At 38.5% G+C, this 144179-nt stretch overlaps 3 protein-coding genes across 9 annotated transcripts; all 3 read left to right on the forward strand.

The window, feature by feature from the left end:
• The first annotated feature begins 22189 nt into the window (after window positions 1-22189).
• EXOC1L (exocyst complex component 1 like) lies at window positions 22190-27608 on the forward strand. Its single transcript, XM_068404257.1, has 3 exons — window positions 22190-22310; window positions 25343-25473; window positions 27345-27608. The coding sequence occupies exons 1-3, from the start codon at window positions 22190-22192 to the stop codon at window positions 27606-27608; spliced, it is 516 nt and encodes a 171-aa protein (XP_068260358.1).
• A 5863-nt stretch (window positions 27609-33471) lies between these two features.
• EXOC1 (exocyst complex component 1) lies at window positions 33472-66233 on the forward strand. Of its 7 annotated transcripts, none has more exons than XM_068403050.1 (20): window positions 33472-33819; window positions 37985-38118; window positions 38965-39095; window positions 41206-41365; window positions 42242-42262; window positions 42710-42897; window positions 43852-44079; window positions 44482-44614; window positions 44808-44917; window positions 45463-45516; window positions 49665-49814; window positions 51282-51387; window positions 55957-56120; window positions 57868-57978; window positions 58463-58539; window positions 59089-59317; window positions 60471-60654; window positions 62863-63062; window positions 64565-64759; window positions 65554-66233. In XM_068403050.1, exons 2-20 carry the CDS (start codon window positions 37995-37997, stop codon window positions 65704-65706), a joined length of 2718 nt encoding a protein of 905 aa, XP_068259151.1. In that variant the 5' UTR covers window positions 33472-33819; window positions 37985-37994; the 3' UTR covers window positions 65707-66233. The 7 variants fall into 7 exon arrangements, with proteins under 7 accessions (XP_068259151.1, XP_068259149.1, XP_068259154.1 ...); XM_068403048.1 differs by having other exon boundaries at window positions 33472-33581; XM_068403051.1 differs by lacking the exon at window positions 33472-33819 and adding an exon at window positions 35478-36636.
• Window positions 66234-67827: 1594 nt separating this feature from the next.
• On the forward strand, window positions 67828-104154 carry CEP135 (centrosomal protein 135). Its single transcript, XM_068403877.1, has 26 exons — window positions 67828-67904; window positions 73219-73383; window positions 74471-74661; window positions 75160-75327; window positions 76715-76856; window positions 78528-78612; window positions 79575-79703; window positions 81412-81627; window positions 82222-82287; window positions 83134-83284; window positions 84309-84507; window positions 84988-85129; window positions 85703-85846; window positions 87307-87384; window positions 87547-87698; window positions 89756-89871; window positions 89942-90096; window positions 90589-90644; window positions 91657-91825; window positions 95038-95148; window positions 96975-97160; window positions 98108-98317; window positions 99293-99495; window positions 101430-101534; window positions 101942-102088; window positions 103879-104154. The coding sequence occupies exons 2-26, from the start codon at window positions 73271-73273 to the stop codon at window positions 103898-103900; spliced, it is 3456 nt and encodes a 1151-aa protein (XP_068259978.1). The 5' UTR covers window positions 67828-67904; window positions 73219-73270; the 3' UTR covers window positions 103901-104154.
• The last annotated feature ends 40025 nt before the right edge of the window (window positions 104155-144179 follow it).

Consider the following 144179-nt stretch of genomic DNA (forward strand, 5'->3'; position numbering starts at 1 on the left):
CACATTACCAGGAATAATTCTCACCTTCCTTCTGCACTTCAACTTTTCTTTCCAGAGCAAGAGGAGTCAGTAGCATTTTGCAGATGAAAGAAGAGCCAGGTGTTTCAGAGAAAGAGAGCTTGAACCTTGCTGTTTCTGGCTCCACAGCCAAATATATAGAAATGGTAAGCTACCTGTTATTCTTTCTCTAAAAGGTAATCTTTAAAAAAAACCCAAACAGATTACTTAGCATCTGGTTAAAAAGTAACTGAAGTAGTTACAGCTGTATTATATTACTTAATCCAAGCTAGAAAGATAAATCTGGATATTATAGGAAACAAATGTTTTGATTTAGAAGGCCTATAGTGAAAATTTCAGTTCTGAAAATCATCACTCTGTTTGCTATCAAGTTTCAAAAAGATCCAGTCCTTCGGCTCACATACCGCTGCTGTTGTCCTAGGTTTTATGGACCACCCATATCTTACGCATCTCAAGTGCAGACTTGGCCATTATCAGCCATTGGCCATTATCCTACCAGCTAAATGCTATAGCATATTTTTGTTATTCCTTAGTATATCCATGAACCAATCACTGCCAGTATACTGCAGTAAATACATTCTTTTTCAAGTATGGATACAATGGGTTGGATTTCTAAAACCCATTTACATCCTTCTCTGCAAATTTAAGGAGTTGAATCCTGTGATAGTTTGAGAAAAGCTTGCCAGCATTGAACTCTCTGTTCCCACTGAAGATAATGATGGCTGAAAAATACCGAGCACATCCCTCCCTCACAGAGTCAGGCCCAAAAAGCAGTGCAGGGGGAATTCCTTCTCCACAAAACAGGCAGCTGAGAATATAACCAAAAGGCTTCCTATAATGCTTAACAATTCACTTCTTCTTGTAACAGCAGCAAGAGTCTCGCATCAGAGTTAATTTTGACAAAGGCAAATGTAGTAATGAGCTGTCGAACGCAAAGCCCCTCGATGGAAGCGCATTATCAACACATTTCCAGCAAGTGGGGAACTGTGTCAAGTGCAGTTATGGACAGAAAAATGTCGGTGTAGGAATTACACCTTCATATCACACAATACTGATCTTACGTACTGGTGTTAGCTGCTGCATCACATTTGTTTATCTTACCAGTAAAAATGCAAAGGCACCATGTTTTGACTACTTTTAGTACCATGGAATGACTCCAGTTACAGAAGAATATAAAAGATTCTTTTTTGAGTCAACCAGTTCATATTTCAAAATAAATTCCAAACACATTTTTTTTATCATAAGTTGTGTATGTCTGTAAGATATATAGCTAGATATTGATAAAAATTATAACTGACATAACTTCATTGGGGACAGTTGTAGCAACAAAAAAAAAAGTAATTTTATATGTAGATTTCCATGAGAACTTTCAAGACTGATGGTAAAAAATAATACATTTTCATTCAGAAACTAAGCTAAATGCTGATGTTTCTTATCAACACCAAAACCGAACAGCTAGAGTTACTTATGTAGCCTGTTATCTAGTTACTAACCTAGTCAGTAGATAAGTAACATTCACTGTATTTAAAGGTGACGATGTGGCCCAGAAATACCTTTACAAATGAAATTGAAAGCACAAGAGTTACAAATTCCATGTTTGTAATGTATTTGAAACAGAACTACATTTTAAGACAGCATGACAGTTTTATTTTAATGAATCTTATTAATGAATTTTTTAAATTGAATTAATGAATCCATGAATTTTTTTCACTGAATTCCTGAAGAATTCACATCAGCAATCTACACAGTTGATTAATAAACTGTTACAACATTTACTGCAGTAACTGTCAAGTCAATCTGATTATATTGTATACCTTACTACATTTAAAAGCAATAAGAATGATAAGCCAACTACAGCTACAGAAGATTGATATTTAGCACTAGAGACAGACACTGTCTGACCTTCATGTAACTAACTACAGGAGAACCCAGAGACCAAGCTAGGCATGTAATTTCTTTAGACAACATTTGGTGTCAAAATAAGATTAAGAAATCCTATATTTTGCCCCCAAAATGTTTTCATATATGGTTTGAAATCCCTTTAGAGGACTATTCTACACCCTTGGTGACCGCTTTGGCCAAGAGTAAAAGGTTTGCCTTTGGGGTTGGGGGGTCTGAAGGGGTTTAGGGATAAGTACTTTTGTACCAAGAATGACGAAAGATACAGCACTTCTGTGTGTCAGCCCAGAGGGCAGAAAATTATCACACTATCACGATGTGGTCAGTAGTACAATTCTGACACCAAATGAGTTGCTCATCCTGACAGTTTTGTCTTACCCGTTATGAAAAAAAAACAGTGAAAGTGGTTCTAAAATCCTTCCTAGGATCAAGTTCTTGTGCTTCACTCTCTTTATAATGAGTTTTTGAGATCTAATGAAAATCTTCTTGCTGCACATTGTGTTTTGTCCATTGTAGGTAAGACATGAAGAACAATGTCTTCACCCTCCTCTTCACAGAAAACTTTTATACAATGGCAGATAGTTTTATTTAGTCTATGGAGGAAAAAACAATGAGAGAGTGAAGAAAATTTTCTCCTCAACAATCTGATTTTCTAAATCTCTGATGATAACTTTGTGGACCCTTAGAATTCCTCCTTCCTATTCTTCCAATATGGATCACAAACTAGATGGTGTGCTCCAGGCACCTGTAATCTCCAGGAATGCCTTCAGGGTTTGTGTACCACAGTTGAGGAAAGGACGTTCTTGCATCGCTTAAGGTTGAACATGAGCCAGCAATGTGCCCTTGCCGCTAAGAAGGCGAATGGTATCCTGGGTTGTGTTAGAGAAAGTGTTGCCAGCAGATTGAGAGAGGTGATTCTTCCCCTCTACTCAGCACTGGTGAGGCCACACCTGGAATCCTGTGTCCAGTTCTGGGATCCTTAGTACAAAAGAGATACGGACATACTGGATTATCCAACGAAGGGCCATTAAGATGATTAAGAGATTGAAGCATCTCTCCTTTGAGGAAAGGCTGAGAGACCTGGGACTGTTTAGCCTTGAGAAGAAAATGCTCAGGGGGATCTTATCAAGGTGTATAAATACATGAAGGAAGGTTCCAAAGAGGATGGAGCCAGGCTCTTTTCAGTGGTGCCCCGTGACAGGACCAGAGACAATGGACAAACTGAAACACAGGAGGTTCCCTCTGAACATCAGGAAACACCTTTTCACTGCAAGGGTGACCAAGCACTGGCACAGGTTGCCCAGAGAGGTTGTGGAGTCTCCATCTTTGGAGATACTCAAAAGCTGTCTGGACATGGTCCTGGGCAACTGACTTTAAGTGGCTCTGCTTGAGCAGGGGATTTGGACAAGATGACCTCCAGACGTGCCTTCCAACCTCAACCACTAAGTGATTCGGTGATAACAATCTTTACATAGTTTTGTTTCACAGAGACTTAGTATAAAAGAAACCAAATTTGATCTTTGCCTGAATATTACAGAGTCTTCACTGCAACTGGTATCAGCTGTTACTGGACAGTGCTGACTATTATTTAGAAAAATATTTCAAAAGGGGGAGTTTACAGCAAATACCACTGCTTTGGGATCTGTACAATATATCTGCTGACTGCAACTGCCATTGCTAAAATATTGGAGAAGTTTGCCCATGCTTTTTATTTCTGTACCACTGTCTATTCATGCAAGAGGTGAAAAAAAAACATTTACAAGAGCTACCCACATACTGAGCTCCAGATTCCAAGAGTGAGAAGGCTTTTAAACTTTTTTTCTGTATTCCATTAACTAGTTCACCTTAAGTAGACAAACTTTTACAGAGTTTAAACATAAATGTTTTTCTTTATAAAACAAAGAATCACAAGCCCTGCTGACTCTATGATATTAATAATGCATAAAAAGGTAGATGGACATCTACCATGTGAGTGAGAGACATTATCTCTGTTTTGGAGGACATTTCCACAGTCAAAATATGTATAGTGAAATTCATAAGGAGCAAAGGAAAGCAGAAGAAACATCCCTTTAAAACGGCTAAACTACTGCTGTCTAACTATGGACATATTAAACACCTGCAAATGTAACAAGAAAATTTTTTGTAAAAAGTTATGTTTTTCTCAAGGCCACTTAAACTTTTAAAATGTGTCTGTCATCATAATGGGAGTTGCAAAGAAGATAGAGGGCCTAGTGGTTCTGGAAGATGGTCACTGTCCTCAAATGGACCACTCAAACCACAGATGCCCTTTAGACCCAGGCATGAAATAACTGGGTGAGTAGGAGCAGACGGAGACATTGAGGAGATGGGTTTCCTCCTGGATATATTTAGTGCAAAACAGAAATCCACAGACATGAAATCATAGCTATCTTCCAAATATACAGACCTAGTTTGTCCTTTGTGGAAAGTGATTTACAGTTCTGTGCAGGTCAATATCTGGCCTTTGAGCTATTATGTGGCTCTCAAACCAACCAAGGCAGCTTCCCTCTGGGAGCTACAGTATTATAAGACAGGTGAAAGACTGTAGGCCTGGAGGAGACAATGAGCTACTAGGCATTTTCAGTGTTAACTGTGGTGCACTACACTGTTTACCTAGCCTCTTCATCTGCAAAGAAAAGTTGTGCAAGTACTGTCGTTTTCTGGATTAGCTTCTCCCTTAATGCCCAGATTTCCCAGGTATATGAGATGTTTCTCTCCATGGCTGATCACACAAAGATTTTGTCTTTCAAGCTGTAGAATCAGAAACGTTATCCACCTTCGAAACAGCTAATACTAAGGGAGTGAATTAATAAAAATATGAACCTTTGTCTCAGGACACAGGGTGCTCTCTTATACTCATTCTTATTGCATGATGAAATGGGATGATTCTCATCCTCTGCTCCTTTGAGCAGCTCTGTCTCAAGCAGCACTTTCAAATCAAAAATTAATCCAACAACTTTGACTCTTAGAGCAAAACACTGAAAAATTTTCTTAGAGCAAAACACTGAAAAATTTATTCTGGTTTGGTAAGTATGATATTCTCCAAAATGTAAATTCACTTCTTTTTAAAAAAAAGGGGGCGGGGGGAGAAAAAGACAGTTTGCTTGCTTTGTTCCTCGAGGTCTTCACAAAATTTCCATAATATCTTTTGGTTTTTCCTCAAGCTCTTCCACTCCCTGGGTGCAGCTTACTTTTCTGTTTCTGCATCCACTTGTCTTTCCTTCCCATACATATTCACACACACACACAAACTAACAGCACTGAAAAATGTGAATTCTACTGCTGAGTAAGACGAAGAGTGAAAACAGAAGAAATACTGATACATCGAGAGGCTATACGAACCATTACTTACTAGGAATACTATATAGTCTCCCAGTGTTAAAAAAATGAATTCTTTACATGGGATACTAATTCTTCGTGCCTATAAATGCCCATTTATAGTGAAAATCTCTTGATAAGGCCAAGTGATAACCCTCTGTATGAAATCAGACACACAGAGTCCACATCAGAACCATTTCATTCGTTGTCTCCATTAGTAGTTGATTATTCTTCTTAGTGAAGAAAAGTCAGTGGGTTAGTTGTACTCTCTCCATTCCTCTCTACCATATTTACATACGGAACAACACCTTTTATGCATAATTTCTTTAATGAGATATTCTGCAGCACAGGAGATTATTATATCACATTTATTACTATCACAGTTTTTAGAAGAAGAAACTAAATTTCAATGGTTTGGCTAAGTTCTTTTAAAAAAAATTTCCACAAAACCATGACCATCATGAACCAATACACTTTGCTAAAACATAGAGAATATTTCCTTTGACATTTTCAAATTGAGTTGCATTACTGTAGCATAGCTTGGCCATTATTTGGAGCTTGATTTATCTTTGCGTATATTAAATATTGACTTTTATTTGCTTAGTATTGACAAAAGTGTCTGATTAAAAATACTTAACCTTTTATACCCATCTAGAACCATTATTTGATTCCATTAAATAATTCTGTGAAGTCTTTCCTTGCTTTTCTATGTATGTTATTAAACACACCCATAACCAAAAGCACTTCTGGCCTGTCACTGAAGACCACAAAGTATCCTACAGATACATCACAATGTTCTAATAGGGTCAGTAAGTTCCCCCATTTCTCCATTCTCAACAGAGACGAATCAAGTTTCTTACTTCAAAGTTCCCTACGGAGAACATAATCAATTAACTCCAGTACCTGGCACATCATGATATGAAAACTACTGCTTTCATTAGAAAAGAAATACACTGGGTAAACAGCATTAGAAAACTACTTAGAGAGACTTCTAGCCTCAGGGACTCATCCTTTGAATGAAGACCAGGTCACTTAAAAATGCCTTCAGTAACCATGGGGGCACTGCAGTTTTCCAAAGGACTTGAGCACCTCAGTTTCCTTTGACCTCATTGGTAGACAGGTATACAGGTACCTTTTAAAAATGTATGCCTACATATTTATTTTCATAATAAATCCTGGAATGGTAGATATAGGCTGATTCACTAACATTAATTACATGGTTATATGTGCTTATGATGCAAGAAATACTAACAACAGTAATTTGTTAATGGCTGGTGGAGTGGGGGTTGCTCAGCAATCCAGTTGGGATCCATCTGGCTGCAGAACGAAGAGGAAATATGAAGTGACTTGTCTGCAGAAAGAGCAGGTGTGTGCTCCCCACCTCTTTCCCTACAATGCCTTGGATCATGAATGCTATTCAAAATGTCAAATGTTAAATAACTTACTAGGTCTGAAGGTATGATGGGTCTAACGGTCTCATACTGCCAGCCCAGTCCCATACAGCCTCCATCTATCCTCACCACATCTTAGGCATAAACACTATATTATCCCACAATGCAAGAGAAAGGAGTACAGAAGAGATGTGAAGACTTGTTAGCATGTTCCTGGTGCTTATCAATAGACCCATTTTGCACTGCAAGGCCCTTTTTTGCCCTGTATTCATGGGCTTTCATCCACATCATAAGCTTTGAACCAGGCAACCCCCTGGAAGGTAGAGAAAGTTTCGGAGGGAAGTGGGAGATAGTAGGATAACCTACTTGAGGTTGGGAAATTTCTTGAGCAGTTTGAAGAATTTAATATTTAAATAATCACCTTTAACATTTTAAAGAGTATCCTTCTATATAGCATGCTGGTTTTGCCATGTTGCATAACATTGGTTTTGCTACAGTGGACATTTACTGCTTAACTACTTTGGACACAGTTTGATGCGACTGTGGCTTAAATTGCAAAATGTCAGAAAAATACTTGGTCAACGTTTTATTTTGCAAGATCAAGAGTTTGAGGTATGATTAATATTTTTTGATGAGACTTTGGTTTTAGTTTTATTTGAAAATACTGCTTGTTTGAAGAATGGTACAACGTTCTTTCCTCTAACTTTTGATAGACGACAGCTTGGCAAAGTTGGAGGTGTGTTTTACTAGATAAATACTGAAATGTTCTCTTCTTCTTCAGCATTATTTGTGTCTTGAAAAAAAGAAAACAAAGATTTTTTATTAATAAAGGGCTCGTCGAAGCTGACAGAACACACAAGAGCCACCTGAAGGTGCACTGTGGTGAAGGTGAAGTTGAACCTTGCTGGAAATTACTCACGGGTGAAAAAGTTTGCAAACAATGCTTTTGTTGACTCAGTCACAGCAGTACTTGACTTCCGTTGCAAAGTTAGTGCTAGTTTGCTTTGTCTAGTTCTGTCATTCCACATCATCTTTCTTTTTCTTGTTAGGTCAGCCACTGCATAGAAAGATTAAACCATTCTCTTTTCTTGAAAGTCTCTTTTACTGCATATTCCTTCACCTCCCTAGAATAGAATGCATACTACCCCCTATATGTCCTATTCCTCTAGGTCTTGCAGTGAAATTATTCACCTTTGACCATCCTTGATTCGGGGCCCCATGGGAGGGCTTTTCTCACATCTGAAGTGAAAGGGAACAGGGGAACAAGTTGTATCAGCTGTTGCCATGCCCACTTCTTTGCCATCTCGCCTACAATTTGCTATCCCTCATCAAAGTGCACGCAGGACTATCCCATCTCATCACATTCTGGTAAAAAGAGAGGGGAGAGGATTGCAACCTTCATGTTAGCTAAGTAGAGGAACAAGAGATGATGCTAGCCATGTCTGCCTCTTGGAAGAAGAAAGTGGAGTAAGGCTCAGCCTTCCCAAGGTCTGAGGAAGAAACTGGTGGGGGTGCTACTATGGGAATGAAGACATTTGTCAGTGCAGGTTACTGGTGACAGACACTGACGGTAAAGAAGTCGGAAGAGTGTTGGTGAGTCCAAAAGCCTAAATAGTCCCGAAAGCAACCTACAGCTAACAATCCAAGAGCTGAACTGGAAATTACCTCATCAGTGTGAGCCACAAGACTTTGCCTCATTAACACATTTGCCAAATTAAGAAATGTTTGGTAGAATAGAATGCTGATTATACTGTCAATTCTGTGAACTGACAAAAAAATGTCTGCAAAAATTTTAAACTGGAAGCATTACAGAAGTGGTATCTAGTTTATCAGATACCAGTATCATCACCTGATGAATGATACAGGTGATGCTGCAGTTTCTTAAAGGAGGCAATATTTGTCAATATTTGTCAAATGCTATAGACCAAGTCTCGTGCTTACAGAAAAGGTTTATCCTATTAGTGCAACTAAACAAAAACCTATTAACTCCAAAAAGCCTGTTTATTCTGTATCCACTAAAAGAATGGAATCTAAATTTCTTTGCTTATTATTGTATATAAGAGGATTACTCTATTTATATAAGGATATTAAAACTCAAAGTGCAGAAAAACATCTTGTCCCTCTATGTCCTTCTTGTCCTGCTGAATTGTGAGAAAAACCTCAATAACCCTCTAGAGATTGTCTTTGAACTAGTTTGAAATTCTAAAAAACCCTCATGTATTCAGAAATAAATCTTCTATCTTGAATATTCATTGCCCTGTTATCAAGGAACAGTTTTCATGCATCCTTAATGATCTTATTTCACCCTTGTTCTTTCTCTTTCCCCTCTGCAGAATGTTTTCCCCAGTAAAATAACAGCAGAGACTCAACCCAAATTGCTGCTTCAATATGAGAAATAGTCACTATTCTCTCAATGTACCAGCATATTTCAGTACTCTAGTATTTATGCCTAATAATATATGCTGAAGGGCCAAGTTTCCCCAGAGTATACACGTTGCCAGTGTTCTATACTGCCATCTGCTCTTCTTTCATATCGTAGCAAAGACTGCCAAGTGCAGGTCCCTCAAGATCGGGAAACTGGTATCAGCGAGATTAGCACTCCTATACTCAAGGCAGGAATGACAGCTTCAAGTGAAATGCTCTAAAATGTCAGAACCATCAATAATGTTGCACGCTCCAAGCAAATGCTCTTTCTCCTTCTAAACGATATTTGCATAAATGCAATGGTTATGTACATGGGGCACTAGTATTACTGGATTAATTATTTATCAGCAGAAATCTATTTTACTTACCTGCCTGCAGTCTTGCTGGCTTCTTTACTCAGAGCAACTATTCAATAAATACTTAAGCTTTTCAAAATCTTTGTTCTGAAACAATGGGAATATGCAAATACTGGTCTATGCAATTATGTGGATTGTATCCCACCTTTCCCCATGGACACTTAACATATTTTAATTATAAAAGTTTCTACAGTAGCCATAGGGAAACATCTGAGATATGAATTTATTTTTCTTCAGAAAAAGTACTGAAGTACATCTTAATCTATACAATAGATTCTTTATAAAATACAATAATGTACAGGTTGTGAAATACTTAACAGTAAATAGTTTTATTTGAATGCTTCCTACTACACAAATAAAAACTCACCCAACAGCTACAACCTTCTATTTTGAGTTTCAGCTTCGTACAATAGCTAATTTGCTACCTGCTCAGTCCACTACGGAGTCCAGGTCTGAAAGGTGTTGAGCTTTCTGGTCTTATTTATTTTCTTACTGCTGCTTCAAGAATATAGGAAAAGGTAGAAAGAATGCATTGTGATCTGTCCAGGCAGATCATTACATCTGGTCACATCTCCTATAGGTGAAGAAGGCTGTACATATACAAAGGGTCAACACACACAGGCAGACTGCAACAAAGCTGAGGACTGAATGGGTAAAATGAAGAATAATATGTCTCCTCAAGTCGACAACATCCTGACAACATTTTGTGTCTGACATAGTATGACACAAAAATTGGTAGGAATTTTAATATTTAACAGGATAAAAAGTAACACAGGTGAAACAACCTATTCAGGAAGAAACCATATGCTTTGCAGAGATAAGTCATGATTGTACATGTATTAAACTGTCCAAAAGAGCTGACAATCGTATTGATATGTTGTCCAGATGATGGGGTACACACAGATTTCCAAGCAATTTCTACAATCTCTCACCAAAGTCTCTGAAGGGAATTAGAAATAGAGAGACTGACACAGCTAAGACTGACACTGGGTAAAAAGGAAAATCCTCCCGTGAACCCATGAGTAGGGAAAAGAGAGGAAGCAAAAGGCAGAAACAAATTATTTGTTTTCACGATGAAAAAAGTTACTTCAGGTCCTTGAAGGATCTGCACTGGGACCTAAACTGTCCAATATATGGACAAGTGAACAGGAAAAAAGGGAATAAATAATGAGGTAAAAAAATTTATTGAGAATACAAAATTTTTCAAATCTAGAGCTGACAATGAGTGACAAATAGGTGGCATTTTGATGGGCTGCTACATGCAGCTAAGAGATCCTTTCCAAAAGTATATGGTAGAACAAGAAAAAACTTGAGGCAAATGTAGCAAGACTGATCATAGACATAAGGACAGGTTAAACAGGTTAGGATCTTTCAGTTTATGAGTTAAATGATTAAGGGAGATGATATGATAAAAGCCTATAAAACCATGGTTTGGAAACAAAATAACCATTCACTATTTCTTACAACACAAGCACTAGGTGATGTCCAAGGACATTATCAGATAGTAGGTTTAAAATAAACGAAAAGGAATACTTTTTTTATCCAACATATTAACTGAATTATGGAACTCTCTGCCACAAGATGCTAAGGAGGATAAAAGTATAAATCATTTAAAAATTAAATTAGATAATTTCGTAGAAGATAGGTCTACTGTTGGCTACTAAATATAATGGACTGAACACAACCTCTGGCTTAGAAAGTCCCTAAGACATTGATTGCCAGAAGCCAACTGAGTTTAGGAAAGACCACTCTACACGGGCCCAACTTGGATTCCTTCCGTACTGATACTCCATGTCAGAGTCAAGGCAGGATACTGAGAAGCAGGGGAAATCTCCATTTTGGCCTAATATGGCTGTTTTATCTTCTTGGTATCAGAGTTACTGCTCCTGTGTATTCTTACTATGGCGAATACATAGACATTAGGAGTGTCAACCAGGTTACCTGTAAAATAATCACTGGTTTTGAATATCTGATCTCTTCCAGCATGAGACAGCCTAATCTGAACATTGCCTGTTGCACAGCTGGACACCTGCGTGTGTTTCTAGGGGAAAAAAAGTGTACAAAAAGTTATTACTTGAATGAAAGAAAAATACTTCAAAATGGATTAAATATTTATGTATGTGCTTTGTTTTAAGTATAAGAACAGCTAATCCAATGAGATTATTCATATGCTTCAAGGGTAAGCAGCTGGAGAGGAGCAAAGTAAAGCAATGAAAATAATAGCATACACCAAGGAAACAGCGGCACATGTGTCGCTATGTGTGCATTATTTAAAATGTACATTTATAATTTAAACCATCACAATCATCTGCAACATTCTAGCCTAGAAAACTCGGCATCTGCAACCATACAAAATGCACATGTGCAAGCGCATGCAATCACTATTGCCACATACCCAATTTTTCCATCTCTTGGTTAATATTCTTGATAGGCATTTGAAAATCTACACAAGAGAGAACACACCAGTACGTGCCTCAGCTGAAATCCATGCTCTACCAGAGCACCTGCTCCAGAAGAAACTGAAACTGATATGACCCAATAAGACATTAATTACGATCAAAATTTTTCCTGTGGTTAGGACATTCACAGCGGCTCCCACCAGCTTGGTCTGATATCTAAGCAGGGAATAGCTCCCACACAGCATAGTGCGACTGCTAAAAAATCAACCAGCCACCAGATGGAAGCTCTTTGGAAACCAAGTATAATTAGTTCCAGAATTAATTAGTTATTTAATTAGTTCAACAGAATGGCTTGATTCTGAAATGTTTTTGTGTTTGGCAGGCACAATGAAACTTCACTATCCTGTTGCAATATGCTTAAATCATTATGTGTGTGTGTGGGATATACTTGTTACTTTTGTTCAGTATTGTTTCCAGACTATTGGAAAAATGTACCAAAAAATTTAAAAAAATATATGGTCTCTAGGCTGGATTGACTAAACAGTGAAATTGAACGAACTTTCTCATCAAAATGACAAATTTAGGGGTATTTTATGCTTTATGACCAACGTAAGTGATTTTTTTTTTTTTGATGAAGACTGCTTCTGTCTGTTCAAGACTTTGCAAAAACCATGAAGTACTGTGCCGGAATGAAAGATACTGTTTTCTCTTTTTATTCAGTTATCCTTTGGTGAAAACATTTTTAAAGGTAACAAATTTGAACAGTTTTGAGTCCCAAGAGGCAAAGTAGAAGAAAATTTTATTTATATACTTAATGCATTGTGGATATCGGTTTGCAAGGCTTCTGTATCAATCACTCACGTGGTCACAGTGTTTAGACTACTGCCTCATGATTCAATAGTTGCTTTTTATACAACAAAATATTAGCCATTTATTTACAATTTTCATATAATATTTTACTGTGTCACTTTGCACAGCACATTTTCAACTTCAAAGACTCATAGTAATTGCCTCTAGTAATATAATTTAGAAAACACATAATTCAAAAAGTCCATGTAAACTATTGCTTAGTGAAGATTTTTCCATAAATCCAGCTACCTGACTTTCAGCATATATTACTTGTGGTAGAAGTAGATGTGTCATTGCCCCTTAGCAGTACAGGACCTGAATTTTCCACTGCCAGTGTAATCAAAATAAGCCCATGCTTATTCCAGGATTTAGTGTATAAATGAATGAGTGGAAAAGCACAGAACCTTTTCAAGGTCTCATTCTCCAGTAGCTGAACGGGGAGCACTTGAGTTCACCAAACATTAAGAGTCTGCAATACAAAAAGGATTTTGCAGGTGTGATTCTGCATTATCAGCTTTAGACAACAAACCAGAGGGACATTAGCAACAATATTAAAGATCTGAATTTGAGTAATAGGACATTGAATGGGACTTGTGCACACTAGAGGAAAAAGCAGGAAAACCTGACCCAGTTGTTCAAACTAAGGAGGCCAACAAGTCTGCAACCATCTATAATAACTTGAATATACTTGAAATAAAAACTAGAGAACTTAGATTATCATTTAATGACCAAATTGGAAGTTCAGGCTTCTCACAGAAAAGAGGGCCTTGTCTGTGATTTGAGTATTTTCTGATTTTAATTAATACAGATGTACTTGTTTCAATAGAAGCAAGTAATTGCAGCATAATTAACAACTTCCATGTTGATGATTGATAGATGAAACTAGCTGGGTTTTTTTTTTTTTAGGACATCTCTTAGCAAAAAAAAAGAATTCAAAGGTCTTTGTCAAAGAATCCAGAGCTGTGGCTGTAGCTCTTTGGTGTGTTTCCTGAAGGGCAGATCTCTCTGAAGTTCTGTATCTCATTGTTTGCAGCAGCTTTTCCAACAGCAGTACAAAATATGTTTGGAGAAAAGAATTTCTTCCTTAATAATGATTTTACAGATATATCTTCTTCCACAGAGTAAATGCTGTAGGTGGAGCAGACCTTCCAGTGGATAGGACTTGTGATTTTGTGATTACACAGTCCCAGGTCATCAGTGCCTTGTTGACTGAGGTGGTTCAGTGCCATCAGCAGTGTCCACTTGTGGGCAACGATCAGCCATGCCAAACCAGGTGCAGGGTCCTGGTCTACACTTCCACAGGCAAGGATTTTTCTTTGTCTTCATCCAGATCTTTACCAAGATGCTAATGGGGAGGAAAACAGTTAATATATTATATGCCTGTCTACAGAAGGAGTTTAATAAGTTTCTACTATGAAACGTAATTATAGGAAGATGCTAACCATGTGTGTAAGTAACATTAGCCGGCTGAAAAGCATTGCTCAGACAGTCAAGACCATTCACTACCATAAGAAGGCAATGGGGACAGATGATGCAAGTGTAACCCGGCTTATGAACTGAGGCCAGGCAGAGAAAAAAAGAGGCTGACCCACACTTTTCCCATCTTTGTGGAATATTCTCTAGTTCTAACTCAAAATTCAGACAAAAAAGATGAAGCACCCTGTAGTTTTATTTTATTGAACTTACACTACTATGTAATTATTATTTTTTTTCAGTTATGGGGTGAAATGTAAGAATTGAGTAAAGATGAAGAAAAAAACATAATGAATCCAAGTTTTCATCACCAAATGTTAAGGAGTTTCCAAGGCGAAAATGCAGAAGATTGCTCTGGACACGTACTCTTTTTTTTTTTAAAATGCCCTGCATCAAGTCATGCCCATTTTATGCATCCAGAGAGCCCTAAAGATGTCAGGTGGGTGAGGCAAAAAGGGGGGTGTTAGAGTTCTTTAAGTTGCTGCAGTTTGGTATGTAAGACTTGAGACTTTATGACCACAATAGAAGTTGTGGCTCTGATTAGGAGCAAACCAGACAAATGAGCTAGATTGGGTTGATCCTGCCTTGAGAAAGGCAAATGACCTACTAGTCTTGTGAGCAGTTTCAGCTTCAAGTAGTTTCTTCTATGTCCAGGACTCCAACTAAACTGGACAATGCAGAACTGCCATTTGCCTTCACTGCAACAAATCCTTCTGGCTCCATGAAGAGGAAGCTAGAAACTAGCTGGGTCATTACATTTCAGTTAATTATCCTTATACTGAACCCTGAACTTTAAAATTGACTGAAGTTACTCTTTGACAATGCCAGTCACGTTCAAAAGCATATGGAGATATGTTCACCATTCCCTTATTAGCTTTTTCACACGATGAATTAAATTCACTCTCACCATTTTTATATTTTATTTCTTCTCTAAATGTATTTGACATTAACCTTTTTGAGTAACTGACAGAATGAGAACTTATAAAGATCTGTATAGAATAAAACGTATTTTAAGCCACACAACTGTCAACTATGTGCTCATCCCCTAAATACAATATCCATACAAATTACGCAGTTGTATAGATTCCCGACTCTTTATGAATTTTTTAAAAATGGATTAGATACCCAGCAGCAGTTTATAGTGTTTTAAGAGTGCTTTGCATCACGTTGATGTATTGATTTTAAATATAAATCCACATTAATCTGAAGTAATTGACTACCTACATTAATAATAATGTTCAATTTTCATGAGGGAAGAGAACGGTTCTTGTGCCAAGATAAATGAAATTTATTACTAGAGACTACAGAGGTAGAGATGAAAATCATTATTAAAAAGTATGAAGAGGCTTTTGACAGAATATCTGTTAAAGTTCCTCTGGGTAACTCTTGAAGAAAAACTGGATTTATTAAAAAAATACACAAGCAAATGAGAACATAAAAGGGCAGTTTGGTTGGCATCACAATCTAATTTACTTCAAATGTAATTATCAAGATACTTCTTGACTTCTTGGTCAACGTAACTCTCTACTGTGCTTTCTCCCCCTGTATTTCATAAAACATGCCACCAAGAGTTACTGTTTTAAATAAAGCTGTCAAAATCTTGAGTTACGCTTTCAAAAGCTTCCAGCTGTCAGAAGATTAACTGTCATTTGTACGCCTAGTAACTCAACAGGATTTTAACTTTTTTTTACTACATTTTTTTAACTACTATTTTTTACTACTTTTTTTACTTTACTGCTGTCTTTAGGGTTTTACCTCCACAAAGAAAACTATGTGACATTGAATGGGTTATATTTGAATAACAAAGTGCTGAATCCATCATGCCAGGATTTTGTGCTGTAATTAAATGTCGCTCCAATTCATCAATGCGTTGTTATGTGCTTTGCTGAACATGAACCTAAACTCTTACTATATAAGTTAACTTATTTAAGGCCCTAATTTTTAGCTCATACATGTGTAAAATTCAACATGTACAAATTCTTCATAGAAGAATTGGATACTTCCCACTTATGTGTTATGTTTCAAAATATGCTTCTAAATTTCATCCATAAAACAGCATCTGGTTACTATCCTATTAAGAACGAGTATGCATTTTCTGTTGAAAGGAAGCTGATGTGGCATCACCATGGTGTGGCATCATTTATCTAAATGACAATCATAACATTTTGAGGATGATAAACCAGTATAAACTCTAAACTTGAAACATTTGAGCTTCAATTAAATAAAATCTCAAATAAACTCTTTATCTCCTTTCTTCCAGGAAAAGAGAACAGTAGTAGTTTTTTAAACTGTGTAATTACAACATACCACTAGAGAAACCAATCATATCTAGGTTTTAGTGTTCTTTACCAGAACTGATGAGATCTTGAGTCATCCTCTGTTTGAGCACCCGTATATCCTGAGGTTGGTACAAGACTCTTTTAATGGGATCCCAAAAGGAATTCAGAAGACAAGTAGTTCTGCAAAAACATTTTAACCAAACTGATGTCTTCTCCAGCATGTATTTCTATGTTTCTATTTTAAAACTGAGTGACTCAAGCCATACCTCACTGAATACTTCTTCATGGAACACTGTTATCTTTGCTGCTTCAAAGAGTTTTCAGTACAACTTAACTATTTTATGCTTCACTGCACAAGGATCTAATTTTATTGGCATAGCTATCAAAACATGTGAATAACTAGCCATAACTAGGAGCCAGATCATCTATAAATGTCAGTGGGAAAAGAGACCTGAGAAAACTAAATCATTGGTAACAAGAGGGAGAAAAACAGGTGATGATCATTCAGAATTCGTTTTCTGAAGTCAGCTTTGGAAACCTCTCTATGCAGCCAGCTCATTGTAGAATGTTTTTCATGATTTCTAGTTTATACTCTAAAATCTCATCTATGATGTTAAAAAAGTGGCCTGAAGCCCTAATGCTGTGAAGAATACTTACAGACAATAAACTAAGTGTTTACAGAGAAAATCATGCCTGGCTGAAACCTCAAACAGAAACAACAGCTAGATGAAAGTAAAGCCTAGTTTAAATTAAGATGGTAAATCATGTTTTTCAACCTACAGGGATCCTTTGAGGCTCTGAGAGATTATTCTAAATGTTGTGTTTTCCTTCCTTCCTTTCATTTCATAACATTGTCAAGCAAGAAGCAATGGGAAAGATGCTTCCAACAAACACTGCTTTGTAAGGGTGTGCTTCTTGCTGGGAACTAGAGAAAGATCAAATCTACATCCTCTGGAGGGCTTCAGCATGCAGAACACAGTGAAGTCCCCCCTAAATATGGTGACTGTTCTACTGTGCCAGTAATGACTACTCTGAAGCCCACCAAAATCAAAGGAAATTTTGTTACTGACTTAATGCATTTTGGATCAAGCCCCAAGTAAGCAGTTACATGTATATACGAATGCATATTAGTAGATCCAAAGGTGTGTAGGGACCCATCATAAATATTGTTTCTAAAGCTGGTGAATTGATTTTTACCAGAACACTGTGACTGAGAAACAATAACGATTAGAGAGATTTATCCTTTTAGGATATGCTACTACATCTATTAATGTCCTGGGTACAGTAAGGAAAACTGTATTTGGACATGGGAAAAGTTTGCACGGAAAAGGCAGGGCACAAAAAGGATCAGAAGTAGTCAATTTTTGGCAGAAAGGTCTAAGGCACACCCCTGGTGATTCCTTCATGTTGTAAAGGGTTCTTCTATAGATCACTGTGAGCCTCTGGTAGGGGTTGCACAGCTTTCACAAACATCTGTAATTCATCTATCTGGACAGTTACACGTAAAAACAAGTTAAATTTGGATTTAAATTTCTTTATGGCCCTGGTAACAAGGAGTTTAATTTGTTCTGGTTTATGTCTATATGACACACAGTCACGGGTGGGTTTGGCTGAGGTAGTGACGGCTGTCCGGGGTGTTGGATTCCAGAATGGGAAGTTGATCTCGACCATGATTAGCGTGTCCCTGCTGGCTGGGCAAGTCACTGCCTAGCTATTGGCTTTCACTCATGAACTGTTAGAATTTGGGCTTAGAGTATTGCAGCTAAGGTGCATCTGAAATCTCATCGCTAAAAACACACTCAACTTCAAGGAAACTGTTTCTTTTTTCGTTCAGCAATAATTTGGGATTCCTGGTATGGTAAAGACGTTGATAGCCTGGAGTGAACCCAGCAATGGGCCCAGCAAAAATAGTTACAGAGCTGGAGTCTACAACTACCTGAAGAGAGGTTGTAGTGGAGTGGGAGTCGGCCTCTTCTCCCGGGCAACTAGTGATAGGACAAGAGGACATAGCCTCAAGCTTCGCCAGGGGAGATTCAGGTTAGACATTAGGAAGCATTTCTTCTCAGAAAGGGTCATTAGACATTGGAAGGGGCTGCCCAGGGAGGTGGGGGAGTCACCATCTCTGGATGTGTTTAAGAAAAGACTGGACATGGCACTTAGTGCCATGGTGTAGTTGACGTGGTGGTGTCAAGGTAATGGTTGGACTCGATGATCCCAGAGGTCTCTTCCAACCTGATTGATTCTGTGATTCTGTGGGTGAATAAAGTATCAAAAGAATGAAAAGCAACAGGGAGAACAGAAACAGCGCAAGGAAACAGATGACAGAAGAATGTGTAAGAAGGCAAGAAGCTCTGGGCAGGCACTGCAGATGCTCTTTACCTACTGCAAGAATCATCCTTCAAAATTTTTAATATACTGACAACCAAGCAAGGAGACATAAAAACTAGCTTTATGCATGCTGGAGAGGAAGGAGATTCTAAAGTTTACCAAGCCTTATTTCCAGTCCACCCAAGACAGCAACGTAGTAGAGAAATAGAGAGAAACAAAATGATTCTGTGAGTTACCTGCAAAATGGGGTGGTCATTTCTCCCCACTGAATTCTAAGAAGGGAGAAAAGACTATGAAGTCTAGGGTAGATATGAAAAAAAAATGTTTATGGACATTAATCAAAATACTACAGGTAGTCCTGATACCAGCTGCACCAAAACTGTCCTGCTGCTTTCTAGCAAAGGATGGGTGAATAAAGCATCAAAAGAATGAATGGCAACAGTGGATTACAAGTTTTTCTGTTTCGTATTAAAACATTCAACATTAAAATTGCCATTGTACCTGTCTATGCATATACTCAGAGTGGTTGTTTAATGTAGTATTTGAGAATGCACTAAAGTATATTGCAGAAGTAATTTAATCTCCATGATACTTTTTGAAATATAATTTGATTTAAAAGGAGGTAAGAAGAAAATAGTTACCTCACAGGACAGGATCTTCTGAGCACTATCTGCATACACAACAGCTCAGAAATAAATCCAGAGGAATCTTTTATCAAAGTCTGTATACCAGTCATCTTCTTTTGGACATCTACATCTAACAAGTAGAAATGTTTAAATTAATAGATAAGTTATCAAAAACTTTTGCTCCTTTTCCAAAATATTTCTAAATATGAAAACTGTAATTTATCTGTGCCTGTGCTTTAAAAGTAGATGTTTCAGGGCAAAATAAGCAGATATTTATGAATGTGTTTGCCATGAGCCTTACACATACCCAGCATGCACAACAGATGCTCAAGTCAGTACGCATGCAGTGCTCTTTCCATACAGTGAAATCTAAGTAGGCACGGATGCGAGAAGGTAGGAGGTAGGGGAGCGGCTGTGCCTTTGTTAGTACTGCTCAGAGAGCAGCTACACAGCCCTAAAGCCCCACCTAAAGCCCAGTCATTGCTTTCAATGTAAAGCTCCATTAATGTACAAATTTCTACTAGCCATGTACTGCTGACCGGAGTGGCACAATATTAATATCCAAGAATATCCGAAAAGACAAAAAGTTTAAGAATATTAATATGTCAAACCTCAAAACACTCTTGTGAAAACTGAGGCAGAATGACTTACAGTTTGATCAAACTGTGAAAAATAAAAATCTAACTCAAGAAACACCGGAGCCACACACCACTCTTGTCTGAGGTCCATCACTTCCAAGATGCCAGAAATGCTTCACTCACCATCTAGGCAGTTTCTCCAGTACCAGTTGAATCTTTCACAAGGGAAAAACTGATGGAAAATTCTTCCGCAGCTGAAGGTATTTTTCTGAGGGTATTTTCATCTGTACGTTTGTTGCTTCACAACTGCAAAAAAAATACTCAAACATCTGAGATGCAACATGAGCTACAGACTGGCTGAGTCAGAATCAGCCTCCTAATGAGGACTCTGGCACTGAGTATGAACGCTGAAACCTCCAGCCACGACTCTATTAACACTGGTGGTGATGAACTGAAGTCTGGGGCACGGGCCTTGACAATTCTGCCAAAGGCTGGCAGAAAAAGAGGAGGGACTGTGAACTGCAAGCCAGTTTGTACATTAGTCCCATGTTCAAGGTGTGGCCAGGTCATCAAGGTTGTAGGCAGGCCATCGAGGTTGTGGGTAGGCATCTGGGCATCCCTGAGCCTCAGCTATCTGTGAAAGGTCTCCGTACCAAGGCACTTTCCTGACATGCAGTTGTCTCGGTTTGGAAGTGAGCATCATGCTCTTTTCCTAAGATAAGCTGCTGTACTGAGGTTCACATAGTCTTTAAAGACGAGAGATGAAATTTACCCATACTGTACGATTAAAATGCATCCAAAACCTGAAGCTTAGAGTAACTTTACTCTCCCAAAAGAGGAATGAAAATTTAGCTATAGATTTAAGAATCACAACTGTCTTTACAAACACATGGATCCAAAATGAAGCAGAAGAAATCAGAATCTTCTAGTTTCTCTTCAAGCCCTTTCCCACTCATCTAACCAATATGCTGACTATCTGTAGCAGAGGGTGATTCTCCCTAATTTTACATCAACATCATTTTACTTAAGTTTTTCTTCACATCAGCAAAGCACCATGTAGACCTATGGCACTAAATTATCCTAATAATATTGTCCAAACTGTTTTTTAAAAAAAAACAACTGATTTTTTACCTCTCCTTCTAAATTTCATTTTAGCACTCAGCTCTATTCTAAGGTTAGATTCCTTTCTAAGTTACATTGAGACTGTAAGCGGGAAAACTAAATAAGGTATTTAGACATAATAAGCTTGAGCATAAGAATTAGAAGAGCATGTCCAACTTCTATAAGCAGACAGAAATTAGTCCAAAGGGAAAACCCTAACACAGGGTACTCCAGACACTGAAATTAGAAGAGTACGTGCCTCCAGGAACTTTACCCACACACCTGGGTAGTGGCAGGAACACCCCAAATTTCTGCAAAGCTACTCGTGTCTGAGGTATCAAACCCCTCACATATGTAAACATACTGAGGATGGTAGTTTTGTCTGGTCCCCAGGCTGCCCCTACCCTCTGAGAGCTCCTGTTGCACGGAGGTGAGTTCACTTTATGTTTATAAGGAGTGGCATAAGGTAATTTTCCCCTTAACTCTATTAATAGCCATAAAGCTATTAGTGTAGTAACAGTAGTAACAGCCATGAGCCTGTGAACTCCTTTTATAAGGAATTACTCCTTGCTACTAACTCTTTTATCTACTGATAAAAAGAATTGCACTAATTGACAACTTTTTTTTGTAAACTGCCTTTAGTGTGGTTCCTTTGCGTCTTTCCTCGCCATCCTCCCTCTCCTTCTCCGGCAGGGCGGCACCCGGGCGGGCTCCCCGACGGCACGTCGTCCCGCCGGGCTTTCACTCCGGCCCCACGCGGTCCCGGCTCCGGTGGGGCAGCCGAGCCGGCACTGGCCCTTTGCGGCGGGAGCGTCCCGCAGGGGGAGGCCGCGGGAGGGGGCGGGCACGGGTGGGGCGGGGAGTTCCGCGGCCCGGCCTCTCCCCGCGCCGCCGGCCGAAGCCGTAACGGCGGCTGGTCCCGGCGGCGCAGGGGGCTGGCCAGGCGCGGAGCGGGACCCTGCCGAGGGCCGCTGCTAGCGATGCTTCCCCCGCGCCCGGGGGCCCGGCGCGGCCGGGGGGCAGCCTCCGCCGCGGTGCCCTGCGGGTGCCCGGCGCGGCGCGGCGGCTGCGTGGCGCGGGGGGTCGGTACCCGCCGCTGAGCAGCTCCGCGGAGGCGTGGAGCGAGGGGGCGATGTCCTCGCTGGTGAAGGAGGACCTGGCGAAGAGGCTGTTCCGCCCGCGGCGGCAGCGGCTGCACGAGTTCATCGAGGTGGAGGGCGCGGGCGCCGAGCGCTGCTACCTGTGCGCCGCAGGTACCGGGGCAGCCCGCCGGGCCGCAGTGCGGGCGGCTGGGTCGGCGCCCGGGCGTGCACCCGTGGGTGGGCGAGGGGAGGTGGGTGCCCAAAGGTGGCAGCGCCGGGGCGAGGGTGGGTGCGTTGGGGTGCGAGGGTGCGCGTACCGCGGGTTGCGAGGGTGCGGGGCCGGGACCGGGGCCGGGGCCGGTGGCCGGTGGCCGGTGGCGGGGCGGGAGCGGGGATCGCTTTCACAGCACTGGAAGATACTCAGAAAAACTCTCATCCGTAAGTGGGTAGGTTGAAGTGAATGCTTTTTCCAGCCTGTTTCCTTTTCAGGTTCAAAATACATATAACAGGTAGAAATAATCTATGTACTTGAGACATAGATTGAGTTAACATCCAATATGGGATGATGTCAACCATATTCTGTGACCATTATCTTTGTAAATATCTAAAGTCTTTATAATATTTAAGTTGTTTTACAGATTACTGGAAATACTGAGCCAGCCATGTTCCCTGCGCTCACATAATTTTAGTAGAACAGGTTTTGTATTTTCAAAACTGTAAAAATAGTTTTAAGAAATGGATTCCTGAACATCATAGAGCTTCTAAATGTACAGAAATACCAACCTGATTCATAGTTTATAAAGCTATCTGGTAGAAGTATGTTTAGTTGCATGTGGTCGATCTAAACGGTTCACTGTTATGAAACATCCAAAGGGGAGAAATAACATGATGCAGCTTTAAAATTTTTACTAAAAATTTCTTTTAAAGTAGAGGAGAACAAAGTCATTAAGCAATCGTCTAATCAGATTAACAGATTGAATGGTCTCTGAAGACATAGAGGAAAATTATGTAGAGTATTAAGAGTGGGGATCTCTCCAGTATACAGCATTAAACTCTCCTAATATATTCAGGCATAGTCAAGTAAGTGGTGAGTAGAGTGGAAATCTGATTCTGAAAGATGGGTTGGATCTGGCTGCCAGCAGCTACTGTAACCTGCTGTGATTCTACAGGAGCAAAACACATTATCTAAACTCTTATCCCTGCAATGCAACCTCAGTAATATTCCTGTTGTTTTCAAATCACCAGTAACAAAAAAGAAAATCAGCCAAACTATAAGTAGGCACAAACTTTAGAAGGCTATGCCTTTTGAAATCTATATTACAAACAAAATCTTGGTGTGGGATAACTGAGCAATCTTATTTTTGTGCCATATGCCCAACATTATTTCCCTTTTCACAATAAGCAAGTCCCAGTTCCTGTGTGAAGGCAAATAGTATCTTTTCACTAATGCATTATAAACCCTGGAAGAACATAAAGCTGAAATGCAACCACATTCAGGGATTTTCACAACCCGGTATTGATATGCCTGAGAAGAATGGTAGGGATAACATTGTATTATCCAACAGAGACTCTGAAAAAGATGCTCAGTCCATGGAAGACCTTAAGAAATACTTTGTGCTTTATGAAGGCATTGCCATAGCTGTGCCCTCCCCAAGAAAAGCCTTTAGAGTTTAATGGAATGAAATGGTAGATCTGTGCTCATGTTCTATATAAAAAATTAAATTTTCTTTAACTTTGTCAGCAAGAGTGCAAAGAACAAGCAATATCTAAATATAGGAAAAGAAAGATTTGTTTAAAAAAAAATTTTTAGTTCAAAATAGTCCACCCAACCTTCACCACTGGGCAGGACATGCTCCTGGTTTCTTGTTCTTAACAACATCTGTTCTGTGTTCTTACGCCATATGATTTCTGTTCCTGCATGAGGGGTAGAGACGTGGCAGCGTGTGGGACCTGGGGGCCACCAGAACATACCCTTGTATGTCTGACAGGACTGAGTTTGGTTCGTTTTGTTTTAACTCTTGGGGGAGACAACATATTCCCTCACAAGCAAGCAAGCAAACAAAATGGGAGAAACTGAAAGTATGAAGAGAACTTTCTAAGATTAGCCTATTAGATTTGCTTACAAATGAAAACCATTGTAACTTCTCCGTAGAAGATAATACAGTGGTGGTCCTTTGGTTACAAATCATGGAGCAACCATGACTGACAGGACCAGAAAAAAAAGCAACAGTGATTTGTATTTTCCAGCAGGCTGTTTGAGAAGCTGTCGGCTGAGAGAAATTATAATCAATTTATATATTTTCCACTATTTTTCTTAGTAATGGAAAGACAGCATATCTCCAACATATATCCCTTTTTTGCCTTTATTTTAATAACCATTTTCTTATAAACAGGTGAGAAGTAAGAGATGTTTTAACAGGAATAAGATGAAATTAGTCAAGTTTCACAATGGGTTTTCAAAACTTCAGGCAGCATTTAAAAATGAAAGAATTTTGCTCCTGCATCTGTAGCCTCATGCTATGATGTCCAAATGCTCCTGCCAGACACAGGTGACATCTTGCCGTTGCCTTAGGCTACAGGATGGCTTGGGGAAGTGGCCTGCCCTGCAGCCATCAGGCTGGATGGGCAGGAGATTGTTCAGGCTCCGGTGCTTTTCACACTCATTATTGTGTGTTACAGAAATACAGCCTCCTACACAGCACTCAATGCAATCAATTAATAATGGTTGTTACTGTAAAGAGTGTCTTCCTGCTCTTTTTACTCTCATTTCCTGCCTAAGTTGGAAAATAGTAATTTCCACAAAGATAGCACTGGGCAACTTGAAGCTTTAAGAAAAATTTTCATTGTTATTTTGTTAAGTGGGCTACTTACCTATTTTATAGGGAAATAAGAGTTTTCCTTTAAGAAAGTAATCCACTGCTAGTGGATTCAGATGAAAGGCTTTTGCACAGACAAGGTTCTCTTTTCACAGGACGGGTAAGGTAAATCCTAAATCTACTAAGAGCTGACAGGTTTTATAGACTGACAACATGGTACTATTCCTACTACCTGGGCAAAATAAAACTATTAAGTCCAGTATAGCCCTATACAACCCTGCCCATCATCATTAAGTTATTATTTAAAACGTAGTTTGATTAAGTCTTTCATTATTGGAACTTTTGGGAAGTACTTGCTTGAGTATCTAAAGTATTTTTTTCTTGCAGTGACTAAAAGCAAAGAAGTAGAAATATGTATGGTTAAACACTTGCGAGCAGATCGAGAGGAGAAATATGAAATAGTTGAAAAGTGGTTTTTGAAAGATCTGGAGATGATTGATGGAAAAGAAGCAGATACTGTAAGTGTTATGTATTATTAAATACATATATTAGAGTATACTTTTCTTGTGTTGCAATTTGGGATACAAGTATTAAAATGCAATTAAAATGCATTATCTGAAAAAGAAAGTTATGTAAAAAACAAAATAAATCAAACCTCCAAGGAATTTTGGGTTTATTGCATGTGAGAGGCTCTACATCGCATTTGCACTGTTGCGGGACAGGAGGAAGGAGAGATTTTCTTGTTTGTTGTAATCTTCTTCATCTCTCCAGTTGAGATCTGAGGGAAAAGCTGGATGTTTTCTGATTTGTTCATCATAACTGGGAATAAAAGTTGTCCACCTGCAGCTCCCAGTGTAAATTGGAGTTAATCCCAGAGATTTTAATGTGTATTTGGAAACAAAAATTTCGTTAAATATTTTTATAGAGAACTGTGATCCTGTCATTTGAATGTATGAACCTGTTCTCCGTGTGACAAAGTCAATGTGTAAAATATCATGCAAGTGTATTTTTTGGTGTACCAGCTCCCAAAACTGTGCCTCTTTCACATCGCTTAATCTCACATTACTCGGATCAATTAAATGCTTGTGTATTTGTGTGTGTAAATATGAAACATCTTCGGCTACGTCTGTCTGCCCCTTACTGCTAAAAAAGTCCTAATCCCTCAGATACAACTTCAGAAGGGTAAAATGGGGCTGCAGTAGTACAATACAGAACAGCACCAAAAGTAGAATTAAATCCTATTTTACAAAAGCTAGAAGAACATGCCGAGGAGAATATCTTACTGCATGTATGAGAAGATGTTTTAACAGTTGTCAGTGCATAATAAATGTAGTCCAGGAAAAAATGACTTTTTTCCCTTTGAAAGTGCTTTCAAATGAACATAAAATAGAATTCAGATTACATTATCCTAGTGAAAGAGAAATCAAGAGCCCACAAGAAAGGTTTCAGAGCCTTGTTCCAAGGAAAATGACAAACTGTGGTTGTTCTCATTCTGTCCTGTGCACATCACCCTCAAGTCTAAAACTAGGAATCTGGGAGATGGAGGAGGTGAGCTCAGCTTCAGATATCCCTGCACCCAGTGAGCTCTTTGCAATTTAGGCCAGAGGGGGAAAAAAGCCAAAACTAATAATCCTTTACATCCCCTCTCCAAGTTATCTTGCTTATGGAGATGTTCCTGTCCCTTCCTCAGCCAAGGCAGCCAGAGGATTTCCTTATCACTTGCCTGCATGAATTTACTTTAGCTTTTTTCTGAAGTGTTGTGCTAAAATATCCTTCAGAGATGATTCAGCTTTCCACAAATGGGATGATCAAAATCTGTCTCATTTTTGGTTAAAGAAAAGCCTAAATGAACCTCAAACTCATAATTATAGGGTGATTAACACTGCAATAAATATTCGTAATAGTTATTCATATCCTTAGACTTTCACAGAGTTCAGCTGCTGCTAGGATTAATTGTGCCAAAGAGCCAGAAAGCACAGAGAATTACAATTTAGGCAGGAAGGGCAATCAATATTATTTTTCTGACAGGCATATATAGTTATAGTCCAAGGCAAGTGCTTTTCATATAGTGTGTTTTAGGCAACATGACAAATTGGTTCATTTCAAAACAAGATTGTATAACCCCAATAAAGTGCAGGGTATCACTTGGCCAAACTGAAAGTTTTACTCAGGCAAAACTCCTAATGGCAAATAATTGCAGCAAATTATGAACTGTTACTTTGTAAAGTTTTAAAAGACCCTTTAGTATGAATAGCAGAAATATGCTAAGTCCTTTAGGGTCCCTCAAACTGAGAAAAAGCCCTGAAGGGAGCTGGACAGAGAACAACAGATTGCCGCTCTAACATCTATAATGCGTGTAATAATTTAATTCTTTCTCCATTTTTTTTAGGATAATCCGTGTTTTGATATGCACTTCCACAAAGTCTACAATCTGGAAGCATATAGTTGTGCATCTAAATATACCTTTGCTCGAACGCTAAACAAACTCAATGAAATGTACCTTAAGAAGGACTTGAAGATTGTGAACTTTGATGACACCTACCTAAACGATGATTCAATCTGGTCATCCAACAATAGGGACTGCTTAGTACTTATGAGGATATGCTTCTATGCTTCCAACCTTTTATGTCTCTCCCTGTGTCCTTTGTCCTAAAGGTGCATTTTCTAACATTAAGGTGACTGGTTGACTTTCACTGACCAGCAATTCATAAATCATCTGATCAAAAAGATAGTAAGTGATATGCAGAATCTGCTTTTTAATTTTACATATAAGTAAAAAATGGAACATACTTTTTACATAAACGATTGACCATTCATTTATATATACTAGGAGGGCCTCACTCTGGCAAATACTTACAAATATAGGAGACTTTCAACATAGGACCAGTAATTCTCATGGTTAGTGGTAATTGCTTATGTAAGTAGAGTTCAGCATTTGCTCATATGTTCACGGAGGTATAAATTATCTTTCATTAATAGCTGGAAATATTTTTAAAGCATTAAGAGCATTAACAGTCAATTTATGTCCTGGAAGTAGAAAAAAGAAAGCAACCAAATGAGTTCTGTATGAGAACGATGCACATTTCCATTTTCAAATGTGTTGAAATATAGAACTCTGTTAAAAGAGATTGCACCTACATCAATACGAGAATCAAACCCTCACTCTGATGAATCGGAGTTTTACATTCAGGTACCATGGGACCAACTTTTCACCTATGCAGTTATATTATTTTTCCCTCAGATCATTTAGTACTCCCTTTGGCCTTCACATTATTTGTGGTACTGTCTTAGAAACAGAAAATAAATGTTCTTAGGCAGACTTGCTTTATTTGTCAGATCTTCCAGAACTTTTTTCTTTTGTATTGTTAACAGCTTCTTTCTTGCACTTTATATCTTACATATATGAACAGGCCCGGTTAGGGAACAGAAATTGTTTGTTTATGTCTCTTCTCTACCTCTGGACCAAGAGTTAACAAAACACTATGTAAACAGTAGTTGTTGGCTACTACAATTACTTTGTAGGCAAGTGATAGACTTTTCAAAATTCATAGAATTATGAGAGTAATTTTCACCAGTTTCTAGCTATGTGTTAGCTCATTCAGTGCACTACTTAAATGCATATTACTACCTAGAGTTATATTTAACATGGGGTGGAGTCTACTGAGTGGTTTGGAACATCTCACCCATAACAAAAAAAAAGCTTCTGGACTTGTGACAGTATTATATTACAGTAGAAACAAAGGATGAATTAAAGCTGTATTGAGCATGAGCTGAAGAGGAACAATGTTGACGATAAGAAGCACAGGGATACTGCCCAGTGTCAGTCAGCTAAGCTAGTTGGCTACTTTTCCTATAGTCAATAAAGAAATGCCAACCCAAAAGGTCATTCAGAGAAACTTCTGGTCAGAGCATCCTGCAGGAGAAAATTTGCTTTCTCTTTTGGCAGCCAAGAGACTACTGGGAGACTAGCTGTGGACTAAACAAGCTACGTACCAAAAGCTGACTGAGGTAAATAGCTCCTAGGAAATCACGAGCTGGGTAACATCCTCTCTCAGTACCTGCCATCTGTAAAATGGGATAGTCGTGCAAGGCTACTGTGACTCGTACTTCACTGTTGTCTTTAACGTGAATGCCCACCTTTGAAAACATTTGTGTAAATGTCCTTTGGATTCAAAATTGAAATAACATCACGTAAGTGAGAATATCTTTGAAAAACTGTATAAAATGTACAGCTTTCTACTTTACTTTTTAAACATCATCCTATTGCTTGTATATAGGAAAGGCCATACCTTTGATTAGCTAATCTTCAGAAGCTATATATTTATTCTAGTCATATGTTGTAAATTACATTCATTCTAACCCAAATCTTAGTAATTATGTATATCTTGACAGTTTTGAAGGCAGTTTCTGTGGGTGACACAAATCTTCAGGAATTTGTAAGGACTTAAGTCTTACATTTGCCACCTAAATACTGTTAGAGAAAAGGGCTGTGTTTATAGTAATTGTTTATGAAATGCAGTTGTTCTTTTCAGAATGTCTTTGGGATAATCTAGTGCAAGTATGCGTGTTGTAACTTCTGACCCATAGCTACAAGAAGTATTTGCCCAACATCCAGGTTCCACAAAACCTTCTTCAACAGCAAGTATAATCCAGACTACTGTTATCTATGATACATTGTCTTGTTTGGACTGTGTATGAATTGAAGAGGTCACAATGTTTTCTGTAATGTTTACAAATTCTTTGTTTAATAGGCACAAGGAAATATTTTCTGGGTGGAAAAGCTCCCGTCATTCATCTTGTAATTGTATAATAAGCACTTCAGAGCATTCTTCTGAAATAAAGTACAGGTATAGTGAATTCCTGAACAATATTTGTCTGTATCATTGTGTTAGAAACTGATAAGCTAAAAATGACTCTAATGTTCAACCATATTTAATGGACTTGCATCAGTAGTTTATACCTTTCTATTCTTGTACTGTATAAACATTAAATGGATTATATTAGAAGACAGATAAGTCTCCATTTTATGTGGAATAATATGCAATTAAAATCTATTTGGCATTTCTTCTTGCTGATAATATAATATTTCAGACATTCTTCACTAAGCGATCAGACTAAACAAAAGGAAAGGAGAAAAAGGGACATTGTCCATGTAAATTATTTCAATTATTATCAAAAGGAAAAATATTTTAAAAGATCTTTTTGAACCTAATCTAGGGACTCCTTACATTTAGTTAGCTCTTTACAAGATGTCAAATACCAAGACACTGTGTAATTGCTAGACTGACCTGATCGCACTATGGAAAATCTTTGTCCTGAGGTGCGGGACACTGTCACTTTGCGGTTAGAATAGCACAGCTGCACCACAGCAGATGGAGAATATGCTAAATGGAAAAGACCTGACAGGCTAAATATCCCATCTTTCAATTAATGCAGAATTGTTTCCTACATCACATTTCCTGACATTGGATATATAGAATGTAGTTTGAGATACAATATCTGGGAATTCATCTGCTTCTCCTGGAAGACTTCTCCAAAACTGGATAGGAAGAAACTTTCAGAAGACAGGAATTGTTATCAGCCATATGTGTTCCACAGAAAAGAAAAAATGTGGCAGCTTGGAAATGAAGAAGAGTGATAATGAACAAACAGAACTTCATGCTCACTTGTTTAAGAGGCAGAAAGAGAGTAGAGGCTGTCATAAAAGACACATAATGTTTTTTTCCTAAGTGTATTTTTTAAAACTCTTTAACCAACATCAGAATTAAGAATACAGGGAAACCTATGACAAAAGAATTTGAGAATATTTTGTATGTAGCATTTATTAATACCATATTTGTCTTATTCTATACTTAAAAAATACATGAGTTTCCTGCAGCTCCATGCTATAAAAAACATTTAACATCATTCAGAGAAGATGGTTCTGTATGAACAAAAAATAAACTGGTGAAGCTCCTCTGGAGTTCATGGATTTAAGATAATTTTCACCACCTAAGACCCCTGACCTTATATTTAAAACAGAAGGACTCTTTTCCTGTGTGTATGTCTTTCATGGATAACTAATCTTTCCCTGCATCTTAAATTAAGCAAATACAGATCAATGCAGAATTTAAAAATAATTTTGGAAGTGAAACAGAGCAGGGAGTCTGTTGTGGACTGTGCCTTCTGGATCATTTCTCATTCTTCTTCTACCTTTGTATTTTGGGGTCATACATACAGTAACCCACCTCTTCCCAACAAAAGCCTATACTACTTCCCTGTTGTCTACCTATTCCCCAGTACTTTCAGTCACTTTCAGCATATAAGACTATCTTCTTCCAGTAAGGCGGGGGATTGTATTACATAATTTGTAATACGTAACTTAAGAATGTTTTGTCATGAGTTAAAGTCAGTATTGGAAGATCAAAGGCCCCTTCTAAAGAGCATCTGTGGGAAGCTGAAATAGGAGGGAAGAGAAAGGCGCTGTGCATCCTGGAAGATGATCTCATGTCAGTTTTAACATGTGTAACCACATTTTAGCATTAATAAACTACATTTTGGGTTTTTTTTGCCCTTTAGCAGAATTAACAGCTAAAGACAAGAAACTAGAAGGGTTTTGACTAATAATAACAACAGCTTTATGAAACCCTGTCCAATCTTTTATGGCTGCCTTGTCCAGTCATTACAGATCTAGCCAGAGACAGTTACATTTTGTGGCTGAATTGAGAAATTACCAAACTGTAACTTCTCTTTTAACCTTGGCCCTCATGAATGATATATTACAGAAGTATACAGCATGTTGTTTTGTAAGTCAGAATAGAAGTGCATTCATCAAGACTCTATTGGCCAGTAATGTTTAACGCTTTCAGTCAAGTGGACAAACAATACAGGAATGATGAAATCACAGTTTTACCTGTTAAAAGTCTACATTTTGGCAATTTATGACGATCAGTTGGAAAAGATGTTTTCTGTTGTTCTTTATGGCTCATGACCTGGCTAATACATTTTATCAGCCATACCCTAAAGGCATACTGATGTATTAAGGTGAATAGATCATACAGTTTAAGTAATCTGTAATGATTTCAGCCTTCCCTTAACTCTTCATGCAAGCATTGAAGAAATGCTATATTAATTTACATTAGTAATGCTAAAAATTAGTTAAGTGTATCGATGGTGTGGAGAGCCTCTGTCACAGCGAAGTTTGAACTGGAAGGCAGTTCCAGTTCTCACTGAATGCAGCGGTGACTACAAGTAGCTATGGCCAGATTTGGAGACATCGTTTCTCATGGTTAGGTGCCAAATCCTAAATTTCATGATCACTAGTCACAGAGTAACTGTTCCCTCTGAATTGTCACTGGCATCAAAGACTGTCAGTTACTAAGGGAAGTGCTTCTGCTTAGGGGTAAAGCCAAAATCTGAATGGTTTTCACAGAAATTATATTAGTCCTGATGCTGTGGCCAAATTGAATTACAGCATGTGGTCAGAGATGGACTTCTTTGTCATTTGAAATTCGAAGATACTGTCATATTGTAATGTATTGTATGCACCTTTCAACCCCAGGTATACCTGCATTTCTTTTGTGAATATACTTGTCTCCTAAGACATAAAACTCCGCCATGAGGTCAGGTGAGAACACAGACATCAGATACAAGTTGACATGATACGGGTTTCGCTTTTGGTGCGACCCATGTTATTTCTCCCACGGCACTTCGCTATTCTGTTACAAACTCTGTGATGGCAGGAGTCCTCTCATCGCACCGGTGTGTAACACACCTCTCGCAGTTTGTAATACAGAAAGATCGTATTCGCATTATTTTTCTCGCTGTTTTATGCCTTGTAATTACACGGCAGGGTTTTACCTGACAGTGCACAGCTGCTGGAGGGAGCTGCTTCCCCCCCAGCTCTTCAGAGCCTGGGGAGGTTTTTCGGGCCCTTCTCTTTTCTCCCCTGCCTGCAACCTGCCCCACAGCCGGGCAGGAGCCGCCTCAGGCAGGCGCACCCAGACACAGCGGAAAGAAGCGGGACCGCCCTTCCCCACGGCATCGCCTGACAACCCCCGGGCTCCCTTCGCCACCAGAAAAGCTCCGGGGCCTCACGGGGCTCTACCGACCGTGTCACCCGCCGGCGAGGCCCGGCGAAGACCGCCGCACAGTTACCGCTCCAGCACAGCCATGCCGCCTACCCCCCACGTAGGCTTTCATTGCCCGGGCCGGCTCGGCACTGCTCTCAGGGCCGCGGCGCGAAGCCGGCCCCGAGGGAGGAGGGGCAGCCCCGACCCCACACCGCCGGCAGCGGCCCGCTGCCCCGCCTCCTCCCACCCTGGGGCTCGCCCCCCCGCCCCTGGCCGCGCCCCTATTGGCTCGATCCACCCCTCCCTCTCTTCTCCCACCCCGCTCCGCGGGCGGGCGGGCGTTACGGCCGTCACAGGCGTTACGCCACCTCCTCCGGGAGGGGGCGCTGCGCGGGCTATGCGGGCTTCCTAGCCTGCAGTCTCGCTGCTGGTGTCACGTGAGCGGAAGCGGCCGCTGTGGGCAGGGCGCAGCGGCGGGGGGTTGCGGCCGGAGCCGCCGCGGCTGGAGGCACCCGCTTCCCGTTCCCCGTCCCGACCCGACCCGACCCGGCCGGCCCGCCCGCCCCGGCTCCGCGGTGAGAGCACGGCGGCCCCGGCATCCCCCGTCCCTTCTGCCGCCCCGTGTATAGGGGCCTGCCGCTCTTTCCTCCGCGGGCCGGGCCCCACCGGTCGCCCCGGGGCGGCGTAGCCGTCTCTGGGCCGCCGGGCTCGGGGCAGGGCCGTGGCGGCAGCGGGGCACGGCGGCTGCGGCTGCCTCCCGCCGGCGGGTGCGCGGGGGAGGTGTCTCCGGGGCGGTTTCCGCAGGACTGGCAGGTGGGAGGCGGTGCCGCTGATGCCCACGGGCCCTTGGGAGGCCGCCGCTGCTATAAGTAGCAGTTTTCCTGTTAAATGATTGCGCTTTTGATCGGCTTTCGGCTGTGAACGGCGTTCCCGGGGATATTACAGTTAGGCTGCGCTCTCAAGTTACGTTTTAACCTGTTAGGATGCAGAAGTAGCATGTTTTCCTGTTTACCCGCTTAGAGAGGCTGAGCAGTGCTCCCGCAGTAGCCTGACCACATTGCTCTCGAATCCTTCCCGTGTGTTTCCTGGACAGGCTGTGGCTGTGATGTGATGTCTTTGGTAGATTTCATGTAGCCGAGGCTTTGTAACATCACTGGGGAAAAAAAAGCAGCAATGTCTAAAAGGATTTATCACAGACTGGCATCACCTCAGCCCTCTTGAAGCATTTTTCTGAGGAAGCAGCTTTATCTCCAGCTCGTTGTGCTTAGTTCTGTGTTCCTTTGGGACAGCAGGAGTTGTGTGTGAAGAACGTAGTGATGTACTTGGTCCTGGCACGTTGTGAAGGTTTTGGTGGCTGTGGCTAAGGGGGTTGAGTTTTTAACAAAAGTTGAACTATATGTTAGAGCAAGTCTTTGATATCAGGTTTAATGTGTTCTGTTTTATGGGAAAGGTGTATTCTGCACAACCTGGGCAACTTGTGTTAGCACTGAAATGGGAGAGTTAGCAAGTTGCTGCAGTCTGAACGTGATTTAGAAGGGAAAGCAAAATCCTGAATCAGGAAGGAAAGGGGGTATTTCTGAAATACAGCAGGTTGCTGGTACTTTGTGAGTTCATTTTATGTACCTATTGAAGAGTAACAGCAATGACAACATGATGCAAGTTGGGAAACAGAAGCTGGGCCCAGCATTTGATGAAAGGGGAGCAAAATTGTTAGGCAGCAGCTATGGAGTGTTACATTGCCATAGGGATGTCATATAAACAGCATTTCTTTGGATGCCCTGAGCTCTGTACACTTGACAGTACTGATTCCAGCTTGATGTATTGGCCCTTGTTTTCCCAAAGCCCTTGGGCTACTAATCTCTCAAACTACTAGATTCCCTAAGATAAGAGATGTGGTGGTGGCCAGCTGAGCTGAGGCATAGTGGCACATAAAAGACTAAAAGAAAAGTCGGTGCCTTTTCTGTTTCAAGTGCCAAGGGAACCTTTTTGTCTTTGCTGTGTGTTTGTTGGAGAAAACAACACAGGCATCTCCAAGAGAAAAATTCAGCCTAAAATTTAATTCCACGTATTGTCTCAGCATAAGGCAGTGTAGCATGTGATGTATATTAATCATGTTTTTAACACATTAGAATTTTAAGGCACAAGTTCAGAGTAATATTGGAGCTTCTATATTTAAATAAAAACATTGAAATCGATGTCTAAGTGTTGCTCTTTTTAGTCTACCTAGAATCTCTCTGTAGTGTGAGGAACTGTTCTGAATCAGGTGAATATTGCTAATTCCTTAATTTTCTGGAGCTTGGTGGGGGTTTTGTTTTGTTTTTGTTTCGTTCTTATCCAGTTGATCTCTGTAGGCTTGAGTATTGGGTGGTGGTGTTCCATTTCCCCCTGCCCCGGATTTCTAGAATCTGATGGGGACTAGACCATGCTTTGCTAGGGGACCAGGTGATTATACTGAAGTCTATCTTGGAAGTCTCCTTCAGAATTTTTTGACTTCCTTGGGATTTTATTCTTGTTTAGTACATGGTTAATTTGATGTTAGTCTTACTTTACCTCTGCAAATCCTTCATCATAAATGAATATGCTAGAAGTACAGATGCTTTCCTCTGAGCATGTTGCATACTTACTTGAAGGCACTGCCAAAGAAAACCCGAACTTTCAGTGAATGTTTTTAAACAAACCAGTTGTTAACGCATCCCACGAATTTGAGCAGCTTTCTTTTCTTACAGCCCCTCCTTCTTACCCTTTACTTTCTCCCACTGCTGGCTGCTCTTACTGCAGAGGTGAATCACTTGAAGCGGGAACCCTGTGAGCAGATCCACCCCAGTCTCTCTCCACCTCCTTTTCTGCGCTACCTCCCCCAAATAACCTGAAAACCCCGTTCTTAATGAGGAGAAAAACTAGAAGGCAAACTTTTGGGTGTTTTTAGGAAAGTACTTTTGCTATTAATGGCAAACTTCATTCATGCAACCTAATGGTCTGATTTGGTATGTGACTACGTCATTAACCTTAAACTATATTTGCCAGTGTACCAGAAGGTGTAAGGGGCAGTCCTTGATGGCCTTGTACAATCTCCTGTTTGCTGTTACAGGCTATGAGAGTGAATAAGTAATGTCGGTTTACTATCTTTCAGCAGAAGTCTGTCTTTTTTAGCATTTAGTTAGAGGGTTCAAGGTCAGCAGTTGATTCCTGGAAGAAATCTCTTGATTTATTACTAAGTGTACGTGTTTACTTTCTTTCTCTTTTTGAAATATCCTGTTACTCCCTTGCTAGATAAGAACCTTCATAATTAAAAAAAGTGTTCCGAGCTCCAGCCTGTGCATCCAAGAAAAGGCAGCAAACTAGTCAAACCTAATGGGCTTATCTTTGTAAAATTGTGTTGTGGCCTTTTCAGATCTAGACGTCCCTGAAGTCAAACTTTCTACCAGCTACAAAGATGCATTTCTTTATTCTGCCTTACTGTAACAATTGCCAGACCCTCACTTGAGGATAAAGAGGAAGAAGAACAGCCTGTTACATTTAATAGTATGTCGTAGCTGGCAAGAGCAGGGAAACAGGTCTTTGCAAAACATTAAAACACAAAACAAAGAAACCCAACACTATTTCTGGAGGCTCAGAGATTTGTTGCCTTAGGTGTGTATCTGTCCCCATACTTTGTGTCTTCCAGGAGCTGTTCTGTTATAAGGAAACTTTTATGAAAAAGACTTCAATGTTCAGAAGATAAATCTGATCTAAGAGTTAAGAAAAATGTATTAAGTTCTATTGCACGGGCCCTCTGCAATGTCTTGTGTTTTTATTCATGAAAAAAACAAAAAGTAATGCTTGCTTGCTGGGTAAAGTTAAGTTATAGACATGGTGCCACTCATATGGTAATAATAAGTTCCTAGTAACTCTCTAGGAGCTGGCAGTGATGAATTTCACAAAGATAACCACCACAAATGTTCTTAACAGAGGTATTAACCTGGGAAAACTAGTACAGACTGGGCTTTTTTGTTTAGGTTTTTTTTTGCCACCGAATGGAATGTGATGTGCTTATTCTGCTTTGAGCAAGCTGTTTGAGCAGGATACTTGAGAATGCTCTTGTAACATGGGATCAAGTTCTAATTCAGAATTTCTTTTACGACACCAAGGCAGGAGGGAGTGAGGAACCAAGCAGGCCACGGATCCTGAATCAGAATTATTTTTTCCCTCTACCAGAAGAGAATTAAGATGTGTATGTGGTACACCAAGACTCAAAAGTAATAATTTGTTAGACTTGAAGTTGTGGCATCTGAGTGGTGTATTGATACAGTATGTCATAGCAGTCATTCCAGAATGTATTCCAGAAATCTTCATGCAAAGCAGGGAGCCAGAGACACTTTTTCTCCCTCTAAATGGAACATTATTTTCAATTTGATCTGCCAAACGTATACCCTTGATTTGGTGAAAGAGTCCTGAAAATTTAATTGAAGACTTTAGGTATATTTGAAGGATTCTGGACTTTAAGTTTCATTTAAGCTCATCACTGTAGTGACTTTAGTTTCACATTCTCCATCCTTCAAATTTTGTGGGTTTTTTTGTTCACCTGTCTTCATACAGATTTTTACCAGATCCACGGCATTCGTATCATTCTAAAATTCCACTACTTAGTGAGGGAGTCTTTTTTCTTAATTCCCATTTCAACTGTTTTGTTAATGCCTCACATTCCACTTTACTACCAAGAAGCTTTTTGTTCTCCATTAAAATAGACAGAAGGATCATCCTAGTGTTGATAAATTACAGTTGTCTAACTGAAGTAAGATAGTAAGCTTTATCTTGAACTTTTTCCTAAAGTGGGCTGGTCTTCTACCTATCTGTCGTGCTTGTCTAAATTATGATTCATTAAGTTACCTGTAAAATTTAATGTAAAGAAACTGTAGTTGCTGTAAGTAAATGACTGGTTCTTTTTTTTTTTGTGAGTGTTAAATGTGCCTGAATGTATTAGACTTCTTAAACCTTTCAGCTGAGAGAAAATGACTGCAATCAAGCATGCTTTACAGAGGGACATTTTCACTCCCAACGATGAACGCTTGTTGAGCATTGTGAACGTGTGCAAAGCAGGCAAAAAGAAGAGAAACTGCTTTTTGTGTGCCACAGGTACGTAGTAATACCACACCGTATTTCTTGTCTTCACCTTTGTTTTTTATTCAGTTGCATTTGTCTTAGCTTTATTTACAATATTTATTCTTACCCCTTATAAAACAGGTGCTTTTCATTTCTAATGGAGAAAATCAATTGTAGCTTATACTTCCATTATTGCTTCTATTAAAAAAGAAACAAAACCCTGTACTTTTATTCCCAGATCTCGTTGTAATTTGAAATGAAAGAATCAAAATTATTTGTGTGGGACTGGTGGGCGCTTGAAGCAGGCTTTATATAGTGCTTAAAAGGGGATTTAGTAGGCATTTAGACTGATCAGCCTAAATAAAATGCAATAAAGAGTACCGGTTAGAGTCCAAGGCAGAGCACTCTGGAAAGGCATAGTAACTGAACTGAATTCTAATGTTCCTTTGAGTGTATGGGTATTATATTATGTCTCTTTAAAAAATTAGGTGCTTTGGGTCAATCTGTCAATAAATTAGCTCGCTAGATTTTTTTTTGACTGAGAAATCTCAGAAATGTTTTTATTCTGACTATAATCTCCAGTTACCTCTGTGCTTTGTCAGTTATGTGGCCATGGTCTGAGGTCTACTGTATCAAAGAAATAGCTGTAAATTAGGTTCATTACTTCACCAGCTGTGTAGAGTTGTATATTTGGTTGACTGAGACTTAAACTGAGCTGTGGATATTGTGGATGAAAATGTTTCCAAGGGTCTCTTTTAATCAAATAAATATTATGAAATCTCCCCCAGAGATAATTCATTTCAAAAGTTGAAGTACAGCAGAAACAGATGTTAAAGTAACTTGTGCATTTTGAAATTGCTCTTTTGCTTCGTTTAACAGTGACAACGGAACGACCAGTGCAAGTAAATGTGGTAAAAGTGAAAAAATCTGACAAGGGAGATTTCTACAAAAGGCAGACTGCATGGGCACTCCGGGATCTTGCTGTTGTTGATGCCAAAGATGCTGTTAAAGTATGTGTAACTTTTTTTGGTTTAGGGCTCTGCTCAGCACATTCTTTTGGTTCCAAGTTAGAGTTAACTTCCTTGATACCGACTGCTTTAAAGCTTAGATTGATAACACGTTAATTAGGAATGATGCTTATGCCTGCATTTTCTTCCAGCCTTTCCAAGAATATAACCCTGGTAAACTGAATAAGAGTAGTCTAGATATAGAAAGAGCAATATTCTATATATAGCAATATTCTATAGCAATATTGAATAGCAATATTCTGAATATCTGTCCTGTTTCTTGTAGTGGTCTCTCAGTGACCCTACAGTGCTTGTGCTAAGGACCGTTACTTTTTAGTTTGTTTCAAGTTTTGTGTACATTCTTACTCAAGCTTAGCTTCCTCTTAAAAAAAATTGTGACAATCTTACTGATGACATTGAGCTACATGTATTGTTTTTTGCTAGGACACTTAAAACATTCTTTTGAAGGTGAGCTCTTACATCTGTTCTCTAAATCATGACGTTGGCCATTTGTTGGAAAGCGTACAGTCCTGAGGTATTCTTCTTTTCCATAGAAAAGAGTAACCTATCTTTGATGATTTAAATTCATCTGTTGTCATAAACTAAGATGTACAAACAGGTAGAGGTAAAAATTCTTCATCCTGTGATGTCTGGTTTTATGTTCTGTTAACGGGTGATTTGGAAGAATAGTGCAGAAAAATATGAAGTTAAAAGTTCTTTTATTTCCCCCTCCCCAAGTGTAGGTTAAATATGTTTTGTTATTTCAGCTATCCACATACTTGTTGGCTAGATTTTAGATTTTTCTTGCTGTTCCTAAGTACCCTGTTGGAGAATTGCTTCTTTCAGGTTAAGATTCCGTTAAAAGTTTTACCATCTTTCACGGCTTTTTCTTGCAAAACAGAATTCAGTTAACTATTTTCAGAAAGGTACTGTAATGTATATGTCACTCTAAAGAGCAATTTTGAAATTTTCTTTCAAAAAACAAACATTGAATGCCAAACTCTCTCATAGTAAAAAACGTCAGAATTAAAGTTGATAGGTGCATCATGTTTCGGTTTCCAAACGTGATCCTATGCAACTCTTTTGACACAGGCCTTTTCTGCAGTAGTTGTCAGATGGCTAGAATTTTATGTGATGATACTCTTTGTTTAGAAATGTGTGGTAATTATATTTATCAATATAAACTACAGAAAAAAACAGAACTGCCTTTATTGCACTCTACAGGAAATACCCTTTCCCATCATGTGCGGTTTCATGTGCAGCCTGCTTCTACAGATAGTAGTGTCAATATAATTAATAAGTAGCAGCAATAGTAGTTTTTACAAACTATATATAAGTAAGAATTTAACATGTATCTGAGACAATAACGTTTTTCATCAGAAGGAGGCTGGACCTTGTAAAATGCTTGGAATATGATCCTTAAAACAGACATTACCAGTTGCAGTCCATGCTGAGTTCATAAGTGGCTGTAGAAGGGAAAGTACTTTATTCAATTGTTATCAAAGCAATGTTCTTATCAGGCAATAAATCTAGTTGAATAATACTTCTATAGTAGTTTTTTACCATTAAAATACCAAGTGGTCTTTTCTGTCCTGTTCTGCTCCAGCGTGTTCATTCCTTCAAAACCTGCCCTTTTTCCAAGAAATACGTGAAGCTATTTCACGTGCTATTAAATGTTGTCATATCTAAAAAATAGATAAAGTGCTCATAATTTTTTTCCCTTCCCTATTCCCCTAAGTCTCCTTGAATTGTGTTGTATATGTTGTCAGTAATTCCAGCTACTGTTTTTAGTTTCAGAAGGCTAACACAAGGCATTAGCCATTCTCAGGACAGTGTTTCAGGGCAGACAGTGCTGTCAAATGATTCTTGAAACTCTTACAGATCTATGTAGTATGTGTTATTGTTGCCTTATTTGGCTTGACAAAATACTGTCTTCATAGTGTGGATTCTGTTTTTTCACTTTCACAGGATGACAGTGTTGGTGTATCAGCTTCAGGTTGGCATCTGTGTAATTTTTTTATCCTGTCATCTCAATATTTAAAGGAGCAAACAATCTCTGCTGCTCAGAGATTCATTTGACTGTTGAGACTGTAACATATCTCATCTTTTGCAGGAGAATCCTGAATTTGACTTGCATTTTGACAAAGTGTACAAATGGGTTGCAAGCAGCGCGGTGGAAAAGAACACCTTCATTTCATGTATCTGGAAACTCAATCAGAGATATCTTAGAAAGAAAATTGACTTTATTAACGTTAGTTCACAGCTTTTGGAAGGTAAATTTCTACAACTGTATGTTAAGCATAGAGTTTAATAATTATTGATGTAAAACAGACATACTAAAAAAAAATCCTAATCCTGATGTTTTTTCCTATTCAGTTTTTATTCTTTTATATTTTCTAAGTCTTCAGATAAACAAGGTGACTAGATAACAAACTTTCTGTTAGAAAACTGAGAACCGAGACAAAATACTTTATTAATGAAATTCTAAATATTGATAAGCTTATTGTATTTCTAAGACATTCTGTTTCTTGAACAAAATAAAATCTACCTGCAAGATCTGGTAGGTCTGAATGTGTAATAAATCTGCTTTTATTCCTGTTTTCATTTCCCCTGAATTAGAAAAATGCTCTAAAAAGTGACTCTTCAGTAGCATGCTAAAGGTTATATGAGATTTTATATGAGATTTCTAGTTTATAAACTGTGAAGCATGTGTTAAATTTTGTTGAACCCTGTTACAGTTTACATGACTGGTTGCTAAGAAAGGCTTTGTACCTTGTTTACTCATGCTGTATTAAATATTTTTACAGTCACGTTATTTTTAATAGATAGATACATTTTTTTAGTAAAGCCTAGTGAGTAAGCATATCTCGCATTGAGTCTGTCAGAAGTGGCTGAACTGTTGATATTAAATACTAGACTGGTTTGTGCAGAAGAACGTGGATTAGAAATGTAAAACAGGGAGGATAGCATCTCTATATTTTGATGTTGACTGAAATTTGCTTTTAACCAACCTCTAACTCTTCAAGTTTGTGCAATATTAAAACATTGAAACTTACTGCCACTTAAAAATATACACACTGTTCCTCCTTTGTCTAGCTAACATTCTCTGCTTTCTTTCCTCTGCCTTTCCGTACCTTTCAATTCTTCAGAACTGCCTAAAGTTGCAGAAGGTGCGTAACGCCTTTTTCCTTTATTCTGCTTTGTAAGCAATTTTTCTTAAATAATACACTTTTTCTTTCTTTTTTTTTTTTTAATAGTGCTTTGAATAGCTTATCAAGTTGCTAGGGTTAAAGAGGTGTTTCAAAACTCCTAAACACTTTCTGAATAAGTGAGACAGTATGTCCTTTTGTACATGCAATAAAGGAAGGTGGCTATTTGTATTTTGCTTATGTTGCATGATTTGGAAAACATCACTGTTGGGAACTGGTTCTGGAAATCTTAATGAAGCCCGTGGAAGACTGAGACTTGAAAAAAGTCTATGTAGGTAGCAGGTGCTTGTTATGCAGTTGTTTAATAGATTAATTTACTTAAAGATAGTGGAACATACTTAAGTACTCTTAAAATGCTTGTGACTTGCTGCACTTGATAACGTGTTTTATTTCCCTTCTCTGTGTAAGAATCTGTTCCAAGTGGAGAGAATCAAAGCGTAGCAGGAGGTGATGAAGAGGCTGTGGATGAATACCAGGAGTTAAATGCAAGAGAGGAACAGGATATTGAAATAATGATGGAAGGGTGTGAATATGCTATTTCTAATGCTGAAGCCTTTGCAGAGAAGTTGTCGAGAGAGCTACAAGTGCTAGATGGGGTAAATATTTCTTCTTATGTACAGTGTGTTAGCATGTTGAACTGTTTTCATTGATACTGACTATGTAGCATTCTTTGAAAAGGTAGCTAACATATTCTGCCACATGTTTAAATATAAATGTATATCTGCTCCTAAGCAGAACTACATCCTGTCTGTTATCAGGTTTTAAAGATCTCCAACTTTGCGCTCTACCTTCCAGGCCTTCTGGGATGAGTTGCAGGCTTTCAAATGAGGAGTTGAGAAGAAAAAAAAGGAGGCATTCTGCATATACCTTTCTTGAAGACAGGGGTACAGGGAGAAGGAGAATAGATGTTCGTGTCCATGGATATGAACTCTTATGCCTAAAATACTACTCTCAGTGTAATTAGTAAACTGGCTTAGTCTAATAACGTTGCAGAATTTGGCTGTCTGTAACAGTACCTGTTGTTTACTATTTTGCTTTTTAAACAACCCACCATTCTAGAGGTCACGTAGAAAACTTAAGGAGAGGCAGAGGATCTAGTCTTGAGGGAGCAGTCAACAGCCTCCTCAAACTGTCAAGCTGGATGTTTCTCATATTTTGAAAATGGCTGATATCATAGAGATAGCTGATCTTGCAACAGAAAATGTGACCTTATCACCTAATCTGTTTTTGTGGAGCTAAAAATGTTCCAGTATAGTAGGGATTACTGTTTGGTTTTTATTTTTGTGCAGATCAATACTTCAATTCTAAGAACATGAGCAAATTTTTGGCTTTATATCTCTTCTTTATGAAATAAAGAAGTGTCATAGACTGAGGGACTGCTGTGTTCAATAACACTTTGAGAAGTACTACAAGCTTATATTGTTTTGTCTCTTTCATCAAGAGTTTTGGAAAGCGTTTATTTGGCAGTGAAGGAGACAAAAGGAGATATCAGAATGCTTTTGAGATATAAAAGTGTTGCTTAAAGTGTTGTGGTTTAATTTTCTGTACAGGCAAATATCCAGTCAATTATGGCCTCGGAGAAACAGGTGAATATCTTGATGAAGCTGCTGGATGAAGCTCTAAAGGAAGTTGACCAAATTGAGCTAAAGCTGAGCAGTTATGAAGAAATGCTTCAGAGTGTAAAAGAGCAAATGGATCAAATTTCAGAAAGCAACCACCTAATCCATCTCAGCAACACAAATAATGTGAAGCTACTGTCAGAGATAGAGTTCTTAGTGGTAAGCATTTTTACTGTATTTACTATGGTTATTCATATCAAGTACCCTCTTTAGCAACCATGTATGAGGTACACTTAAAATGATGAGTTTATTTTTCTGTTTTATTATTGCACTAACTTCAGGAAGTTTTTATAATGATGGGATTATATTTATCATTCTTGGTTCAGCAGCATAGCAGACTAACCTGTTTCAGGCTTATGGACAAGCATTGGAACAGGCTGCCCCGGGAAGTGCTGGAATCACCCTCCCTGGAGGTATTTAAAAGACTTGCAGATGTGGTGCTTAGGGACGTGATTTAGCAGTGGACTTGGCTTCGTTTATGGTTGGACTTGATGATCCAACCTAAATGATTCTGTGATTCTGTTCTATGGTTCCATGACAATACTGTCCATTATTTTGTAGAATCACATGGATTTGGCTAAAGGTCATATAAAGGCTCTTCAGGAGGGAGATCTGACATCTTCTCGAGGAATTGAGGCCTGCACTAATGCAGCAGATGCCCTTCTGCAGTGTATGAATGTAGCTCTTCGTCCAGGTAATGTTTTCGATAGACTACAGTCTAACATACAGAATTTATTATGGTATTGCCTGTATTATATGTGCCTTTCCAACTAGTCTCAGATTTTGTTTCTGTAGGTTGAGGGAATTGTGACCTCTGGTCCTTTTGTTTCCCACATGCAATATATTACTATATATTTTGTACTCTGTGAAGATCTTTTTGTTTTTAGGACATGATATGCTTCATGCAGTGAAACAGCAACAGCAGCGGTTTAGTGACTTGCGTGAGCAATTTGCACGGAGACTTGCCAGCCATTTGAACAGCGTATTTGTTCAGCAGGTATTTTTTCTCACTATTTTATATGAAATTTTCAGTCACAAACTTTTCCTGAGAAAAAAACGAAGCCACCTAAAGTTGGACATGTTCTGTGATGTAATCAGTAAACGAATGGACTGCTAGAGGCATTTCGAGCAGATATATTACTAAGCATACCAAACTATAGTTGCGTACAGAATTCTCATATTTAAAAAAAACCCACCTCTCTTTAGTGGGTTTGCTATCTGAATTAAACACATTGTGTGATATAGAAGGATTTATTTTAATTGTAAGGCTTGATTAATTGAGGAGAAAAAGCACTGACTTTTTTTTAAGGGTGTCAGAGGCTGAGAACAGTGGAGTTCTTGCTGTCTGAACTTCCAGGGCCATATAAAACCAAAAACGTACAAAGTAAAATGTCTAAACCTTGATTTTTGAGCCTTAACTTGAAATATTCAGAAATCACTGTCCTGAGACTATCACTGTCCTGAGACTAGTTTCCTAAAGGCTGAATGTCTTTTTTTAGCATAATTTTTTTTAATTTCTGTATTTTTTCTATCTCTAATTAGTTTACTCAGACCCTCCTTCAACTCTATAACAGGTCCAGCTGTCTTTCCATTCCAGTGAGTACATTGGGTTTGATACAAGCTTTTCTAACTAATTTTTTTGAGCTTGACTTACCTAACTAGCAGCTGCATCTTTGGCTTTACAAAAAGGAATTGATCCTTACCAGTCGCAGATCATCAGACTTATGCCCCTTCTCACTTCCATTATTTTTATCAGCCCTCAAGCTTTGTTTATCTGTTTATGAGCTAACATTCCTCTGATGTGATCTCCAGAAATTGCTAAGAGACAGATTGAGATATATGGAGAAAAAATATTTTCAGGAAATTGTAATATGATACAACTGTACAGATACTGCAGTTGCGTGCAATTGTACGCAATATATATTAGCGCAATCAAAGTTTTAGAAGTTTTTGTTTTTATGTATTAGACTGTATGCAGAAAGTGGAATAGAATTATGCTAGATAATTGTATAGAAAATTGCATTTGAGAGTACAAGCCTGGCTTTTTATGGCAAAGATAAGTGCTTCCTACATTTTCTTCACTTTGCAGAATTCCAGTTCTACAGCGTGTTAAATTTTTGTTTCTCCTGTTACTTTTCATATTTTGAAAAACTGAGCACAGTCTATGTGTCCTGGCCTCTAAATGAGCAAGGAGAAGCTATGTTGTGTAAGTCCTGTGTAAATGCATTCACAAAGTTTGAATATTGGACTTGCACATGAAAGTAGCAGTTTAATGGAATGCCTTTTCTAATGTTCTGTTCTGAGGACTTTATTTTTTAAAATGGTAAGAGATTATTGCTATGTAATACTACATGTATTAGATGAAAGAGAGAAAGAGACTTTTCAGTGGTATTGAGAATGCTATTACTAATTTCCAATTTTAATTTTTTAAATTTTTTTTTTTTTAAATTCTGGTACTAATAGTGGCCTCACATTGTATTTCATATAAATTTGCCCTCTGAAAAGTTTTGGCCTGCTGTTAGCTGTGAGATATTAATCAGCAGATAAAAGACACGACCTTGCTGTAAGGTGAGGCGGGAAGAGTTCGTTAACTGCAAGAGATGAGCCTCTGCAAAGCCTTTTTGCTTGTTGCAACAGAAAAGAAAAAGTTTGTATACTTCATTTTGAGGTACAGATTCAAGCTTTGGAGGTATAATAGATTTTTGTGTTGTCTTACTAAAATTACCTTGTTTTGTTAGTCTGATGAATAGAATATAGCAATTTCTCAGTCCCATGTTTTTGAGAAGTCTAACTGGAATACTTTGTTACCTTTAACATCTGAAGAGTTGCATTATTTGTTTAGAATGTTTCTTAAAAAAATTAAAGCACTTCAGAAAAAAACTAAGGCGTATAAAGATTTCTAAATTAAAATGGCAAATGAAAACATGATGATGCCTAGGCAGCTGCTAATACATGCAAGACATATTCTGATTCGAAACTCATTAGATGGAAAACCAAAGTTGCATTGACTTTTTGGCCTAAAATATATTATCTTGGAAGTATGAAATTGTTCTTTTTTTTAAAGCAAACAAACCTAATGCTGTGATTCAAACTACTGTTGTAAGGTACAAAGTGCTTCGTCTCCTTTACATAAAAATGAGAATAAATCTTAAAAGTTTTAAACCAGAAATGCAACTATGGATTGCCGTTCACTGCAGTGTTAACAACTGTTCTGTTTTCAGTAACTGTTACTAACAGTTAATGTAGTTGTCTTTATTGTGTCCTAATAATATTTGATTAATCTTACTGTGTGTCTATAACTTTAAAGATTTTTATTTTTTAAACAACCAGGTTCAGCATTTAATTGGAAGGCAACTCAGGACCTTCTGCCTTTGAAATATGAAATAGTTTGAAGGATTTGAAAACTATGAAATAGTTGAATAACAAACTTGCAATATCATTTTGTAACAGTTAGTATAAATGTGTATGTAGTGAGAGGAAGCCTGTTAATTATGATGGAGAAGGTACACCTAGAAGCTCCATGATGTTTTGGAGCAGACTTGAACAGGAAATAATTTAAGGACAGCCAGAATGATTAGTCCTGTGGAAGAGTTCGCTGGAGAGAAAAATTTATCTTGGGAGGGGATTTGTCATCTAGCTTTATGAAGACTGCAACTACTAAGCAAAAATAGTAAGTTGTGTGTAATAAAAGGATATGAATAAAATCGTTAGATGAAAGAAGCAATAAAATTTGCATAGCTGAGTATTTCTTAGCAGTAATATGAACTAGCCTTTGTACTGACCTTAGTTGAAGGAACCTGTGAAAGCCACCAGCTAAATTATCTTAAACTATAATGAACTTGAACGTTTAAAATGCATGCTGTAGGAATGTTGCACACCAGGGGATAGGAGAGAGAACCATAAATGGTTTTCTATATCTAGTTTGTATAAAAGCGTATCAAAGATCTGTTGAAAATATTTGCTATATGCATGACCAGAAGTACACACGCTGAGTGTCATCTCGGTAATCACATCAGTGGCTGTGTGGCTAATGCTGGCTGGATTCCAATTCCAAATTATATGTGCAATAATTACACTTTACAAAGTTAGCTCTTTGTTGGAGTCAGACTACAAGATTGCTTTTAGAAGGAGATTAACAGTGTGAACCCTTCCCACTGTCTGTGAGAATAAATGAATGAAGTTGTCTAGGACTTGTTTCTTTGGGTCCATTTGTGTCTCAGTTTATGTAGTTGAGAACAGGACTTAGTTAAGTACGTGTTTGTGCTGGATACATAAAAGAATTCCAGCTTTATTCAGAAGCTGGCACATTCACATTGTGTTACTTAGTAAAGATTAGTCTTTTACAAATAATATCAAGACTCATATTTTCATTTTTTTAGAACAAAAAAATCTATGAATGTATTGTGGAAGCTTTTAGGACTTTTTTTAACCAAAGACTTGAACTGATTAGTACCCAATGCAATAGAGAAGGGTGAGCCGAAGTTGCCTCAGTTTTGACTCTGTGATCCAAACTGGCTTCTGTTCTAACCTGAAGACATGCAAAGGCAGTTTTTAAACTGTATAGCTTATATTCTACCAACTTGTCGTATCCAGGGCAGAACTGTCCAGGAATGCTTCCTGTGTCAGGGACTGACATTGACTGACCTACATAAACCACCCACTTGTTCTGCTACAGGAATTGAAGACCAGTTAGGACAATCTTTTTGTGCTGCCATGGCACAAACTATACTTAAGAACAAGTTCTGTTGCTGTATTTATTGCAAACCTGGTAAAAAAGACTTTACAGAAAATATTAAAGCCATTTTGAAATTAGGTCACATCCTCCCTTCCGTTAACCCAGGGCTGATGGTTCTGTGTTCTGCTTCATGACTGAACTGTGGTGTTATCTTGCTTGCTTCCTGAATTGCTCGGGAAGCTTGTGAGTTCAAGCAAGTGAAAGCTTAAAAAAGCTAAACCACATGTTGTTCAAGCAGTATGATGTGATCTTCACTTAAAGGATAGTGTGTTTTTCAGGAGATAAGCCAGAGAAAAGGAGGAGCATGAAGTTAGCAGCCTGCTGTTAAATGTATTGGGTTTTGCTGCATGTTATAAACTGTTTAACTCTAGTAAATGTTTACTGAAAGTGTGTATGTGTCTGCATTTGTGTGGAGAGGGAGAACATAGGTGAACTGATGTTTTTAACACTTGGCCAAAGTGGACTAAAGTGGGTTGAATTGGAGCAGATTTTCAGAGGCATAGCATAAAGCTCCTCCCTGACACCTAGGCCATCCATTGACTGGGGACTTGAAATGTCTTACGTTATATGGGAACAACATCTTTAAAAAGAAGCAGCTATGGATTTTTTTTTTCTTTTTTTTGGTGTAGAGGAATAATGTAATAATCTTCTAGAACTTTTCAGAAACAGTTGAACACTTGTCGTTAAATCTTCACTCAGCTGTACCTTGCGTTCTCTTGCAAAAAATGCCAAATTGACTCACCCTGAAGGGAAAGTGGTGAACAGCAAGAGCCTTACAATGAACAAGCTTACTAAGATGCATTACCTGCCACAGCTGTATCATCTCGGTGTCCATATTATGTTAGGCGTCTTTTCAATTTACGTCTCTAGACTTTGTTTCTATGCAAGATATTTTGATGCTTTTCTATTTGTCTAAATGGGGTGCTGTCTTCGTTTTAAGTTTTTCAGGAAACTTCTAGTACATTTGTATAGTGCTTCCAAATTTACTTTAATACTTTCTCTTACCAAGGGTCACGATCAGAGTTCTACTCTTGCCCAGCACTCTGTTGAATTGACATTACCCAATCACCATCCATTTCACAGAGATTTACTTCGATATGCTAAACTGATGGAGTGGCTCAAGAGCACAGATTATGGAAAATACGAAGGGCTAACAAAGGTATGTGAAGTGCTCAAATAATGCTAAAGAATAATATACTATTTTTGAGAGTCAAAAGAATTACCTGTGTGTATATGCATGTCCTTTTAGTATTCCTTCATATTAAATTTAATTCACTGCTCCTCTTTTCTTGTTCCTCTTTGGAATAGGAAACTTCATTTTTTGGTGTTTGTTGTATCCTGTATTTTTTTTTCCTCCAAGATTCTATGTCTTTCTTCTGAAGTATCATAAGGTATTAATCGTAATATTGATGTAAGACAAGTTTGCCATTTTACAGCCTAATAAGAAAAATAATTAAGCTATTTTCATGTTGATATGCTTATTGCCTGTGTGACATCTTTGTTTCAACAGACCTTCATTTCACTTGGGAATATAAAAAACTTGAGAAGTCTCTTGTAAAGTAGATTCAATAGAAACATTTTGGCTTTGTATATATGTAACTTTTAACTACCTTGTTTAAACCTGACATGGAGTGAAAAAAATTACTACAGAAGTATAGAAAATGTTTAGATAGAAATCAAGGGAAAGTTAGGCCTTACAGAACAAGTCTTCTTTTATTAAAGTACTGTCATTCTTCAAAACTCAGCCATGGAAGATTTAATTAACTCTTAAAATGGCTTTGAAATAGTTGTTCTTTTGCCTTCAGTGTAAAGCAAATAGTCAATGAATGGTTGACATCTTGGTGATCTTCCAATAAAAAATTGAGAGACTTAAATATTTATGTATTATGTGTGCTAAGTAACAAAGTTTTGAAGAACATGGGAAAAAAAATCTTGGGTGACATTTGTTAATAAATAAAATATTATAGAAACCTTTGTGCTAAAAATCTAAACAAACCAGATAATTTTCAAACTTATTTCAGTTGTTGTGCCTCTTGTCTTTTTAAAAGTTGAGCTTATTTTTGGCAGTGTTGCAAACAAATTATTTTGGGATTGATTGAATCTTGTAGTGAGTAGGCACGCAGAGTTTGTGCTTCCCAAAGTTTTCTGGTCTTTTGTTTTCCGTGTGAGAATAGTAATAAAGGAGGTCACACACCCAGGAGGATGTGTAGGAATGTCATCCTATTTGCCTTTTTTTGGGCATAGTAAGAGTCTAGTAAAAGAGGCTATAGAGAATGGTGCTGAATTCTGTCCATTCTACCCTTGAATTGAATTCTGTGATGCTCAACCACTAGTAATCCTATTTGTATGTACAACATTGCATCTCTTCCCTTATGGAGAGGAAGTAGCAATTTCTGATTGATGCTCAATGAACTCACTAGGGAAATAAATATAACTTGCTTAGATACCACAAATATATTTTTGTGCATGCTACGTAAATATATAAATACATATATAGTCCTAAACAATTTCTTACTTAGTAGAACTTACATACTTGCTGGTGTGCTGGGTTTTAAGTTCTATTTAACTGTAATAGAACAAAGTCAATATGTATACCTGTTAACTAACTTTACATTTTTCTTTTGAGAATTATATGGATTATTTATCACGACTATATGAAAGGGAAATAAAAGATTTCTTTGAAGTTGCCAAGATCAAGATGACGGGCACAACCAGAGAAGGAAAAAAGTTTGGTAAGCTTGCAGGAGGAATCTTCTTATTTGCTTATAAAATACTCATTACAACACCTACGGCTGATTTTATAATGGTGTAAAATTGTTTACTTTTGGCAACGTGGAAGAAGTTGGATGAAAAATACGATTGGTAAAACTTCTAACTTCCACAAGGCCAAAGTAGTGCAACTGAAATCTTGTGAAATTGGTCAAGATAAAAGGATAAAAAATGATATTTCTCAGATTTCTCACATTTTCAAATCTGCACTCAGTTTTTAACAAACTACCAACCATATTTCGTTACTTGAACTATCCTGCTTTATTACTGGAAGAAATTTGAAAAATCAACTCTTGTAATTAAAGAAAGCTTGGGCAGCACATGTGTGTGCTCCTTCTGCTATTACGTCTACTTTTAATAAGTTTTGGGTGGATTTTGAAGAAGCTAGTTTTAATGCTAATTCTGCCTAAGGAAACTTGTGTATTTCTTTGTGTTTTCAGTGGGATTTACCTATGTTGTCTGAGACTAGAAATCATACTTTAACTTGTAAGTCTTTCTGTTTAAGGGTGTGTGTATTCCTGCTAGGATTAAATAGTCTAGTGTGAGTATGGAAGTGAAGCTTTTTAAAAAAAAAAATCACCTGAATACCTAGAAAGCAACAGTGATGTAAGTGTATTTATATATTGGCTATTCTGTATTTTAAAGTGCACTGTTTCAAAACTTGTTTAAAATATTTATATTTGCACAGTTCACCAGTTTCCAAATTCTAAACTCAGAAATTATATGCAGCTTTAACTAGTAAGTTCTGTCAAGCCTATTTTGGGTCCTGAACTTATGCTCTGAAGTTTTATGGTAGAGAACAGAAAAAAGTAATGAAAGGAAGAAAACAGGAGAGTGGTGAGGCTTGACTGAGGGAGGGGGAAGCTGGAAAGATAAGTCTTGGCAAGCTGTTGGACCTGGAGAGCAAGTGGTGCCATAATGTGTCATCAGAACAGTTAAATTCATAAATCTTGAAAAGATTTTTTTCAAGAACAAAACACTTCATCTTAATATAAACTGATTTCTAAAAGATTCTAAACACTTTATGCTGGCACTTCTTTTGTGATTTGCATTTATGAGGAGACAGTTTTTACAGAAGTTAGGAAGTTGCGTCAAATGTTATGGAGGGATCAGACATTTTGGAGAAAGAGGTCCTTCAATTCATAAGTATAAGAGGTGCAACTTGAGAAGGCTTCTGTCATGTATTTGTGCAAACTCAGGCATGTTTGAACTTTGCACGGAATATTCAAGGAGAAGAGTAGCAAACTTTTTTTTTTTAGCCAGTTCTCTTTGTTTGATTTCTTTTGTAATACTGCATTTTCACAATCATACAAAGAGTATTTTTATGTTTGAGTTTCTGATGACTGACTGACATGCAAAACTTGACCCAAGTGCCCAGTCCTCTGAAAATTGGTAGGAACCAGTCATAAAGCCAAAACTAGAAGCTGTATCCAGTGAGGACTCTCCTAGAATTATTAATTTTATGAACAGTAATTAAGCCATTAAGTAGGGGTTATCAATGGCCATGTATTTGAGGCCACAAGCAAATTTGGCAGTGAATTAGGTCAAACGAACTTCAGTCCTCAGTACTAATCTTATGAAGAAGGAAAGAAAATTATATATGTTTAAAAAGCTGTTCCTTAAATATGATTTTATTTCACTATTTAAATATCAAGTTATGTATTTATTTTGTAACAGCTTATAATGGTGTCTAATTTCAAAGGCCTCTATGTTGAAGGTAGTGGTTGTACTATTACTAGTTGCCCATTAATTCAAAATACCTCACTTCTTCATAGTAAACTTATTTAAGAAATAGTGTAGGTGCATAATGCTCCAGCTGTACTCGGACACTAAAGACGAACTGTTTCCAAGCTGTGTTGGTGTGTGTTCTTGCCTTTTTTTGTGCTTTGGGAAGAGCACTGCTGTTTGAATGCCTCAAACGCATAGGGGATGCTGTGAGAATTCTGGCATTCTGTGCTAGTGCAAGGTTCTCTGTCTTCATTTTATGGCAAAAAATTGATCTGGGTTGTGAGCATTCACACTTGTCTTAAGTAGTCTTTTTTTTTTTCTTTTTTTTTCTTTTTATTCTGATCAAGCCAAGACTTTGATACTTAAATACCATAAAATCAATGTGGGAAAGAGTGCTACTACTGTCATATGTTTACATGGTGTGGCTTCTCAAAAGCCACTATGGCTCTCCGGTTGTCCAGGGCCTGATCTTTGCCTGTAGTTTTTCACATTCTGTAATACAGTCCTGTGCGTTTGGAAATTGAGGATGATGAAGAAGTGGGACCAATGCATGACTGATGCATATGCCAAATATATCAGGCCTAAACCTTTTCTTTCAAAAACTGCCAAAACCCCAAAGACCTAAAAACTAGGCTGGAATTAAATTTAAGTTTGTTATAATTGTCAGTAGTGTTGCCTACTTGAGGACATCTGGTATTTAAGACATGTTTGTGGCATTTAGAAGTATTTACTCATTCTATTACAGTAGATTCTGCTTGCCTGCTCCATTTTGGGGGGCTTGTAGCATCCATCCTCATCAAGATCTTCTTAATACCACATACTGCTTTTAATGTATGTATGCAAATGCCTTTTACTGGTTAGGGATTCTCTGTTTACTACAAATGCCCATTTACTCTAAATTTCGTACCGAAGTCCATTTGAGGAAACTGTTTTATTCTGCAAAAAACAGGAAAAATAAAAAAAACACCTTGTAATTTTTTTTACTATATATTTATTGTTTTCATCCTCTCCAAATTGTAGTCATCAATTTTTGGTGCAGCATGAATACAAAAGATGTATTCTCTATGTAGATGTCCTGATTTGTGAACAACAGAAAAGATTAGCCAGTCTTACTGTCAATATGAATGATTTTGCAGTATTGGTGTGTGTTTTTTAAATTGAAGAGGTGGACAATATCTCTGACTCAGTACAAAATTACATAAATACATTTTAATTTCTTCATGTCTGTTATCGATACGATGACTGATCTTGGAACCTGAGTCTTTTGCAGTATTAACTCTGACAAATAAAACCCTAATTTAATGGACTTCTCAATTTGGGAGAACTTAAATACATGTTACCAAAAATGTTCTCTGAACACACTGTGTAAGAAAAAAAAAAAGTTTAATACCTAGAAACTTACTTTGTTTTCCATGTAGCTTAGATACTGAATTTCTAGAATAGTACCTCTCCAACTAAATGTGTTTCAGTGCAGTTACTTGCTGCTTATAGTTCTCCGCATGTTTCTTTCCAGTTAGAGCTTAACTTGCATCTTGTGCATGGTTTGTGCAAACTGCATTTTAACTTGTCTTTGTCTTTGATGCTTGCAACCTAATCCATCCCAGCTACACTGCCTCGAAAAGAAAGTGCTGTCAAACAGGAAACTGAGAGTGAGTATAACTAGTTGTGTTAGTTGGTATTGTCAATGCATGTGTGTCAATGTAAAGATGTAGTGCTGCATCATGGAAAATCTACCTAACACTGAAGCACTCTGTTAAGAATGAAATAAGCATTAGCAGCATCATTGTTTTTGCAAGGCAAAAATGAAGCACGGCTAAAATGGCCCAACATAGAAGCCGAGAAGGTTTGCAGGTAAAGGCAACATCTTTTGGTTTTCCCATGCTACTAGTTGATCTAAAAAAAATGTTTATGCCTGAAAGCTTGTCATAGTTTTCCAACTCTTCCAGTAAGTTGAGGTAACAACTTTTCTTGGATCTATAGACTTTGTCTTGTTTGTGTCCCTAGACTAGATGCCAACATAGCAGTTAAACAAAACTTGCAGGATTGCTTCTAAGTTGAGATGTGCGAAGTTTACATGAGGGTAAAATATTGACAATTTCTTGGTCTTTTTTGTTACTAGCTTTCTCCATCCTGTTCCGACATTTCTGAAAATTTGGGAAAAAAAAAAATAAAAAGATATGCACCTCACCTGGGAGAAGGCCCCACAATATCAGGAAGAAATGTCTGTTAATTATGATCAAAAGAGGGAGAAGCATTAGCAGTAGAGTTACTATGGGATTGTAGATGCAGCAAAATAGCTGGAGCAAACTATATAGGCAAGAGGATGTTAACAGCAGAAAGATCTATTTCATGATGAAAAAGTGCCTGTGTGCATATAACGCTTTTGAATTTTTTTTTTTTTTTTTCCCTCTTGTGGATTAATTCTTCTGCTTGTGGCAGCTTTTGCCCAATGTACATTCACAAAGATCATAACTGGTCTTTGCTTCCAAGCTTTCAAGGAGAGTATCTATCCCAGTGTTCCTATATTTCACAATTTTGTTCCTTTTATACCTTTTTCCATCCTTTACAGTGAGGGCTTATAGAGCTACATTGTACTTTGAAGCTTACTGAAGTATTTCAGTTACCTTGTAAAAAGAAAAGAATGTGTTTATAGCGAAAGCATTTGCAGCTTACACAAATATTGTTTGATTTTAATGTAGGACTACTAGCAACTCTTGATCTCATACATTCTGTAACGAACCTGTTCTTCTTGAGTATTTTATTCTGCCTTTGCTTCCCTCCTTCATAGTGTCTTTATTTCACAGGCCTTCATGGAAGTTCTGGAAAGTTGACTGGGTCTACTTCTAGCCTAAATAAACTCTCTGTTCAGAGTTCGGGAAACCGTAGGTCTCAGTCATCCTCACTGTTGGATATGGGAAATATGTCTGCCTCTGACCTTGATGTGGCTGATAGAACAAAATTTGATAAGGTAAAGTAAAAATGTTGCATAGGATTCCTGCTTAGTTTTGTATTGGAAGCGTCTTGCATATCCTTCTTATATAGTTTAAAAAACTGTACTGTTTAAATCTTAAAACATGCCAATTTCAAATTCTGTATGCACCACACATCTAATAAAGGCAGTTTCTAAGAAATATGTAGATCAGAGTAGTATTCTCTGATTATAAGGTTCCATTTAGTTCCTTTATATGCTGTGTGTGATTGTAAAGAATATCAAGCATAAAAACCAGTCTATTACGTTTAAGCCCAATATGCCTTTTTAAGCAAATAGGAATTGAACTGATGGATTCTTCAACTGATTTTTTTTTTTTCAATATAAATGTTCACGTATTCTGTTGCATTTTGCCAGTATGTAAGCAAAAGTGAAAGATAAGAAAGCATAATCTTTTAGCCAGGACTTGAGCATGGCCCTAAAATTTTATTTATACTGATTTCACATCAAAGTTAAACTCAGTTTTCAGCTTTAACCAATGGCATTAAGTTATTGTTGGAGTGTCCTTGGCACCTGTTTAAAACCTTGCTGTCCTCAGCATCTGGTTTGTTTTGTGTTGTGTTTTTTTTTTTCCCTGAACTTTTGAAAGTGACAGTACTCCTCAATTCTTGTTGAACTAACTCCTCAGTACTGTGGAAGGAAAAGGAGCTGTTATGAGAGTGAGAGATAAAAATAACTTTTTTGTTCTCTATTGAATTATTCTATGGAAATTAGTAGTTTTCTTCTGACTTCTTCAAATCTTTGCTCAGTCTTTTTCTGGGAGGAAATATTATATCCCTGAAACAGTTATTACACACCTGCAGCAGCAACTTGTCTAGAATTAAAATGATAGCTTTTTAGAACAATTTTATACAAGTATTGTGCTAATTTTTTCGATGACTTCTGACTTTTATCTTACACTCATTGGGGACATGTGAATGTGACTAATGTATACAGAGTTGTAAGCGATTGAGCTGACCTAGTAGGTTTTTTTCTATGTTTTTTTTTCCTAGGGGAATTTTCAGTAGTGTGGATTTACTATGTGGCTTGATTGGTTTCATTTATGTTCATCTATTGCATGTCTTAATCCTTAAATACTTGCAGAGAAAATTGTGTTGTGTAAAGGTGACAGATTAGAAGTATGTCTAACACCTGGCTTACAATTCAGTAGTTTATTAATATAATTAAATTATTTTGAATTATTGCCAAAAGAGTGTTTCATTTTAGATTAAATCTAAAAATCATGATGAATACTCCTATTTCAGTACAAAACCTGCTGTTGGTTTCTGCAGCAGCTATGTAGAAACTTTTTCTACAGTACAGTTACCTTCTACATACACAGTTTACCTGTTTTTCTTCCCTGAGGCTTTTAATTTTGCCTTCTTCCTCTCAGCAACCCAGGCAGAAAAGAGGGTGGCAGAACCCATGACTCACTATTAAAATGTGAATGTTTTCATTATAGCCCAGAAGTCCTTCCTCAGGCTGTGACTGGAAAACTTCTAGTTGTAGAAAAACGTAGATTGTTCTTTTTTACCCAGTGTTACATGGATGAGAAGGGACTATGTTGAAGATGGAGATAATGCGTTTAAAGATATAAGTACAAGCTGTTTCTACTTCTATTAAGTAGAATAAGCCTTCTAAAGCTTACTGAAGATAGAAAGTATAAAGCCTTATGCAACAAACAAAGTTAGTATTACTAACTGTTCATAGTATTCAGTGTGTTGATAAAATATTTCTCTTTCTTTAGATTTTCGAGCAAGTATTAAGTGAACTAGAGCCTCTGTGTCTGGCAGAACAGGACTTCATTAGTAAATTTTTCAAACTACCGCAACACCAGAGCATGTCGGGAACAACGACGGTATGACTCTTAATTCTGTCACTGAAGTAAAAATGAACAGGCCTCATAAGACACCTGTTTAAAAGATAACTTCTGAATTTATCTGGCAATTATGTGATCCAGGTGATCAATAATTCGTTTTTCTCCATTAGCTGGCTGAATCTTTATTTCTGGCTGACCAGTACAAAATCTATTAAAGAAGGACTGACATGTTTCTTTTGCCATGGCTTTGCTTCCTCATAAGATCACAATAAACACTTCATCATGCTATGTAGGAAGGCAATGGGGAGTAATTGTGGATAGTGTTGTATGCTGGGGAACATAACCAGAGAACTACCAGAACCTTGCAAACCACTGTATTTGCTACTTTGAAAAGAAAGGAAAAAAAAAAAAAAAAAAAAAAAAGCTGATAATTATGTTGGTTTTGTCTGATATACTAATCACTTAAATATAGAATTGGAGACAAGCTTTCAGCTTCCTGTATATACATTCCTTGTTCTTACAGAATGAAGCAGAGGAAATGGATGGAGGAACTTTGTCTCGTTCATACACTTCTGGTGTTCCACAAACAATATCATCTGAGTATGTGCTGCTGTTGTTTATTATTGATTCTTAAGCCTATATGGGAATTTATTTGGCATATAATACTTTTTTCTTTATAATTGGAAATTGTTTCCTTTTAGTGAAAATGAATAGTGAACTCTTAATTTGTACCTAGTCACTGAATGAGTCAGTAAATATAAAAATTTTTGTATATAGGACGGATGTTTCTGTCTACAGTAGTATCAAAAAAGATGCTTAATTGTCTAATAGTTTGCAAAGTGAAACCAGGCACTGTAATATGTAAAATATGCTTTGGAAAATATGCTTAGCAAAGTTCTGAATTTGAGTGCATGGCAGCTTCCACACAGGAAATGTTTTTTGGAATATTTTATACCTGTGACTACTGACTTTTACTGTGTGGCACTGGCATTTCTTCCCTTAGCAGCATTCTGAAAAATCATGAGACTTGTTGAATACAAATAAGACTACTATATCAAATAAATTTATCCTAAAAATGTTATCAAAGAACATGTAAAATAGCCTAGTAAACTGTCAGAGTAATAATTTTATCTTGTGCATTTTCAATAGGAAGGACATGATCCGACAAATGATGACAAAAATATTTCGTTGTATTGAACCTGAGCTGAATAATCTTATAGCACTGGGGGACAAGATTGATAGCTTTAATTCCCTTTATATGTTAGTTAAGATGAGTCATCATGTATGGACAGCACAAAATGTGGACCCAGCTTCCTTTCTCAGCACAACACTTGGAAATGTTTTGGTGACTGTCAAAAGGAACTTTGATAAATGCATTGTAAGTTCTTTAGTTATTCTGATTAAGCTAACTATAATATAGGAAGCCGACTCCTACCCAGTTTGAGTTTGCATTTCTTTATACTTAAATTTTTGCTTTCAGTTTGAAGTGAAAATGAGTAACTTTATTGCTCTTCTACTGGCCAAACCTTCAAAAAGATAAACTAATCGGTGATTGTGTTTTTTTTCCTCTACATTCCAGTTTTCTTCAATAATTAGCTATTTGTAACAAGTATGACCATTCATTCACTGCTGTGAGCTAGGTGACATTTCTAGTTGTTTGTTTAAACTTGTACTTACTGAGATTACAGAAGTCAGTCAAGTAAACTATAGCTCTCTGCCTTTTTTACTTAGCAAAACAAAAGCGCATGAGGGTTTTGCTTTTCCCCTTTGAGCATAATATGCCAAATAGAAATAACTGAACACACGGAAGAGATTTCTGTCTCATATCTGACAAAAACTTGGTTTAGATAAAATGGCAAATCTTCTGGCAGTAGCAGAGGCAGCTTCTACTGTGAGAAACTTCCTTTTGCTAATACAATATGACCATGATATGAAATATGGCAAGTTTAGTGAAAACGTAGTTGCTGGTATAACTTTTTTTTTTTATTGTCATACGTGTAATTTGACTTTAGGCCAACATAATAAGACTGACCATTCTTGATCAGTTCTATGCTTAAAATATTTTGAACCTGATTTTTTTGGATTACACTCCAAAATAAAATTTCAGTAGAAGATTAAAGAAACTTCCTGTACCAAAAGGAATTGTTAACTTGGCTGAATCAGAAGAGCAAAGATCCTTGTTAGATTATAGAATTAAAATTGTTAATTGCTTCTGGTGGATAAGTTTGGGGTTTTTTTTCCTTGTTTTTTATTCTTTTTCTTAATACTAAGTAAACAAAGGACAATAAAAGCTGGAAAATTCTACTTGCCCATCTTCCTTTTTTCTTTCCAATTATTTTATTTCTTCACAAATTTTTGAGGGTAAAAAGGGAGGAAGGCTAAGTAGATACACTAATCGAAAGATAAAATTATTTCTGTGTTTGAATAAATGTCAGTTTTTCAGTATGTCTGCATTTTTCTCTTTTACTAGTTGTTACATGGTCTGGAGTCATATATTAGATGCTAACATCTGTTCTGATTTTAAATTTAAGAGTAATCAAATGAAGCAGATGGATGAAGTAAAAATCTCAAAGAAGAGTAAAGTTGGGATCCTTCCATTTGTTGCTGAATTTGAAGAGTTTGCAGCCCTCGCTGAATCAATTTTCAAAAATGCAGAACGACGAGGAGATCTAGATAAAGCCTACATAAAACTTATTAGAGCTGTTTTTGTCAGTGGTAGGTCTTCTGAAGTTGTCATAGTTACTAAAATGATTGTTTCCTCCTATTTATATACAATTTTGCTCAAATTAACAGATGGGGTTTTTTTTTTTTAAGACTCTATTGCAAGTCATGTGGCTGATATTGTGCTGCAATTTGGTTATCTGTTGTCTGTGGGAGAGCAAGTGTAAACCTTTTGCTTGTAATATACTTGTTAAGAGCAAACTGTAGATAACTTCCCTTTGTACATACCTGTAAAGTAACTTTCAGTTATGACAGAGGGAAGTGGTTAAGACTCTGTAGGGAGAGAGGAGATGGCAGCAACACAACACGCTCAGTCTGAAGTGGTTTCCTGTCTTTTCTCCTCCAGTGTAGTTTAAATGAGGAGATGAATCAGGATGGGATCCCTGGCATTTGGCCCTAATACTGTTTATCTTCACAGCTCTGTCTGAAATAAATCACTTGAGTTCTGGCTATGAATTTTACCCTTTCTTGGCAGATTAGGTCCTTTGTGTCCCGGCGTGACACAGCAGAATGTCTCTCCAGTCCTCCCTATTTTCCCAGCTATAGTCTGGAAAAATAGCAGCAACACCCTTGTTCTACTGGTTTTATTTATCATTTTAAAAAAATGGGGGGGGGCAGCGACAATATGCAAGCCAGTGAACTCTGGAAAAATTATCATTCCCTTTTAAAATGGGGGGACGCAGATGGATGGACCTCTCTGTGCTGATTTACCTGCAAATTTTCAAACAACTCCACATATAGTAATTCCCAACCACCGAGACTTACCTCTTTTTTAGGGGAAGATTGAGCAAGAGGAGACAGTAGAGGCAATAAAGCTAGTTTGAGGAAATTATAGCATAGTGGTTCTGAAACTGTGAAGAGACATTACTTCATAGTGCAGTGGACTAGAGTCCATATGTAGTCAGCAGGAGCATCCCAGCTGATAGGACACTACATTTTGAAAATGTTTATTTGATTGCACCCGTCTTTTCTGTCCTTAAGAATTTACTATGCAAGTGATAAAACTAAGCAAACACCAATAGACAGGTAAAACTATACAATGGTAAAATAACTAGTGTAGGAAGAATTTAGAAAAGCATGTTTTAAAAAAAAGGTTCAAAATGATGCCAGTCAAACACTGAAGAAGAAACAAAATCTGTTTCAGACAAGTACAGAGCAAACTTAAAGATCAAAGAATTATGATGAGGGAGGATAAGGGATAGAAGTAAAGAATGAAGACGAAACAAAGTCAAAATTATTTACAACATCAGTGCAAGTAGTATGTTTAATGCAGTAGGATATTTAACTTACAAGTAATGTTTGAAACAGGTCAGAAAGACATAGTACTTCAGGTAGAATTAGGGGCGGCAGTTAGAAAATTGTAAGGGAAGAAAAAAATTGGCAATAGCAGACTTCCTAGTTGGCAATTCAATCTTCTGACTGAACTGAATTTGTGATCTTTATTGATACTCTGGTGCCCAGGATCACTTTGCTAGTGGGCATCCTGGTAGTATCAGCAAAATGATTAACGGATGAACAGGCATAGAGACTTAATTGCACTTTTCATTGAAGCCATCCTCTTTCAGCCTGCTTTTAGGCACAGTAAGGGAGCAATAGGTAGAATTTCTTTTGCCTGCCCTGTTTGTTTTTTATTTTTTTTTAGAGGAGGGGTGAAAGTAAGAGACCTGTGTGGAGGATTAGCCATTTTTGTTATCATATTTGGGGATTGACAGTAACTTTGACCATAAAACTAATAAGCTAAGCAAAAACTGAGAGACTAGGAAGTACATTTTAAAAAACCCACCACCTTATTGAAGATTTTTGTTCTAGCAAAGAGGGGAATGAGACTTTTCTTAAATAGTTCTGCCATGTGAAATTTGTTAGGGATAATGAAAGCATGCTTGTAAGCCTCCACAGAATGTGGGTTGTGTCTCACTTATATAAATGACCATATGTAGTCACTATTTTGTATCTTTTTATAAGTGACTCTTTTTGGCATAAAAATTTCATGGTCTTAGAGCCTGAACATATCTGTTACTACTTTTGAAGTCTCTCAGATACTGATTTATTTAATGGTAGTTATGACAATCACTCATACAAATGGTTATTGTTGACATAAAATCCAAAACTCCTTTTTTGACAGTATGATGGTTATTGGTTACATTTTTCTGAATTTGGTTGTCCTTTTGGTATTTAAAGTATTTTGCTTCATTTTTCTTTCAGTTGAGAAAGTAGCTAATGAAAGCCAGAAAACACCTAGTGATGTGGTTATGATGGAGAACTTTCATCATATTTTTGCAACACTTTCTCGCTTGAAAATTTCTTGTCTTGAGGCTGAGAAAAAAGAAGCCAAACAAAAATACACTGATCATCTTCAGTCTTACGTAATCTGCTCACTCGGACAGCCTCTTGAGAAATTAAATGTAAGTATATTTGAGTTTATAGACTACTCTGTACCATTTAAATGTATTAAGTCTTTTGAGTTTGAATTTGCACTATCTGATCTCTTTATCACTGCATCTATCATAATCTCGTATTTTATTATTTTAGACTCAAGCACGCCTGGCAAGATTACTCATGAGGGTAGCAGTCTTGGATGAAAATAACCAAATTTTTCATGACAATGAATAGTACTGACTAAACATCAGTTGTGTCTTAAGCAAATGGTTTTGAGGAAGGACGAAGCAAGGGGAAAAGTAATCAGGCACTTTGGGATAATTTTCCCCACCTCAAATGCAGAGAAAGTTACTGTAGTTTCTGAACCGTTCAACAGTAAGAAAAGTTTTGGGAAAGTTCTCTATGTCTGAAGTTGAACTAAGTGTTAAACTGACTGCTGACTTAGGTCCAGACTCAGTTCTGCCCACTGAACGGTTCCCACTGTTCATTGCTTTTTCTATAAGCAGGATTTCAGCCATTCATTTTCTGAAAAGTCTAAGATGTGTTCTCTTTTTGAAAATTAAAATGCTTTATTGCTGCTTCCCACTTGTTGGGGGTTGAGTCTGGCCAGCACCTAAGCTGCCACTTAACTTGCTTACTCTTCCCTCCCCAAGCAGGAAGGGGTGGGAATAGGAAAAGCAAAAGTGAGAAAATTTGGGGGTGGAGATAAAGACAGTTTGATCAGTGAAGAGGAGAGAGGGAGAGAGGAAAAAAAAAAAAAACAGTGATGCAAAGGCAGTCACTACCTCTCACAAGTAGGCTGATGCCCAGCCAGTTTCTGAGCAACAGCCACCTTGAAGACACACACCACCTCCGCCCCCTCCTCTAACCCTAATTTTTATAGCGGAGCATGATGATACATGCTATGGAATACCCCTTGGCCAGGTTTGACCTGTTCAGCAATAACCAAAACATTGGTGTGTTACCAGCCCTGCATTAGCCACAAATCCAAAACACAGCGCCATATAGGCTGCTGTGAAGAAAGTTAACTCCGCATGGCTCTACGTGCATGTTCGTAGGCATACTTCCTGTCGTTGTTATGCTGAGCCAACTGGTGTGGAGCAGTGAGAAGAGAGGGCACTTATGAACAAATATTGCTGTTGTGTAATTATATTTTAAGCAGAGAAATTCCTATTCAGATGCTTACTCAGTTTATCCAAAAGATCCAGTATTTTCCCAGGCTATGGCCTCATTAATTGAGGATTTTGAGGCTGGTTCAGTATTAGTTATAAGTTTGCAAAGAAAAGCTTGATTGCTTCTAGAAATGATTAGTTTCAGTTTTACACTAGTACTTGCGGAGTGCTGTATTGTTGAGATGTGCCTTAATGTTTATGGCTGAGAACTACTTCATGCCCAATTAAAAAACAAAAATGGGGGGAACACACAACAGTTGTCAAGCTGAATCAAGACTTAACTACGCATGTGCTTGTCAAATGAAGTTAATTAGTTTAGATTTGTGATAATCATTAATGCTGTTATTGTTTGTTAGCATTTTTTTGAAGGTGTTGAAGCTCGTGTGGCACAAGGTATACGAGAAGAGGAAGTAAGCTATCAACTGGCTTTTAATAAACAAGAGCTTCGTAAAGTTATAAAGGAATATCCCGGTAAGGAAGTGAAGAAGGGATTGGATAATCTCTACAAGAAGGTAGATAAACATCTCTGTGAAGAAGAAAACTTACTTCAGGTAAACTAAATCATGGCTTAAAAACTTTGTAATGTTTACACAAAGGCTTTTATTATTGCTTGTGTATATGTATTCTGAGAAGTACCTGGCTTCAGCGTAACTCTGAAAAACCATAAATTTTGAATGGAGGTTTTTTATAATCCTGCTCTGATTCTATTTGTTGTAACATTGATTTGAACTGTCTTGGTAGAGATACAGTTCAGAAAGAAACTGCCTTTATGATTCCTTAGGTGTCTGTTAATGGGTGATCTCTGTTCTGCAAAATACAGAGAGAATTAGATTTAAATGAACTGTTACCCTGATACAAAATTTAGCTGGTACACTATAGCAGAATATACTTTCAATTACATCTTTTCTGACAGTTATATTAAGTTTTTTCTTATACTCTGTAAACTTTCTCACTGGAGTAAATAATAAGTAGATTTAAGAGTTACCCAAGTATTAACAGCTCTTTAAAGTCTGAAATGTGAATTAGTAGCACTGTTCTGGTTTGGGATGTTTTCTTTAAAGATAAAAGCATTATCTCTTCTAGGGCAACTTCTTCTTCTTTGCTATTTTCTGCTTTGCAGATTCGGTAGGAGTCCTGTAAACATTAAAGATCTTAAACTTAATGGGTAAAAAAGGTCAATGATTTTTTTTTATGCAGCAACTCAGTTTACTGAACTTTGTTGTTAGCAAGCTTTAGTTTTAAAATGACACCTGAACTGAGAATCAATTAATGAGCCAATGTTTTGTTATTCACATATAGCGTGCTGTGCCATTTGACATTTCCTAAAGTTTGCTTTCTTTGGCAGGTTGTGTGGCATTCCATGCAAGATGAGTTTATACGACAATACAAGCACTTTGAAGGGCTGATAGCTCGCTGCTATCCTGGATCAGGAATTACTATGGAATTTACTATACAGGATATTTTAGACTACTGCTCCAGTATTGCACAGTCTCATTAAGTTCTAGAAGGGAAAAGAGGAGCTAGCAAAGTTTGTGCCTGTGTATAAGGGAATCAAACACTATAAATGCTATTTGTTTTTAAAAGGTGGATTTCTATGTGTATGTGTTGTTAACTGCCACATCTGTCAAGTTACACTCCTGCTTCAACTGTTTTTCAGGGCAGAATGAAACCTTGGGGGATTTGTTGCTCTTCTACTGGGTTGAAGTACTGCTTGAAAGCATTAATTCTGTGAAACACTTCGAATATAGTTTTTCCCCTCCCCTAATGTTCAGATAATTTTATTTATAATCCCTTCTCTTGCTAAAAGCAGTAAGCACTACCTTCATAAATGCAAAAAGTATACTACTGTTTTCACTAACTCTTTGCATGTTGGAAATTATGTAAGCATTAAAGACTATCAAATCTTTTCCCTTCCTTATTCTAGAAAGTATGGATGTGGAACTTATGCAGTGGGAATACTGAATTCATGTTCTGAGACATAATGTGACTATGGCTATGATTCTTAATTAAACTGTGTTCATCATATTCTTTATTTCTATGGAGTGTTATTTCAAAAAGGTGAAAATGCAGAGTTATTTCCATTGTTTTGTCTCTGGGCATTGAAGTAGAATTGCTCTGTTTCTCAAGACATACTTTTTTTTTTTTTCTTCCTTTCAGTAAGTATAATGTAGCATCAGTATACTCCTACCTCATGTAACCCCTTCCTCCTTCTGGAGCTTCATCTGCCTGTGATTTCAGAACCTAGTTTTTCTTTACAGCTTGAGGAAATGGCTAAGTTGTTGGATAGAGGTGGGGTATATGTAGAATAGAAACAGGCACAATAAAAGTAAACATGCAGACAGAGGTAAGATTTTGGGTTTTGAGATGCAGATGCACGAACAAAAAAAAAAAAGAAAAAACAGTGATATGAGAATGTTATAAAACACTTGAGGAAAAACCTGCTAGATGGCAGCTCAGCAACATTGAGTGAGGCATCTGGATTTGGGTAAGAATACTAACACTTGTAGCTCATTAAATCCTAGTTGTCTCTTGTTTACTAATAAAATACCTGATCCAAGTTGTGTATAACCTGCTTACAGTGTCTTTGCATGTGACAAAAGGTAGCCAAAGCAACACCAAGGGGATGTAAGCGTTACCGTTAGAGAAACTCCCTTGAACTAGTACAGACAGCCTCTAGAAGAGGACTACCTGTTACTTTTACGTCAGACACTTCCATCCCTGAAGTCTGGCCACGAGCCAATGCACCAGGCAACTATACTATAGGCAGTAAAGGCAAAAGCCCCTCATGAAAAAGGTCACAGAGGGTGGTAAGATGAGGAAGACCAGCAGCCTGAAAACAGCTGCGCTTTACCTAAAGAGCAAAGGATTCGCTTAAGAACACTGCATTGAGAATAGTTCTTGCTTGCTTTTAAGATAAAAGAACCGGGACCAGGTGACAGGGCCCCTTGAAGCATGAAACAAGTAAACATGTGCTGAGGGAATGCCCTCAGGAGCTGAGGAACGCTCCCGAGGCGGCAGCGTCCCGGGCGGCGCCATCAGTGAGGGCTTCCCCCGCCACCCGGCCGGCAGAGCGGGCGCATGACGTCACTGTCCCCCGCCCCTCAGCGCGAGGGCTGCCGGTCGCGCGGGAAGGGGCGGGGCGGGCGGCGGTTGGCTCGGCCGGCCGCGGGGGCAGGCGCGTGCCCCGTTGCTGAGGTGACGGGGCGGAAGCGGCCGTTGGTCCGCGCGCCATTTTCAAACCGCCGGTGCGGCCTAGGCGGCTCCGCGGAGCCGGCGGAGCGGGAGCGCCAGCCCCGGGGTGTGCTGCGGTGTGCGGCGGGCGGGCGGGCAGGGCTCGTGTCCGCCGGGGCGGCGTGTCCTGGAGGGGAAGGAGGAGGGTGCTGCCGGCGGGAGCGGGGCTCCGCGCAGGCGGGCAGCCGCGGAGCTCAGCGGCTGGCTTGGGCTTCCGCGGTCCCGGCAGCGGCGGTTGTAGCGGCCCTGAGAGCAGCGTGGTGTGGGGCCGCTTCTGTCTGTTCTGCCCCGGGGAGCACAGGTTAGCCTGGGCAGCCTTCCCCAGCGGTTGGCCTATGCGCTGGTCTCTCGGTCCCTCGGGGTTCTGCAGCCCGCCTACCCCGCCGGAGCTGCACCTTTGCGGAAGCCTCCCTGAAACCTCAGCTGCTCCCTAGTGGCTCGCCCTGCAAGAATTTGCTTTTAACGGTATGTCTGGTAAGACCGATCCGGAGGGAGGGTGGAAAAAATAAACCTTTTTGAAAAGGGTCTGATTGCCCCTCTGTACCTATAGATTGGGGTTGCTGAAAGGTCTATAAAGCTTCCAGTTTAAGGAGACAGGTGATGAGCAGGCTCATAATCGATAGGGTTTTCTTGTACTGTAATGTAAACTTACAGGTTTTGGTGACTCTTTAAAGAAGAAATCTATTTTTCTAGAGTTGTCTTTCTATTGGCAAAGTGGTAACACTTTATAGCAAACGTGGTGTATGAATATCTAGTCAGAAGTGAACTCCCAGCCAATGAACTTAGAAACAGGCTTTGCCAAAATAAGTGCAGGCTCATTCAGTGTATCTTGGAAATGATGTTGCAGTAACGGCATTTCACAACACAGCCTTCAGTGTCCGTGGACTGTATAGAGGCATGTATGAGGGCATTCCTATAGTCAAATGGTTGGTCCACTAGGTGCCTTTTTTACCTGGGTGAAAACAAACTAGCTCTTTATAGCAGAATGAGCTACATGACCAGCAATTACAGGACCGGAACATATGTTTTGTAAACATATTTCACACACACACACACACAAAAAAAAAACCCCTTTAGTATATCGGTTCTGATGAAGGAAAAATGCATTTTGGTATTTCCCAGAACTGAGACTGGAAACTCCAGTTCATAATTGTTTTTAGTGTTAATGTTATAGACTCAATAAAGACATTTATTTCATAGCATGTAAATTTGTCTGTGCTAATTTCTTTGTGTTCTATTGTCAGCTGTGTAGTTTTATCTTTCTTCCACATGGCTCAACGACCGTATTATGTCTTCCATGCCAAAATACATCTTTGTTCTGCTTTTTTATTATTACATCTCCTTATTGATAACGCAAGTATTGCATCTGGTACAGTTCTTAACCTATACTCACCATGAATTTTGCTGCATTTTTTTCAGACTGAAAGGAGGGCTTCAATGTGCTAAAGCTTTTCTGTTCTGTATTCCGCCTGTAATGGTTTGTCTAATACCTATTAACATTGCTTCTTTCACACAATTTTATGCAAATTGTTTCTATACTTACAGCCTAAAGGAACTGCATTTGAAGTTCCATTACTGACCATCTTTCATGTCAATGTTCAATTTCAGTCATTGGTGACTTAAAACAATAGGGAACAGTTCACAGGTGCTAAATATGTCTGTTTCATAAACACCTAGGTTTTCAAAAGACTGCTCACAACCATCCAGGCATGTCACAAGATGAAGCACATGAAAGTTGTCATCTTTAGCAGTCTTTGTGAACAAAGGAGGAACAAAAAATGAAGCTATTGACTCTGAATTCTTCTGTGAATAACTGAAAGGTGCAGTTATTTAGACATCTTGAGAAATCCTTGTCTGGAAATGCCTGATTTAAAGTACCATTTTATTTTTCCTTTTTGTTTGTTTATCTGATTTTCTGTTTTTCATCTAAAATGGAAATTATAGTTTCTTCCTAGCAGCACTAAATTACAGGAAATATTTAGATAATGAGTTATGTGAACTATTTATGCAGCTAACGTAGCCTGTCTCGTGGGGAAATACTGAAGTTGTTAAGAGTGTTTTCCAGTACTTTGCAAATTTGCAGACAAATCTAGTAAGTTCAACATACCTTTCATCATGACTCAATTGTGATTCACAAGGTTGTTAAGTATCTTTAAAGAAAAGTATATTCTGGATTGAGTTGACTGGGTAAGAATGATGTAGAAAACTTGGATTTCCAAAAACCTTTTGAGAAGGTTCTTTACCAAAGGCTTTTAAGAAAGCAGGTCTCTCTCAGAAATGGAGAAAAGGTCATTTAATAGCTCACTATGTGGTTAAAATAAAGGGTAGAAGGTACTACCTTACGGTGAATGTGCAGAAGATTTTCTGCTGTTCAACACTGATCAGTGATCTGAAAGAATGGGTTAAACAGCAAGGGACAAAATTTGCTCATTACACGGATGTGTTAAGAGCAGTCCAAGGGTTGCAGAGGAGTATCACTGGACTGAGTAATAAAGTGGGAGTTAAGGAACAGTGTTAATAAAGGCAAACTAATACACAGCATGGGCTCTACAGTGGCAGTTACTGCTCAGAAAAAGATGTTAGTGTCACTGTGAATGCATCTAATTGATGCTTTAGAGCAATCAGAAAGGCAAATAAGTTAGGAATCATTATGAATAGTGAAGGCTACAACGAAGACTCTTTATGGCTGCTGTATGGCTGCTCAGAGTGACCTCAATCTCAGAAAAAGCATGGAAAAGGGGTAAGCTGTACAAGCTACTAGAAAATTTTGGAAAATAGATTTGCTAAAGATGCCATCATAAATGACTGAAAGCATGAATAAGGAATAATTATTTAGTATGTCTTACAATAAAAAGAAAAAAAGTGGGGGGATGCTCACACACATGAATTTATGGTGTACTTTTCCAGATGTACAGTTAAAATCAGGAATTCATTGTCACAGGCTATTTTGATGTAAAAGTGCAAGAGACAAGAAAGCAATTAGACGTGTCCAAAAAAGGTCTATTATAATGATTTAAGTTCAACTTTAGGCCCATCAAGTCACTGCGCTATAGGTTTATAGAAAGAGAGGGTATGTAGGAGTAAGATTTGCCTCGTGTTTTTTTATGTTTTTATACTCTTGCTCTGGCAACTGTCAGAGTCATGGGGTATGGGGTCACACGGATCTTGGATGCAGCCGAATCAGTACAGCAGTTCATTTATTCATTCCCCTTTTTCTGCAACCATAGCTAAGCTGTCATCACAGGCCAGTCCTCTGCACAGAGCCAGCAGCTTACACCAGGAGACAGGTCCTCAGTCAGCACTAAAGTAAACCTTGTGTCAAAGTTCCTAATGCAGTATGGGGGGTCAACTGTGACCCTCCACTCAGCCCAGCCTACCTATTTAATTTTTTTTTTCCCAGAAAACCAAATTTTCCTGATGGAGAAGAAGTTACTAGATACTTTTTGATGTCATGGTAAGACTAGTGATAGACTTTAAGTTTAGGATATGAGATTTATGCTATGGTTGTCTGTAATGACAGAGGTCTGGAATTACTGACACATAATTTCATTGCAACAAAGCGTGTACAATGATTATTGTCTTTGAAGACTTTAATAACTGTATTAAGCTCTCTGAAATAACAACCCCCAATTCTTACTTTCATTCCTGGACCTCTTTTGGACCTATACTCCAGCTACTTATTTCCTGGACTAATGTTGGATCAGATGTGGCTCTAGGGCATATAAGATAATACCCTTTCTTGTTTGATTCTGGTGGCAATAATGTCTTGAATTAAAAATTTCCAGTCTTTAGGAAGGAGAGTGATTCAACCAGAAAACTGTTGGTACATCTTAATATTAGAGTGAGTTTAGGTAACTACACCTCACTTAAACATCCATTGCAGTGATTTAGCAAGATCCTCTATCTACTTACTAGCCACAGTTACTGGAGTGCTAATATCTGTCCATTTATTTTCTTTGCAGTTGCTGCAGAAAATCTTTATTCCCTTACAAGCTGTGACACAGTTTTGTTCTTGATGTTTCTGCTGTAAAACTTTCTCAACAGGATTAGTAGAAAAATCCTTTCTCTTTCCAAAACACAAGCTATTAAATAAAGTTTGATGAACAATTTTAAACTAATTTAATATATTTAACTGATACAGTTCTTCTTAAGGAGAAGATGGGCTCAAGAGTTATCAGCTTACTTCTGTAATAATATGTGTTCCTGAGACTAAATCTAGGCACAGTAACAGAATCACTGTTTTGCTGAATTCAACACAGAATCCTCAACATTAATGCAGAAATACCAAGGTCTCATCACTTTTAGCTTTAATCTTTGACTGCCAAAGGAGAACAAAGAGCATTTAGTACATGTTAGTATGTTGACTTCCACTTAGTACATTGACAGTTACCAGTTAGGGGAAGGAAGGACGCCTCCTCCTCCTTCAACCATCCCAGTATGATATGTAAGGGATTGTTTTCCATGCCATTGCCTAGTTAATATCTCAACATCCTGCACCTCTTCAAACAAATATTTTGGCAGTACCTGGAACAGATGGTGTGCTCATAAGACTGGTGATTTTCTCTCATCCATGGAGCAGCACCTGGCAACCACAGTCTCATTGCTAGACTTCTTTGTAGCGTTTTGATACAATGAGATGAAATCTTACTTTCCAGCCTCATACAGGAGAGAAACTTGCATGTTTTCTGATTTTATTATTCATAAATAATTTTATTTTCAAATACCTGCATATATTTAATATATTTTTTAAAATTTAGGGGATTATGAAACAGCATGGTTTAAATTATATCAATATTCTGTCCCCTTTATATGAGATACAAACAATGCTTCCTCAGATTGGTAGTTTGGCTGCTGAGGTCTTTGGAGCCAGTAGGTTAATACTGAAACTTCTGAAGAAATGTGGGGAGAAAAAGTTTTACTGAAATAACTATTTTTCAAAAATATTTCTAACTAATGAAGAGATGTTTTCATATATTGATGAGCATCAACTTTAGTATTCCATTTCTTTTCTCATTCTATCTCTAAATTCAGAAGGACATAACAGTGTAAAAGTTCTTCCTCCCTCAAGTGTACATGGCAAAACCAAAATTCTCATCTGGATTCAGATACAGTAGTGCTGATCCAGCGCCTTTTAGTAATAAAAAGATAATTAATCAGTCAAAAGGAGAAAAAAACCCTTCTGATCCTTGAACTGTATTTTCCAGAAAACAAAGCAGGTAGGACTATAGTACACCGGTGATTTTTTTCTTTCCTGTTTTCCCTCATAGAAAAAAGATGTTCCAAGTTAATCTGCCTTTAAAATTTTACACATTTTATGCAATTTTACAAATGGTTGGCATAAGTTATGTAAGGTACTGCCTTGTAAACTTTAAAAGTAAGATTTATATATGAAAGGAAAAAGTATATGGGGTATTTGAGAATAATCTGTCAATTTGGATTGTGGAAGATACCATGATGCAAAAAAATCAGAATCTACTTATTAGTCTTCCCACAGAAAGATCTTTTCAGAGTTCAGTTCTTAGATACTGGAAAGAAAAATTTATATTCGTACTCTAAGATGTTAGGAAAGAGAAAACAAATTGCCAAGGCAAATATTTCTTTTTAAAGAAATATGTAAATATGTTTAAAACTTTTTAGTTGCTCTATGATTCTCTTTTGGTTTACTTAAACTTTAAGGACATGCTTATGCACTATATTTCCTACACAAAAAGATGTTTTTTCCATTACTTTTTTCTGTATTCCTTCTTTGAAGGACAAATGCTGTAACAATCTTTTGCAGGTGTCCTATTTTTCTTGACTGTGACAAAAGCTGCTTTGGAGGTGTGTTTACAATGACTGCAACTGCAGAGCGAAGGTTCATTAATCTCAGGAAACGTCTAGATCAACTGGGCTATCGGCAACCGTTGGGAGTGGAGAGTTTACCTTTGGTGGAAAAGCTTTTTAGGTATTCAAAAAGGGATTCATTAAAAAACATAGTGATCATATAGTAGGTATTGTTTGATTTTTGACATATAAGGGAGAATGCTTAGTCTGAAGATTATTTTCAAGCAATGTTATTTCAGAGCTAACATTCAGTTCCTGTGTATCATGAAGTCAAATAGGTTTGATTAAGTGATGAGAACATCTTAAGATTTCATTTAATTCAGTAGAATCGTTTGTAAGGATCTATGGTCTAGCAAAATTCAACTTTTCTAACCTCATCAGAGAGCCAAGAATAGTCGCTATTGATATGTGCTTAAAGGACACACTCTTATAACTGGCGATATAAAAAATTGTTGTCTGTATTGTGACTTAAAATAAAATATTCACAGCTCCATTTTTCATGGTCTCATTTTGGTGAAGTTTAAATTTGCTATCTCTGCAGTTTTTAGCGGAAGAAAAACAAGTTTTCAGGTGACCTTCTTAGTACATCTACTATTTCATAGCATCTAATACACATGGAAGAACCATAGGTAGGCATATGTGGAGTAATCTGCCTTCAACATTAAGTCTTATTCTGGTGTCTGACAGATAGGTCTAATTTCTCAGTCACCGACTTTGATATTATTTTCATGAAAAAGTTCATAGCTGCTTACCAAAAATCTCTATTATGGAGCTTCTGATCACCATATAAATACTAGTAACCTTCTGGGCCATGTTAATTGTTCAAGCTTCTTCTGTGGTAAGTAGTGCTACAACTTACGTAGTGTTTGGAGGAAAAAAAATCATCTTGCCAATTTTGAATATCTCACTAGTTGTAGAAAAGAGAGTTTTATAGAATTATCAGATGTAAGCTCCTGATATGCTTTCTAAATATTTTTATTTTTTATATTTGCCCTGTCCTTTCGTATTAACTTTTTTTTTAAGTGAATGATTCCTGTCTTTCTGTTTTTCTTACATGAATGTTCTCCTGCCTTTCTTTGAACCCATTTGTTCTACAGTTAACATGGTCTCAGGGAAAGGGTTTTGTTTCTCAGGTCATAATAAATATTTGCATCTGCAGTGTAAAGGCTGATAACATTTCTGACGTGTCTGATGCTCTTTTATTCAAGTGACCTAGTTCATACAACTGAGAGCTTGCGCAGTGCAAAGTTATCTGCTGGAAAATCTGAAAAAGAATGCAGCAATTATGATGCTATTTTGGAACCTTATAAAACAGAGAATGCTAAACTTACCAGGGAAAATAATGAACTACATTTAGAAATATTAAAACTGAAAGAGCAATCTGATCGTCATGTTAAAGGTAATATAAAAATTATGATACTTTTTTTTAATCCTTCCATGCCAAAATAAAATTGCTGCCAAATCTTTGATCTGCAGATTCATTTATCTGTACTTATAAGTGAGTGTGAGTAGTCATTGGCTTTGGTGCCTTTAATGAATTAAGGCTCATGCACAGGCATTTCTTTTTCTGAGGTCCTGCAAATCATTGTTTTAATCAAATATGAAAATGTTAGAAGTTTTTAACGTATACGTTATACCTTGGAATGCTACTTTTTAATTTAAAATTAAATACTGCTGTTAAATGTGCCTTTATTCTACAAGGGGGTTTTATTTGTATAACATGTATAAGCATATATTTTTGTGTGTTTGTGTCTATATATATATACACATATGTATGTGTATTTGAAAATTTCATGTTATGGAAAAAGAATATAGGATTCTCTTATGCCTATTTTGGTGCTACTAGGAAAATAATAATGAATAAGAAAGATAATATTGCTTTTTTTCTCCCTTGAAGATTTGAAAGCCTCCTTAAGGAGGGTTGAACACGAAACGTCTGACTTGAAATTTCTGAATAACCAATACATACATAAAATTAAAATGCTGGAAAAAGAGAGCAAAGCCAAGACTGAAAAAATTCAGCAGCTTCAGGAGAAAAATCTTCAAGCAGTGGTGCAAACACCTGGTGAGTGTAAATAATCACAGATATTTTAACTTTTCTCTGGGCTTTTTTTTGACTCTTCAGAACATAATATTTTTTTTTCCTCTAGGAAGAGAAGTTACTACAGTAAAATAGCTATCCCATAGAATAACATTACCTTTTGAAAGTTTTAGCTCTGAATTCAGTCTTTTTCTCTGTATGGAAGAAGTTTCTTTAGCACATCACTTGTGTTAGGGACAAATTTGAATACAAACTTAGATTCAATAGCAGACTATTAAGTTAAAATGTGACTGGAAAGCACTGTTAATCAGCAGCGATTTTTATTTTTTTAATGCTGCACCTAATTTAATCGGAGGCTGTTTGACGCTTGAATCGTTTTGACAGCTAATTGATGATGTGTAAAGTGACTAATTCAGATTTTTGTAACCAAGATCTAAAAGTAACAAGATGCAAAATATGTCTACAAACAAGTATTCCAAACCTCTGAAAGCTTATGGTAACTTAAAATGGTCTGGACTTTACTTTCAGGTTAATTTCTTTCTCCAGGGTTTCCTTTTTCTTCATTTTTTTTTCAAGCTAAGGGAAATAGTGAGAAGTATTTTGTGAAATTTTGAAATTGTCTTTTCTTTCCAAGTCATTGAATTACCTATGTGTTTTTGGTATCTGAGGGAAAATAATAGATAGGTGAAATTAAAATTCCTCTCTATTTTCCACACCTTTTGGCATTTCATGTCCTTCACTTCCAAGAAGCCATGTTACACTTTTGCCTGTCTTTCTGCATACTTGCCCCTTGGTCACCAGTCTTCTGGGATTTTTCTGTACTATGGCATCAAGCATTGTTAATCGTGTGATGAAGAGTAATTGTTCCCTCTGGAAATAATACTGTGTTTTGCTTTGGTTTTAATATAATGTTACCATGCAAGCAAATAACCTACTATTCTTCATATACTTGTGGTATTCATTCACTGAAATGACAATAGGATAGAAGAAAAAAAACCATTACTAAACAATGCAGAGGTTAGTTCAGTTATAAAATAGTTCTTAAATGTGTAAACAAAATGTCTTTTGTGATGTTTTAATTTAGCTTTTTTAGTAAGATAAATCACTAACAGGTTCAACAAGTTTTAACTGTAGAATATTTAGGGTCTTAAACACTGGGGAAAATTACTTATACTGAACTTTGCATGTTTCCTTAGTGTGAAACTGAACTTTGACAAAGCTGATGCTAACCTGCAAGAATGGTGTTATCTAGAATGTACAAATTTTATTAACTTATACAGGAAGATTAAAATGGTGAAACGTGCCAGTTCAGAAACAGTGGAATAAATAAGAAATTTCATTTCGTATTAAAGACAATGACGCCTCCCTTGCTTTAACTCCAAGTAATAGGCATTTGGGTTTGGGCTTTTAGGTGGCAGAAAAAGAAGCATTCCCTTCAGGCGTCAACGCATGCAGATAGACCAGCCTGTCCCTCCATCAGGTGTTAGTGCCTATCCAGTTCCTCAGCCAGAGGACCCTTATATCGCAGACCTTCTTCAGGTGGCTGATAATCGGTAATCTAAAGAACTTTCAAATTTTGAAGTATAGGTGTTAAATATCTGCAGTGATTTTCCAAACCCCACCCTCCTTCTGCCTTTCAAATTTGCTTCAAACAAAATGGTATTTCATGATGTTTTAAGAGCACTATAGTTGTTAAATAGGATTTTGCTTAGTGATTGGCAGTGCTGCCTGTGACAAAGCTGCAATGGATATTTAATAAGCTGCTTATTTCCTTAAAGGATTTCTCTTAAGATTTCCATACTGGTTTTACTGTTATACCTGATTTTAGATTTGAGTATTCTGGGAAAAAGCTAGGTATAATGTTTTGTGTAGGAGTAAACTGATTTTTCCTATTTATTTTGGAAGACTAAAATATTCTTGATTTTTGTAATACTATTTTTGGCTTGGGAACCTGTATTATGAAAGGTTCAAGTAAATTCTTTTTTCTTATTTAGAATGTATCTATATAGAGTTTACATGGCAAGGAGTTGACAGTAACGGGAATTGCAGGGGTGGCCTCTCTAAGAAGAAACCAGCGGCTACCCTGTGCTGGACACAGCCAGTTCCATCTGATTTCAAAACAGACCCACCATGGGTCACAGCTGCGCCCGTCAGCCAAGCTGATGGCTCCCTTGTGAAAATGTATTTAAGAAAGGGTAAAAAACAATGCTGCGCAGCAGCAGTGAGAGGGAAGAGTAATAAAAATGTGAGAGAACCAACTCCGTGGACACCAAGGTCAGTGATGAGGGAGGGGGAGGATGCACTTCAGGCATCGGAGCAGAGATTCCCCTGCAGCTTGTGGTGAAGACCATGGTGATGCAAGTTGCCTGTGCAGCCTGTGGAGAGAACCACATCAGAGTAGATATCCACACTGCAGCCCGTGGAGGACCCCCTGCTGGGGCAAGTGGATATGCCCTGAAGGAAGCTGCAGCCTGTGTTCCTGCAGCTTGTGGAGGGGAGCCCGTGCAGGAGCAGGTTTTCTGGCAGGAGCTGTGGTCCATGAGGGACTCACGCTGGAGCAGTCTGTTCCTGAAGGACTGTGCTGCGTGGAGATGACCGATGCTGGAGCAGTTCTTGAAGGACTGTATCCCGTGGAAGGGGCCCCACACTGGAAGAGGGGACCAGTGTGAGGAGGAAGGAGCAGCAAAGCTGAAGTGTTATGAGCTGACTGCAGCTCCCATTCCCCATCCCTGCTGCACCACTTGGGGTATGAGGAGGTGTAAGAGTCAGGAGTGCAGCAGTGAAGTTGAGGTTGGGAAAAAAGTGGGAGGGTGGGAGGAAGGTGTTTTTAATTTGTCTTTGTTTCTCACCATCCTACTCTATTTTTAATTGATGATAAATTAATTTAATCTTCCCCAAGTCAAGTCTCTGTTTTTTGTGACAGTAATTGGTAAATGATCTCCCTGTCTTTATCTTGACCCATGAGCTTTTTTATCTTATTTTCTCCCCCATCCTGTTGAGGCGGGGGAGTGAGAGAGCAGCTGAGTGGCGGTCTGGCAGCCAACCAAAGTCAACCTGCTACAATATCTCAAACTACGGCTTCTGCGTTAATATTTTGTATGAACAAAACTATTTTTTTGTGAAATATTTACATTCAGGAGCAAAGAGAAAGTACTAATATTGAATTGTTGTGTACATAAGATTCTTTTGTGAATCCATATAAGCAGTGTATTGCTACATTTCAGAATTCATGAACTTCAGTCAGAAGTAACAGAGCTACAGGAAAAACTGGAGATATCTGAACGTGGAATGAAAAATTATAGCAAACAGGTATCTTTACATATTTTTTTTTATTATTATTTGTCCGTAGTAGCCATTGTAATGGCCTTGATTATAATTTGTGTTTTAAACTCATTGGGAAAGCATTGTAGGGCTTTTGAAATACAATTATTCTAACTTGCCTATGTTGAGCTGTTTCTCTCCTCTGCTTTTGGAGAGAGCAGCAGTGATAAAATATTTGCCTGCTGCTTTTGCTGATGTATTTTGTGTATTAAAGCTACATTAAATAAGCAAAACTTGATGATCATAAGTAGAATTTGTGTATGTCTAGGGGTTTTTAGTGCAGAAGCATTAACTGGTCCAAAATAGTAATTTGATCTAGAGATACCTGAGGATATTTTTTTTCGCTGTTTGGACTTGGTTGTATTTTTTTTAATTTTTAATTTTTGCAAGTTAATTTATGAACAACCGATTTACAGTATTTTAGAGTGGATTGATGTGTATAGACTTTAAGTGGGGGAATTGCATCAATTGTTCATATGTTGTTATATGTTTCAATATCCGGGGATTAGTGGACACCAACCTCCTTTTCTTGTTCACATCTTGGTTTTCCTCTTCCCGTATTCCCTGTTTTTCAGTGACTGAAATAGATACTGAATTAGCTGATTTAAAAGCTTTTTCCCTAAATTTAAATGCTAGTCTCAGATGATTAATTTGCAACATTCATTAACTTCACTTTAAATGAAAATTGTTGATTTCTTTTCAAGAAAATAATCTAGTAGGAATTGTTTCAGGGTTTTTTTTCCACAAATTCTATTTGATTAATTTATTTTTCTTTCAAAGCAATCACTTTTTTTCAGAAAAATCCAGTATTAAAAAAAATGGATGTTAAAGATAAAAATTGCATTATTAAGTGCATATCTTTTTACTGAATGTTATATAGGTGTTTATTTGAACAAAGGTTCTATTAAATGGTATAGAAGATAGCAAATAACTTTTCTTTTTCCTCAAAGGTTGAGCTAAGAGACAAAGAAATAGAGCGCCTAGTGCTAGCGTTGGATGGTGGGCGTTCTCATGAGGTTCTCTCTCTGGAATCGAGAAGCAAAAGTAATGAGAAGCTTATCGCCCATTTGAATTTGCAGGTAATGGATTTATTACTGTTGTTTAGTCAAAACTAAAAATACTAGCAATCCAGAAAAACCCACAAAACTTCTAGCTCTTTAAAAAAATCACTATTAGATATAAAATCAATGAATTTAACTTGCTTCGGTTTTTAGGTGGCAGAGTTTCTTGTCTAAGGAAATTTCATTTCTTGTTTTAAAAGTCTATTAGAATGGTTTTGGTAAAGAATTCTATGAACTCACATCTATACATAGTAATATTAATCTGAGAGTATTCAGATGCAGTCTTTTCAGCAAGTTTGAAAATACTTATTTTATTTTAATTTTTCTTTAATTTTTTTTTTTCCATGCATACCATTTATGTTTAGGAACTAACAATTGTATATGTACTTATGATAAGGAGTAATCCTGCAGATAATCTCACCAGATAGGAGAGAATCTTTGTCATTGGATTCAAATGGTCCCCACCTTTACTCCAGCATAGACTTGCAAGGAAAGGATGAGCTTAGGATAAATATGTTTGTGTTTACTGAGCATAATTAGCATGCATTCAATATTGGTCTCAGAATGAGGATTTAAGAAAAATAATACAAGACAGGCTGGAGTAAAGACCAAGTAAAGCCCATCTCTGGATTAATACCATCAATCCTCTGTTTTTCCGAGTTAGATGTTTTGTATGCTGATTGTGCATGATGTACAGTGGCATGAGAGCCATGTTGCAGATTTTATTAGCTTAGGTTCAGTGCTGCAAAAAAACAGAACGAGCTATGTCTTGGAAGCAGTACAGCTGTGTTCAGTGATCCTGAATTAGTAAGTCATGCTGAACACAAATTGATTGTACAGAGTGTGAGCCCAGAGCTGCATAAAGCTGGTCTTGCGCCATGAAGACTATTCAGTCAGGCTCAGTGCCAGTATACCACTTTTATTCTCTGACAATAAATGGATGGATATATCTATGTAGTAGTATTCATGACTATGAGAGGACTCAGACTTTCTGTGTCTACAGTAATACTTCTTTCTGGAGTTTTGAGGAAAGTTGTGTGGAGATGGAAGTGGAGCACCTCTGTTATCTTGAATCTTTCAAGATACTACAGGCTCCCATTTCCCTGGGTAGTGTAACTTATTGTGTGTATTTTTTATTCCTACTCTACATCCCTGCTTCTCTTCCCTTTACTCTCAGGTAAAAGTATGCTGGGAAAAACAATGTCTGTAGAGCAGGATTTCTGAGGATGTTGTTTTTAAGGTGCTGAGGTATGTTGGGGGCAAGATAAGTTTTGGTAATCTGATCTATAAAGCTTCACTTTTATGAAGGAGTAATGGTGAGACTAAGCCTAGCAAATATACTACAAAGGTGGAGAGAAGAATGTGTCCTCATATCTTGTGAAATTTAGGGAAACTGAGTACACTGGCTCTACTGGACAGATGCCCAAGACAGGTTTCTATACAGATCTCTGCTTTTCAGTACTTTGTTTTTAGAATAAACCCCAGGTTTCGGAGACTAGTTAAAGAACAGTGTTGTAATGAAATCCTTCACCTTGCACCTTTGTAGAATCCTATTTTTTTATGTTGATAAGCATTAAGTTCTAAAAGTAGAAAATCTTGCCATTTTTAACAGGATGTCCCTTTTTTACTATGGATATAGAGATGCTATATTTCAGAAGACTGAGAGCAACTTTTGCTACCTAGTTTAACAATACATATTAATGTTTTAATGAAAAATATCTTTCAGGTTGAATATCTTCAGCAAACAAACAAAGAACTTGAAAATCGCATTCAAGACCTCTTGGACACTAAACAAAATGTGACTAGTGAGGTAGTGCATTTAAGCACTAAAAATCAAGAACTGTGTCAAGAACTGAATGAAATAGACCACTTGGCACAGCAGTTGGAAAGACACAAGGAAATTGTGCTCGAGACTGCAGATAAGGAAATAGGAGAAGCAAAGGTAATTGCTAACGTGTTGCAGTGTGAAGGATCTGCTCAGCTCTTAGGTGGCTGTATATCTTTGATTACAACAAATGACTTATTGGCTTGTAAAGGAAGATTAAAAAGATTTTTTTCCTGTGTACTTAATATTATACAGAATTTCTCAGATGATACAGAATCTCTAAGATGATTAATCACAACAATTTGGTCTCTTTACTGTATTAGGTGAGATGAGTTTAGTAAAAGGCAATCTGTCTTCCTTCTTCTGTTAGCTTAGTATGAAATAAAATTCTGAGATTCTTCAAACTATTGATAGGTAATAGATATTTGCAACAGTGATGCCTGTGTTTAGAGGGTTTTTTTTTTCTATGCGGAGTCATGCAATGATTTATTTAATTGTTGTGCTCCAAAAGAACATGGGTGTGTATACCACAAATTTTTTGTACTTTCAGTTCATAGGAGGTTTACTACTTAAAATTTAGCAGATTACAAGGAACTAATTATACTTTGTTTCTTACAAAAATAGTCTGTTTCCTTAATTTTTCTTTAACAAAGGAATTGTTGTCATTTTGAATATGTAACTTTTAACATATAGGTTAATTTTGGTTGATAGAAAGAAATTGAAAGAAAACACAGTGAAATACAGGATCTTGAAGAAACAATAACAAAGCTTAAATCAGTAAGTAAAAATAGTTACAGTTCTTGTTTGTAGCATTTTTATGATACTGTCATCCACATGATTCTTTCATTTATTATAAAAATTAAGTACCCCAGAACTCTATTGTAATACGTTACTAATTAATAAATGAGAACTAAAGAAACTACGTCATATTGTTGCAAAAATAAACTGAAAGAAACCTCTGTAGACAGTATGGTTGACTGTGTCCTTATGGTACATTTCCTTATTTCTGCTGTCTGAAGTTGTAATTTCCATGACATAGTCATTCTTACAACAAAGGAGTTACGACATCCTAGAGGATTTTCTTAATTTAGAAACTACTTTGTTTCTTAATCAGCATGTGAATAATTACACAATACTTGGCAATACTTCTAGTGAACTTGAAAATACAAAAATATTTCATTTTCAGGGCGCCAGATTATAGGAAAGACATACCAAATAGCATTTGATTGATTTGGGTTGACTGAGATGCTATATTGTGATGTACTTTAACACCAACAGTGTTAAAGTGTAAATGCCATTAAAAATGATTTCTTGCTTTAGTTATTGCTTTTTTCCATGTTTGTATCCCACTAACCTTCTGGTTGGTTTCTTGAATTAAACAAGGGTTAACCTTGCTTGTTTTGTTACTGGATGCAAACCAAGTCAAATGTGACGCTTACTTTGATGTAATAAAAAGTAGTATAAAAACAATGATGGCCTTTGACAAATGTTAAAGCATGAAACATCCAGGTTAAATGGATGTAAACAGTGTTTAATATTAAAAGTTTAACAAAATGTTAAATATTTTTTTCCAAATATCTCTGTTGGCACTTCTAATTTTTGTAATAATACTTGTTACTTCAGGAGTTGTGCTCATGTCGTAGGGAGAACGAAAGACTGAATGAAGAACTCTTTGGAAAAGCAGATGATAAAGAGAATCTTGAACTGTTGTTAAAACAGCTTGAACAAGAGAAACAAAGGCTGACAGAAAAAACAGAGAACTTAGAAATAAAAGGTAAATCATGAAATGTAGATTCCTGTAAATTATCTTAATATGATTTTTGAAATGGAAAACCTTACCTAGTTAAGATTTTTGAAATGGAAAACCTTACCTAGTTAAGATACAGTTAATAATACTAAAAGACTTGATATGTGTAAGTTAAAAGAAGACTGTAGGTCTTCAGTCAGAATTGAAGTGAAAACTTTTGTCATGAAAACGTGTTTTCATTCTATATGTGATGACTTTTAAGTTGAGCTCTTTACTGTGATCCCACAGGACATCCCAATACTGATACTATGGCAGTTCAGACAAAATAATTTCTTTTGTCCAAAGCTGTTTTTATTCTCTGTCTTTCTGAGTGAGTGAATTCAGACTGTGTTTGTTGAGAGCTTTATCTGGTTGTATCTTGAAAACCTCCAGGGATGAAGATTCCACAACATCTCTAAGCAACCCATTCCAGCGCTTGTTTATCCTCAGAGTTAAAAAATTTTTTCCCTTGTATTGCTTGTAATTGCCTGTAGCAATTAATCACCATTGTTCCTTGTTTACCTACTATGCACCTCTGTGAAGAAACTGGCTCCATGTTATCTATAATATCTTGGTATTGTCAGTCTGCTCTTGGGTCCCCAGCTCTTCTTCAGGCTGAACAAGCCCAGTTCCTTCAGCCATTCCCCACAGGGCAAATATTTTGCTACCTGACCAGCTTGGAGGACCTTCCCTGGGCTCGCTCAAGTTCATCAACGTCTTTCTTGTACTAGAGGGGACACAGTATTGTAAATGCAATCTAATGAGTGCTAAGTGGAATAATCACATCCCTCAGTGTGTGTCTCTGTTGATACAGCCCAGCATGCTGTTCGGCCTCCATTGGTTCCAAAGCACACTACTCACACATGTTTAGCCTACTGTCAACCAGAACTCCTACATACTTTTCAGCGGATTTGCTGCCCAGACAGTTGCTGGGAGTTAGTCCATCCAAATGCAAATGTCTTTATGAAAAGTCATGAGGTTCCTATACAGTTGTTTTTTTCTTTTTCTGCAGAACGAGACCTTGTCCTAGAAATAGAAAGAATGAGATTAGAGTATGGTATAGCCCTAGGAGACAAATCTCCATCTCGTCTAGATGCATTCGTAAAGACTTTAGAAGATGACAGAGATTATTATAAGCGAGAATTAGAATATCTTCAGAAAATGGTAAAACGAAGGCCCAGCCCAAGCCGTAGGACTCCAGAGAAGGTAAAGTTCCTGCTCTCAAGAGAAGCTGAAAAAATAATGGAAATATGTAGAACCATTTAAGGACCTATCAAATATATTTTCAAATTCAGTAGCAGTAGATGACTGTAGTAGATTTTTAAATTACATTCTATACATAAAAATTTAACTGAGAAAAACTCCAATGAACTTGCATTTTATTTTCCTATTCACATTTTACAGTAACATATTGATTAATTATTGATCAGTTTGTTTGAAATAAATAGAACTAGATGATAAACAGAAAAATGTTGAAATCTTGTTGTTAGGTGTTTTGCTTTTTCTCCTTAACAGTTCTTATTGTTTAAATTATGCCACCAATGCCAGGCTTTTTCTTGCAATTAAAATTTATTAAGTGTGTGTTTTTCATATATTCCTAATAGCATGAGTTCTTTATTTTTTTTTAATTAATTATCCAAATATTTTAATTAGTATATTTTAACATAAATTTTATCAATCATTTTGCAGAGTGAAGATCTTAGATTGATCACCAGAGAAAGAGATGAGCTACGGTCCATGTTAGACAGATTTGAAAAACACATGATAGAAATTCAATCCAATGTCAAATTACTGACTGCAGAAAGAGATAGATTAAATGTTCTTTATAAGCAGGTAAGAAGAGATTGTTTATAATTGGTATTGAAATAACCGATTAACACTTCTACTGTTGCTTACTTAAAATGAAAAAACTTCTCTCTAATAGAACTTGAGGAGTATAGACCTACTAGAATACAACCAAGAATAATAAAATAGATACCTATTTTTATTACTTGTTAATAAAATTATGTATAGTCTTATGTAAAGTTAGTCTATTAACTTCAAAGCCATTATAAGTTACTAATCTGGCATTTGGAAATGAGAAAGATCATGAAAAAAATCAATAGAATGAATGAGAAAGTTGGCTAAAGATGCAGGCTAGAAAGCAAGGAAGAAGTAGTAGTTAACTGATAAGAAAACAGCGTGAAGTTAGGCTAAACTTGAAACAGTAAAAGGATGATGAGTATGTTGGCAGCATAAGTTGTCATGCCACTGCATGATTTAGGGAATATATTTTAGTTTTCTAGCGAAAAATAAGGCTATAATAGCACTTCTATTGTAATAACAGCATAGAAACTTTCTTTTTTTGTTAGTGTATACACTATTAATTGCAATCCATGCATGCTAACAAACAATAATCTTTTAAAGTCTCAGGGTGAATTGAATAGGATGAGAAGAGAAGCACAACATAGTTTAGTTTCTCAAAGTCACGTGGAAGAAGAAAGAAACATTGCACTGACTGATTTTAGAAGACTAATGGCAGACAATGAAAGCCTCAGAGAAAAATTAAAGGTGAGCTTTTATAGCTTCATTGCTTACAGTGAGGTGGCATATAGGGAAGGCTTATACAATACTGCTGTGTTTGTGTCTGGCTATCTGTCAGTTCCCCTTTTCAATAACTTTTGAACTTACCTGGTTTCAAACTCACTTGAGAGAGCTCAGTGAATTGTCTGAATCATCTTTGTAAACTCAGTTCCTGGGTGGGGATAGAGGGAAAGGAACATGTTTTAAATGTCTCAGGGCAAGCATGGCATCACCTTGTGTGAAGAACCTAGATATGAAGCCCCAACCACAGAATATTTTTGTGTGTATGCACTACTCCAAAGGTGCTTGTGTGTCACATATGGTTCTTATACCACAAACTAGGCGCTTTTTTCGTGTTAACTAATCTTTAGTTGTTGCATTTTGTAGCAGAGTGTATTTTAAATGGAGTATAACTGAACCATCAAACAGATTCATAGCAATCCAAATTTCATTAATTTTAACCTTTAAAAAAATATTTGTTAATGCAATAATTTTCCTGTTACTCTGTCCTTTTGATGTCTGGTATTAACGTGCAGTAATGTCTTATTTGGTTGTAGTCAAGAGCATATGATTTCAGGGGGGTTTCCCTGACTACTTTGTTGGGTCATTAATATGATGTATACAGGTTTTAAAAGCGTCCTGAAAATTCAGAAATTTAAAATCATATTGATGGACTGATCCAAAGCCAACATATGTCAAGACTGACTGTACAATGAATGTTTCCATAGTTTGATTTACTACCACAAAAATAGAGAACTGTAGTGTATCTGAATGCAGTGGCAGTAACTCTGACGTCTTTGCTTAAAGCATGTGCATGCAGTGGAAGAGGTGTGCTTCCAGCTCCATCCTTTCTTCTTGTAGGTGACTACCAAGATTTTGTATGTGTGCCACTTTGAAATACCTGCACAAAAACACTTATCTCGGGCATCTAGGAAGTTTGAGAGTTTGTTTAATAGTTTCACTGCCCTTATGCACAGAAGTCAGAGAACAGACAAATAATTTAAAAAAAATTTCTTCATAGATATGGTGAAAGACCAGTTAGCTTTGTAATCTGTCTTGCATTTCGTATTAATAATAATTTAATAAATTAATTTCAAACAGCTTAGCATACTAAGATATACATTCTTGCAACCTTTCATATTACGCTGTAGCTTAGTAATCTTTCTGCAACAACTCACAAATATTAGTTTGGTTGGGACCAAATATAAATATACTTTTTCTTTTAAAAAAAACAACCACCAGAAACCAAAACCAAACTCAGTGATGTTATACTGAACTGCAGTGGTGTATTTTCAGCTAACACTCTGTAGTTTTATAGAGAGAACTTTGCATTTGATCGTTCATCTAAGAATGTAGAGCAATGTTTTCTTAAACATTAAGCTTAAGTTTCTATGGTTAAGTCTAAAAATGTCTATCTTGTTACATGTAATTCTGTATTTCTATCTCAGATTCAGCAAGAAGCAGCTAACCTTGAAAAATCAAAGTTGCAGCATGATATTTCAGAATTGGAGAATAATATTCAAGGAGTAAGTGCATTTTTAGAAAGTAAGCTTTTATTACTTCTAAAATAGGATAGACTTTTCAAGCAATTAATTTTGTTAGCTGTTTTCAACTTAAATGTATTTAAAAGACAAGTTGTGATCGCTTTCTACAACAATAAAATGTTTGGTTATTTTTTTAAATTGCAGTTTGAGATGGAAAGGTGTGAGCTAATGACTACAGTCTCCATCCTGAAAGAAAGAATAAACTCTTTGGAAAATGAATTAAAATTGAAGTCCAGTAAACTTGCCCAGACATCTGATGATTCTTCTCAATTTAAAGCTGAGATTTGCTCACTTCAGTAAGTCTAATGCAAAATGTGGTGGTCTTTGACAGATGGTAACATAATTTTGTTTGTTCTATGACCGCATAGCAGAGTTGAGTTCCTGGGAAAGACCATAAAACATTTTCAAAACCACTTGGTACTGGTTTTGTCTAAAGGGAAAGTAAATATGAGTAAGGAAAGTGCTGTGGTGGCTTTTCACAGCAAGGTCCTCCTGGACTTATTTGATGACCAGATATATTGATAATCTTTGTGACTAATTGTGAATGAAAATTTTCTCCTCATTCTAGAATTGTTTTTTCTAACAACCATGTTCTCTGCTTACGAATGTAGCAGAACAGAGAATTTCTAAAAGGATTTCCAAGTGCTGTTTGTTAAAAGGAAGACAGATGCCTTTGCAAACTGCAGCAATAGGACCAAATTGTGCCTGTTTTACAGAGTTGTCAGTAATACTGAAAATTTTACGCCAAGCATTAGGCATTGATATTCCACATTTAAGTGGTTCATGGAGAGTCATTCTGTAATGGCATTTTACTTCAGCTTTTTCTCTTGTGTCACTCTCTTTCATATGATAATACTGTCACACACATGCTACAGTTTTGAGAGTTGACATCTTATGATCCATAGATACAGTCTGTGGGGATTTGACCAGTTTGCTCAGAACTGGAGGATCAAGTATACCCATGTAGTTTTAAGGCTTATTTATGATTGCAGGATCATTGCTGCACTCTTTCAGAGTTGTTTTAGAAAAGAGCTTCCATCAGCTATCTAAATGTGTTGGAACACGGAGAAGGCTTAGAGAAAGTGGAAGTAGAGTATTGAATAAATCTGGGCAGAAATTTGGAAATATGGTATTTAGTTTAGGTGGAAGTGAGAGCATTTGATGTAAGAGATAACTACAGAATAGGTAATGCTGTAGATGAGATCTTTTGGATGTTTTACATGGGAAACCACGGTCTGTGGCTCACACCCCGCACGTCTCCCCACCACCTGAACAATACTGCACTGTATAACAGTACAATAGCATGGTGGATAGCTATGAAGAACTGAAGCTGAGAAGCAGGCCATGGAGTTCATCTAATGCTCCCAAGTGCATGAAGAAGGCTGTTAGTAAAACAATTAGTGTATTTGTTGGTAAAATTGTGACAACATTCATAAAAGTGAAATCTCTTGTTAGGTTCCTTATAATTTTAGTGGAAAGCATTGATATTATAAAAAGGAGGAGATAATGAGTAGGGCTACAGTCAATCAATTCTACTTTGTGCATGGTGGCAATTTGTTATAGCTGTGTTTGGGGCCTCCTTTTTTTCCCCCCCCTCTAAAGTTTCACTATAAACTGAGAGCAATCTTTATCTGCAGACGTGCTGTATTCCAGATTGGTGGTTTTTTTTAGATGAAAAGCTTCTGCAGCTTTTGTGGGATCTCACTTCAGAGGGATTTTTATTTCCTGACCTGTTTTGTAAATAATCAATTTAATTACTTTGGAGTTCCATTTTGCATTTTTTTTCCTAGGTCACTCTAGGTCATTTCTTGCTAAGCAAAACAACTATGTAGGTAGATGGTTTCATATGTCATTCAAGCTCTGTATTTCTTAAAAGTAGAATCAGAACTGTAGCTGTCAATTTGATTGCTTCTTAAAATATGATGTGGCTGATAATCACTGCTATGAGCTACATATCAAAATCTTTATAAAGCAAAGAGTCAAAAGACACAGGTAATAAGATTTACATGATGAAGAGTAACAAAAATCAGAGGAAGTGAATGTTTCAGATTATCATGGTGGTTTCACCAAGGTTCCATTGCTCCATTTTGGAATGGTCTTGAGGTGGACTTGCTGCAGGGGTCCAGAGCAACCAAATGGTGTTGGCCTCAGCAATCCTTAATAGTCCTCTCTCCCAGAGAGGGAGGAAGAGGACTGGCTAGTATGACACAACCCTGTGCTGCTGGTTGGTATGACACAACCCTATCATGAGATTATGCTGGAACTCTTCCAGCACTTCAAGCAGCTTAAGAGCCATAAGTTGATGACTCTGAATAGGTCCCAAACTTCTTTCAACTGTATATTGATTTTCCAGGCTCTTAAATGACCAACTCCAAAGGTCTGTTGAAGATTTACAGCACCGATTGTCCCTCAAAAAGGATGAACTGCAGTCAGCTCAAGAAGAAATTGTAAAGCTAGAGGAGAAAATAGGTAATCACTAGTTATTTTTATGCTTATTTCCTGTTTTTAAAATAGAAAGTACTTATTATTTTATTTATAGATAGGTTAAACCAGAGGAGCACTTCACAGGATGAAGCAGTGAATGCACTTAGAAGTACTATTACTGTTTTGGACAAAGAAAAGGATAGTCTTCAAGAAACTGTAGATGAAAAAACAGAAAGAATTGCATGCTTAGATGACAACTTGGCTAACAAGGTATGTGCAGTAAAAGTACTACTTTGCAGTCCATCTGGGGATTTTTAAAGCAGTTACATTTTAGGGAGACATTTTGCCTTCATGACAAAGCCTGTACAGAGCTCTAGGCATCACATAAACACTGAGTTTGGGCCTAACCAATACAAAGAGTCATTTGCCAACTAAACAGCATTTGAATTATGATTGTTAGTGTATTCCCTAAACACTCCAAGAAAATAAAGAAGTATTTTTTGCATTTTGTACTTGAGGTATTTATTGAGTTATAAGGTTCTGTCCTGAGGTGACAGAATCTATAGCTGACTTCCATCTTTTTTGATGACAAGACAATCCTTTCTCAGTAAAGAAGCTTGGAAATTTGAATGTACAAAGGTGCAATTATTTATTGTTGAAGGGTTAAAATAAAAGTTTAAATGTATAGTTCTTTAACTTGAAGTATCCTCTTATGTTGCAATGTAATAATACCTAATACAACTTAGGCTTTTATTTTTGTAGGAAAAAACCATTACTCATTTACGTCTAACTCTCTCTGAGCTGGAGTCCTCCACAGAGTAAGTAAAAACCTTCTTCAGTGGTTTTATTTTATCTGGTGGTTTTAAAGTGAAAGCAGATGGCTATTTTAGTTATTTTGGTGAAATGGAGTTAATACTGTTTAAGTCAAATAAAGGAGTGTACTGTGTTGAGAAAGATGTACATAACTTCTGAAGAGACTTCCCCTGCAATTATATTGCAGGTTGCTGAGATACTGTTAAGACAGGCATTACCAATTGTTTGTCTATATTTGTTTTCCTAAACTGGTAACATTTCTTAATTCTCAGTTAAGAAGTAGCGTTTTAGTATTCGAAGTACTCCACTAGTTATTATTAGAATGACCCAGGTAAAACTTAGAGCTGAACTGTTAATTATTGTCTAGCTAATTCTTCCAGCTTAAGCTACCAGTACAGTCTTAATTAAAATATGTTTATGTAGTTTTTAGCTGGGCTTCATCTGATTTTTCCTTCTTGCCTCTTTTTAAGCATGACTTTTTAAACTATAGCTTTTTAAATGAAAATATTTAAACACCAATATTTAAACATCTGAAGAGCAGTGTAACTGAATACTTGGTACATCGATGCATGAAGTATCTGTGGCAAAAAACTAATGCAAAAGTTTACTAAAGTTCACACATTTTTATATTTCTATGTTTTTGTTTAATCTCTTCCTTACTCTTTTGATTGTTGTCTTTCAAGTGTAAGCTGTCTTCTTCCTTTATGGTTTATAAAATATGCAATGGCTAACATACTGTAACTACTACCAAACACATAATAAGATACATCTTACCAGATACATCTTCAAAGTTGAAGACTAATTCCATTTTATTTGTGCATACTGACATTTTACATCCTTAGCTTATGTTTATGTTTGGACTCAGTTTGTCAGTGTTCAGAAAGCAAGAATTTTACCTTTGTTTTTTTTTTTTTAAAAAAAAAAGCTTTTCATATCCAAAATCCACGTCTGATCATTTTCAGCAGTATGTGATATAGTATAAGAAGGGACAACTTAAATAAGATTTTCACTTGATAGCCAGATGAAGGACATGCTGAGCAACAGAGACCGTGAGATATCTAGCTTACATCGCCAGCTTGATACGTCCCACATAGAGCTTACAGAAACAGGAAGAGTAAAGGAAATGGCTCTGAAAGAAAACAGACGATTGCAAGATGACCTAGTTACAATGGCCAGAGAAAACCAGGTATGAAGGCAGTACGTAATACTGAAGTATTAAACTATTTAATGCTTGCTTGTATATAGCGGTACATCAAAACCGCTGTATCCTCAGTTTTGATTCGTTATGTTTAGTTATTGGTATTTCTTGAACACTAGGATATCAGAAATGACTGGGCAGAAATTCTAAAAGCAATTACTTCAGATATTTAAGTGTAGTCAATACAGTGGGGGAGAAATAGACAAGCTTTCAGTTTAGTCACCCTTCCCCAGATTAAAAAAGAAATCTAAATAAAATAAATACAGGACATAATTGTTTATACTACAGTGAAATTATGTTCGTTGGTTATATCACTTAGTAGTTGGTATTTAATTGGTCAAAATTGGGGTTTGTTATCTGTGGAACAGGAATCATTGAGAGAGAGCAAGAAACCACAAAAGCAGATATCAGGTTATTAGTCAGGTGAAAGCAAGAGGGAGAGGGAGGCGATTGCTAGCACATCTGAATTTGTTCTGGTGCATAGTGATTCATGAGTTTCACCCATCTAGCTTCCATGAAGCATTGGATGTATTGAGTGAGGTATGCCACGTTTTGAGATTAGAATGTTTTGGAAGGTAGATTTTAATGTTTGTGTTCTGTGAGCCTTGGTAATGGTGGCTGTAAAGCAGTATTGGCAGGTGTTTAATTTCCAGTTCTGGCAAGGTTAGTTTCCATTCACGTGTGTTGCTCTGCAGGATCTTTGCTTTTACTGATTAATTGGGAAAGGTTAAAGTTGGGGAAGAAAATATAAGAGGGCTTAAAAGCTACAAGACAGAGGGATTGAAGAAAACTTATTTTTAAGGTATGATAGTCCTGAACAGTCTGAATTTGTTTCCTGATTTCAGGAATGTATAAGGATGCACAGTCAATGCGAAGAGGAGGGGTTCCCTTTCCATTGTGTCAAGGTTGTGGGGGGTTTTTAGATGGTGAATTCAAAGATGCCATCTATTTCCCTGGATAAACGTTCTGATTGGATTGTCTTTGCATTGGTAATATAGGTGTCGCGGTGAGGTGGTATCTTAGAGTTCAGCTGTATACTGCAGCTTTTTTTATGTGTCTGGGTTTTGGTTTTTGTGCAGATTCTGTTCAGGTACTTTATTTGATCGCTTGCAGAGTTTTATGTTATATATTTTTATTTGTATTAGTTTTATATGATTTCATATTTCCTTAGCTCTCTAGTAATTTAGAGTCATAATGTTCCTCCTTGCTAACAGGTAGCCAGTCAGTAACTTTAGGCCAAAAAGCAGGTGGGAAGTGAGTTGTAATTGCCCAGTGGACTCTGAGTCGGTTCATGTGTATTCATGTTCAGCTCTCCAGTTGGGAGGTATACAGTCCCTCTTAGGTGCTGATGGCTAAATACATTTCCTTGTAAAGTGCATGCTATAAAGGCATGACTCAAACTTACATCAGTTACAGAATCAAAGTTGAATTAAAATCTTTAATGCCTTGAGGAACTACCTATTTCTGTAGGGTATCATTGAATATTTTATTGAAAGATGAGCTATCTCAAGTTGACGGTGTAGGTTAAATAAAAATTTTGCAAGACAGAAATAGTTGAGAGATTCAGTGAATTTAAACTGTTTGATTATCATCATTATTATTCTTGTGTCATCTTCACCTTGAAATGTTCTCCAAGGGTCCACAAGTTAAACCAACCACTGATGTGTAAGGCTCACTTTTTCAAGAGCATTAAGAGGCTTATATAGTATATGTCCATTTGCACTCTTCCCACTCATCATTGCTCCATTTCTTCTTCCTTGGAATTCTCTGGATCTGGGATCCACGGCTTGGAGAGCCTGAAGTGCATTCAGTCTTGTTAATCCGTCACATAGTTTGAGGGAGTTGGGTTTGTGCTCCAGCTGGTTACAGCTGACTAAAAGCCTCCCAGCTCCAAGTGCATGACATGGATGTCCCTGTACAACAGAATGTGCATATGGACAATATATGACAACAATGTCTAGTGTTTTATAGGGTAACTAACATTTTTTTATTGGGCTAAACTTTAGACAGACTATGTAGAGAATATGTGAATGTGATTTAAAGAGCTAGCCTAGAATTTTGTTGCAACTCATTCAATTTGTGTAGCAAATACAGCTATTGCAGCTCATCATGAGACTCAAATGCCTTGTACATTTTTGATGCTGAGATACAAATGTTTATTTGAATTCACTGTAAATGCCAACACTAAGAATAATCAGGGCCTTGTTTGCTAAACCATTTATTTCAATTCCCCTCAGTCAACCTGGCTGAGTTTGAAGCTAGAAAGTACAGTACAGCAAGATGTTTTAAGTAAGTGATGTAGTACCCTGAATAGTTCTTGTAAAACCTATGGTAGAATACATAGATATGTGGGTGTGTTATTGAAATTAGAGATGCCATTCACAGGTATCTAGTAAGATGAAATATTATCATAATGTGATTACTAAAGCTTTCCCAGTGTACTTGGGAAGGATACCACAGAGACAAGCAGACTGATTTCAGCATATGCTAAATAAGGCATACAGTAAAAAGGCTGCTGTTAATGCATATTAATATATCACAAAAAGAAGAAGGGAAAGAAATAAGGCAATATTCTCTATTTCCCCCACATTTGATAGTGGGGCTAGAAGAAGGTACTTGCCTTTTGGCTCTCTGGACTAGCGGACTCAGAGAAAGGTGAGAGCTAAACCTGAGAGGGCCAGAGTTAGCAGTTCCAACATCTGAAACAAATTCCATGGTGCATTTTTGATGTCTAAATATGATCTTAATAATGCATTTAGTTATTTTATCTTGCAATTATACTTTAAAATAAATGTTCTTTTGTTATAAAGTTGACTTTCTAGTGACACAAAACTTTCCTTCACTCAGGGATAGTGAATCTTAAGGCTAGAAAAATCCCAGATCCTAAACAGCTATATGTTTAATTTTCCAGAGATCAGTAGGGTGAGTCATTGGGAAGATGCATATTTTATGAACTGGTATGATACTCATTGTTTTCTGTGATTATTCTTGCCTGAAAAACTCTTTGGTGTCTCTAAGGTAATAGGTGATATTTCTGAACCCTATAAATCCCAAAGGGCTTTGACTAAATTAAAAGTATTTAAAAGTAGAATAGAATAAAATCTAGGGCATATGCAATTACTTTGATTTAGTCTGATACAGTAATAGATAGTGATTAATTTACTCTAATGCGCTGCTTTGCCTTTATGTAATCTCTTTAGGCTATCAGTACTGAGCTTGAAGATGCAATACGTGAAAAAGAAGAAATGAAAAGCAGGGTTCATAATTATATAGCTGAAGTTTCCAGATTTGAGACCATGATGGCTTCGAAGGTAAAAGTATAATTTGTAGGCAGTCATTATTCTTTTCAATAAATCCATTGGTTTTAGAGTATAATTGATTCTCGTTAGAACACAGTAAACAAATTAAGAAAAGTATGGTTTGGGTCCAGTTCTCCCTGCCTGTCCCATTTCCTCCTTTTATTTTTTTCTTCTTTCCTCTGCAGTGTTTCAAGCTACTAGTGGATTCATATAAAACCTTATTAGTTCTGAAGCACTGATAAGTTCTGGCTCATCACAATTTCATTGATTATGTTTTAGTTGGCCATAACACTGGAGAATGACAAACAAATAATATTTGAATGTTTTGCTTTTTGAGTTTTGACAAGGCAACTAGTAAAATATCTGGTACTATTCCATGATTGTAGGCAGCTTATATGATGGTTTTTACTGTTTTACATTTTTTAAAAAGATGAATTTTATATGTAGTTCTGCAGGAAAGTGAGAAAATAGCACACTGGAATGTTTTCTCTATGAATGATGAGTTCAGAGTTTTTGCTGTACTGACAAAACAGTGCTCTTGTTAAATGTATTTTGTCCTGATACTTGAATTCAAAAGTGTGACGTGTGAATTAGAACTTATAATAATTTAAAACAAATAGAATTTACGTAAAGACAACATGAACTGGCAAATTATGTGACTTTGAATAGGAAAGAATGAATTTTGATCTTTGACTTGCATGTTTAGATGAATGTGTGCAAATTCAACCACTTTTTACAAGTAGAAACTGAAGCATAGAGAAATAATTAAGGTCAGTTGTATGTTAGCTTAGAACTCTCAATTTAAAACACTTGAAGTTTAGTTTTTAAGAATTTTATGATATAACATATGTCCAAAACACTTCAGCTACAGATGTGGCCACATCTTTGGCAAGTGAGAATCCAGTTATTCAAGTCAGGTACCAAGAAGCTGTAGAATATACAGCCAGTGACCAGTTATGAAAGATTGGTTTCAGGGATTTGTCTAGTATTATACCCAGATGTTGCCTGTGGAGACAAGGATTTACTTTTCTACACAGTATTCACTTGCTTATTCACGAGTTTCTGTTTCCTAATGCCCGGCCTCATTGTGTCTACACCTTCCAAGTTCTGCAGGAAACAGAAGGAATTTCAAAACCAGTAGCCTTCCTCATTAGATAAATCTGATTCATACTAGCAACATGCTTATCCTGCTATGTGTTACATGAACAGGGGAAGAAGAGAATGGAACTAAATAAAGAAGAAGAAATAATCCCTGCCTTATAGTATGCACTTGTAGTTGGACCAAATTAAAATTCACAAGCAACATTTGTTCTCTCACTGCGTAACTTGTAAGCCCTAAAGCTTGCAGTTTTGTACTTTCATGATAGACTGCTTAGGTCTATACGCCCGAATAGGTTATCAGTCTTTCAGGCACTGCTGTAATATAAGTACTTGTAAGAGCACAGTAAGTAAAAGAGCTGAAAATGGACTCCTGCTGGAATGTCTTGGACAGGGCAGCACTAGGATCAGTATTATCTCAATAATGTGACCCTTGATAATGCAGAGAGCTACAAAATAACCCCTCCCCTGGGAGCCTTGAAACTCATTAACAACTGCTAAATGCAAATACTTCCATTTAATAAAACTGAATGCCATCGCTGTATTTATTTACTATTTGGACTTATGAAAGGGATGATGCCCTTTAGTAATTGCCAGATAGTGGGATTAAGAAAATGGAGAAAGATCTACTTTCTTCTGGAGAAAAAAAAAAAAAGATATTGTAGGGAGTAGGTGTGAAATAAGATCAAGCAACTTGAAGGTACATTGATCGTTGCAGAGTGATTTAGTGTTTCTTCTAGGAAAAAGAAAACCAAGAATTGTTAGAGAAGTTCCGAATGCTCCATATGCAAGCTGAAGACTGGGAAATGAAGGCTCATCAAGCTGAAGGAGAAAGCAGCTCAATACGACTTGAACTCCTTTCTGTAGATACAAATCGGAGACATCTTCAAGAAAGAGTAGAACTTCTGGAAAAAGAGATTCAAGGGGTAATAACTTGTGCAATGAAATTCTGTCAAGGAAAGTGGGATACATTCAAGTGTGTTTTAATAAAGTCAACATACTATTTTAAATGCTTTAATGGGAAATAATTCCAATACGTGTATGTTTCCAATGTGGACACTGAGTTTATGAAACAGTAACTGCTTTTGGTTAGACATGCTTTCCTTCTCCTTTCCCTACTTTCCCAAAATCAGAATCACAGCGTATATTCTAATACTTTTTAGATCTCTTCTGTTGGATCATCATTGCTATTATGTTATTGTCTCTTTTGTTTAGTTGCTTCAAAATATTTGCATTTAGCTTTATAAGTATTTTGTCAGCTAGCCTTTTGAGTATTTTGTAAGCTTTTGTAAGCTTAATTCTTACATTTCTTTGAAGCTTTGAATGAAGTATTTGAAGCATTGGTGGCTGGAGTAAAAGTAAAAATCTGATAGTAGTAGTCCAAATCCAGAATCAGGATTCCATAATACCGAAACCTAGACCAATAGCATAGAAAATAACGCAGTTTGTATTTTAGAAGCAATAACGTCATGGAGATCAAGGAAGTTTTAAAGTATAATAGTTGTGGATTGAACATATTTTGTCTCATGCTTTTAATTAGCCAAAAAAGAGTTAGAGACTTTAATATTTTAAGCTGAGTAAAAAATAGATTGTATTTTGGCGTTTTAAGCTTTTAATTGTCTTCTGAAGCTGGAATCCAGCCTCATTCCACTCTTGTATAGTACTTGTATAATTCTTCAAGATGGTGATTAAAAATTGCAGAGATGGTTTATTAGTTGTTCTTAGATGTGATTTAGGAAGAGGAGAGGAAAGGAATGTAATATAAAGTTAATTTTGTAGGGAAAGTTAATTTTGAAGGGAAAAGAAAGTTCCTGTTATCCAACAGAGCTCAACATTTAGCACTGAAGGAGTATCCATATTTGTCTTTGTTTAGCATATTGCTGCACATCAAGCATATGAATCTCAGATGTCCTCCTTTACAAAAACTATGTCCAAATTGGAAGAGGATATTAAACGTGAAAAACAGGATAAGTCTTCTGTGTTGGCGGACCTGGCTTCTGTGAGGGAGCTCTGCGTGAAACTTGAGTCTAACAAAGAACTTTTATCTCGACAGCTGACATCCAGAAGCATGGATTATGAAAGGGTAAGCAGCAAAGGCAAATTTAATTTGCTGTAATAAAATATCTTCCTTTGCTTTTAATGGTTTTCGTAGAAAAGAAGAAATTACTTCCGAGAGCAAGGTAAGTTAATTTACATCAGTAGTTTTGCATTTATATATAAATTATAAATTTCTCAGTATACAGATCTATATCTGTGGGTTTTGTACAAAAAGAGGGAGCTTCTTTCACTCATTATCACTACATCATTGTCATTTCTATCACTCATTATCAAATGTAGCAGCAGTAGTTTTCGCCATACCACCGAGACAAATTATATTTGGGTTTATGTACTGTTTTTTAATTTACTCGAATTTCCAACTTCTATAAAAAGTGAAGAGTGCACTTCTTATTTAGATATTAGAGACTTTTGCCTAATGGATTTTTTCATGTTCGTTTAAACAGTTCTAAATATCCATAATTTCTGAACTGTTTTCTGTACAGCTGATTGTTGTGTCTTTACTTAGTGACTTGGTCAGGCTTTCTGTTACTGTAATATTTAAGACCTTGAGAACAGTAGTTCTCATCCCCACAGAATTTGTTTATATTCATAGAACTGATGAGGAAAACAAGCATTCCTACATTTTCAGCAAAAGACAAGAAGATAATTGTGAGCTAACCTAGTCGAATAGAATGAAGTATAGTAAATACTATTTTTGTACTTGTGCAAAAGTCTACTGCTGTTAAAAGCCAATTAATGTTCCAAGTACTCTTACCTAAGCATTTCCAGCACTCACAAATCCAGCTCCCAGTAAAACATTTGGCAGATGTGCAGCTTTAATAGTTTTTGACTAAGAATATTTTTAAATAATTGTAGGCTTTAATTTGTTTCGTGAGCTCAGTTTCCTATTCATTTTTATGAAACTTCCAATCATTTCAGTTTTTATAACAGCTCTTCACGAAAGAGAACTCTGTGTGTTTGTAAACCAGTGTATTAATAATGTATAAAATTTGTGCCCTAGGTTCTAGGTGAATTAGAAGATATAAAATCAGAAACAGAGTTGCTGAAAAAGCAGTTATCCAGCGAGAGACTTACAGTTCAGAATCTTGAAACGTTGCTGGCTACTAGTAGAGATAAAGAATTTCAGAACCATCTAACATCCCATGAGAAGGATTCTGAAATACAGTTATTGAAAGACAAGCTAACACTCGCCGAGAGCAAACTGTAAGTTTTAACAAGTGTATGTATGTGTTATGTGGTTTACAAAGAACTTTTTCTGTATGACAACACTTACAGTCAAATTCTTGATGGTCAGTATGGCTGAGCAGATTTTTGCAGCAATGTCTTTTGGCCTTTCATGGCATTGTTTACTTAGAGTTTCTTTGCAGATCTTTCGTATCGCTTTCATTAATCAGCACTCTGGTGGACATTGGTTTAGTACAAGCTGTAAACTTAAACAGGAGTTCCAAAGGAAACCTACTTTAAAAGGAAGGAACGCCCTGCTGAGTTTTCACAGTCTTGAGAATAACCACTCAGTTTCCCTCTGGATTTGTCCCCAGTCTGACTCCAGAAAGTTTGCTTCACTTTCTCTGCTGGTCTGCAGACCATGGAGGAGTTCTCCAGTGCTGTAATTTTGAGCTCTGTGAAGAGTAGTTATATTACACAGAGTGCAGTTTGGGTGATAGTGCAGTAACTGAGATCTTGAGGCTCTGGAGTGATTAAGTATTACATAAACAGAGAATATTGAATAGCTAAACTACTTTTTGAGAGCTATCTGTATCTACTGTGAAAGAGCGAGATGTCCTGTGAAAAATAGTATATCATCATGTAATCTTATTTATACGGTGATTACTGTGCATAGGTGTTCCAAATTAAAATATTTCTTTATTTTTGTGTGATTTACTTCATGGTCTTAATTTTGTTTAAATGTCATTGACATGTAGTACCCTCAGAACTCACAAAACTGTTTGCTTTCTTTCTTTATTTTACAATAATGGTATTGGGCCCTGAATACTTACCTCCATCCTGAAAGCATATGCCTGTCTCTGAAGGACTTAGAATAAGATATCATCGAGACCTTTTGTCTTCTGCGTCTGTTCTCAACATACTGGATCAAGATACCATTCTAGGAATTTTACTGATGAATAGGGAACACAGGAAAAAAATATTCTGCTGTTCTTTTTGGATCAAATCTCTTGAGTAGTTTGAATCTTCCTGGAGTCAGAGACCAGCGGGTGCCAGACAGGAAGCCTGTGACTGAGCTAGGAGTGGAACTCGTTTTTCAGAATTCAAGTCCGGTGCTTTAGCGATAAACTAGTACATCTTTGCTTCTCCAGAAGTGACTTTTGAGCACTCCACCTCATATTGGCTTTGAAGACTCTATGGAATAACAAGCTGTCTAGATTCTGGTTTAGACAACGTATTTTACACTCAATGATTTTTTTTTTGTTTCCTTTATAATGTGTTTTTCAACCAAGCATTGAGTTGTCCAAGCTGACGATTTGCTAAGAAGTCTCTTTAACTATGTTACTCAAGATTTTCAAGGCTGCTTTGCATTTTGATTCTTGCAGTTGAAACAGATGGGCCCACACATCGAGGGGGTAGTTGACAAGCTTTCAGACTCTGGATTTTGCTGGTCTGAGATTGCATTAATACAGCTTTTGCTTAGATTTGATTCAGTTGTGTTCACTGCTAGCCAGATAGTTCCAGCTTACTTGATATAATTTTTGCTGAAGCCATATCTGTTATGTTTGTATTTTTTGTGGAGAGTTACTGCTTTTTTCTTCTTTTTTTAAGTGTACACATAAAGACTAACTCACATTGCAACAGAGGACAGTAAATCAATAAATTAATGATTTAATTGTTTTGTCAGTTTTTATAAAACATGTTTGTGTTTACCTTTGGAAGAGAACACGATGTATTGTAGTAAGGCTGTAGTTGAGAGGCTTGCCAGCTTCTCACTTCTTTCTCACCTTAGGTTCTTCCAGAAACAGTCTGTTGCATTCACTTGGTTCTCGCTGCTTCTAATTTGTCTTTTATTTGGTCTGTGTGAAACAACATGTTCAGTATCTATTTTTGTTTTATCTTGCTCTAATTCATCTGAGGTCCTAGCTGACAGTGTTCAAAGAAAACTTTGTTGCTTCTCATGATTTTTTTAGAAGCAGCTGTAATAAAGAGGTTCCCATACTTCGAAGTAAAGTTGCACAGCTGCAGACTGACTATGATGTTTTAAAAAGGCAACTGATAACTGAACGATTTGAACGGTAAGATGCTGTTTTTTCAGTGAGGTGACTCTTCTCATTTCGTCTTTCTCACTTTTAAAACTTGCTTTTTTCAATAGTTTGGAACTTCTATGGAAAAGTGTGTTCCTATTGTCATGCAAAATCTAATATTCTCATCTTGAAAACTGCTTAATTAAAAAAGAAAAAGAAACTGATACAGTTTCTGAATTCCCTCATAAGTTTTGTGAGTTTACCAGTGCATCTAAAAAAAAAAATTCCCTTCTCATGACATCAAGAGGAAAGTTGAGTGACATTATGAGAAAACAAGGCTCTTTGCAAAGTATTGTGAAAATCACCAAGTAAAAATATGGAAAAAAAGTTACATTTTCTTCCTTTAACATCCTGCAGTACCAAAATGTTATGTAACTGAAATTGCTATCTGTTGGTAGAGAGCGTGCAATTCAGGAGATGCGTCGACATGGACTCTCTACGTCATCATTACATGCTTCACCTCCTCTCAGTTCAACATTAAGGTCTCCCTCACATTCTCCAGAACGTACCATTGTAAGGACAACTGATCAAGCAGCAGCTGAAAAGTAAGTGATTTTAGCAGATTGTTTCTGTTGAAGAGCTAGGTTTAAACTGTTTCTAAATAATACTTTTTTAATTATATGAAATTCTTACACACTTTAGGTGGTTCTAAGTTCTTCTTTTGTTGACTCTCCTACTATAAAATATTGATTGGAAACAAAGTGCTCTCCAAAGACCATATAATGTGATGGATTCCCATTCCTGTTTTTGTTAATGCTCTTGCACCAGCTGACAGCTTCCAAATATATATCACCTGATTATTATTACCATTAATTATATCCAAATATATATTGCCAACTTATTATTGTTATCTCCAAACAACGAATGGTTCATATTGAGAGAAATGCCATGAAATTCTCTCAAGTACAGCAGTGAAGGAAAGACACTCCGTAGGAGAGAGTACAACTAAAATGCATTTGAACCTACACCTTAGATGAAAGTGTCTCCAAAACAAGTGCATACAAATAATTAATACATTTTCCATTGTTAGTGCTTGAATGCTATGAATGTCTAAGATTGTGGTCACTAGAGTCCATAAAAAAGAAGTCAAAATCAACCTCTCACCTGTTCATTTTCACTGACATTTTTGTTCTTTTAGAGATCATTGTTGTTTTAGATGATGTCAGTTATGTGTTACAGGCCTGATTATTGACTTTATATCCTGTCTGTCCTATATTGTATAACAAATTGCAGTGAAGGGCGGTAGGACAGGAAGAGATAAACAGTGATTGTTTTAGGAAACGTGTGCTATAACAGCTATATAGTATACTATAACAGCTCATGAATCTAACTGCTAAACTCCAAGAAACAGAATTCCAAACTGATAAGATTTTAAACTTTATTTTTGTTGGTAAATATATATGGCTTGTTCTTAAGCTTACTTTTGTTAATAAAAACACAGGTTTCCTGAGAACTGAGGTCGGCATGGCATGATCCACAGTCAGCAATTTTTCTCATCTGCAAGTTTTTTGACAAAGCAAAAAAAGAAAAATGAGATATTGATAGGGGGGATGAAAGAGCAGTTATGACTTTTACTTTATTGGTGAGCCATTAGGCAAACCCTGTTACATTGCAAATCGACATTTTGACCAAGATAATGATAGATGATATATTTCTGAGAATAAATATCATCAGTAGAGAATTGTCTGTAGTCTTCCTTGCTTTACAGTGAGTCCCAGGAGCCTTAAAATTGTCCAGTTGCTATACTTGAAGAATACCATGTTGTGAACTATTTTTATCCTATTTTTATCCTTTTTATCCAAACATACTTGGTTTTAACAATGACAGCTCTGTTCCATATCTTATCAGAAAATATCCCATTTTCATGAAGCATGTGTTTTTGAAGAAAGTGGGTTTTAACAACTGAATTAATATGCAGTTTATTTTTTTTTACTATCTTGCCTTTTAAACCTATCAATGGATTATTACATTAGAATGATCTCAGTAGTGCTATCACTGTCTTTCACCCTACCTTCTTAGTCCTTCCTCGGAGCTTACCACAGTAAAGTGTACTCTGTAATTACTGTTCTCTAGTGTTAAAACTGTCTTTTTCTCTCGTCTGATTTAATCTTCTCAAGAAATTTTCTCTTCCTCCTCATCTCACGTTTACTTTGTTAAGCATTTCAGCAATGAGTCAATGAACTGAATGTAGAGTTTTAGATAATATGCTAATACTTGATATTCAGGAATAACAGAAGAGAATATGAGGAGGCTAAATCTAAATATTACTTTTTATCCTAATATTCACTAGTAAAATATAATAGCTTTATTTTGAAATTTTTTCTTTCTCCACCAGAAATGTGAGCTTCAAGGAATAACCAGACTTGAGCAACTGAAGCATTACCTTGTTACAAGGACTTTTGTTAAAAAATTATGAAGGCTGACTTGTATTCTACCTCTATTTTCTTCAACTCGATGATTACCTTTGAAATTTCTGAGAACCAGTGAAGTAATCAACTTTGCAAAATTCTGCTTTCCCAACTGGCTGGGGTGACTTTTTTGCTGGTGTTCGATGGGTTTTGTATCAAGGCTGGCTAAGTTTTGTTACTATGTTGCAAACTTAGCAATTATAAGAAGGAAACGAGTGCTTGATGTGACAATCTCTTGTTTTCATTTTACTATTTTTTTCTGTTTGCTTTGTCTCTCATGGTTACAGAAGTTTGTTCATCTTACTGTGAGCTAACATAGAGTTACATACATGATTGTCATAAAAATGCTGAGCCAGTGTATGTTTTATACTCGTGATGATTTGCTATGTTTGGGCTTTTAACAAATGTTTTCTGTTTACAGGTCATTCTTCATGGTATTTAACAGTATCGATTATCTATTTTGTGAATGCATTTTATTCACTGTACCTTTTCTTAATAAAAAAATCAGTTATTCTTTATTATTGTTTTTGTCATCTAACAACTACTCATCTCCTTTCGTTTAATCTTTGTGTGAAATTGCATTTTAAATATTATCCCAATATTAAATAAAAAGACAATTATGTTTTTAAAGATGTCTTGAAATCCTTTAAATATAAAATCAATTCTAAAGTATTTTATATTCAAATTTTTGAACCATATCTGGAGATATTTTTCAAATTTTGGTTTTAAAAGATCAGAGCAAAACCTGGAACCTTTCACACCATTAAGCTCAAGCTGTTGGAGAGGTGACGCAGGCCTTTTTGTTGTGACACACATATTAAGTAAATGCAATGAGAACTAATCTTTAAAATATCTGGTGTATTTAGCAGAGGAGCATTTCAAATTTAGGCTATGAAGTAAGATGCGATTAGCAATCGCAATCTTATGATATGCTCTTAAAATCCATCTGTGCAGATAATTATATCAACAGACAGTTTTCTAATAATTACCCGCCATTCAGGTTGACATGATGTGTATTCACAGGAATCACGCAGAGGACTGGAAGTAGGAGGATGAATTGTTGTATATCCTTGCACTGGCCAACAGGTAGTGTTCTGCTTGCCCAATGTTGCATAAAAAACTCTGATTACCAGCTAACATTACAAACGTCTCTAAGGTGTAAACAAGATATTAAATTACACGGGGGAAAAAAAATATTTTTTTTTGCTTTTAGATTTTGTCTATTTTGCACTGATTGTTACAGTTAGAAATTATAAAGAATATTGTGTTAACTGGAAATATGGTGTCATCTGTTCATAAATAATTGCTGTTGCAAGCTATATAGATATATTTTATTTTTCATATATTGTATTTTGTCACTGTTGTTATTTAATACGTGTCTATATGAATTAAATTTTACTAATTAAAAACGACCTAGAACACCCACTCAGAAGTACCTGAAAATACTTGTACCACATTAGGCTTCTGAGCCATTGGAAGGAATTGTTTATTTAAAGTGGATGCATCTCATACTTTTTACTTTGTAGGTGTCTCATTTTCCAGTTACAGGAATGGGGAGATCATAATCTCTAAATGTTACTTACATCTTAATACTGTTTGTAATTAACTCAGTAGTTTCCACTGATGCTAACTGACATTAATTATTCAGGATGAAGCAGTTCAGTAAGAGTGAGACAAGAACTCATGTTCTGCTCTCAGTGTCTTCAGTGGTGACTTTTAAATATCTTATTTTGTATATAAACCCTTTTAAATTGGAACCTGAATTTTTAAAAAAAGAGCAAGTGTTCCATTTTATTGAAAATGCTGTATATCATCTTACCAAAGAATTTATATTTTGACATTACAATAAAAAACATAACACTTCAATTAATAGTAATTCTTACATGAATATCAATTATGAAGAATTAGCGGATTGTTGAACACAGGTGGTATAGTAAAACTGGTATCATTTCAGTGACCAAAGCCTGTACAGCTTTCTTAAACTAAAACATTACTAATATTCAGACTATAGTAAAGCTGTTTTATCTTCTGTTACTATTATTTTATACACATTTTTGTAAGCAGCTAGAATAAACAAAAAGTAATATTTATACAACTTTGCTTTAAAATAAAGTATTTAATTTCATGAAGTACAAAAAAAGCACAAATTTGTGGAAGATTTAAATCTGTGGAATGCCATATACGTCATGTATGAAACAAGCCTCATGTGAGTTGGGATATTGAAGTGACTCTCCTGGACTCCGCTCCAAGAAGCTTCTGTGGTGTCCTCACCTTCTGGAAGATCGAAAGATCATGGAAGCCTCATGACCTGTTTTAGTCCTCAGCTGGGGTGAGTTGAAAGCAGAGTGGGGCAGACATTAAATCATGGGAAAAGTCTGAATACTCAAGTTGTCTGTCTTCTGTTGTAATCTGCTGTTGGGGATGGGGGAAAAATAACATTAGAAAAATAATAAAGGGGAAGCAATAATCGTTGGGGCTGTTTCTCTACAAAGAAAAGAAAGCATGTTGTCAGAAGCAGAGGACTCTGGAGGGAATAAAAGGACAGTTTTTATCAATTTATTAAAACCTAAATTGCTCAATTAAACTTCTAATATGTTTTTAAAAAAATCTTAGAATTAAATTTTTTTGGTCTTACACTATGCCCCTAAAATTTAGATAATTAACCTAAAGTTAAATAAGCAATTCTAGGTTTCAGTTGGAAAACTCAATTTGTTCTTTTTTTGTCACCTTAACTCTGAGAAACACTGAGATTCCTATATGATGCTACTTAAAAAAGGTTAAGATTAGGGCTTCAATCTTTCAACTTAGAATATCTTACACAGAAACTGGTGCACATGTGGCAAGCCTGACCTATTCAAATGCTGTTATTCCTGAATGAAAACATGACCACAAACTTTTTGGGTTTTTTTTAAGCCATTCTTTGGGACAGAATTTTATACTTCCTCTTTTTCTCTGCTAACAGTGTAAGAAACCAGTTGTGTGCACTTGTGGTACCCTAGTCTTTTAAGTTTATGTATACAGGCATTCTGGTTTCATTTCATCCTCTGACCCTTCTTGGGCAATCTGAACACCATAATAGCTGCAGCAATATTAATTCCCGGACCTAAAGTCTTACCATTCATCCTCCAGTGTAATTATCTTGTCAGCAAAATGGGGGAAGAGAGAAAGCCCTGATGCTGTGCAAGCACTGTTCAGCAGCAGCTGAAACACGGGTGTGTTATCAGCACCGTTTTAGCCACAAAGGCAAAAAACCCATCAATCTTCTGGCAGGCTGCAATGTTATCTGTGTCACAACACCCACCGGTGCGTGGCATGGGCTGGCATGGGGCACTCCAGCAGCTTCCCTGCACAGCGGCTACTCATGCCCACGTACGGGCTGCTCACATCCAGTAGAGCAGACACGGCTTGCCCAAGGTAACCATCTCCCCAAACACGATGTCTTCCATAAGGCTCCCCATACAACACGGACATGGATGTTCTTGGCAAGTCCAGCAAAGGGCCCCTAAGGTGATTAAGGGATTGGAGCATCTCAGGTCAGGAGAGGCTGAGCAAGCTGGGGATGTTCAGCCTTGAGAAGGCATGGGGGGGTGGAGTATCTCAATGTACATAAATACCTGATGGGTGGGAGTAAGAAGATTGGGACAGCCTCTTCTCAGTGGTATCCAGGGAAGGTACAAAAGACAATGGGCCCCAATTGAAATACAGGGAATTCAATTTAAACATATGAAAAATGCTTTTTTTTCCATGAGGATGGTCAAACAGTGGAACAGGCTGCCCAGAGAGGTTGTGGAGTCCCCACCCATGTTGGTATTCAAAACTCAATGGGACACAGTCCTGGACAGCCTGCTGTAGCTGTCCCTGCTTTGAGCAGGGGTTTCGACTAGATGGTCTCCAGAGGGGCAACAATTCTGTGACTCTGGGAAATTTCCCTCACAGGAGTGTGATTAGGTAAGTGCCTATCTAGCTGTGGTGAAATTGTCCCATATTAATCTTTGACTTTTTTAAAATTATGAGTATAAAAATAATTGTATTGCCATTGTTTTTTCTCAATATTAGATTTACCTATATCAGAGCTCAGCTAGATGGTGAGTTTTGGAATTTATCACATGATAGTTGCCTATCCCACCTGTGTGTGCTGCTAGCTCAGCATCATGCGAGCAGAGTTGCTCCACCAGGTTCGTCAGTGGTGTGTCCTTCACAATTTCTAGGTGATGGTGCAGGAATTAGGCTGTTCGCTTAAACTAACTAGAATGGCACAACAGCAAATGGAAGAAAGTGGGGAAAATGAGAATGTCGGTGGCTTCTCCTTGGTTTTAATACTTCTGAGCTGTATTACCTGTGACTAAGTCAAGGTCTGCAGGAGCAGATACTGCTCTTCAGGGAGATTTTCACTGAGCCTCTAAGTCCAAAGGAGCACATTGACATCTGAGCTTATTTTTATTTGAAAAGAGATGTGTGAGTTACTTGGCTATAGCTGTGTGTGCAATCTTTATTTGTACCCATTTGCTTTGCATAAGTACATAAATAAAACACATTGAACAGGAGGTAGGCGCGCACACACACACACACACACAAACACCCCCCCACCACCACCCCCCCCCAGCTTGCTCCATGCATTTAAATAGTGTATTTGTGCCACCCAGTGGACCCAGGTCTTTCCTAGCGATCATGGCACATATTTAACAGATTCAGGTTTCTCCACAGAAATTCTGGATAGATCTAGTAAACTCAAAGTGAAAGAATTGCCAAAAAAGCCATGTGTTCTTGAAGCCTACCCATCACTTTTCTACCAAGGTTTTTGACTGCATCGCTTTCCAGAAATTGTCAGTTCTTTAAAAAAAAATAAATATCTCATTTTAGCTTATTTTCTCCTCCAGGAAAGTGAAAAGATCGACCTTTGTCAAGAATGGTCTGATGTAATTGAGCAATTTGACTGATCTGAAGGAATTGGCAAAGGCTGGATTTACCTCTTTTCTGGTGGGTACTTTTGAAGTTTTCTATCTGTACCACCCAATTCTACTGCCTAAAAATGTGTAAGTGCTGCAATAGCAGTAAAGCGAAACATAGCAAAACCCCTGAATCTTTCAAAGGACTTTCAAAGCCATCTAAAATAGCACTCACCAGGTGGTGGATTCGGTCTTTGGTCTCACTGTGAGATGAGAGCAAATTAGGGTGCAGAGCCGGGGTGCAGCCAGAGCTGCGGGTCCCTCCTGCCCGGGCAATGCAATGGGCGGTGGGGACGCTGGGCGGTGGGGACGCTGGACGGTGCCAACATCAGCGGCATCCCGCCGAATCCGGATAAATCCAGCGTCACCCCTTCCCGCCCAACAGCAGGAGCCGAACACCAGTCCGAGGGCGAAGGCAGGGACTGGGGAGAGGCTCCGGCGCGGCGCTGCGGGGCGCCCGTGAGCGGCTGCGACCGCTCTGCTATGGGGCAGCCGCCGCGGGGGCGGCATCCCTCGGGCGGGGCGGCATCGCTCCCTCGGGCGGGGCGGCGGCGGCGGCACCGGCACCCCGCGCCGGCAGAAGCCGCCGTCTCTTCCCTTCTGGCAGCACGGAGAGGGAGAACAGGTAGGAGCCTGGCGTCGTCCCCCCTCCCTTCCTCCGCGCAAACGCCGTTGCGGTGCCGGTAGCGGGAGGGCGCCCCGCCGCAGCCCGCAGCATCGCAGCCTCCCGCGGCGCTCGGCATCCCCATCTCCCCACCTCGGCACTGTTTCGCCTTTCCTCAGCGCTCGCCGTGCCTCGGGAGCCTTTGCCGTGGGGGCCGCCTGCTATTGTGCTGAAGGTGGGGGTGTGTGCCTGTGCCTGTGCCCGTGCCCGTGTCCGCGCCCGTGCTGCCCATCCGAGCCGGTTTTGTTGCTACATGTGGCATTTCGCTCGCTGATGCCCGCGGCGCGCAGCCGTGGCGGTGCGTACCGCGGGCGGAGGCGCAGGGAGGACAGCCCGGCAAACCCCAGCTGTAAGTAGTCACCTGCCGATGTGCCGCTGCCTTTGTTCGATGGAAGGTGCGAGGAGGCGTGCGGGTGATTTTCAGAAGGTGCTACGTTAATGCTGCCGGGGAATTCAATGGCTGGGCCGGCTCTTTCCTATTCCTCCTGGTTTTCCTTTGTTAGCGTTTTCCCGGCGAGTCCCTCATTCTTCCAGCTTTGCTGAAAAGCAGGAGCTGTCAGAGAGATGACTTTGTTTCACACGATGCTTCACCAGAGCAGCATCGCTTTGTTTAAGCTCCCGTAAGCCATTTATCATATCACTGCCGTCACGTTTTCATGAGCTATGAAATCTGCTGCTTTTCACGGGTGAAAGGCAGCGGCACATCACTTCTGTTCCTTACCCTTTCCTTAAGGACTGGAGCAGGTAAGCTAGAGGGAATATTATTTTGCCTGGGAAATTGTTGTCTTGCACAATGTCTTCAGAAAATGTCTATTTTAGAGATAGAAAAGGTTTGTGTTACACATATTTCTATGTCATTTAGAGATTTTTAATGAATGAGGGTTTGTTTTTTTTTTAATTAATTTTGCTGCTATTAACACGAGTCAATTACAAATCTGCTTCTGTGTAGTTGTAGTGTGCAAAATATTATTATACCTCTGCTCTGTCATTTTAAGTGTAAAAATGCCCAGTTAAAAACACAGTTCAAGGGGTAAATAGAGACCTGGAAACCACAACTGTGCGTCCTGAAAATTTAATATGCTTGACAATAATGGCACTGAAAGTGATCTGCTCTTGGGTGGATGGGGGATGGGGGCACGGAGAAAGGGAAGAGTAATTTGCAACCAGAGGCCTAATAACAGATATTCTGTCAGTAATAGGTATATTGATAATATAATTCGTTACATTCCCAAACAGACTTTCTGTACATAAGTTAAACGGTGTATAGCAATGGTACGAGATGAGCTCTTTTCTTAGAATTGGAGCTATTTGAGCTACCCGATAGTAACATGTAGCAGGTCTTATATTTTAATATATTAAAGATGGTAAATTGGAGTCAGAACTGACTTTTATTTGGTATTTAGTAATGCATACTCAAGAAATTCCCATCACCAAAATAATTCTAATTGTACCTTGCATAGTCAATTAAGTCTTTTAACTATATCAAAACATTAATCAGTGAGCATAAATGTTATTGTGAGTTTCTTCAATAAAGCCATTGGTGTTTTTTTAATATAGGCAATAGTTAGCAGTTCTGCATATGACTTACTTTACGTCATTTGAATCCAGGTCAGGAATTCATCAAATTGACAAATCCAGCTCTTCCTTGGCTCTATCAATTTATCAGATTAGAGGCTGTGTTTGGGTTTGAATATTTTGTTGCAAAAATTAGCTTTAATTTAACACTGCGAAGTGTATCAAAACTTTATATGAAAGTGATTTGTATATTTATTCATGTTCCAGTTTGATTATAATTACAAGAATTACCTTGAAATCTGTATTAATAAATATGGCAAGGAGCAAAGATATTGCTGCTGGTTGTTATTGTTTTTTTTTTCTCCAATATGAAAACGTATCTCAGAGCATCCTATTCTAAAATTAAAGACCCTTTTCAAACACCCATTTGGGCAATCCTGCATTTTAGAGAGAATTTCTTCACACTTGTGAGCAATGATTATTTTTTCCTATGTGCTGTATAATGGGATGTATAAAAGTGCACTGGTACTAAACACAGTTGATGTAAACTACGAATGTCTTGCTGTGTTCTGTGCTAAGACATTGACTTCTTTCTTTTTTTTTTCCCAAGTTCGTTCCTTATAGGTCTGATTTTGGTCTGTTGTCATGTGACGTTGTGCAGGCTGTAGCAGTGGTGAATTGGTAACACATTAGGCAAAATATTTTTTTTTAACATCCAGTTCCTGACAACTTAAACAAAATATATTTACTTTCAAAAGGGACTGTTCCTTTGGCAATAATATTTCATTTTAATTGCAGATACTAAAAAGTAGCCTTTTTAGTTTCACACGTCTGATTACAGCAGTAAGAATAACTTTTGTGGTTTCTTCTGCTTTGCCTCTTAGTCACTCTGAATACTGTTTTGCCAGGTATTTCCGTCACTGAAAATGGATATATCTGTGTGAGTCACAGAATCACAGAATCAATCAGGTTGGAAGAGACCTCTGGGATCATCGAGTCCAACCATTGCCCTGATACCACCATGTCAACTAGACCACGGCACTAAGTGCCATGTCCAGTCTTTTCTTAAACGCTTCCAGAGATGGTGACTCCACCATCTCCCTGGGCAGCCCATTCCAATGTCTAACGACCGTTTCTGAGAAAAAATTCTTCCTAATGTCCAACCTGAACCTCCCCTGGCGAAGCTTGCGGCTGTGCCCTCTTGTCCTATCGCTAGTTGCCCGGGAGAAGAGGCCAACTCCCACTTCACTACAACCTCCCTTCAGGTAGTTGTGGACTGCAATAAGGTCACCTCGGAGCCTCCTCTTCTCCAGGCTAAACAACCCCAGCTCCCTCAGCCGTTCCTCATAGGTCAGACCCTCCAGACCCTTCACCAGCTTGGTCGCCCTCCTCTGGACTCGCTCCAACACCTCAACATCTTTCTTGAAGTGCAGGGCCCAGAACTGGACACAGTATTCAAGGTGCAGCCTCACCAGTGCTGAGTAGAGAGAGACGATCACTTCCCTAGACCGGCTGGCTACACTATTCCTAATAGAGGCCAGGATGCCATTGGCCTTCTTGGCCACCTGGGCACACTGCTGGCTCATGTTTAGCCGGCTGTCGATCAGCACCCCCAGGTCTCTTTCCGCCGGGCTGCTTTCTAACCACTCTTCCCCCAGCCTGTAGAGCTGCAAGGGGTTGTTGTGGCGGAAGTGTAAGACCCGGCACTTGTTCTTGTTGAACCTCATGCCGTTGGTCTCAGCCCATCTATCTAACCTGTCCAGATCCCTCTGTAGGGCCTTCCTACCCTCCAGCAGATCGACACTCCCACCCAGCTTGGTGTCATCTGCAAATTTGCTGAGGGTGCACTCAATCCCTATGCCTAGATCATCTATAAAGATATTGAACAGCACCGGCCCCAGAACTGAGCCCTGGGGAACACCACTAGTGACAGGCTGCCAGTAGGACTTTGCCCCATTCTCCACCACTCTCTGGGCTTGACCATCCAGCCAGTTTTTAACCCATCGAAGAGTCCACCCATCCAAGCCCCGGGCAGCTAATTTGTCTAGGAGGATGCTGTGGGAGACAGTGTCGAAAGCCTTACTGAAGTCTAGATAGACTACATCCACAGCCCTGCCCCCATCTACTAAGCGGGTCACTTGGTCATAGAAGGAGATCAGGTTGGTCAAGCAGGACCTGCCTTTCATGAATCCATGTTGGCTGGCCCCGATGCCCCGATTGTCCTGCATGTGCCGTGTAATGGCACTCAGGATGATCTGTTCCATCACCTTGCCTGGCACCGAGGTCAGGCTGACAGGCCTATAGTTCCCTGGGTCATCCTTCCGGCCCTTCTTGTAGATGGGTGTTACATTTGCTAATTTAGTAATGTAGTTTAGGGTTATTTCAGTATATTCCTAATGTAGATGTGTCAGGTAAGCTCTTTTTAAATAAGCAATACATGGTATAATCAGTGTTGACTAAAATGCGATGATGAGTTTATGAATATGAATATGAATATATTTGGTTGTTGTTTTACAATTAAGTCTAACATAAACTGAATTTTTATATAGACAGCGTAAGCTTAAATGATGGTGGTTTTGATTTTTTCCTCACAAGCTAAGAGAAGAAAAAGACTTTTTTGGTTCACATTCTGAATTATTCATATTTGAAAAATGCTGACTCTGATTGTTAGGAGGGATTATTTTTTTCCTCACACAAAATCAATGCACAGTCTTTATTCTGTAAAGACCCAAATAAGAGAGTTATAGCAAATATGGATAAGCCTACTACTGGCATGTTAGAAAAGTACAGTCGATTCCTTTAGAGTCAACAGACTCAGGGTGATGTAGTTGCATAATAGCTTCCATCAGTGTGATATAGATGTTGAGATGCTCGAAACACCTATATATTGTCATTGAGCTCAGGTATCTGAATAAGTTTTAACAAAGTTGTATGAAGTGCACGTTAGAATAAAATTCATTGGTTCTGAATAATGTGATAGAAGGCAACCTAAAGTTATAGTGTTAACTTTAATTACATTAGTGCTTCCACTGAAGGGGCCTAATTTTATTTTTTTATCTATTATTTAGATCAATTAGTAATGGATAACATAGTGTGTTTCTTTCCATGGAGACTCTGTGAGTTCTGTTTTTAGGAAACAATAAATTGTTATGTAGATCTTAAGCTTACTGTTTCCCATCACTTCCTGAAGGGACCTTCACTCCTGTTGATTCTCTGCATCGCATATCACACAATTTCTTCCTTTAAGAACTAAAACGTATTTTGTCAGAGGCATACAGCATTTACCCTTGCTTTATGTACAGCATTTACCCTTGCTTTACATTCAGGATTTACACTTACGTTGATGAAGTCTTACAAAGAAATAAAATTGACTTATAACAAGTAATTTTTAATTAATACTGTTCAAGAGCCAGTGTGTCACATGGACTGAATCAGTGATTTGTTAATGAAGTTTGGTGGGACGAAAAATGTAAAGATCTTGCTGCGTATTATCCTGGGTAAGTGGCTTATGTGGCAGTTGCGCAACACGTGAAGATGATTCAGATGCTACTATAAATGTATGAAGTACATAAATAAATTTTTAAGCATAGTTCAGTTTCTCTTTGTATATGCATGCTGTATGCCAAAATACAGAAATGCATGTTTCATGGCTCTAACAAGGCCATTTAAGGAAATACTGTCATATTCAGCTGATTTTAGTTCACGGGACTAAGTGATGTGACTAAGTAAGGGTAGTTATGACTTTTTGGGTGACTACCTTCATTTGTGATAACAAAACATATAGTCAAATTGGTTAAGTCAAATATTTCACATTCCAACGATGCTTTGAAATGGTTAAACTTATCATTTTAATGATAACACGGAGGCAGCTTTATTTTCTTCACGTTTATTGCCTTAAGAAAAATGATATGAAAATGATCCAAATAAGTAAAACTTTCCTCGCACTGTAGTGTTCGGGTGTGCAAAGTGCTGTGCATGTTGCTAAGCTGCTTGAACATCTTTTCCATTACTCAGCATGCTTTGAAAGCCAGCAGTCAGACTTGTCAGCTTCATAAAGCAGCTCAATCTAGTGATTTGTGGTGAGGCTTCTGTGGGAGGATGCTGCACGTAAGAGATTACGTTTACTGTTAAGTTGAAAAGTGGAGGGAGTGTGATGAGAAGAATTAAAGTGAACTGAACCGTACAAGATACTGACTTTCATGTTGCTCTTCAAAGAACATTGATTTTCTTCAAAGTAACATACTGTCTTTCTCTGTGACCTTTAATAAAGCCAAGTTTGAAATGTTTTAGCACAGGAAAAAAAATAAAAGGGACCATGATAGTGATCTGTGGAACAGTTTGGCCCAGAAGAGAAAAATAGTGATAGAAACCCGTGTGAATCCGTAGTATCTGTGGGTAGCTATTGGCACACGTGTGATATAGTTGGGTTGAGAGCTACCATCTGCCAACAAAATTGAACTGTCTTCCCCATCGTAAAACCTCTTTTCTGTTGCTTATAACTCTGCCAAGTTTTGACCATGTGGGCTGTAGTTCATCACATGTCTTTATGACTCAGGCTAATTTTTGTTTTAATTCATAATTTAATTCATAATTGATAATCGGACTACTTTTTTTGCTTTGTTAAAAAGGAAAAAAAAATAAGAATCCTAAGACCTTTTGGAAACATGGTATTGTCATTCTGGTTTGTATATAGGCTCCAGATCCTGCCAAGGCAGTGTCATCTTGTCAAAGATCTGCATTTTTACTGTCTTCTTGAAATCCTGCCAAAATTTTCTGACGTATGTCTTGAGAATATTGTAGTTCTTACACATTCATCTGTGAAAACTTTAGCAAATAAAATGAGAGATTAAATGTTTATTCAACACTCAGTACTACAGAGTATTTTCAACAGTGACCTCAGTGCTGCTTGCTACATCTGCAGTTGACATCTCATCGGAGAGGGACTGTGAATATACTGGAGACAATTAAAATTGTTATTCAACAAGACAAAGACGTTGTAGTTATCAGCTGTATAAGGAAGGGATTGGGTGGTAAATCTTTAGAAGAGCTGTGGTTTATGGTAGATTACTGGAGGAGCTGTTGCAATAAAGACAAACATCGTATTGTGATATATAGATAGGACACCAGCATGGAAGACATGAAAAGTGATACTTCCACCTCATGCAGTAGTCCTCCTCAGCTGTAACACAATATCCAGTTGGGGTGCACACTTCAAGAAAGATGTGGATGAATTGGAGAAAATCCAGAGGAGAGGAATGAAAATAATTAAAGATCTAGAAAATATGGCCTATGAAGGAAGGTTGAAAGGTCTGGGGTTGTTTCAGCTCCAATGAAAGAAGAGTGACAGGGTGAACAAGACATGATAACTTTCAAATGTCACAAAGCTGATGTTCTCCATGCCTGTGCACAACCAGATGATACGTAGTGGGTTCAGCATTAATGAAACTGAGGCAATGGAATAGACCATTGAATTGGGATTTTTCAGGATTTTAGCATCATTAAAAGTTGTTTGAATATTAGTCAGGAACAACATAAATATAGATGAATTATTTCTGGAGCAGTGTGGTGGAAGAGATTACTCCTTGAGGTCTCTTCTAGCCTTATGAATCCTCAACATCTGTGCTCCCTGGTGTTCACCGGATCATACCTTGTCCCCTCGCTAATGCTGTGGCTGGCAGGATTGTATGTATGTGACATCTGCAAAGTGAGCAGGTGTGTGAGCAGAGAGGTTCAGAACTTTCCCTGTAATCTCTTGTTTAGGATCGAATCGGACATCCACTCCTCTCTCCTTTCACAGTGGTTCCTCTGCTGGTGCTTGGGCAGAAAGTGTGAGGCATCGAAGGTCCAGGTGGCTTTGGGAGGAACCTGAGATCCAAGTGACATAGGGAAAAGGAGGACTGGAGAGCATGGGTATAGATTTCACAAGAAACTGGACTATGTGAAGAGTAAGATAGTACGTGAACATGGGACATGAAGAATGTGAAGGGGAGCTAAGACTTTTGGGCAAATGACTGGGACGTGGTGAGGAGTAGGGTATAGAATAAGCTGGTAGATGGAAAGTCAGGTTGCTGGCAGAGACTCCCAATATACCAGAAGCCTTGACAAGTGCAAACTGGGATTGTAAAAGTAAGGAGAAGATGACAAAGAGCCAAGGAGATGAAATCACAGGACTGGGAAAGTCATGTTGGAGACTATGGGACAGAAGTCATTAAAGGTTGAAGGAAAATGGCAGAGAGTCTTTCTTCTGAAGATGACATGATCTTCTAAACCTTAGCTGAGAGCCAATGGGTTGTGTCTTAGCATTTGTGCTTTGGGAGATCCATCATAAGTGATTTTTTTTGTCTTTTCAAGTGGAGAATGACCACCTGTTACTGCAATCAGCTGTTCTGTTATCTCAGGTAACAGATCAGCACTGAGGATGTAAAGACCATACTCCACCATACTGCTCCTGGTTGGGTGTGCAAAATAAAAGATGCAAAAGAAGCATTTTTCAATTTCTTTTTCTTGACAAAGGGGATTGCCAAGCTTGCAAATGAAAGAAAGGAAGTGCCAGAACTCAAGTTCCCTTGTAAGGACTTAATGTCTTGGCGTGTAATATTTTAATTCAATCTTTATTTTTATTACTGAATTTTCTTTTGCTCACATAACCCAAGATCTACAGAGTGGATCTGCCCTCAGTGTGAGTCATGGCTGCGTACTGAAGGAAGCTGATGCCTCTGGCATCTGTGACATTTGTTGCGGAAGCAGGAAGATAACCGGAGAAATTGAGGCAGAAGGTGGTTTAATTAAGATATTTTTCATGCGCTCAAATTAAAAGCTTAGCTAAAGGCACCAAAGACTAATTAAGGCTTGCTATTGCAATTCAGATTTTTTTAAATATTTGTTTTTTTTCTTCAATGGGTAATAGTGATGTACATAAAAGATCAGGTCCTAATTCCCACTTAGCCCAGTGTGAAGCATTAGTACCTCCTCAGCCCTTGCAAATGACATGAAAAGGAGCTGCCTTTTATGGCAAGAACATCAAAAGATGAGAGCTCTTGATTCCAATTTCTACACCTAGTGGCAAATAAAGCACTTTTTCATACCTTTCTTGAGGAAAAATCTTGTACTTGGACTTCAAAGAGCTGTCAGAGTACATAAGTTGCTAAGAAAAACCATGAGGCTGATTTTTCTTGTTCTTTCAGAATCTTGTTCTAGCCTTGGTAGATATTTTGCAGTAGCCTACGCTGTCCCTCTGGGGGCTGTAAATCATTACAGTGACATACTGCTCTCAGCCCAGAAGCTTTGGCAGTCATTGCTTCGTCCGCTGCTCGTGTTTGGAGGAAAGATGGACACCCTCAGCTCGTACATGTGGGTTTTGATGTTCTTCCCAACCACCCTGTTCCAACATCCCCTGTTGACAGCACAAGGGTGGGTTGTACTAAACAACGCTGCTGTGTTTTTTCTGGCAAGTAGATTAATCTTTGACCACCCACACAGCCTGATGTACGCTGTCACGAGTTACTGGGGTCTGGTATCCTGATACCAACACCTGATATATGACAAACTGCATGCTTCGGGTGATTGTGTTTCCTCAGATAAGATGGGAAAAAAAAGTAGGTAAGCATTGGAGCAGGCAAACATTTCTTCAGATGTGAAGTGAAGGCTCCATTTGGCCTGGGATTACATCCTCTCGGATGCCTGCCTGCTGGAACACCCTTTCCAGCAGTTAAAGGATGGATTCTGGCTGCCTTAAAGCTCACCTTTCCTGGCACTCTCCAGGAGCCTTTCCAGCCAGAGGCTATGTCAATAAGAGGCAGCTGGGCTGTAAGACAGAAGGGTCACTGAAGTAATTGTTTCTCAGCTCAGGTGTTTTCATGGAACTATTCTACATTGTCAGAGCAAAAGAGAAGATGAAGACCCATTTGTGACTCTGACAGGATGCTGAACGCTTTTGTTTGTCAAACAGGACAGTGACAGTGGCATTAGCTGCTAGACCACATTTTGCATCATTTTGTCTGCAGCATGCTTATTTACAAATTGCAGCTTGACTGGTCTGAGAAATCACCTTCAATTTGCTGTGGTCTGGATCCAAAACCAGTACAGAGTAATGCCATTTCAGCTCTATCTGGCTCTCAGATTTTTTAACAGGGTATGTGTGACAATGGTTGTCCATTTTCAGGCACGTGGGATGGCTCTTCCTTCTTACAGCAGTGACCGATTAGTGAAGGATAGTTTTCCTGGGCAGGAACAGAGCATCTGCAGCTCGCTCTCTGTGGCTTTCGTTCTTTGGTTGTCATGCTGAACGTAAGAAACATCTCATCTAATGGTGCACTGCAAGCCAGGCTTTGCAAGTATTGTCCTAGATTCGATGACTGGCAAGCTGACCTGGAGATAGGTCCGCTGAGGACTGTAGGACATACTTTGCTTACTCTACTTTGCTTACACTTGACGTTTTGTCAGCACTGGGCAAGACAGGAGTCTATGCTTATGTGAACATGACTGCGTATTTAGGTGAACCTGGCAATATACACAAATTTGCAAGTGTTACATTTGGCTTTGTACTGTCATGACTCAGAAAGTCTCCTGGTGGCAGGTTGATCACAATTTTGCAGTCAGATTTGAACTCTTTTTTGATTATGGAAAGTCCCCTCCAATATTTTGGTGGGAATGTCTCTTTATGCCTCACCCTCATCTCTTCTTTTGTCAGAAGTTATTGAGACTTGGTATCCATTCATCCAGCACCAGATCATCAAACAGTAATTTTTGTCTCACAGGCCCTGCATGGTCCAGCAGATGGTCTGACTCTCTTCAAGCCAATGGACCGCGAGTAGGACTGCATTTTAAGAACTGATTTCTCAAACTGAGATTTTAAAGTCAGTCTTGTTTTCCATGGAGACACAGAGGGATAAGGAGTGTGCTGCCTATGGGTAATGCTGGAGTCAAAGGGTTTTTTTTTTCTGAAGAGTTCATTTACATATGTACACTGAGTATGTGAATGTGCATCTAAGATTATATACCTTGAAGAAAATCCAGTTGTTGGTAAGTGACTTTCCCTTCCATCTCCATGGATTTTCTGTGTACTTCTACATCACTTAAACAAACCTGTTCACATGGGGTCCCAAATTCTGTGTTCTTCAGTTTGTAGGTGCCTCAGCTAGGAATTTTAACTAATTTTAATTATTTTTAAGTAAATCAAATGAATAGAATTGCATAACATTATAACTGATTGCAAGTCGACAGTTATGTTTTACACAGTGCCTATAACCACATAGCATTAAGTAGTCTCAAAAAAGCAAGCAGAGATATTTTAAATTGAACACCTAAAATCAGTGACTATGTTTTTACCATAATTTCATGTGTGGCTCTACTTCTGCCAAATAGGACGAAAACATCCTCCTTGCTTCCAGGGTGCTCTGCAGTGTTGACTCTTCCCATCAAGATTTTTTTGTCCCAGTGACCAGTCTGTCTCACTGGCCACTTTTGACCTTTGGGAACCTTTGGCTCTCTGAGATTTACACTCTTTGGTATTGCTACTCCCTTGTGGCACAGGGCACACTGACTGCAGGTGTCTAATCCCACATCTCCTGGGGACCAGACTCACTCAGTTTTGCCCACCCACACAACTGAGTTGCATATTGAATTTGCCATGCACATTTCTTTTTGCAGAACTTTATTGCACGTGGCAAGCTTAACAGTAGCCTATAACGCACAAAGGAGTCCAAGTGTCCAGCTATAAACCCACAAAAACCCAAGCAATGACTCTCATGGATATGCAATCAGTTCTTTACAGATTGTATCATGGACTCTGCTGTTTTATGATCTTTTATTGTGTAGCTCTTACCAATTTCAATTCCTTACTTTTACCATATGCAAACTACTAGTGCCTATGTTAGTAGCACCGTTAAGTCTTTTCATGTTAAGTAGCTGTTAGAAGGTGTCATTCTTAAGCTTGCCCCTACGTCAGTTGCACAGCTATAATAATCAGCATAATTTTATAAATTTTCTATATAAAGATATGCCCTATAAATTATAAATATTTATATACTGTAGTTCTGTGTCTAGATCTGCACAGCTAGAGCCTACACGAAGCATACTGATTATACAATACTGATTGCACTAGAAAGGTTTGTGAGGAAATGAATCATTTGGTCTTCAGAGCAGAGCGTGACTACTGTGTGGCAAATCAAGTCTTTGTTTCTAAACAAGAAGAAAAATGTTGCCTAACTGCCCATTAAGTCAGCTTCAGTTTTTCTGTTCTCTAACCTGTTAGTGCTTATGTCATGAATAATAATGATTTTAAGTAATGTTTTGGGTACAATATCATGTGTGTTTGTGTATTATTGCATAAATTTGTGCAGTGTTTTGCTTTTTTTGGTCAATCTGAGGCTGTCAAGTAGATGTTTCCTGTTCTTTATAGCTGCTGTCTATAATTCAGTTTACTCTTCATCTTATGCATTTTCTTTACTTGGGCCATGAAGGCCTCAAACTTCAGAATGACTTAGCCAAAATACGAACATTTTTATTTTTGAGACACAGCTAATGTTCTAAATACCTAAACCAACATGTTTAGGATTTTCAGAAAAACTTAATTTAAAAATAAGGTTTTTAAAAAATTGCAGACAACTCTAACTGTATTTGAATGAAAAAGTATTTCTTAAAACAAAACCCAAATCTCAACATTATTTTCTAGTAGGCAAAGAAAAAAAATATTCCAAGAAAACTATTGACAAGGGTTTTTTTAATATTCGCTCCAGCTTGGCAGTGCTGTATGATTTAGGATACAATACTGAGTTCATAATGTAAAGCTTTAGAACGTTGTAAGTTCAGCACTTTCAGACTATGAAGTTGCTTCATCCATAATGAAACAGAAGGAAAATGAGGATAATAGGAGAAACACCCTAGGAAACCCTTTGACTTTGCTTTAACTTTTGTCATTTAGTAAATCAGTTTAATTCTCTTCTATCCTGTCTTCTGAATGAACAAACAACCCCCACTTCCCAAAGAATCCTGCCTTTTTTCTTTTTTTTTCTTTTTTTTTTTATCTTCAACAAAGATACAAATATAGCAAGAATTTTAGCACTAATAGTATTTTTCCAAATGTGGAGTCTACATCTGTGGTTCTAATTATTAAAACCTATTAAATTATATAATAATGTATTTAATAAAAGATTATAACACAGTAAAAGTGTGTGTATATATAAATACACAAGTGTATTGTTAAATATAATGTAATAACTAATATAATGAATGATTATCCTGAATAACATGTTAGGGACATCACTTCATGGACCAGCACTAGCCTGCCTAATCTTAGTTCTGCAGTCCCTGTGCAAATATCAGCCTTATAGCACCTGCTTAAAAAGCCACCTCACCGCACTGCCTTCCCAGGCAGCGAGTGCTGGGAGAGGGGATTTCAGCAGGGAGAGACACGTGCCGGCGTCGGGGCAGAGGCAGCAAACACAAGGTTTCGCTACGTGGTCATTGGTGCTCGTGGGAGCTGTGCCAGATTTGCATGAGGAAAGAGGCAAAAAGAGCATGTGTTTGTTTCTGTTACGTACTTCAAACCACTGTAAGCACCTTTGGGAGGTGAGGCTGGGGTTAAAGCTCATCTGTGAGGTCTGCTAAGAGGTGATGGAGTCAGCTCAGCACCTGGCAAACCATGAGTTACTCTTCTATATATGTTTTTATTGCTATTTCTTGAAGAGCATTGGTGGTCTCACATCTGAGAGATGTGGTCCAGCGGGGAAGGTTGCTGGTGCCAGAATTCAGGGAAATAAGTAGCTGTACCGTCACAAGTAGACCTGCAAATGGTGGCAAGGCGAGTGTGCTTTGGGACTGGTGCCGGGAGGGTCTCTAGCCGTGCTTAATTGTTCAAACTGTCATCTGGTGACTTTCACACGTGCGGATTTGTATGTGTTTGCTTTTGGTCTCGGTGCTCTATGGATGGAGCTGGTGCTGAATTCTGCCTCTGCTCTTTGCGCCCTCGGGGACCTCGGTGCCAGCTTTGTACTTCTCAGCAATTAATTGCAATTACACATTGTTCCCTTATCACTTAAAAGTTTCAGCTCTCTCCTGTCATTTTAAGACCAGAAGTTTTTGTTAACCTGTCAATCTGCAAACAAAGAGGCCACTTGGATTTCTGCTTTATGCTCTTTCCTGACTGCAAGTGTGATTTTTTTTTTTTTTTTTTTTTTCTTAAGCCCCATTAATTACATTTGTAGGATGGTGCATTGTTGGCATCGGTCAGCAGAAGAGACAGCTTGGGCTTTTTTTCCAAACAATCTTTTGAAGTTACAGAAAAAAAACCCTTGTTACAATAAGCTATCAAATGTCAATAATTTATAATATTAATAGTATAATAATAAGCATTTAGTGTTGTTGCATGGCAAATAATGAACTGCATTGATTAGAATTATGTCATGGTTAACATGAGATGGGTAAGGAAATAACTGATGTCAAACTTATTCCTAGGGAGGTAAGAAGCTGACGACATTCATTTCTTTGAGAAACTTATAACAATATATTTTATTTTTTAACCTCTCAATATATGGGGATGTGAAGCAGTCTTCTGTCTCAATAAAAATGTGAGAAATAAAAGCTCAATGGCCGTTTTCAGGCTTTTCGTTAGGTGATTTAAATCAGAACAATACAGACTGATTACACTGTGTGCTGGCACCTTGTAACCTTCTGGAGTTGATAACAGAAGGAAGTGAGCTCTTTTCTTCTTTTACTGTTCAAACGTTCCAGCGATGTTTACCTTTGATATTTCTGTTAAACCCTACCAGAGATCCCCTGTGAAGTGGGAAGCAGATACAGATGGCTGCAAACAACTGCAGGTATCTGCTCCTGACTTCTGATGAACGTTCTCAGAGCAGGAATGGAGTCATGCCAATATGTTGGAATAACTACATGGTGAATCCATAGGTTAAGTGGCTGCGTTTTCTGGCTTTGTGAGTTTTTGGATTTTAGTAGAGGAATTAATGTCTTATAGCAACTTTGAGCTTCAGGAAAGCAAACCACTTGTGTCAGGCACTGTCAGCGACATTGCCAGCAAGGATATTCAGGTCATGTGAATTTTGCAGAATACTATTAAACTTATGAATATAAGAAGACTCAAACTAACCACTTCCTTCCTTATTTTAGCATCACTTTCCAGCTTCCACTTTCATCCTTTTCTAAAGAAGTTTGAATGTCTCATAAGCTGTGCAATGACTTTTTCCCTGTAATTACTTCTGCTTTATTATTTCTTAGTTACTTTTGCATAAATCCCCTATCATAGCTGATACTAGTGTCAAGTATGACAGCTTGCATGTATGGATCCTAGGCAGGGGTGATGGTGGCAGCAACTGTGACCTTTAGTTTAACTCCTTGCCAGGTACCTCAGGAACCTTGTTACAGGGGCATTTTGCACTTGGGTAGAGATCAGCCTCCTAGATTTTTTTTTTTTTTTTTTTTTTTTTTTATCCTTCACCAAGATCTTGCAAGTCTGCTTGGTCAGTTATGTTAAAATAATGCTAAAAACAAATAAATGAATTTGCAACTGGTAAGTAGCTTTAAAAAATAGGGAGGACAACTTCACCACGCATGGTGATGTACAAGAAAGAGGCTATGAATTTGGGATGTTCTGTCTGCTCCTTCATCGTTCCCGCGGAGGGAGAAGCAAGTGGGCTTCTTGTGCAGTGTATAGCCATGTGGATTCGGTGCATGTGGTCAGGCTGGGGAGAAAACAGCTTGCAGGCACAGGGAGTGGGTGTTTAAAATAGCAGTTTGCCACTTCAGGTGATTCTCAAGGTAACCTCCCAGTCTGCGGTGCTGAACTTGGATCCCCCTGATAAATGTATCTCCATTTTACACATAGGCCAAGTGCATGCAGTGAGCAATAAATGACATGACAGCTTCTTTACTTAAATGGCAAAAATTATGATGCAAAATAAAGTATGGGATACATTTCTGTCCTTGCATAGATCCCCCTGTCCTGGCACAGGCAGCTGCTGGCCCAGTGCCCCGAAACGCTGTCTGATAAAAAGGCTGTAAAGCCCTGCTGAGCATGAGGGAATGCTACTGCTGGGGTGGCTCCACCAGTCAGCGGGTTTTACCCTCCCTGTAAAATGCTCTGTTAAGTTTATAAAAGATTAAAAGGAGAAGAAGCGCTGTGCTGCACATGTATTTGCTTTCTTGTCAGCCACATATGTTGTCTCCACCTGACTGACAGTGGTACTTTCATTCTTTCTCTGAGTTGCTGCTATTCTTGTAACTTGTACCTATTTTTTTTTTCCTTTTTCTCATGAAAGAATGCCTAAGATTTTGCTAACGTGCAATGCATACTGCCTCATTCTTTCAGTTTTCATACAATCTAGTCTTCATGGAGTTTTCTCAAAATATAATTGGTATTCATGTTTTTCTTATCTTCTGCAAGCTGCACTAATATTTTGCATCTTCCTTGGGACTTCAGTGTCATAATGTTCAACATTATTAATATTTTTTTTATTTAGTGACAGGCAAATAACAGTCCCTCATTTGCCTTGCAAAATATTCCTTATTTTCTAAATATTTAAAGAACTAATATTTATCAATAGTCATTAATTCTGCCATACAAACTTGTTCTTTAGTATTTTGTACTGTTGATGTGTACATCTGTTCTATGCCTAGGGAGATGGGCTGGTTTAAAACCAAGTATTTTTTCCAAGGGAGGAAACACTGGGACTCACACTGCAAAACTCAGGTTCTTTCCAGTGCTTTGGAATGCAAATAAGTTCTGCACCTCACAGCAGACTTCACAGTAAGAATCCAGGCCATTGGACTCTTAAATGGGTTAAAAACTGGCTGGATGGTCAAGCCCAGAGAGTGGTGGTGAATGGGGCAAAGTCCAACTGGTGGCCGGTCACTAGCAGTGTTCCCCAGGGCTCAGTTCTGGGGCCGGTGCTGTTCAATATCTTTATAGATGATCTAGACGTAGGGATTGAGTGCACCCTCAGTAAATTTGCAGATGACACCAAGCTGGGTGGGAGTGTCGATCTGCTGGAGGGTTGGAAGGCCCTACAGAGGGATCTGGACAGGTTAGATAGATGGGCCGAGACCAACGGCATGAGGTTCAACAAGAACAAGTGCCGGGTCTTACACTTCCGCCACAACAACCCCTTGCAGCTCTACAGGCTGGGGAAAGAGCGGTTAGAAAGCGGCCCGGTGGAAAGAGACCTGGGGGTGCTGATCGACAGCCGGCTAAACATGAGCCAGCAGTGTGCCCAGGTGGCCAAGAAGGCCAATGGCATCCTGGCCTCTATTAGGAATAGTGTAGCCAGCCGGTCTAGGGAAGTGATCGTCTCTCTCTACTCAGCACTGGTGAGGCAGCATCTTGAGTACTGTGTTCAGTTCTGGGCCCTGCACTTCAAGAAAGATGTTGAGGTGTTGGAGCGAGTCCAGAGGAGGGCGACCAAGCTGGTGAAGGGTCTGGAGGGTCTGACCTATGAGGAACGGCTGAGGGAGCTGGGGTTGTTTAGCCTGGAGAAGAGGAGGCTCCGAGGTGACCTTATTGCAGTCCACAACTACCTGAAGGGAGGTTGTAGTGAAGTGGGAGTTGGCCTCTTCTCCCGGGCAACTAGCGATAGGACAAGAGGGCACAGCCGCAAGCTTCGCCAGGGGAGGTTCAGGTTGGACATTAGGAAGAATTTCTTCTCAAAAAGGGTTATTAGACATTGGAATGGGCTGCCCAGGGAGGTGGTGGAGTCACCATCTCTGGATGTGTTTAAGAAAAGACTGGACATGGCACTTAGTGCCATGGTCTAGTTGACATGGTGGTATCAGGGCAACGGTTGGACTCGATGATCCCTGAGGTCTCTTCCAACCTGGTTGATTCTGTGATTCTGTGAAAAACACACAGCTGTTTACAACATGGATAGTTTTTATTTCTTTTTTCATAAAACACATCTAAAGAGGGAGTGCAAAACTGGTTCATTACATGAAATGTTTTCATGCAATATATAACATATAAACTATATGTTTTATTTGTTCTTTTTCTTCATATCAAAACACTTTGGAAGACGGTGTAATATAGTATACTTTGCACCTAAGGCAAATCTAACTCTTATTATCTGTCCAGTGCCTGTATTTTTGCTCAACTATAACTTAATGCATTAATACCGTACTTAATACACTGGTACCATGGCTTTTTAATAGTACGACAAGAAATAGGTTGTAGGTTAATATGTGCTATAGTGGTTTGATGTTTCTAACTCTAGTACATTATATCAGATAACAGCTTAGTAGAGAAGAATAATTTGCTTTAGCAAAAAAATCCTCTGCTAAGAAGACACTAGAATAGAGAAAATTCTATGTACAGAATAGATAGAAAAACTAATGTAGACTATAGAGAATAATATTTTTTCTCTATAAATTCTTATGTCTGTTAAGGGGATACTAACTTTACATTTTAATATTTAATGTACTGTGACAGATCTCCTATTCATAAAGCCATTTACAATGAGTCCTTGACACACTGTTTTCGTATCTGAAGGACATGAAGGGCATTCTCCAGTCAACATAGGTTATTTAAGACACAGGCCTGACTTTAGTGGTCTCAGATAATTGTCAGGATAATGTATAATAGACCTATCTACCAAAAGCACTACTCAACATTGTTTTCTGTGAATAGTTTCCTGATCATCTAAACTATTACTGTGTCTTGCAAAATAAATAAATATATATGTATACTTACATCTGTTTAGGTGCATCTGTTTCTCAAAGCTTTTTTCTATTGTAATGTATGAAAATCTTTTCTGCCAAGATTCATAAACTTAATTCAAAAATCAAGTAAACAGTATCACACAGAATCACAGAATCACAGAATGTTAGGGATTGGAAGGGACCTCGAAAGATCATCTAGTCCAATCCCCCTGCCGGGGCAGGATTGCCTAGACCATATCACACAGGAACGCGTCCAGGCGGGTTTTGAATGTCTCCAGAGAAGGAGACTCCACAACCTCTCTGGGCAGCCTGTTCCAGTGTTCAGTCACCCTTACAGTAAAGAAGTTTTTCCTCATATTTAAGTGGAACCTCCTGTGCTCCAGCTTGCACCCATTGCCCCTTGTCCTGTCAAGGGATGTCACTGAGAAGAGCCTGGCTCCATCCTCTTGACACTTGCCCTTTACATATTTATAAACATTAATGAGGTCACCCCTCAGTCTCCTCTTCTCTAAGCTAAAGAGACCCAGCTCCCTCAGCCTCTCCTCATAAGGGAGATGTTCCACTCCCTTAATCATCTTCGTGGCTCTGCGCTGGACTCTCTCTAGCAGTTCCCTGTCCTTCTTGAACTGAGGGGCCCAGAACTGGACACAATACTCCAGATGCGGCCTCACCAGGGCAGAGTAGAGGGGGAGGAGAACCTCTCTCGACCTGCTAACCACACCCCTTCTAATACACCCCAGGATGCCATTGGCCTTCTTGGCCACAAGGGCACACTGCTGGCTCATGGTCATCCTGTTGTCCACTAGGACCCCCAGGTCCCTTTCCCCTACGCTGCTCTCCAACAGCTCTGTCCCCAACTTGTACTGGTACATGGGGTTGTTCTTGCCCAGATGCAGGACTCTACACTTGCCCTTGTTATATTTCATTAAATTTCTCCCCGCCCAACTCTCCAGCCTGTCCAGGTCTCTCTGAATGGCTGCGCAGCCTTCCGGCATCTCAGCCACTCCTCCCAGTTTTGTGTCATCAGCGAACTTGCTGACAGCGCACTCTAATCCCTCATCCAAGTCATTAATGAATATATTGAATAGAACTGGTCCCAGAACCGACCCTTGCGGGACTCCGCTAGACACAGACCTCCAACTGGACTCTGTCCCGCTGACCACTACTCTCTGGCTTCTTTCCTTCAGCCAGTTCACAATCCACCTCACTACCCGATCATCCAGACCACACTTCCTCAGTTTAGCTGCGAGGATGCTGTGGGAGACCGTGTCAAACGCTTTACTGAAATCGAGATAGACCACATCCACAGCTTTACCATCATCTATCCACCGGGTAACATCCTCATAAAAGGCTATCAAGTTGGTTGAGCATGACTTCCCGTTGGTGAAGCCATGTTGACTGCCCCTAATGATCCCCCTATCCTTGATGTGCCTAGAGACAGCACCAAGAACAAGTTGCTCCATCACCTTTCTGGGGATGGAGGTGAGGCTGACCGGTCTATAGTTACCCGGGTCCTCCTTCCTGCCCTTTTTGAAGACTGGAGTGACATTCGCTTTCCTCCAGTCCTCAGGCACCTCTCCTGTTGCCCACGACTTAGCAAAGATGATGGAGAGTGGCCTAGCAATGACTTCCGCCAGCTCCCTCAGCACCCGCGGGTGCATCCCATCAGGGCCCATGGATTTATGGACGTCCAGATTGCTTAATTGGTCCCTGACCCAGCCCTCATCAACCAAGACAGATTCCTCCTCTATCCTGACTTCTTCTGAGGCCGCAGGGGTCCAGGGCTCCTCAGGACAGCCTCCAACAGTATAGACAGAGGCAAAGAAGGCATTCAGTAACTCCGCCTTCTTTTTATCCTCTGTCTCCAGGACCCCCACCTCATTCATCAGTGGGCCTACATTGCCTCTAGTGTTGGCTTTATCTGCAATGTATTTGAAGAAGCCCTTTCTGTTGTCCTTGACCTCTCTTGCAAGGTTTAATTCCAAGGAGGCCTTAGCTTTCCTAGTTGCCTCCCTACATCCTCTGACAACAGACTTATATTCCTCCCAAGTGGCCAGCCCCTCCTTCCACGATCTGTACACCTTCTTCTTCCACTTGAGTTTGCCCAGCAGTTCCCTGTTCAACCATGCAGGTCTCCTGGTACCCTTCCTTGACTTCCTACCTGTTGGGATGCTCTGATCTTGAGCTCGGAAGAAGCAGTCCTTGAACGCTAACCAACTATCTTGGGCCCCCTTACCTTCTAGTACCCTGTCCCATGGGATTTCCCCTAGCAATTGCCTGAAAAGGCCAAAGTTGGCCCTCCTGAAGTTCAGGGTTGCGATTCTGCTAGCTATTCTGTTCCTGCCACATGAGATCCTGAACTCTACCATCTCATGGTCGCTACAACCAAGGCTGCCCTCAACCTTCACCTCTTCCACCAGACCCTCCTTGTTAGTGAGGATCAGATCCAGCAGCGCTCCTCTCCTAGTTGGCTCATCCACCATTTGCATCAGAAAGTTATCATCAATGCACTGGAGGAACCTCCTGGACTGAGGATGGCTGGCTGAGTAGGCCTCCCAGCAAATATCAGGGTAGTTGAAATCCCCCACAACCACCAGGCCCTGTAATTGCGAGACTGCTCTCAGCTGCCTGTAGAAGGCCTCATCACCGTCCTCATCCTGATCCGGTGGCCTGTAATAGACACCCACAACAGTATCACCCCTGCCAGCCTGCCCCTTAATTCGCACCCACAAACTCTCAACTCGCTCCTGATCTGCCTCTGGACAGAACTCAATACATTCTAGCTGCTCATAGTACTACCTAGTACTACCTATCCAGATTCTCCCCTCCTTTTCCCCAAAGAAACAGATGGTTTTTTGCTCTGTGCTTATTCTTCCCTACATCTATGCCTGTTTTTAACTATGAATGGTTTAATATAACGTTAGTGTCATGCCAATTACTGTCATCATGCAAAATAAGAAACAACATATGCATATTTTCCCAGCAATATAAACTGCGTTCTCATTGCTAGTGAAGGGGAGATGGTAATTAAACCTTTCAGATTATTTGCAGTTTCCTGTAGGTAAACGTGACCTCTAGCTGGTCTCCAAGTTGGCAGGGCTCCAAAAAAAAGCTCCAGTCCAAAAATCGCGTGACTGCTTTAGAGTCTTCCTCAGGATCTGGGCTTACAGCTTCAGGCTGCGGGTGCTGTGCTGAGGCGGGATGCGCATTTTTCGGTTCACAGCTGGCTGGCAGCGTGCTGTCCCCGATTACAGGTGACTGATCTTAAAGGCTACATAGACATTTTTGGGGTAGCACTCTGCTAATTAGCTGAAGTGTTGGATCCATTTAAAAACTACATCAGGAAATGGAGGAATTTGGGCCCGTGTCATTCACACTGCCTGATTAAAACACTTTTCATTGCAGACCTTTTCTCTGTCAGCAAATGCAATGGGCTGTCTTGATCCATCCACAAAAGAGAACGTTTCTCTGCTTATCCAATGGCTGGGCAGGGCGGCTGAGGCAGTGTGAGGGATGCCGTATGCCCCATAGTCGGGTTCTGCAGGTAAGAGCAGCGCTGCCCTGGTGCTGCCCGGCTGGGCAAGCCATGCAACGGGCTCAGCTGCCTCCACATCTGCAGACTCTTCGGCTCCGGCCTCCTGGTCACAGTCTCTCATTTGCACATCCTCTCTGAGTCACTGGAGGTGGTTTTGTTACTTGTATGCAGGCTGGTACCCATTGCAAAATGACAGTCTTTCCTCTTGTGTGGATTAAGAGCATAAGCATGCATGTCCTTTTTGTAACTAACCTCCTCTGGAATGAAAGCAGTGGGCATTTCATTGGCATAGGGATCTGGTGATGCTGTGTGCCTGAACTGCAGTGCCCATCATTACTGAAAAGCATGCGCTGCTGCTTCTTCAGGTTGCACGTTTTTAAGGCAGTACTCTGCTCTCCATGAACTGGCAGGTGTCCCATTGGCAGGGGCTAGTGATTCAAGTAGTGGAGTAAGGAAGATTAGTAGTGGAGTAAGAAGAGATTTTTCCAGTGCATTAGAAAATACAGAATGGTATACAATTCTATCATATACTGTTAACAGAAAAGCTGGAGTCCTCCTGTGCTTGTGTGTGTGTGCGTAAAGAGCTGTTTTCTAAACATTACCCTTTTTCTTTCTTAATTATTAACATAACCAGGAAGAATATTGAGTTTTTTAATAGTGAGATGTAGATCTCCTGACAGCTGTGCACTTCTTGAAAAAGCTAAATTCTCATTAAGAAAGGAAAAAGTGAAACAGCTAGCACATGAAATAGATCTGCTGTATCAAGCAAGAGTTGTATTTTTTTCCTGCAGCTACTAATTGCTGAAGCACCCTGAAGAATAATACTTACCCAGATCTATCTTCTCCGACTTTAGAAAAAGGCTTTCAGAAAAGTCAGTGACAGTTTGATCTGAGAAGATATTTTAAAGCTGATATGATTGAAAGATATAAAGAATATTTTAAATTTCTGTTTTAGCTCAACTTATTGAAGTTGTTTTGTAGCTGGCCTAGGTTACACCAAAATTAAAGACCATAAACTGTTTATTACATTTTTCCTATTTATGCAGACAAAGCTTATCTATGTGTAGCTTCAAGAAAAGCAATGCAAGTGACTTAATGCCCAGTGGGGGATAGTAAATGACTTGGGACATTAAGTTGACAAATGAGAAATACCAGGTTGGCCGTGAGCAAAGACCAACAAATGCAGAACTGTGGGTTAGAGTCAAATGCCTTTCTTGTAGTTTTGGCTTTCACACACTTGTAAAACTTCAGGCTAAGCAGTTAACCACTGTGTTCTTCTGCTTGATTATCTGTGAAAATATATGCAGCAACATCTGTATTACTTCATCTGGTAACTCAACAGTTTGATTACATTGTTTAATACCTTTATGCTTCTAGGCCAAAAAAAGCATTATGTTAGTGGTGTATAACTGGAGTCCACAGGAATAAATTTCTGTTAAAGACATACGTAAAAGCAGAGAGGATCCTGAAGATGTTCTTGCATCTTGAGTTATATGTTTGTAGATGCCTATGCATGCATGTGTTTAATATGCACGACAAATTTGTTCTGGTAGTGTCCAAAACTACCAGCACAGCCACTAATAGCAATGAGGCTGGAACTGCATTGTGCTAGACCAGGAAAACACAGGTTTCTCTGGTCAGTATGGAAGATAATGAGACTGGAATGAGATGAGAATTATGGGTTTGTAGATGAAGAGGGATCTGATCCTTGCTAGGACTTGCAAGAAGTGATGTCTTAGTTACCACAGTCCAAAACAGATTTTAAATTTACTGTCTAAAATAAATAAGAGGTCACAGTGATGTGCCTGGGAGCAAGAAGTCAGTTTTAGTTATGCTGACCTCAAGCTGACTTTGTCTCTACAAAGAAGGAACAGAAAAAGAGCCAACTCCGGAGAAACTATCCTTTCAACCTGCTGAAGGATTAATGAGTTGGGTAAACAGATCTACATTAAGGCAGGAAACTTGGAGCACCAGCTTTGGGCCTTAAACTCAGAAGAGCATTGGAATTTCTGAAAACTAATCCCTAGCAAACTTATTGATTAATTTCCATGCGGGAACAGGCATCCTCTCTTCATATCTCTGTAACGAGCCAGATAGATATATTTTCCTGCCTATACAATATTCTATCATACTTTAAGGATAGATGAGTCTTTGCCTTGGACTCTTAACAGTAATAACAGTGATTTATTTATTTTTCACTCAAGATTTTTTTAGTCATTGGAAGATTAATTCAAACATTTGTGCTTTAGCTTGATCTCTGAAGACCTTTTTCTGCTCTGAAATGTATTGCAGTGCTCCCCAGGATTTCAGCAGAGCAACGTTGCTGTCTAGTATAAAGAGAATCTTTTCACAGGTAGGATGCATCTAGCATTGCTGGGCTAGTGATACACACTCCTTTTTGCTTTTTAATGCCTGAGACAACCATCTAATGTATGTAATGAATAAGATAACTGTTTTAAAACAGTCCAAGAGGACAAACAAGCAGAGTCCCACAAGCTCAGCTGCCCGCTGCAAATTAAGAGCTTTCAAAATGATGAGGAGAATCAGCAGACTTTGTAACTCGCATCATAAGCCGTTACTGGTTTTATACGACATTTTTTATGCTTAAGTGATTTTCTGTGCATGTTACAGATTAGATGTGACGAACTATGAAATTTGGCAGTGAATGTATGACCCGGCTCCCAAAGGCAGGCTTGCTGTCAAGCAGCCCCGATTTGCTGTGCGTGCTTTCCATCCACAGAGATCATTTCAAGTTGGCCATTTGCAAAGGGAGTTGACAATATATAATGTCAGAAAGCAATTTTGGTGTTGAAAGTGGCTATTGTGCTACACTAGACAACAGAATAAGTCAAGTCACTCTGGAGCATGAGACTCTGTGCTGTATGACAAGCTGGAATCTAAATAAATATATTCTGTCACAGAATCACAGAATGTTAGGGATTGGAAGGGACCTCGAAAGATCATCTAGTCCAATCCCCCTGCCGGAGCAGGATTACCTAGACCATATCACACAGGAACACGTCCAGGCGGGTTTTGAATGTCTCCAGAGAAGGAGACTCCACAACCTCTCTGGGCAGCCTGTTCCAGTGTTCGGTCACCCTCACCGTAAAGAAGTTTTTCCTCATATTTATGTGGAACCTCCTGTGTTCCAGCTTGTACCCATTGCCCCTTGTCCTGTCAAGGGATGTCACTGAGAAGAGCCTGGCTCCATCCTCTTGACACTTGCTCTTTACATATTTATAAACATTAATGAGGTCACCCCTCAGCCTCCTCTAAGCTAAAGAGACCCAGCTCCCTCAGCCTCTCCTCATAAGGGAGATGTTCCACCCCCTTAATCATCTTCGTGGCTCTGCGCTGGACTCTCTCTAGCAGTTCCCTGTCCTTCTTGAACTGAGGGGCCCAGAACTGGACACAATATTCCAGATGCGGCCTCACCAGGGCAGAGTAGAGGGGGAGGAGAACCTCTCTTGACCTGCTAACCACACCCCTTCTAATACACCCCAGGATGCCATTGGTCTTCTTGGCCACAAGGGCACACTGCTGGCTCATGGTCATCCTGCTGTCCACTAGGACCCCCAGGTCCCTTTCCCCTACGCTGCTCTCCAACAGCTCTGTCCCCAACTTGTACTGGTACATGGGGTTGTTCTTGCCCAGATGCAGGACTCTACACTTGCCCTTGTTATATTTCATTAAGTTTCTCCCCGCCCAACTCTCCAGCCTGTCCAGGTCCCTCTGAATGGCTGCGCAGCCTTCCATTGTGTCAGCCACTCCTCCCAGTTTGGTGTCATCAGCGAACTCGCTGAGAGTGCACTCTATTCCCTCATCCAAGTCATTAATGAATATATTGAATAGTACTGGTCCCAGTACCGACCCTTGAGGGACTCCGCTAGACACAGGCCTCCAACTGGACTCTGTCCCATTGACCACCACTCTCTGGCTTCTTTCCTTCAGCCAGTTCACAATCCACCTCACTACCCGATCATCCAGACCACACTTCCTCAGTTTAGCTGTGAGGATGCTGTGGGAGACAGTGTCAAACGCTTTACTGAAATCGAGATAGACCACATCCACAGCTTTACCATCATCTATCCACTGGGTTATGTCCTGTGCTATCTATACGGACTGTGGACTTGAGTAGGATATCAGTACTGGTGTCAAATGATATAAAAATGATTGTTTTGCTCTTGGTGGGCAATTAGGTTGTTCAAACCTTGTTTGCCTAAGCTTTTAGCCTTACTCAAAAATTGACCAATACCGTCAGTTTTCTACCCAGATAAATACGAGATAGTTTTCATCAATGCTTTTTGAAATACGATGTTCAGGTGCTGATTAATAGGCTGAAATAGGCTATTCTTCCACAAAAGAACTTTTAAAAAAGGAAGCATATTGTCTATTTTGCAGTCAATACAGTATCTCGAAGTTCAGTTGAAAATGCATGCTTATGTGACAGAGAAAAGGGAATGTCCTCATGTTAGAGTTGGTATTTGCATAATTATCGCCATATATATAACTGAAGTCATTTATCATGAGCCAGGTACTTCAGGGATGAATTTAACTGGGCTTTTTGCAGCCTTGATTGCAGTATGGTTAGTTTGAGTACTGACAGTCATGTTTTAAGAGTAGGATGAGGATGGGAGTAGGAAAATAAAATTGCTTTTGTGTCCTTGATTGTCAAGCTACCAACCTTCAGTAGGGACACAGTAAGGCAATACCTACATTGCAAATCTGTCAAGTATTATTCTAGCAGTAACATGCTTCAGCACATGTGGAAGTTCCTAGCTTTTCAAAAGTTGTTTAATGGAGCCACATAGTGTTATAGCAGTATTGCAGGGCTCATATTGTAATCTGCTTCTTAATTCCTTCTTTTATCATACCTGCATCAAAACAGAGCATTACACATGTGATGGAATGGACTAGACCTATGATGTCTTGCTGTTAGTCAAATTTTAAGACCAATTTCTAATCTAATCTTCTTAAAACCAAAACATCAATGTTGCATCTTTTACGTGCAGTGAAACAGACATAAAAATGCAAGAAAATAATAAATGTTTGTGAAAACAACTTTACTTCTGTTGGAAGAAACTCTTCTAATAAGTCTTCCTAACCACTTACATAAGGAATGGGATAGAAATCTTCAACAGGTGCAGAGAAACAAAGATTTAATTAGGTTATTCTGTTCATTTCAGATTTTGTAACAATTCTTAAACTCAGGAAGCAGAAGAACTGAACCCAGCCTGGGAATCCATTTTTGGTTAATTCAGGAGCCTGTTAACTGATAGTTATTTAGAACATAGATTCTCAACTTTAATATTAAAGATGAGTTTTTTCCTTTTCTGGATACTATGACATAAAATCTAATTCTATAATTTACATTATATGTGTCAAAAGGTTTGTAGCAACTGCTAAGAAAAGTTGTGTGTGGAATATGTAAAGGGAATGTAGAGTTACTGGAGAAGATAAGAGAGGAATATTTTGTGTGTGAATTTTTAGTGTCATATACATTTCAGCTCAGTTCATATATGTGACTCTTTTTGAAAATGTGACCTTAACATGACACTGCTGTCATTTAAATATGCATTTTAACCCTGTCTCAGCTGTTGCTCATTAGTCAGCCCTTATGAAGTTGTTAGTACTTTATACATAAGAGCCCTTTTTCAGCAATTATTTTAGCCATGAGTCATTTGCAGCACTCTCTCTGTCAAGTGGAAGCTTGCAGATGCAGCTCCAGGGGATGCGCAGGAAAAGATGACCCTTTGCTCTGCTGTTTGACCATGGGAAACATGGGGCTTCATTCTGCTTTGGCTGGGGAAGGGACGCTGGAGCAGACAAGGCTTGGAGCTACCCTCCTAAACCACTGAAAGTTCTATAAACCAATGTGTGTATGGCAGTGATGGCCAAGGCCAGTTGGTTTGCTCCATGGCCATTTATGCAGGTTTCCAGCTGATGGGAATAAAGGGTTTCAGGACTCTGTCACTGTAACAGGGAAGTTTCCTCCTCCTTTTCAGTGAGAGGCAAACCTCTTTCTGTTGCCTGGATGGGGAACTTGGCTGGACTGCTACCAGTGTCCTCTCTGAGGCACCCTGATCCATAGCACCTTGTTGTCAGGGGCTGGATGGTGCCAGAAGTTTTAAATGGCTGTTTCTGCTGCCAGGAGCATAGACAGCACGGACATGGGCAGGAGGAATGCTTTCTGTCGCTAAGATGTAGCTGACATAGCTCGGTAATAGAGTATGGTTGTGTTTTGCACAGTATAGGATACCCCCTCTAATGAGAAGGTACTTGGAAATGTTTGTTTTCTCTGTAGACTGGGCAAGTCTGATATTTTCGCCATTGCTGTCTAGTCTAGCTGAATCCCAAGACTAAAAAAGCTGTGTCAAGGCTTCAGTGGTCTATCTACACTAGTGCTACAACTGATGCTCCTGTTGCTGGGCATGGGGGGACACCAACTGTGGATGCTTTTAGGAAGAAAACTAGATCATAAAAGGATATGTGGATCAGATTTCTCAGAATTTTCTCATCTAGAACTTCTCATTTTGTGGATTCTTATACCAGTCTGCTAATACATTTCCCCATTTATATTATGAATTGCTGAGTGTTTGTTGTTTTAGGCAACGTGTAAACAAGAAGTGTTCATAGCAGTGGAGCAGCTAATGTAACAAAAAGAGGTTGTAAAACAAGTAAAGCTGAATAAAGGAAAAAATATCAATGGGGGGGTGTGTGGGGGGGTCCCTTGTGCTGCAAATATATACCAGCTTGTATAATAGAGTTCTCTTCAGATGAAGCACTATTTATATTATGAATAGCCTTTTCAAGTAAATATGGCTCACTGGCATGAACACTGAGAATTGCTGTGGCTGTCAGCATCTGTTCTTTTATGCTCAGAACAATCTTTCTATCAAACATTAGAGGTCAAAAGGATTTTTAACTATGATGTAGCACTACATTGTAATTTTCCTACTACAGTCAGTCTGGCAATGAAACTTTTTTCAATAAGAAAGTAAAGCAAGTAAGGTTGTTCGGATGAATCCAACTTGACAAAGCTCTTCCTCCACAACACTGTTAGCACAGAAAGCATTCATTTTGTAGAATGACACACAGATTTTATGCAAATAAGGGACAGTTCCTTCAGAACAGATGTTTAATACTTAATGAAACTATTTTAATTTATCACTGTGAAAAATGATATTTTATTCTAAATAATTTTCTTACTATGATTGCCTTTTAAAATGCAGAATTTTATGAGCAATGTTGAAAAGAAAAAGACCTCTTTTGTGTGTGCTTTTTAAACAAGCGCATACATCGTCTGTGCTTTGTTTCTAGCACTGTTTCTGCCAGCATCTGCATGAGTTTCACCTAGGAACCATCACTGTGGTGTTTGGGAGCCAATTCTGGCCACCTCTGCTCATCTGTAAAGACTGATGGTGTCTGGTCGCAACAGCCCATACAAGAGGTAGGTTTTGCAGTCGAAGCAAGCACAGTCCTGGCGCAATATCTATTTTTACTGCTTCGGTACGTTGACCCCTAGCCTTTTGGGCTGGTGTGGTTACACTTGCCTCCAGCTTTGTCTCCAAATCATAGATATTTCAAGTGTCTGTCACCAAGGCATCCTAGCAACTGCGACAAAAATAAAGGTGGATGAGTGTAAAGCTTTATCTTGAAAGCAGAATAATTCAGAGAGGTTATAAAGCATTGTTTGCTGTAAGGCTCTCTGTCAGCTGAAATTCCTGAAGTTCCTGCGAGGCACGGGCACAGAGCTCCCGCCTGCCCCGGCAGAGAGGAAGGATGTTGAAATAACCACACACAACGTGAGGGGAGAAGTCTGTTTACAATGTTTTATTAACCAGACCTCGTTTCCTCAGCAGAACATTTAGTGGCATCAGTGGCAGTTCAAAAAAACCCCAGTTTAAAAGTTTCATTGATTTATTATTGTTGTTATTATTATTTAATTATTTATGTAGCAGAGCAAGTAGATTTTCAATCTTTCATGGCAGTTGCCTCGTGCACTTTCCTTTAGTCCCAGCTTACTCGGTGCTGAGAGTGTTAAAATGATTTATAATGGCACTTTATCCAGAAAAAGAAGGGTTTTGTCAGTCCACCAGTCTGCCTCTAACTACTGTTGTACGGCATATACTTTCTGTTTTGAAGCATATTAATCCTTCATATTACACAATCCTCTTTAAAAAAAGAAAAAATCCTGGTGTTATATAAGTGATAAGTAACGCGTCCTTAGTATATTATTGTGCGTGGGAATATTTCATCACAACTACTTTTATCCACATATCCATCAGTAAAAATAAGAGGCAACAGCAAAAAATAAGACTTGTCCAATGTCATTAGGCAGTCAGTGGTACAATCAGGACGTGAGAGTCCTTTTCCAGACCACAGGCATCATGTACTTTCAGATCATCTTGCTGAACATTGCTGCGTGTTGCTGTGCCTCCCTTTCCATAAGCAGTGAGTTGTTTTTTATCAGAGTTCACATGTCTGCTGTGGGAGGGTTTTCAATAAGGTGCTTGGTAAGTTTAATAATTAAGAAACAGTGACTGCACTTAGATTATGCCTAGTTTCAAAAATGGAGCTGTTCTTGAAACAACCAGATTTTTCTTATGTTTCAGGGGTGCTAGGATGTACTAACTCCAGATAACACTATCTGTGCATATAGAAACCTTTATGAATGCATGACAAAACAACCACAACAAATCCTTAAAGGAGTATTTTGTTCCTTTATTTTGTTAATCAAAGTGTCAGAATGATGTTCCTCCAGCATAATAAACTACTGAAAATTTATGAAAGCTTTAAAACCTGCTTTAAGTCTACAAACACGCAGCAGAAGTATGTAGTTTGTGTCTTATTCTATGCTGATTGTTCTTCCTGCCTCTTCTTTGCCTTTGATTATTGCAGTACATCCTTGCACACAAAAACAGTCCCAAGTACAAAATCCTTTATTTAAACAAGTGCTGTATTGTATTTTTGTCTTTTGGATTAGGAAAAATAGATTATTTTCTATTCACTAGGGAAGTTTTTCTTTGGAAGATTTATGAAGTCATTATTATTTTGTCCAAAGTCATATCTGATTTTGTACCCAAATGTGAAATGTATTTATTAGAGTGATGGGTCCTCACCAAGGTAACAAATGTATACAGGATGTCATGCTACATGGTGGTATCACGCTGTTAGTTTCAATTACCTCCAACAGCAGTCATCATTTATGTCTACACTACATAGGATACAGAACAAATCTGGAAGCTCATATATTATGAGATCCAGAGGTGCTATTAGACTGGATGCATGGGAATCTATCTGTTTATACTTTGAAATGTTTTAGAGTTGCAGTGTTGTTCTCTCTTCTAAAAGCAGAAACTTAGAACAGTAATGATTATAGGAAGATCAGTTAACTGCCCAGAAATCTATTCAGCTTAAAGAAACTATCCTTTATTTGTAGAAAATGCAGAAGATAAAACAATCTATCGGAACATATTCCGAAGTCCTGATTTGAAGGTCGTTTACATGCTCACGAACATTTAATATTGCTTTTTCTTTCCCCCAAACATCCATCTTCAATGAAAGAATGATGACTCAAAAGGTACATGCAGTTCATTCAGCCAAGCAAGTTGTGCAGTCGGGCTATTTAAGTTAGCATCTTTACTGGCTGCTCATGGCTTGGATGGGTGTACTCTTCACCGGTTAAAAAACTGCCTGGATGGCCAAGCCCAAAGAGTTGTGATGAATGGAGTTAAACCCAGTTGGGTTCCAGTCACAAGTGGTGTTCCCAGGGCTCAGTACTGGGGCCAGTTCTCTTTAATATTGTCATGGTTTAAAGCTGGGCCGGCTACTAAACCAGTGGCAGATGCTCTCTGTTAACCCTCTCCCCCGCCCCAAAGGGAAAGGGAAAAGAGAGAGAGACTTACGGGTTGGAAAGTTAAAACAGTTTTAATAAACTATAATAATGAAAAATAATATAATAATAATAATAGAAATAATCAAATATATACAAATATATACAAATATATATACAAAACCAAGATCGAGCTCCCCCGATGTCGGCCGCGTCACCACTGGCACTGCAGGGCAGGCTCTGGGAAGGCCCAGGATGGGCCCAGCGACGGTCGAGAGCTGGATTCAGGAATGGGGATTGGGGGCAGCAGGAAAACGAACAGAGTCCTCTTCAGACACCGGCCATAGCAGAAAGAGAGCGAGATCCTTGTGATCCCCCCGCTTTATACTGAGAATGACATGTATGGGATGGAATACCTTCGTTGGTCAGTTTTGGGTCACCTGCCCTGTCCGCTCCTCCCTGGAGCTGTGACCCTCCTGTGGCTCTTCCCTTGTAAACAGTGAGGAATTTAGCAGTGACCTTGGTTTCTCTAAGACTAAGTACAGCAAGAGCCTTTCTGCATAACATCCTTACCGGTGCCTCAGCGATAACTACAAACTTTGAGCGTTATCAGTCCTGGAAGCAGACATTGTCTGCAAAACATGCAGTTAGTTTCAGAAAGTGCAGTTACTTAGAAGAGGCTTAACTGTAAGTAAAAATCACTGAAAGGAAAATTGGCCTGGTTTAGGCCAAACCAGGACAAATATCTTTATCAATGATCTGGATGAGGGGATCTAGTGCACCCTCAGTAAGTTTGCAGACACCACCAGGTTCGGCAGGAGTGTTGGTCTGCTTGAGGGTAGAAAGGGTCTGCAGAGGGATCTGGACAGGCTAGATTCTGCTGTACTCAGCACTAGTGAGGCTACATCTCGAATACTGTGTTCAGTTTTGGGCTCCTCACTACAAGAAAGACATTGAGGTGCTGGAGCGAGTCCAAAGAAGGGCAATGAAGCTGGTGAAGGGTCTGGAGAACAAGTCTTATGAGGAGTGGCTGAGCGAACTGGAGTTGTTTAGACTGGAGAAAAGGAGGCTGAGGGGAGACCTTATCGCTCTCTACAACTACCTGAAAGGAGGTTGTAGCGAGGTGAGTGTGGGTCTGTTCTTCCAAGTAACAAGCGATAGGACAAGAGGAAACAGCCTTAAGTTGTGCCAGGGGAGGTTTAGATTGGATATTAGGAAAAAATTCTTCACCAAAAGGGTTGTCAAGCATTGGGACAGCCTGCCCAGGGAAGTGGTGGAGTCATCATCCCTAGAGGTATTTAAAAGATGTGTAGATATGGTGCTTAGGGACATGGTTTAGTTGTGGACTTGGCAGTGTTAGGTTAATGATTGGACTCGATGATCTTAAAGGTCTTTTCCAACCAAAACAATTCTATGATTCTATGGTTCTATAACCTAATTACAATAAGTTGTTCGGAGATCAATTGGAAACCCTAGCAAAGCCCATCTGAGGATCCTACTTGGTGACAGGCTTTGAATGGTCTCGTATTCCTGCTTGCAGGGTCCAAGTTATAAACTCTTCTGGAAAGTCGTGCCCAGGATGCCATTCTTCCCATTTTCCTTTCTTTTCCGTTCCCATCACAGAGCAGTATGAAACCCCAACTGCCCCTGGCTCTCCTTGCAACTTGAGAGGGATAGGTCCAACCCGTAATCTCTCCCACTACTGGAAGATGTGGCGACACAGCAGTTGTAATCCACTTGGTCCTTCACAAGTTTGCAAACACAGCTCTGGAGGACTGAGGTCATCATAGCCGGCCATGTGCAAGGGTGTGCTTTGAAGACTGGAGAGTTTCAGTGGATTTTATTTGGAGTTAGCGATTCCAACACCTACTGACAGCTGAATCCTGGGAAAGTCTGTGCTCTGGTGATGACAAGATCTCATAGGTTTTAAGTTTTCTGTACTATATGTGGTCTCCCAGTCTCGTTGTAGGTAAGGTGAACAGGCTCTGGTTTCAGAAATTTGTCTGTTGGTTTGGAATGTTTCGTGAAAGGAAAAAGGCTTAAGATCTCAGTAGTTTGAAAATGCAGAAGCAAAATGCAATGCTTGCCTTAGTGATTTCTCTGACAAGAGAAATCCTTTGCTGGCATCCTGCGGAGCAGACTGAAATGGTGTGGTTGCATTTACTTGCTGTGTGCCAGCGGCCAGTAAGTCCACTCTGGATTTTTCTGGAGATTTGACATTCCACATAGACCCTTCAATGAGTTTGTCTGGCTCTTATCATAGAATCATAGAATGATTTCTGTTGGAAGGGACCTTAAAGACCATCTAGTTCCAACCCCTCTGCCACAGACAGGGACACCTTTCCACTAGACCAGGTTGCTCAAAGCCTTATCCAATCTGACCTTGAACACTTCCAGGGAGGGGGCAGCCACAACTTCTCTGGGTAACCTGTTCCAGTGTCTCACTACCCTCACAGTAAAGAATTTCTTCCTAATATCTAATCTAAATCTACCCTCTTTCAGTTTAAAACCATTCCTATGTTGTTGACCAAAGTGAACTCAACAGGAGTCAAATTTTATTATTCCATCAATGCCTTCTTCCCCCCGTCTACTGGACTAGTCTTTTTAAAATATATAATAACACTTTAATCATTATAGCTTGAATAGCTGTCACTTCTAGAAAGCATCTTCCTGTTGGAAGCAGCACAAAGTCTTTACACACTCTGCCATGACAAAGCTGTTCCTGGTGGAAGGTTCTGTCACTGAGAGAGCTGACAATGTCCCACACCTTGGGATCATAATGTCAGGCTTAATGTGACTGTCTTTTGCTGGTGGCTGTCATATTTAATATGTGAAGGCATCCTCTTTCCCCATAGCCATTCATCTTCAGGAATACAGGCCAAAGTGATGGATCCATTCTGCATTTGCCCTTGGCTCTGGATGAAGTGAGCTGTCAAATGTTCATCCTTGTTGATTTTGAACTGCAGCTGGGCATTGCTAACAGTCAGCCTACAAGATGTTCCATCAATATCTGCAGGTCCACCTTTCCAAATCCCTGTATTTCCAGGGCAGACTGCTCTATTCTGGTTCAC

This window comes from Nyctibius grandis, chromosome 6 (genome assembly GCF_013368605.1).
Source record: "Nyctibius grandis isolate bNycGra1 chromosome 6, bNycGra1.pri, whole genome shotgun sequence".
NCBI lineage: Eukaryota > Metazoa > Chordata > Aves > Nyctibiiformes > Nyctibiidae > Nyctibius > Nyctibius grandis.

Bases quoted from the DNA above. Each gene is read 5' to 3' on its own strand.
- EXOC1L (XM_068404257.1), top strand. From the start codon at position 22,190: ATGTCCTCGCTGGTGAAGGAGGACCTGGCGAAGAGGCTGTTCCGCCCG. The intron at 22,311-25,342 runs GTACCGGGGCAG...TTTTTCTTGCAG, and splicing joins CTGCTACCTGTGCGCCGCAG to TGACTAAAAGCAAAGAAGTA. The intron at 25,474-27,344 runs GTAAGTGTTATG...CATTTTTTTTAG, and splicing joins ATGGAAAAGAAGCAGATACT to GATAATCCGTGTTTTGATAT.
- EXOC1 (XM_068403050.1), top strand. From the start codon at position 37,995: ATGACTGCAATCAAGCATGCTTTACAGAGGGACATTTTCACTCCCAAC. The intron at 45,517-49,664 runs GTGAGTACATTG...TCTCTTACCAAG, and splicing joins CCAGCTGTCTTTCCATTCCA to GGTCACGATCAGAGTTCTAC. The intron at 57,979-58,462 runs GTATGACTCTTA...TTGTTCTTACAG, and splicing joins GCATGTCGGGAACAACGACG to AATGAAGCAGAGGAAATGGA.
- CEP135 (XM_068403877.1), top strand. From the start codon at position 73,271: ATGACTGCAACTGCAGAGCGAAGGTTCATTAATCTCAGGAAACGTCTA. The intron at 89,872-89,941 runs GTAATCACTAGT...TTTTATTTATAG, and splicing joins AAAGCTAGAGGAGAAAATAG to ATAGGTTAAACCAGAGGAGC. The intron at 95,149-96,974 runs GTAAAAGTATAA...TGTTTCTTCTAG, and splicing joins AGACCATGATGGCTTCGAAG to GAAAAAGAAAACCAAGAATT.